This window comes from Notamacropus eugenii, chromosome 5, assembly GCF_028372415.1.
Source record: "Notamacropus eugenii isolate mMacEug1 chromosome 5, mMacEug1.pri_v2, whole genome shotgun sequence".
Taxonomy (NCBI): domain Eukaryota; kingdom Metazoa; phylum Chordata; class Mammalia; order Diprotodontia; family Macropodidae; genus Notamacropus; species Notamacropus eugenii.
Window position 1 is genome coordinate 325,169,744 of NC_092876.1, and position 144,179 is coordinate 325,313,922.

The 144,179-nt window shown below is 37.1% G+C and overlaps 1 protein-coding gene and 1 long non-coding RNA gene across 6 annotated transcripts; one reads left to right on the top strand and one right to left on the bottom strand.

Annotated features, from left to right (window-relative positions):
- Positions 1 to 3,640: 3,640 nt before the first annotated feature.
- Positions 3,641 to 54,318, bottom strand: SLC25A36 (solute carrier family 25 member 36). Of its 4 annotated transcripts, XM_072613501.1 has the most exons (9): positions 53,966 to 54,317; positions 52,967 to 53,108; positions 51,449 to 51,502; positions 43,972 to 44,142; positions 40,575 to 40,652; positions 29,726 to 29,826; positions 19,396 to 19,462; positions 10,287 to 10,576; positions 3,641 to 7,726 (listed from the first exon to the last, which is right to left on the bottom strand). In XM_072613501.1, the coding sequence occupies exons 4-9, from the start codon at positions 44,031 to 44,033 to the stop codon at positions 7,533 to 7,535; spliced, it is 792 nt and encodes a 263-aa protein (XP_072469602.1). In that variant the 5' UTR covers positions 44,034 to 44,142; positions 51,449 to 51,502; positions 52,967 to 53,108; positions 53,966 to 54,317; the 3' UTR covers positions 3,641 to 7,532. The 4 variants fall into 4 exon arrangements, with proteins under 4 accessions (XP_072469602.1, XP_072469603.1, XP_072469600.1 ...); XM_072613502.1 differs by lacking the exon at positions 51,449 to 51,502; XM_072613499.1 differs by lacking the exons at positions 51,449 to 51,502; positions 52,967 to 53,108 and having other exon boundaries at positions 53,966 to 54,318.
- LOC140506375 (uncharacterized) lies at positions 54,292 to 58,957 on the top strand. Of its 2 annotated transcripts, none has more exons than XR_011967904.1 (3): positions 54,292 to 54,623; positions 55,231 to 57,579; positions 58,272 to 58,957. It is a non-coding gene; the product is annotated as an uncharacterized lncRNA (long non-coding RNA). The 2 variants fall into 2 exon arrangements; XR_011967903.1 differs by having other exon boundaries at positions 54,293 to 54,623; positions 55,231 to 57,528.
- Positions 58,958 to 144,179: the final 85,222 nt, after the last annotated feature.

Below are 144,179 nucleotides of genomic sequence, written 5' to 3' on the forward strand. Positions count from 1 at the left end.
AAGGGGGGGGGGGGAAGGAAAGAGGCAGCTTAACAGTTAATTTTAAAAAATTGGCATTTTATTTGATTTTAAATTTAATGACACGATGGCCCACATAGTCCATAATATTTAGCTAAATTAGCATCAGTATATAATCTAGCGCTCCATAAAATACACCTGCAATATTGTACTTTGTCCTGGCTGACACGGAGCAAAGTTATTAGTGGTGCAATGAAAGCAGTAGGGTTCAATGACGCCTAATCCCCCCAGATACTAGTTATCCCCTAATAAATTATGTATTGATTTTGTCTATCTTTATATATATAGATTGTCTCCCTTGATAGAAAGGGTGGGGATTTTCATTTTTTCCTTTGTACCCTCGGAGTCTAACATAGTGCCTGGCACATAGTAGGTACTTTATTTAAATATTTATTGATACGAAGACAGAGAATCTAGGTTCTAATTCCAGCTGTTAGTTGGTACCTGAATGACGCTGGTCAATGATTTTACTTTTCTAGTTTTTTTTTCCTAGTTCTAGTTTTCAGTTTCCTCATCAGCAAAAATAGGGAGTTGAATTAGGTAAATTCTAAGGTCACTTCTAGCTCTACATTATTTATTCTATGCAATGTCTGTTATTATTGTTGTATTTTACAAACCCTAAGGTTAGGAAGTAAGGTGAATTATTTTCAGTTTACTTGTATTGAAAATGTCCTACCAGATTTGGTTCCAAGAAAACTAAGCTTCTTTAGTAAGAAAGAAGCCAGTGGATGAAACAAGACGCATATCACACTGATGGATGTCATCATTACTTTTATTGTCCCTACCTGAGGTTCAAGGTAAATTGGCATGTTAATCAATAAATTTACTTAGGTTTTGTTAACATCTTTAGCAGAATTATCTTTTATCATGTAATTCTACTGCTTTAAAAACTTTAGTGATTCCCTAGTGTAGTCAAGATAGTTTGAATTTGAATATTTGACTTTTAAATCTTTCCATAATCCGGTCCCACCTATAGAATATCATCTCTCATTAATTCCCAAAGGAAACTATTCCAGGTGGACTAACGTCATTGTTGCCCACAATGTTCACTTCATTGCCAAAAACACTTTCTTCCCCACCTACTGAATTCTATCTTCCAAGGTCTGAGTCCAACTTCAGTCTTCTCCATAAAGCCTCTTACTGTCCTGAATATTGTCCATAGCACACACTTTTGAACTCCTGTAGTATCAAAGTAGCACTCAGCTTGGTATACACATCCTACCAGGCATTAATCAAATTTCATGTATGTCTATTTTCTTCCCTCCCTATATGATGTTTATATAGATGTTTAACTCTTTGAAGACAGGGAGGATGTTACATTTTCCCCCTTATCTTTTATCACTGTTAATGCCTTATATATCCTTTATTACCATGAGAGGCAGCATCATGGTATAGTAGATAAAGCACTGGCCTTGGAGCTTGGGAGAAATGGACCCAAGACTTGCCTGATAGACACTGGCTATGTGATCAGCCAATTACTTAACCTGTGTTGTAGGAAGATAAGACCATAAGCTATAGAGATGGTACTCAATGTGGTGATTCTCTATACCAATGAAAGCATAGGTCCATTCTCTATTACCATGACTAACACAAAAAAATAACATTGTTAAATGTAATTTTTAACTGGCTGTCAATACAGAAGCAAACAAACCAATTCTCTCAGCGTAAAATCCGTAAGACTAAATCACTCACTGGCTGGAACTTAATGTTCATTTTTAAACCAGTAGGTGTCATATGGCCCGAACTTAAAGAAACCAAAAACTTCTAGTTCAATCCTGTACAACTTGTAAACACATGGCTTTAAAGGTAAACCCTGACAGAATCTCATGTGAGCCTCAAATCACCACTTTCTTTGTCTCTCTGCTAATGATAAACTTCTTTAATGAGAAGAGAATTATGTTTAGAGAACTGTTTTGTTTCTACATTGAACTAGTGAAATAGGTAATTAATATTATGTCAAAGTCTAGCATAGTTTTTATATAAAACAATACTATGTAAAATGTTTTAAGGTCATAGATATAAATAATTATTTAAAATTGAAGAAAGTAGCACAACCTCCTCTGAGTAAAAAAGTATAAACACTAATAATTTCAGGCAGCTGAAGGAAGTGAAGGGAATAAGCATTTATTAAGTGTCTTCTATGTGCTTTTGAAGGTTATCTCTTTGGACTTCAAATGAGATTATATTGTATGGTATAGTGAAAAGGAGACCTTGGAGCCAAGATCTGGCTCCATGTTGGCAGTGTGACCCTGGGGTTGAGGACAACCCTTAACTCTCTATCAGTGTTCCAGGCAAATCTATAAAATTATAAACTGCAGAACAGCTGCCAACATTGGTAGGAGTTTCTTTGGATCTATTTTGATGAAATCAGAAGTCCTGACCTCCTCCCTCACCCCCCCAAAAAAAGTATTTCAAAATTACTAACATTTTTTAAAAGTCAAATTCAAAACCTTAGCTACCCTTGCATTTGGAAAAATGCTCAAATTAACAGATATTTGAATTTTCTAACCTTTGCAATTTATCTTTCAGTACTGTATAGGTGAGACTTGGATGGGACCTTTATTCTTTCTTCCTTTAGGTATCTAGTCTAGTGGTACAATAACAGTGAGTCACATTTCTAGAATGTTTTGAAGTTTACAAATAGCTTCCCTCCTCCCCTGGAAGGCAGCTAGTGGCAGAATAACAGGATCTTAGAATTTTCAGAGTCATAAGAGACCATCTACTCCAACTATAACTGAACGAGAATTCCCCTTGGCTTCCCTAATCAACACCTTCTTGAAGAGAGTGATGGGGAACCCATCACCTCCCTGGCAGCTGATTCCAATTATGGATAGCTCCAAATGTTAGGAAAGTTTTCACTGCATTGAGCCCTTAATTGGGCAGCGAGGTGGCCCAGTGAAAGGAATGCCGGGCCTGGAATCTGAAAGACCTGAGTTCAAATCCAACCTTAAGACACTTATTAGCTGTGTGACTATGACAAGTCACTTAACTAGCCTCTATCAGTTTTCTCATCCCAACAAAATGTAAATAACGCTCACCTCACAGGGTTGTTGAAGAGCATCAAATGAGACGATGTAGGTAAAGTGCTTAAGGCACTATACAAATGCCTTATTTCTTCTTAGAACTAATAGATCATCCAATTAGGTGTGCTAACAAATTAACTTCCGACTCTGTAATTCTACTGAGTAACCATACAGGTATTTACACTTTTTACTTCAACAACTTCCCTCAAAACTAACACTGCATCAAGTTTTACAAGCAAAATAACCAGGAAGGTAATTCACTAAGTTTGTATAAATTAAACATCCTTAGTATAACAGCACAATGATTCATTTATTTTAAAACTAAGCTAAAAAGTCTTCTGAAGCTTTTAGAAACAAAATCTGTCTTCAGTGGAAATGAAGATAATAATAAGAAAAATGCTATGCAAGAATTTAACATTAAGTGTTATGATGCTGTTTCTTATTCTCACCATAACAGATGATTTTGATGGCCTGGAGAACTAAATTCTTTTAAGTAAATGAACAGCAGTCATTTTTGCTCTACTTAAAATCCTAAGAAAGTGTAACTAAATTCTCAAAGTATCAAATAGTGAATTTTACAAAACAGTAGCAAAAACAAGTTACCATATTTGCATAAGCATTTTAATTTTTGAATTTTAACAGTCCAAACAAAAGTCAGCTAATTAACATAAATATAGGGCATATGCACACAATTTACAGCCACTTACATAAATGCAAGAATAGCAAACCTCACAAGAATGTTAAAGTATTTCAACTTTCATGGAGTTGACTATTTAGATATGACTGATGGGTCATAATTTTAAAATTCACATCTGTAGGGGTAAAGAAAGATAACTGCACAAACTCATAAGTGTTATTAGAATTTTTAGTTCTTGGAAGGATTACTATAAAAATGAGGATAGAAGTAACATGAAGGACAGGCAAGAGGGGATGGGTGGGCAGAAAGAAAGAGTGCTTATTTACCTGAGGGTATTTCAGGGCTCATTTTAAAGAGTTTTATACAAAAGTCTTTTCCCAATTTAAATTCTTTGGAAGTAATGTCTCAGGAATGTTAAAAGTCATGATCAATGCTGGAATAGGAAAGAGATGAAGTGTGCTATCACAAAAGGTGTCCCTACGGTACTAAGAGAATTGGAGAATTGTAAACAACTAAAAATGCCAAAAGAAGAAGGGGTAGTTTCACTGGACTAACTTAAAAAGTTAATAATCATAACATACATGAATTGTCTTGTTTTGTTTTTTTTAAGTAGTTTAAGAGTATTTTAAAAACTTTAAAGAAATACTTATACTTCAATTAAAGGTAGATTAAACACTATTTTTCTTTGTAATTCCCAAACTCTGCTCATCCTAATATAGTAATGCTGTTTCACATATCTTGTTATCAGGATTTGTAAGAAGACAATGCCATTACATAATCCATTGATATTTTTTCTACTGTGGTTTCAAGTTATTAATTTTTTTGGGTGCTACTCTGTAAGGTTTTTCCCACAAAGTCTTATCCATAATGAAAAGAAAAAGCTTTGGTGGTGCAGTTGTTCCATGGATTCACATACCATGATCATAACTAATGAAATTCAACTTTGAACAATAGAACTCAGGCATCTGTTTCTATGACCCAGTATATACTAGAGTCCCATCTACTGTTCTATTAAGAGTACTACAGAATGTTATTCCAGGACTTATGTTTCACCTAGAATCACATATATATATATATACTGTATTTCCATGAGGATTACATATATATAGGTACATTCTGAAGAATGCTAATCAGCTGTCTGTATCTGAGAAATCATACGTTATGATCTAATGGCAAACAAATGACAGAATATGAGACATGGTAAAAAATGAGGGAAAAAAGTTATTTCACCATGACAAAATTGTTTCTACATTTAAAATCAATAAAAACCAAAAGAGATGGAAACTTTAACAAGCCTTTGGTAAACAGAATGTTTCTATACATATTTCATACATAATTTAACCTAATAGATCTCCACCGACCTTCTGGAGATTGTGCTTAGGAAAACCTGACAACAAGAACCGACAATTAGAATTAGAATTCATTGTTCTTTTCTTAGTAGTAAAATATGGCAAAAGGTTACACTATCTTCTTTTTTGTTACATAAATAATACTAATGTTTTAATGTTGTATGTATGCATGCATTAAAAGCAAATTTAATTTATACAGGATTAGACCTGTTTTTAATCCTTAAACAGCACTCATCTCTTAATTTGAAGTAACTAAGTAAAGTTTTGCTTAGCTATTAGTTTGTTGTTATTATCAATTAGTTACTTGTTGAATTCCATTATAATTGGAGGAGCCACTGTTCCCCATTCAATTCAATTAATGTTTGTGAGTCACTCATGGGACATATGGCACTGTAATTAGGTAGCATATGTGGCACCAGAAAGGCTAGAATACATTCATGATGTAGATTTTGTCTATGAATCTGAGTTAGAAAATCCTCTTTTTCAATAAATACATCAAAGTAAAAATTAGTTCAAAGTGTATTGTTATTACATTTAATTCACTTTTGGTTTCCAAACAGGCTGGAATACTCTTATTTCTAATCAAAGCATCTCAAAAATATCCAGTTCTTAAAGTTAAAGGAAAATTAGGAGATCACTGTACTTCTCTGCTGACAGCAGAGCAAAACTGCCATCACACATTTCTATGCTGAACCTTGCAATGGCTCACTGAAATTGCTCAGTAGGAAGGACACTACCAATGAAGAGAGTACATCAGAAACTTTCACAAGAAAAACTATATATATATAACAGATATAACTCCAAAATGATACACAACACATTCCATGAGTAAATAGAAGGGACACAGTTTCTCTTGTAGTATATGGGAGTCAGGAAAAAATACTTTGTGAACAATTTAAATTATGGTTTGAACACTGTCTAATATTCATTAACAATATTTTAAAATCTTAACATGGAAAAAAAAGCAAAAGGTTCTCCCCCTTCCAGCCCACAAAAAAGGCCACAAAGTGCATAAGGAGTCGTTCTCAAGATAAAGCCATTGCACAAAAGTTACAGTCCTATGTATACTGAAATGTCACACTGGAGATTAATTGCACTCTTCTGTAAACCAGTGTAGGAACATCCATATGGAGAAGTCTACTGACAAAATTATAGTAAACATTTTTTGTCAAGGGCCACATAGATAGAAACTGTATTTAAGTATTAAAAGGTGCAAATGAGAAGTCTAATAGCAATGTTAAAAGCTACATACCGTTAGCACGTTTTACCTTAATACCTTATAATTTATCACTTAGTAAATTACAGAATGAACTTCTCTTGTCAAATGCAATCTGTAAATATCATTTACAAAACTAAGTCAATAAAATTATTACCTGCAAGTCGGATGTTAGGGGCCCATTATTAATGTTTGTGTTGCCACAGTTCAACACACTGTTGCTCTTTAAAGAAGGGATATAATATGTAAGGGAAATGCTTCAAAACATTCTTAATTACCATTTTCTCCATTAACTGGATGAAGACTGCATTGTGCTAGAAATCAAAGTTCCAAGTTCTTAATATATAGGGATAGCTATAAAAACAAGAAAGAACAAAATTCAGAAGTGGTTAAATATTTTTCCCTTGAATTAAATGATACCTAGGGTCTAGTAAATTCTTTTTTGAATAATCTTATTTCTTGTCTTCATATATTACAATGTAGAGAAGATTTCAGGACATAATGTAGTCACTAAAAGAGTCAACAATCAATTTTTCTGTGGTTCATTAAAAAAAAAAATCAACCTAGGTGGATCCATAATCTGCTGCAAGAAAGCATACCTGTTACTTGAAGTGTATTTACTAAAGAGGTATTTAAAAGGTTCATTTTGTTCAAAATCAAGTGGCGGCACAAATGGATATTTCAAAAATTCAGTATTAGATTCAATATATCCTTTTCAGACATTTTACCAATTACCATAAAGATGACTATTGTGAGAAATAGTTCATTTCAGGCCACAAGATCTGATGACCTTATTAAAAGATAACATGGAAATGGTACTCAGAAGCTTAATTTTTAAAATTTAACTCAAAATTTAACATAGAGTTGAACACATACAAGTAGAAATCCATGTTTTATCAAACTCTATCTTTTGATAAGAGCATAGTACAATTAATGTTTACTGGAGGCATCGCTTGGAAAAGTACTCATGGAGTAAAAACATTGGACACTCCCACCTTACTAGGAATCAGAATTTAACTGTGTTGGGCGCACATTAGAGAAAATGGCAATTTTGAAAAATGGAATATTTAAAGGCATTCCCTTAAGAGCTGGCCCAGGTTTTGTTACATTGCCCCAAAAGGCCAAATAAGGTAGCAGGACTGCATTGATTCCTACACCATTCATCCTTTTAGGGCATAGCTGTATGTTCCCGAATGATTTTTCTTCTGTCCACCAAGCTGGCTTTGACATTCTATGGTCCACTGCAATCTTTTGGTCTTCCCCCTTCTTAGGACTTAAGCAAAATACTGCTATCCATTGAGTAAGTAGACTACCAGTTCATAGGTGGCCATCATTATAGCTGTGTTTGGAATCTGTCTGACCAGATGTGTTGTTAGACCACGGTAGAGAGACCCATATCCTTCTTCTCGAACAACCAAAGATAGTGTCTGGAAGAAAGATCTATATTTTGTTCCCTCTTCACGTAGCCTTGTTCTTACAACCTCTGTGTGAAGAAAAAAAAAGATATCTTACTATTTGTTATTTTACATAAAGAAGCCACCTTTCCAACACTTTCTAGAGTTATGCTAGTATCTTCCCCACTGCTACCAGTTTTTCTTTAAAAAAAATTAAATTTAAAGAACCCCCAAAAAGGGGAAAAATTTCCATATGTAAAAAATAGAACAGAAAGGGGTTCATTGAGAATTCATGAATTTCTATTGTGTATACATGATAAAACACTTTTGAGGAGGAATAAGATTAAAAGAGAGAATAGAATAAATGGGGGACAGGATAGGATGGAGGAAAATAGTCTTTCATACATGACTTTTAGGAAACTCTTTTGTGTAATTACACATGTATAACCTATCTTAATTGCCTTCTCAGTGGGGATGGGTGGGGAGGGAGGAAACGAGAGAAGTTGGAACTCAAAGTTTTAAAAACAAATGTTAAAAATTGTTTCTGCGTGTAACTGGCAAATAAGCTATACAGGTAATAGGGTATAGAAATCTATCATGCGCTACAAGAAAATAGAGGAGATGGAGATAAGGGAAGGGAGAACAGACTGTGGAAAGGGGTAATTGGGGTGGGTGGAGGGGAGAGATGGGGAGAAAATTTGGAACTCAAAATCTTGAGGAAATAAATCTTAAAAACTTAAAAATAAATAAATAAATTTTAAAAAAGGAAAAAACTAGTCATATTAATATGGAAGTGTTTTGCATGGCTTCAAATGTATGATTGATATAAACTCTTGCTTTCTCAAGGGATGGGGGAAGGGGCAAGAGAATTTGAAACTCAAAATTTTTTTAAATTAATGTTTTAAAAATGTTTACACATAACTGAAAAATATTTAATAAAATAAAAGCTTTAAAAAAATATACATGATCTATTCTACATGGTATTTCAAAACAATATGTTTGTACTTTCTTCTGTGTAGTTTAAAGATGTTTCAATGGCCCTGTTTCATTTCTTTGTCCCCCCTCCGAAAACTTGCTTTTAACAAACTACTCAATTCAAAGAAAAAAGGGAAAATATGGCTGTTATAACAAATAAGCATAGTTAAGAAAAACAAATCTACACAGGTGCCATGTCCAAAAATGTGTATTGCATACTGTACATTGGGGTCTATTCCCTTCCTGTCAGGAGGCAGACAGAATGCTTCATTATTACTGTCCTCCAGAATAGCTGTTGGTCTTGGCACAGAGCAGAGTTCTTAAGTCTTTCCAAGTTGTTTACTGTACACTGTTTCCTTCTTAGTTCTACTCACTTCATTATGTATCAGTAGGGGCAGCTAGGTGGTGCAGTGGATAGAGCAGCAGTGCAGCAGTGCAGGAGTCAGGAGGACCTGTGTTCAAATCTCACCTCAGACACTTGACACTCACTAGCTGTAGGACCTTGGGCAAGTCACTTAACCCCAACTGCCTCATCCTGGGCCATCTCTAGTTATCCTGATGAATACCTGGTCACCGGATTCAGATGGCTCTAGAGGAGAAGTGAGGCTGGTGACCTGTACAGCCCTCCCTCACTCAAAACAAAGTCAAGTGCAAGTCATGTCATCATTTCTCTGATGGCAGGCAAGGTCTTCTTGGACAACAAAGGACGAACACACACACCAGTTCACTCAAGTTTTCCCAGGTTTTTCTAAAATTATCCTAAAACTATCTTTTGTGTTATTTCTTAAGACTATTCCATTACATTTACATTATAATTTGTCAAGCCAGTTCCTAATTGATGAGTAATTCCCTTTGTTCTTAGTTCTTTAATAAAGCAAAGAGCTGCTATAAATACTTTTGTACACATCGTTTCCTCTCCTCTTTTTTGGTCTCTAGGACGATGTACAGGTCTAGTAGTTGAGTTAAGAGTTTGCACAGTAACTTCTGAGGTACAATCCCAAACTGCTTTCCAGAATGGCTGGAGTATTCACAGCTCCACTATCTCTTAGGGTAAGTGGCTTGTGCAACCCCCAAGATTTCTGTCCTTCTCTCAGGGGGGTATGTCTACTGGGTAGTTCTTCTATGTCACTGATTCAAATGACCCAATGCTTATTTCTGAATTTTTTCTTTCTGCCCCTTTCTACACTCATGCCAATTAAAAAAAAGTTTTGTTCTAGAAAATTTTCTAATCAAGAACTTACTGTATATAATTAAGTTTATTTAAACAAAATTTAGGAGTCAATATTTAATCAATTATTATTTCTATTTCATGCTTCCTAAAAGTAATAGTGTATAGTTATATTACAAGGTTACAAAAGGTGATATTCCATTTGGATTTAGTTTTATAATATTAAACTTAAGGAAAACACAGTAAGATATAGTAAGAGTATGTTAACTAAACTCAAAGCAAGAGAGGGAAGTAATGTGGCCACAGAGTCTACCTTATTTACTTGTTCAGCCATTAACGAGCTAGGCCAAGAAAAAGATGAATGCTGAATAAAAAGGCAACACCCATACAGGTCAAATCCTATTACAATGAACTAGACACTCTACTGGAATTTTTTAATAACACTGAACACATTGCTTGAGGTTGAAAGGTTTTATGTATAGATTTCTTTTGTAAACAGGACTTACCATGTGGATATGCCATAGATGTGGCACAAGTTTTAGAGGTGGCAGCAGCCAACATCATTCCCACAAAATCTGAAGGCTCTTTTGCAGAATCCTCCTCATCTTCCATATTAGAAGCAGTCTTATGTTCCAGTAGCTTTTGCTTAATACTTTCATAAATAACAAAATGAATAACAGTCTCAGATATGCCAGCATATGAAGCAGACATGCCTCTATAAAATCCTTTAAGTCCATCTGTCTGATACACTTTACGGATACATTCAAAAGCACTCATTTGCTTCTCCCCGCGGTTTCTGAAAAACAAAATGAAAATGGCTTATCATAAACTTAAAAATTGTGAGTCTACTTTTCAAAAAGAAATCCAAATACAGTAGAAAAGGCAGATGAATATGCCATTTTGATAAAGAATAACAGTTTGTAAACTGTGAAGATCAGGGGTTGGAAATTCCTTTGGTCTGAATTTTAAGAATTTAAAAAATGTATTTCAAATTCCATATTCCAAATGGCTAACAAAGAAATCTTTTATTGAACTCCGTGGCAATTAGTGTTATGGTGAGTATGCTTTGCATTTAACAACCTATAAACAGCAATTGTTGGGGTAGCCAGGTGGCACAATGGATGGAGCTGTGGCCCTGGAGTGAAGAGGACCTGAGTTCAAATGTGACCTCAGATACTTGATGCTTACTAGCTGTGTGATCTGGGGCAAGTCACCTAACCCCAACTGCCTCGTCCTCGATTCCCACTCCCCAATAGTAACTAAATGGTTGATCAATTTTCACACTTTCTTTTTACGGTACCTGTGTGAAATATTCTAACCTTGCTTCCTTATCAAAATATACCTTTAGCTTTCAAATTCAGCTTCTTCAGGAAATCTTCCAAGGTTAACACTACTCAACTCCAGGGATTTCTTTTATTCTAACACCTTTTAAAATTATTTATTCTAGTGTCCCCTGTAGTACACCTTTATCAATAAAATATTTACCAAGTACCTACTGTGCAAAGAATGATACTCAGTACTTATGGAGGGGACAAAATAGTACAAGGTATGGATCCTGACTGTCATGGAACTTACAACATGATTGAGGAAATAAGACAAATATGTATGAAAAGATAATCAGACTAGTTAGTATCTAAGTTCCTCCTTGAGTTCCTACAAATAGACCTAGAAAACATCAGACTGAATCCTGATGTGTAAATTCAAGAAAAAAAATCACAGCAAGTCACTTTTCCATTTCCCAGGCCAGACCAGCATGAAGGTCTGCAGATACTGGGGCCAGAATCTGGACAGGAGCATTTTATATGCAGAGTATTCTAGCATAGAGAGCTGTATGACAAATTAAGAGAAGTCCCAGCCTCATACTGGCACTGAGATGGAGTCCATTACTCAGTTCCAGGTCACAGATTCAGGGTGGCTTGAGGAAGGTACCTGTGCCCAGAGATGACATTCCAGGGTACAGAGCTATGGGTGGCTTCATGCAATGTACTGAGAAGGAGCATGTTCAGAAGCAAGTAGTAGCATTATGATTCAGACCCTCAGGACCAAAGCAAGGTCACAGTTCTAGCTTCGAGCTAGCTGGCTAACAGAGGCTAAATCCAGCAGCACCAGCACCTTACTGTTCTTCAGACCTAAATGCAAGTCAAGAACTTTCATAACTCAGCTCAGGGGGTGAAAGGGTGGCAATTAACACTATGCTCTGGATTTTGGAATAACACAACAAACACTCAGTACCCCAAGAAAACAGCAACTGGACCAGTGCAGACCTTCCCTCCAGCTATGTGCAGAACTTAGTCCTCACATCAAGTACAAAGTCAAGAAGTAGGCTGGAAGAATGAGCAAATTAAAAAAGAAGCACATCATAAAAAGCTACTATATGGTGACAGACATGCTCAAGATAGAAAACCAGAAGTCGATGACTCTAAAACATCTTTATCAGTGCTTCTACTTTCACTCTCCTTTAATGATTTCTGCACTTGTCATTCCACTGAAGCTGACCTTTCCAAATTGATGGCCTTTTCTCAATCCTGATTCTTCTTGACCTTGGGAGCACCTGACACTGCTGATCACCTCCCTCCTTTGGACAGTCACTTTTCTCTAGGTTTTCTTTGACACTGATCTTTCCTGGTTCTCTTCCTACTGAGCCAACTTTTCCTCATGCTCTTTTGCTGCTTCTTCATAGATGTTCCAACCTTTCCCAAGGTCCTATCCTGAGCCGCCTTCTTTTTTTGCTCAATATTATCTCATTTGGTGATTCACTGGCTCTCACAGGTTCATGATCACTTCTATGCAGAAACTTCTGTTTTATGTATCTAGCCCTAGTCTCTATGTTGAACTACACTTATGTATTTACAATTGTCTTGTGGATATCTCAAACTTGATGTTCTGTAGGCATTTCAAAATCAACATGCTGAAAACATAATTTATCATTCCCCCAAGTCTTTCTCACTTCTATACTTCCTTAGATGGGGGCACCATCATCCTCTTGGTTACCCAGGCACATAATCTCAGTATCCTCAGCTTACTCCACCCTCATACTCATTTCATGTATCAAATATGCTGCCAAGTCTTATTGTCTCTATCCTCACAACACCTCTCATATACAGCCTTTTCTCCCCATTCACATAATTACAATGCTAAGTGAACTACTACAATAGTCTTCTTGAGTTCATCTGTACCCTCCACTATGCTGCTAAGGTCACTTTCCTGAAGTCAACTTCTAGCGATGTCATCCTCTGCCTCTTCCTCTTCCATGCTCCACAAGTTTCAGTGACAGCCTATAACACACTCCAGAACAAAATATAAAAGCCTGTGTGGCATTTAAAGCTCCCATAACCTTGACCCTTACTGTCTTCCTAGCCTTTTTACACCTTATTCCCCTCTGCACGTTTTATCACCACATGTCACGCTAACTGTAGTTCCATTTCCCACCTACGTGCCTTTGCTCTGCCCCTTCGATTTTTCCTCTAAATTTTCCTGCCTTCATTCACAGCTCAACTCAAAGTCTACCTCTGGCAAAAAGCCTTTCTCTATCACCCCAGCTGCAAATGACTTCCCCCTTCACATTACCTTCATATGATCTTTCAGGCAGGGCCTGTTTTTTCCCTTCTTTATATCACTAGAACTTAACATACCATGTTTCACAAGGTAAGCTCATTAAAAAATGCCTGTTAAAATCAAAAATAGAATAGTTCCCATCCTCTAAGGAGCTTAAATATCCTGTTAGGGAGATACCACTGAATGCAGACAAGTACAATCGAAAACATTTTGGGAAAGTGGAGACTATTAATCATTGAAGAGATCAAGAATATCTTTCCTGAAGAGAGGGTACCTGAGCTGAATTTTGAATGAAAACTTGGATTCCAAAAGAGGAAAATGAAGAGAGACTGAGTGCTATGCATACCTAGGGGACACTGCGTATATATACTCTGGTAGAAGACACAATGTTTACTTTGGCAGGAATGCACGACACTTAAAAAAGATAGATTGTAATCAAAATGAGAAAAAAACTTAAAACCCAGACTGAGTTTGTATTTTATTTTAAAGGCAAAAGGTAGCCACTGAAAGTTTATGATTAGGGGCATGATACAGCCAAATGCTCTGTGGAGACATACTGGAAATAGGAGAATCTGGAGGCAAGGAGACCAAGGAGGAGGTAATAGTCCATGTCGGCAGTGATAACCATGTGAATCAAGGTAGTGGCTGTACAAATGTAAAAAAAGGGGATGGATGCATATAATGTTATGCATACAGAATTAACAGGACCTAACAACAGATTGGATAGAGGAGAGGGAGGAGTAAAGGATGACTGAGGTTATCTGAAGCTGGATGATGGGGAGGTAATCCACAGATAAGGAAATGTGGAATAGAGAAAGGTTTAGGGAAGGAGAGTGAGAAGTTTTATTTTCAACATGTTGAATCTGACATGCTTAGAGGGCACTTAGGCAGAAACATACAGGGGGCAGTTAACAATGGGATGATGGAGTTCAGGAAAGATGAGGGCTGGATTTTGTAATCATTTGCATAAGAAATAACTAAATCAACAAGAGTAAATGAGAACTCACCAAGGAAAAGAATATAATGAAGAGAAAGATGGCTAAGCCCTAAGACACTGGCAACAGCAGAATCACATCTCAGATCCTGAGTATTGAAGAAACTATCAATACAATGTGGAACTATCCTTTTAGTCTGGTAGGTAGCAAACACCAATCATGATAGCAACTACCTCAGGATTATTAAATATTTTTGGTCTACAGATGTGTCTTCATGGATACACAAAACTATCACATTAATCTCTCCTTTCAGTGATGATCCATTAACAGTAGGAAGGAAAGAGATTAGAAAAGTACTGCCATTGGCTACAATTGCAGTCGAGGTTTCCAGTAATATGAGTTATTCTAATGAACTTTTAAGCAAAGATAATTAAGAGTTGGAAATTCCCTGATATAGGCTCTACTTATACATTGATATTAAGCATATTTTCACATAAGTCAAGATGTAAAGAAGAATTAGAACTAATGGGAGGAACCATGAGATAGAAGAAACAAAACAACAAAAGAAAAGGAGAAAACAGTATGCTTCAATCTGCATTCAGACTCCATAGTTCTTTCTCTGGATATGGACAACATTTTCCATCATGAGTCTTTTGGAGTTGTCTTAGATCTCTGCATTGTTGAGAAGAGCTAGGTCTATCAAAGTTAGTCATCGAACACTGTGACTGCTACTGTGTACAACGTTTTCCTGGTTCTGCTCATTTCACTCAGCATCAGTTCATATCATTCTTTCCAGGTTTTTCTGAAATCTGCCTGCTCATCATTTTTTATACCACAGTAGTATTCCACTAAATTCTTATACCACAACTTGTTCAGCCATTCTCCAACCGATGGAAATTCCCTCAATTTCCAATTTTTTGCCACTGCAAAAAGCTGCTATAAATATTTTTGTACGTGTGGGTTCTTCTCCCATTTTTATGATCTTTTTGGGGTACAGTCCTATAAGTGGTATTGCTGGGTCAAAGGGTATGCAGTTTTATAGCCCTTTGGGCACAATTCCAAATTGCTCTCCGGAATGGTTGGATCAGTTCATAGTTCTACCAACAGTGCATCAGTGTTCTAAGTTTCCCACATCTTCTCCAACATTTATCATTTTCCAATTATGTCATGTTAGCCAATCTGATAGGTGTGATGGTGGTACCTCAGAGTCGTTTTGCTCTGCATCTCTCTACTCAACAATGATTTAGACATTTTTATATAACTATAGATAGCTTTAATTTCTTCCTCTAGAAACTTCCTGCTCATATCCTTTGACCATCTATCAAATGGGGAATGACTTGTATTACTATAAAGAGTCTGGCTGGTTTTAAAAAAAAATTTTTTTTTTTTTGATAACCACTTGGTAGGTTGTTGGTAAGGCAGTGGTTGTAGGAGTAATCAATTAACATAGGCAAAAAAAAAAATCTACATATGGATGACTTCCCAGAAAAATGGTCTTTAAACGTATTTGATCATTAACCCCCGATCAGTAAAACAATTTTGGGCACACCCTTAACACATGCATACTACAAATGTACACCATAAAAAGTTTACACAAAACAACAGAAATTTGAAAAAGATAAAGATGGAAGAATATTTAATCTTCAAGTCACTGGAGTTATTTAATATGGAATTATTGATTAGGAGAGAGTGATATGGTTAGACTTGTGCTTTAGGAATATAAATTTTAAAGTCCTCTCTGTCTAACTCTGGGGGTGGTAGTTTGTTAAGAGAAATGGCTTGTGAGAATCAGTTGTTGAAGAGGAACTTTCATTTTAAATGGAGGTTGCTATGGAAAAACAGGAATGGCTGGGGGAGAGGGGGGCTTTGAAATTATCAAGCCATTCTCTAAGGTAATTTGGAACCATGCCTAAAAAAGTACTAAACTGTGCAATACCTAGCAATACTACCAGTAGGCCTTTGTCCCAAAGAGATCAAAGTCAGATGTCATTTCAAGTTAACAATGAATCATTAATAACCTCTAAAGAGATTTTTAAAAGAGGAAAAGGGCTCATATATGCAAAAATATTTATTGCAGCTCCTTCTATAGTGACAAATAATTAGAAACTAAGATGGTACCCATCAATTAGAGAATGTTTGAACAAACTGTGGTATATGAATGTAATAGAATACTACTGTGCTGTAAGAAATGATGTGATAATTTCAGAGAAACCTCATAAGACTTGTATGAACTGATTTGGAGTGAAGAATCAGAATAATTTATACACATTATAAAGACAAATAACTTTGAAAGACTAAAAAATTGATTTAATGCAATAACCAACCACTATTCCTAAGGACCAATAGGTGAAATATGCTATCCACCTCATGAAAGTGCACTCAAAATGCAGGCATATATTTTTGAATATGACCAATGTGGGGATTTGTTTTTCTTTCCTTTAAAACAGTAAAGGGAGCTAAGAGGGAGAGGAAACAATGATTGTTAATAGAAGAAAAAGACCAAAACAATCAAAAAGCAAAAGTCTCTGTGACCTTCTTGAGGTTTTCCTGAACCCTCCTGGGTTTCAGTAACCTGAGGTTATAACTTAAAAAACTATATTACCACAATTATACACAAAAATTTAAAAAATTAAACAGAGGTTATAATGAGGAGATAGTGACACTTTTGCCCATTACTCCCAGAATCAACTCCTTTCTCTTCAAAGTGAATGGGATTTATATAATACAAGTGTTACTTTGTTTTGTTATATTCGGGCAAAAAAAAATTTGGTGGTTACTTAAAAAAAGAGATTATTCCCTACACATTTAATAGTTGCTTCTTTATAAATGTCACTTTACTTCTCTAAGTCTCAGTTTATTTATCTGTAAAATGGGAATGGAAAACTCATTCCTTAGGTCTGTGTGAGTGGACTGGAGTGGAGAAAAACTTGCGGTAGAAGATCAAGTAAGCAGCTATACAATAGTTGAGGCAAAAGCTAATGAGTCTTGAGTAAAGTTGGTGGCCATGTGAATGGAAAGAATTAAGATGCTATGGAGGTAGAATCAATAAGGTTTGGCAAATGACTGATTGTGTGGGGTGAGGCAAAGTGAAGCACCTAGGATGGCATGGTTGTAAACTCTGGTGACTTTCACCTCAGGTGAAATTTCAGAGGAGGGCAGGGTTTTGAAGGTAAGATAATGAATGAGATCTGTAACACAGATCACTCTGGTACTAGCTTGTCCTGTATAACTATCCCATTAAATTAAATGGGGAAGGAGGGTTTCTACTCCCTTGCCATTATATAGGAGATTACTGAGGTTATCCAGGCAGGTTCAATCATGAGGTAGAGCTATATTGGGTATGGAGGTAATTTTGTCAGTGTGGTCCTGTTGTGGTTAGGTTATAATCATTCTGAGGAGCCTACAAGATGAGTATATAAAGGGAGAGGTTCGGAATTTTCATAGCCATGGGATGCCAGTAACTGAAGGGAGTGGAATGGGGAGTTCTGGGTGATACTAGGCGAAAGGGTAGGGATGTGGCCTATTTCTTGATCAACTACAGTAGGAAGGCTGAGATTAGGAATTTTCCAAGTGATCCTTCACTAAATATTTTTAATGGTTTACCATAAAAGAAATCAGAATTTTCTCTATAAGACTTTTTCTCCTTTAATAGGTTAACACTTCTCTTTGTTGAAGCAGAGGGGATTTGCTTCTGGAAGTGGTTTGTACTGGTATGACATCAATCTATTACCACCTCCATTTAAAATAAAATCACTCCTGGACAACTCTGATTCACAAGTGCCTTTTCTCTTATTTAAAACTACTGCTGTTGGAGCAGAACAGAAAAATGTTACCAGTGCAATAGAAGCAGCAACTTTATTCTGTATTTTTCTTTTACTTGCCCACATGCCTGCCGAAAATGGCAAAAGCCGTGAATTTTTCCCTTGCTTTGGAATTGTTAGTAGGAACAGATAGGATAAAAACTACATGGTCAAGCCAGTGATCAGAACAATGCAATTGGTCTGTGAACAAATCTTCACATAAGGGCATCTGGATCCATGTCCAGTTTTACCCATGTTGTATCAGAAGATATAATCCCATTATACTATGGAAAGTTGGAAAGGAATTTAGAGGCTGACTACTATAACACCTTATGTAATACGGGAAATCCATACTACATCTCCAGCAGGTCATCAAGTTCGTGCATGAATACTTACTGTATTTCTCATAAAGAAGTCTATTTCTTTTCTTAGATAATTCTAATGTCAGAAAAATTTTTGAAATATTAAAATGAAATTGCATATCTACAACTTCCAGTCATTAATTTTAAATTCTGTCTTCTGGAGTTACAAGGAGTAAGTTTAATCCTTCGTTCTCATGACAGTTATCACAGATCTCATTTCTAGGCTAAATATCCTGGACCTACTTTTTACACACAGAAGTCAGAGCTGAAAGGGACCTTGGAGATCACAGGATCATAGCTTGGGAGCTAGAAGGGATGTCAGAGGCCATCTCTTCCAACTCCTTCCTTTTACATATGAGGGAACTGAGGCCCAGGAAAGAGCAACTTGCTCAGAGTCACACAGGAAGTGGCAGAGATGAGGCTGGCATCCAGGTCCTTTCATCAAACCACTAATCAGCTTTCTCACTGCCAACTAGAAGTGAAAACAATGCTCTAGAAGTGCTCTGCCAAACTGTGTAGTATATTTACTTAGACTAGTTAGCTGTGTTGGTTGTCATGTCACCCTGTGTGACTCACTGAACTTTCAGTCAAATAAAACATGTAGGTTTCGTTTAGTTTAAAAAACAAAACAAAACATGAACTTCTTTTCCATCCTTAAACTTATACGGTTGATCTTCTAACTCTAAAGAAAAGATTTCACATTTCTGCCTATGGTTTTATCTTTTTAGTTTCAATTTTGTCTTCAAAAAAAAAAATCAGCAATCCCTCCAAATTTTGGGTTATCTGTAAATACATCTATGAAATTGACAAACATGGTGAATAAAACTTAGAACAGCCTCTTAAAGGCCCTTAGGGTTAATTTTTATTTAGCCCTCTCACTTTTCTAGCAACTTTCATATAAAACTAGACAATAATCTAACTGAAAAATGATTTCCATGAATTCTTTTTTAATGTATTACATACCTTGCATCAAGCTGTAACCGAGTTTTTATGAGCCAAATGGGGTTGGTCATCGTAATTGCAGTAAAACCTAAACAAATGTGTTCAAATTAGTTCTTGTAACAATGAAGAACACTAAAATTAATCTGAATTAAAAAAACCCATAACACATAAAGTAACTTTTTGCTGATGGAGGCTATTCTTTAAATGACTATTTTAAAACTTTTCCTTTTTTATTTTATAATTTATTTTATATGAATACATTTTTCCAATTCAGATTTTAGGTAAATAAGTCTTTAAAATGCAAAATATAAATGCATATAAATTCTTCTCCAGATCTAATGTGTTCTCTTTGAGAGTATCTTTTATTTCCTAAACTGAAATGCATTCAGGAACCAATCTCTACTAAAAAACTTTTTTTTAAAAAAAAGGAGCTACAACTGTACCTATTTAAAAACATTCTATCATTTGAAATTTACTCGAGTTTTAAAAGCATGCAAACTGAACAAATACTACTAAGGTTCAGATAAACGTCATAAATTACTATCTCTAAGACAGCTATTAACTCTGTCAAATACTTGCTAATATTTCAGTGTCTCACCAGGGCTTACGAAAGTAAGGACTACTGGTTGGCTCCATGAATACATGTATAAACATACAAATATTAATATTGTTAAAATAATGGTGTAATAGGTTATTTGCTATTTATACAAACTACTGTGCTTTATTTATGTTAAGGTTAATACATCAAATTTATTTTTTCATCTGCTTGAAGACATACCCACAAAAATCAGTGCTTTTCTCTCACTTCTGAAACCAATGAAAAAGAAGCTCAGGGTAAAGTTAACCAGTGCAGTTAACTTTAAGGCTACAATACTGTACATTAACAAATGTGAACATTAAGGGGTCAGGTCTCCTGTGAGGAATGAGCTAGACAGTAAACTGCAATCTATGATGATGCACACTGGGTTTCTTGGGTGGTGTGTGTGTGTACATCTATTAACTGAAACCTCAGAATTAGGAAAGAAAGGGGCTTGTGAAACACAAGGATTATGAAAGGGTGCCTATTGTGCATACTTCAAATCTCTGCAAAATGGAATTTTGATGTACATGTGAATAACAAAATTCAGCTACCTAAATTTTACAGGATTGCTTGCTATTTTTCTTCAATCAATATGTTTAATTTAAATAAAAAAATTAGAATACCCATTGGCAAAAATTATTAAGGATCTTAACTGTTTTAATATTATAGTACCACTTAATAGCCAAAAAGTATCCTTTTGGGATAAGATTTGTGCTGTAATATATTTCGATGCTGCAACATAAAACTATAGGTAGGTAGTGTTCTGAAAAATCTTACTATAAACCTGTCTTGGCTTTCAAGGTCAACATGGCCAAGTCTTTCATATTCAAAATGATTTGGCCAATTTAGTTTTTAAAAAGTCAAATTCAATCAAATAGCCCTCTGTCCCAATGATGCCAAATAACCAGTTAAGACCGTTTTCAAGCCACTCTTTTAACATTGTACACATAGCTGAAGACCACCCAAAGGGCTGTTCTGTTTAGCAAAAAGGAAAATGTTCTTGGGTGAGAAGGGATAAAAGAAAGAAAAAATTGGTTCAGTGACATGCAGAATATAATAAAAAATTCAAAACTGTTAAACAATTTTGTATGGATTGTATATTCTTCAGTTCTTTATTTTTAAGTACTTTTTTTGGGTACTCCTAAAATTTTTTTTAGTCCTTCAAATACATGTGCATAAAACTAAAATGGGAATAACAACACTAAAACACCAGCTATTAAAATTAAAATTAATGATATTAAAATTAATGAGTATTTTTAAGTGTTTGGGAAGTTGCCAGGAATACTTCTTTTTATTACAAATGGGAAACTTTAATAAAAGTAATCTGAGTAAAAGGAAAGAGAAGAGAAAATATGAAACAATCATTCAGAATTGTTTAAACATTTTGTTCATTAACTGCAACTGTCAATGTTTCAAAGTTTTTTCCTCTTTTGAGTCCCATTTTCCTATGTGAAAAGGACCAACTAAACATACCAGAATTATATTTTGAAGTTTCAGATTATCAATACATTTTCCAATTTCATCCCAAATTAATGAGTAATCATTTCCTCATTTATTTATTTGCATAACTAAATGTCTACACAGCAAAATTATAAGATTTGTTAGTTTAAAACCGCCAAGCAGCACACGAACAAAGCATTATGCATTGCTCATTATGGCTTTTAAGAATTGCTCTTAAAAAATTTAAATAATTTCTCCTTTTTGAAGCTTTATAAGAAAACTGGGACCCCTCTGTACCACACAAAAAATTTTCATATCATTGTTTCAAAATAAAATATTTTCCCCCCTCATACTGTTTCTATATAAATGCATCTATTTGAAAACAGGCTAAGTTGAAACATTTTGCTAGTGCCTATCAGCACAATTTAAAAAATTAAGTATTAAACAATGCAAGTTATAGTTTATTTCTAAAAATGTGAGCTTGATATCCAAATTTCTACCCCTGATATTATTCTATGATACAAAATTCTGTAAGTAGGGGGCCTAGAGCATAAAATAAACATTTAAAAAGATTAGTAAGGTGAAATAGTACATGTAGAGCTGGAAGGGACCTTAGAGGTCATCTAGTCCAACCCCCCTCCTTTTATTTAGAGAAAACTAAGGCCCAGAGAGAAGAAATGTGCCCAAAGTCACACAGGTAATTAAGTGACAGAGCTGGGATTTGAACTCAAGTTCTATGACTTTAAGTTCAGTGGTCTTTCTTTTGTAACATACTGCCTCCCTTCATTGCTCAGAATTATTAACTTTTCAATTAACCTTTTAAAAAGAACAGAAGCTTTCTAATCGAAAACATATCCTTTATGGTAAATTTAAAAGTTATGAAGCAAAGTACAGGTATTCCTCACTTAACTGAAATTCACTTAAATTCCAAAATTAGGGAATTTCGTTAATTCACAAATTAATTGAGGAACAACACCCACCAAACTTACGGAATGTGGGGGAGTCCCATGCTGCCATACTGTCCCTGCTGCTGCTGTCAGGTGGACTGCCCAATTCTCATAACAATCAGCACTTTGCCACGCTCAACATACAACATCTTGATCTGTGAACAGCCCCTAATGAGGACACTAGCCATCAGTTAACAACCATCATGGCGGAGACAGAACGGTCAACGCAGGCAAGATCCACTGATTTTCAGATCGTTATTGGAAATTAGTCAATTTTTGGAGAACTATACTAATAAATGTTAAAGTGAGCTCTAATGCTAAATTAGGAATGGATTTCAGTCCTTAGCTTTATGAATTATTGTTTCTTGTCCAAGGATTATATAGTTAACTGGACAAGTATTGCTGGATTAAGATGTTTGGAAAGAAACTGTTTTAAAAAAAAAAGTTTAAAAATTACCTTGGAATGCAGAGTTCTGGGTGTTTAAGGTGGTTGGAAGCTGTTTAAAAAGGCCTTAGCCAAAGTGCTAAAGCTTCCTGCACAACACATAAGACACATGAATATACTAGGCAGTCTCTACCAAGTAAATAGTAAATAGCTTCCACAAGCTATTTAATATTTTGTGACTTACTGAGTATAGCATATTACTGTTAATAGCCTAAGCACAAAAGAACACAACTATAGCACTGATGTTATGGATATTTGAGGTAACCCCATCATTTTTTTAATGTCAGCCACAAAACCCCACTGAATGGGGGACTTAAAGATAAACTGATCTCATCTTGCATTCTGCTCTATATTGAATAGTGATATTGTAAAGTCCCAATGAATTGGTAATATGTGGTTAATACTATACACTCTTCCTTTTTAAATATGTACTGTTAAAAGGTTTGATATATTCCTAAAGAATGATTTATATTATCTCCAGGGACAATTGTATGTTTCTCTTCAAGAGAACGTGTCTGATTTTGTAAGGGAAATCAAAGAGAAGGTAGAATCTAACAGAAATGTTCTTTAAACTACAGTGAAAATACCTATTTCATTAAGTGAGAAATACCTGCAGTATTGCATTTTTAGTGGTATGTGTCTGGATTAGTTAACCAACATATGGATAAAAACACACAGCTAATGTACTAGGGGAAAACTAGCTAGAAATGAATTTTTTTTCTAAACACTCTTCCCACCTACAAACAAATAATAATTAAAAAATAAAACAGCTAAGATCCAAGGCATTCTTATCCTGCATTTGATTTGGAAATTTTAGTTATAAGATAAAAAATATCCAGAAGAATAGCCTGTTAGTCAAATGTCACGTATGATATCAGAACACTGACCTTCCTCTTGAATAATTAAATATTACTATGGTGTACTAAATTTTTGCAAGTACTGATATTGATATGTATGGTATTCTATATTTGCTTTGCTATCAAAATTGCAATGGTCAAGTTAGGTACTGAAAATTGTCTTTCTCTATATATATACTGTCTAACTAATGAAAGGTACCTGGATCCTTCCATTCCACACTTCTTTGAAATGAAAAGCTACTGCAAAATGATTAAGACTGATCTTATACATTCTCAGATAACGCACATACAAATCTAGTACACAAAAATGTGTGCCTTCATTCTACTTATTCTATAACTATTAAAAAACCAAATGTGTGTTTCTTATACTAGAGGCTGCAAGAGACGCTCAGTTCAGTACTCACGAGGTTTAAGTTAGTCCATATTTCTACAGGAAGTGACCTGCGGATGGGGAGCATGAGATGACAGGATCTCACTCTTTTCACGGGAGAAATGTACAGTAAATGCCTAAAATAGACACAGGCTTTTCTGTATCATAACAACAAGCAGTGACCTCCATCAGATACATGTGTACAAATTGAATCCCATTGGAAAGGATTTGAGAATTATTTACTGTGAGATCTAACTTTTTTAAAGTTTAAAAAAAAGAAAAGAAAAAATATCAGAACAGGCCACAGATTTTTAAAAAATGCACTGAGTACTGAAATTTCTGCCATCTGCAGCAGTTCATTTAAGAGATGTTAAATACTTACCTAAAAGAAAAAGGAACCTGCAATTTATTAAAAAAATGTTAACCTTGTCAAGGGAGAATAAGAAAAAAAACATGCTTTCTGTAGGGGTAATTAAGATTCTATTACCAAGACTATCCATTGTTAGTGGATTTGGTGAACCACTTTTAGAAATCTGCCTGCTTAGTGAATCAATACAAAATCTCAAAAAAAAAAAAAATACTCTATAACTAATTTTAATAAAAATTCTTTAAAGTAGTCTATGTGATATGAATGGTCGTATAAAAGTAACTGCAAATATCTTTGAGCATCTGCATCCTGAATAGTCTTCATTAAAAGAAAATATATGCTTTAAGAAAGTGTTAGTGTTATATTTTTACTTCTCTAGAGAAGTAGCTGTAGAGCTGGCCTCATACCCAAGAGAACCTAGTGTTCAAGTTTCTCCTCTGCTATAAACTGGCTGTAAGACCCAGGACAAGTCACTTAACTTCTCAGTGCTCTCGGCAACCCTCTAAGACTCTTAAGTTACAAAGAAGGTGTCAACCTGCATGAGTAGAATGAGTTCTCTCATTTGAGAGTTCCCTATATCGATGAAATCACTAGTCCAAACCAGAACCCCTTATTTTTTATTATTTTGTTTTAAGAGACTATAAATACAAGTAAAAGGAAGACAATATATATCCACACATAAGAAATATATCCAGCCAAATGAATGATCAACAATCAAGAACACTTGCGTATAAATTCATTGAAGTTTTTGGATGAAATAGCTTATTTTAATAAAAAAATTAAGTATATCACTCATCATTGATTAAATTAAGCAGAAATAATATACTCTGAAAACTATGTGACTTTTGTGCAGAAGGCTGTCTCCATATATTTATTATGTATTACGTACAAGAAGCTTCAAATGGTTACATATTGATTATGCACTGAATATGAACCTCTATTTGAATTTATTATCTACCAAAAAGGCACTGCAGAAGACAAGTTACCTTTGATTTTCTTGAACCATGAATATAAAAAGTGAAATGATTTTTAAAATGTTCTAAAGTTGTCAAAAATCAAAAGCTTCTCTACTATACATGCGCTCTCAATGTGTATGTATACACATTGAAATATACAAACACACCCACACCATACCTCCAACAGCTGTTTTATGTAGTATTTTCATTAAGTTCCTCTGATCTTGGAATAGTTTGACACCTTCCTTTCCTTCTTATATTTTAATCTGAATGACTATTAGATTATAGGCTTCTTGAAGACAGGGACTGTCTTGGTTGTCTCCCCAGCATCTAGGAGAACACACGACAGACTGAAGGTGCTTTTTTTGGAGGCCAGAAGGAGTATGAACCTGTGATTTCATCAGTGTAAGGACTTTTCCTGTACCAATGTGGATAGGCACCTTATAGTCTTAAGAGAGTTACCTGGGGGCAATGAGAGGTTAAGTGACTTGTCCATGATCACACAATGAACATGTGTCAGATGGAGAACTTGAACCCAAGTCTTCTTGATATCAAGTTTAGCATCAATCTACTGTTCTATGCTGTCTCTCAGAAGGTGTTTAATGTCTGTTAAATTTAGAATTAAGACAAGAATAGTTTTTCTATAAATGAAGTTCCTTAAATAATTTTTATTTTAACTATTCTTTTTGAAATATATGTAAATATTTAAGACATTAAGAAAAATAGCATCAAACCTTTAGGTCTCAATTTCAGATTGTTGGAAATTTTCTACATAGTATTATAACATACTTAAAAACTGAGGAAAAATGAGGAGCCAGGTATATTTTATACAAGTGGTTTGGTTAAAACAATTAAAAATAAAGCCAATGAAATGCAAGAAGATTATACTTATACGAAATCTCATGAAAGGAATTAAAATACAAAATGAACTTTGATTTCAGAGGCTATCTAGATTAATAAAGGTATTTACAGTGTTTTGCTAAATTCTTACCTTAAAAAGGTAAGAATTTACCTTTGGCACTAGATAGTTACTTCTTATGTGTATAAACATTAGATTATTAACTTCAAGACAAGGAGACTATCTTCTTTCATCTTTGCATTCCCGTATATAATACAGACTGCTTTAAATACAGTGTTGTTAAATAAAATCTTGCAGGCAATAGCACCAACTGTTGCTTTTAATGGATTTTCTATTGCTACAGTGACAAGGTTAGCATTTTTTGAGTAGCTACATTAATTTGTTTAATGCCTCTCACAGCAATCTACTTCCAGCACTTTGAGCCACAAAATCATTCATATTTATAGAACTTTAAATGCTTTTGGAGAATATCTAGAGCATACTGAACTAGGTCATTTCAAGAATGGAAAAAAAAAAGCTACCTTAATGAATCTGCATGGGGCCATTCAGTTTCACCAATCATGTGGTTAAGTATATAACTGCAAAGCTCAATGTTAACGCTCATGAATACTGTAAAGAAGCCCTAGAATCACAATTCTCAGAAAAACATAACTGCAAACAAATAGTAGTAGTCTCAGAATACAATGAGTGCACAATGAAATGATCTCCAACAACAGGTATAAACATCTTAATCAATGCATTAAAAAGATCAAGGAATTAACACTGGGAACAATTGCAGTGCATCATAAAGAACACTGACAGTTAGTGAATCAACATCTGTTCGTGCCCAGGAAAAAGGACCAAGTAACCACTGTACTTTTTTTGGTAATGTGAAACAAATGTACTAAGCCATTACAATGAGAGGTTATTTTGAACCTACATCTGTGGTATGAATATATTATATTACAATATCTGTCCTTATAATTTTAAAGTGAGAGCTGATTCATTTTCATGACTTCAAATGCCGTCAACAGCAAATACTCAGAAATTTCTTTAAAATTCTCTGAATAAAAAGAACACAGGTAATCAAGGGAAAAACTTTGTTATAAACGGTCTAACTCAATATAAGTTAATAGCTCTCCCCACATTTCTGAACCTCTCTCAAATTTGTTTAGAGTGGAGGCAAGAGGGGAAGAAAGAGAAAGGAAACTAAATATGTTAACAATATATTTTTTTTTGTAAATTTTACCTAGTACCTCAATTAATTAAAAAATTACTCCACTATTTTTAAGTACTTTAATTGAATAAAACAATGTCTACAATCTATAATCTTTGCATAATTATTTGGGTTGAGTATATCATAAATGATCTTTTACATACATAATTACCCATATCATTTATATCTTATAATGTTTTCATGGCCTTTTATTTTTAATAATCATTGACATATATTCAGAGCTGGAAAAGGCCTTAAAGATCAACAATCGTATTTGATTTCTTTTCTTTTCCTGTTGTATATTTTTTCATAAACCAGAAAAGTCTTCAGCTGGTTAAATACCAGCAAAATTGTCAAGTAGAAAATATGAAGTGATTTTTTCCAGACATAGCTTTTGAGTGCATAAGAGCTAAAGTGTTCTAGAGAATACTAACAGTTTATTTTCCATCACTGTTAGATTTTATGATTCTTTTGCTAAAAATTTAGTCTTTTCTTTGTTAAGAGCCCTGCATGAAGACCTAGGTTCTAATCCATTATACCTATCTCAATGTCCTGTGGCGACAGGCAAGTGACAAAGCAGCAGGTGTGGATACACTGGGAGCCGTAGTCACAATCCTGCACATAGGCGGCCCAGGCCAGAGGGTTGTTCCTCACTGGAAGCAGCAGTGGGATTCGGCAGTCCCCTGGGTGTCTGAGAAATCCAGGCTATCACTAACTAGCTAAATGACTTGGGCAAATAACCCTTCTACAGCTGCATCAAATCTTTAAAAATTTATTTAATATTTTACTATTCCCCCAGTTACATGTAAAAACACATTTTAACATTAGCTTTAAAAAATTTTCAGTTCCAAATTTTCTCCCTCCCCTCTCCTCATTGACAAGGCAAGTAATTTGATATGTAAAACTTATATATTTGTAAATCTTATACATTTTAAAATCTTTCAGTGATGGATTTAAATGATTTCTAAAATCCTTGCTAGCTCCAAAGTTCTAAGAAGAAATTTGTTTTGGGAAGTATAGTCCAAGGTTTCTTATTCTGCAAAATGAGAGGATTGGATAAGATAATCTTTTAAGATTTCTAGCTCTAAACTTCTATTATTCAATGATTATTAAAAATTCCATAAGATATATGCTAGACTTACTGTGTGACAATCAATGACTATCATTCAAAAACTTAGTGAAGTGGATATTTCAACTTAAATTGCTTAGTAAAATGACCTAATGCTTATCCTATACTTAGCATTATGGCCCCAAATAAACAAACTGAACTATCTTTAGTTCATTAAATTAAATTAAATTAAACCAACAAAAAACTGCAAGTGAGTGGTAGCTAATAGATAAAGCAGCACACAGTAGGCACTCAGCAATACTTGGTTGACTGATAGATAAGAAAAGATCATAGTTAACAAAAGTAAATTTCTGTAGAAATTTACTTCAGTTTCCTGGAAGCATCCCCACATCGTTTTATCTGGGGTAAAGTATTCATGTATCAAATCTCATCCAATGGGCTGATGAGAGATATTGGCTTGTTTACCACGCACAGTGACAAGTCACTTCAGAACCATGGCTGATTTCAAACTAATCATTGCAGAGACTCTGAAACGTTAGTTACTCTAATAGTAAAAACTATCATACTGAACAGTTTAACTAAGCAGTTATGGTTGGGGAAATTCCTGGAAACATTTTTGTGCAAAGCACATACAAAAAAATCTATGCCTTATTTTAAAAAAAATGCTACCCAGGTTTAAACCAAATGTTTAAAATATATTACCACCATTCATCCTATAAAGACATTTGCAGACCATTTTTGTTATTCAATCTCAGCTACTAGGAAATATAACAAACAAACAAACAAAACCCTGCAGCATTTAAGCACAGGACAAATTAATACTTTACCAAGAACTGCCGGCACATTTCAGGCAGAAGCCAAAACATGCAGCACAGGGAAAAATGCACTAACAAATAAAAATCAAGGAGGAGAGAAAAATGAATTACAGCTACACACTTTCATAATGCAAGTGATACTTGGGTTTAAAAACAGATGTAAAATTGAATTTTAAGTGTTCAATAGGATATTTAAGACAATACAAATATTTATCATTAGCCTAACCCCAAATTTCTCCAACTCTCCTATTCAAAAAAATGTACACTGATATGCCACCAAATATTTTTTATCAGATACTGGTTAATGCAAAAATCTATAACTATCTGCATTATGCATTAAATAACTCAAAATAGATAGCTTATCTTAACTTTCCCAGTTTATATTCATTATAATTCGTTTAATACCAGGGCTCTAGAGTTAAGTTAAAAAAACAAAGTTACAGAACCTTACCTGCCATTGCAGCTGAGATCATGTGAACCTGGGTAGAATCAGGATCAAGTACATTGTTCATTTTTTCTTTGCAATTGGAATAAGCTGCAAAGTATATTGCTCTAAAATTAAAATAAAATTTGAATTATATATTATATAACTGTTGTTTCCTTTATGACTTCAAATGATAAATATATAATTTTAAGTACCAACAAAATATGCAAAATAAGCATATCCATGACCTCATATAACATTAGGTTACTACTGTTAGCTCTGCAAACATGTTTTCTTTCCTAGAAAAATGACAAGGTACTTTCTGTACTCTAGCTCAAAAAAAAAAAAGGATTCTGAATACTGTTTATTTAGTACATGATAGATGTTGTATTGCTAGCATCTTTTCAACTTGGTCAAACAAAAAAGTGCTGTTAAGGCTATTTACAAATTGCCCAACTGAAACAAAGTGTTTGAACAAGGTTCTGATGATTGGAAAAACAAGGAATGGGCTAATTTTAAGGTTAAATAAATTTACTGAAGTGTACAAATGTGGTATAGACACTGGAAAACAAGCAAACTGATTTTTTTTTTGATTGCTGAGTAAACTTACTTAACTGTATAAACTAATGAAACAAGAACCACAAGAAATCCTGATTTAGGAACCACGTTCTCTGCATATTTAAAAATAAGAATTCAGATATGAATAACAATATTGTTACTTTGAGGACAGGCAACATTTTAAACCAACAGATAAGTTCTTTTAGCAATGAAAACCACCTTAGAAATTAATGTAAGTCCTTACATTCTTTTTTGGGTTTAGTTTTCATTTTTAATAAATCTGCATTGATGTTGTTTGTTTTTCACATTACCATAGTTCACCCTCAATATCCTTTCCCTCAGTAACCCTCTCTCCCTCCTGGAGAGTTATCTCATATAATAAGTAATATTTTTTTAAAGAAAAAAAAGCACAAATGATTAAAAGATCAACAAAAATCTTGAAAATATGTGCATTTGTGGACCTCCTACTTCTTCAAAGGGATGGGCTGGGGATGTCTTCTTAAATCCCTCCTTCTGAGCCATGCTTATTCTTTTAATAATTTTGCCACATTCACTTTTGATTTCAGCCTATGTGGTTGCTCCTTCCATTGCATTTTTGTAAATTGAACATTTACATTGTTGTTACTGTTTTCTTGGCTCTGCTTATACTTCACTCTGCAACTGGTTCATAGAAATCTTGGTATTCATCATTTCTTATACTGCCCAGTAATCTCGCATTAAATTCATGCACCACAATTTATTTAGCCATTCCCCAATTGACTGGCATAGGCTTTGTTCCTAATTCTCTGTTATCACAAAATTGAACACTGGGGCTTTGAGTTTGATTATTCTGATTCTCTCTTGTCTAGTCTGTTTCATTGATCTGTCTTTGTATTTTTTTAACCAACACCAGATGATTCTGATGATTACTGCTTTATAGTTTGAGGCCTGCAAGTGCTATTTTCCCCTTCATTCTTCCTTCTTTTCATCATTTCCATTGATATATCAAATCTTTTGTTTTTCCAAATGAATTCTCTTATCATTTTGTCAAGTTTTATAAAGTATTCCCTTAGTAATTTGATTGGTATATTATTAAAAGTTTAAATTAACTTTAGTACTGTTGTTTAAAAAATACTGACATAGCCCAGCCATAACTGCTAAATATTCTTCGATTCAGGATGCAGTTTCTTAAAAATAGAGATAATTTTGGTGATATGGTAGTGAAATGATTCACAGAATAATAATGTTAAGTATGTCGAAAGCTATAAGGAGAAAAAGAAAATATGTGATGAATAAATTTTAAATTCCATAATTTTAATACCTTAATTTTTAATTCTTAATTTTAAAATCTTATAATCCTTAAGGGAATACACAAGGTAATGAGACCTAAGTAATGAAATAATTTAACAGGCAAAATAATTATTAAATGATGATATAACATATTTACCAAGGTAGAAGACAGACAAAAATACATACGTACTGGCTATATATAACCAAAGATTGGGCAATAAAATGTGGCAAACTGAACAATTTGTAGAACATCTAATTGACTTCAGAAGTACTGTTTTCCATGGGGCAATTTAAAGAGCAATGGACTCAACACAACAAAATTTTGGTCTCAAGTCTTGCTTTGTCATGGGCTATCTGACACTGGGAAAGTCATTTGACCCAAGACTCATTTTTCTTATCTGCAAAATGGGGAGACTAATATCCAACACTCTACAGTTGACTAAATTATTATAAAGAAAATACCTTTTACAGATAAGGAAACTAAGGCTCAGGAAAACAAAGTAATTTTTCCTAGATCACACAAGAATATAGTGGATTGTACAGCTCTTCTGGCTACAGTAAGCCAAGTATATCTTCATGCTAAATGGAAATTTTGGCTCCATTAAAAAAAAAAAGTCAGAGTAATCCAAATTAACTAAAAAGTATCAAATAGATGAACGGATTAATAGGATTTTACATCATAGATTTAGTTAACTTTCACATATCAAAGGTAAAGTGGCTCCTCTAAAGTCATCTGGATTGTAAATGGTAGGGCTGTGCTTTGAATGCAGGTCTTCTGACTCATTCCAAAGCCAGTTCCATTATACCTTGTCTCTGCTTCTTTTTGAGGTCAAATCAATAAACACTTATTAAGAGCTAACTACGTTTAAGACACTATATTAGGTGCTGGAAACGCAAACAGAAGCAGAAAGACAGTATCTGTCTTCAAGCTTACATTCTAATGTGGGAGGAGACTACATCAAAGGTCGAGGCATACAGCACAGAACATATGCTGTCAGGTGTGAGCAGCGCAGGGTGAAGAGGTTTTTGGGGCCTAGCAGACAAAGTCCAGAGTCACTAGTGAAGGATGGAGAGAAATGCAGATAGACATGGCTGTCTTGGTGTCCTCCTTTGAACGGAGGTTCTAAGAGGAACCAGCCAGTCAGAGAAAGGTCATGTTGGAAGTGAGAAGTCCAGGGGTGTATGGAACTTCTACAGTGAAGAGGTTTTTATAGCACAGTAAAATTCAGAAAATCATGAGTGTAGCCTAGAGAGGAAAGGATTGCTGATATTTGTATCTTTAGTAGTTAGCATAGGGGAAGAAGGGGAAGAGAACAAGCATTTATTAACAGAACCCACTATGTGCTAAACACTTTACAATCGTGACCTCATTTGCTTCTCAAACAACCCTGGAACATAGGTACTATTACCTCCATTTCAGGGTTGAGGAAAGGGAGAGAGATGGAGGTTAAGTCACAGGTAACATAACTAGTGATGGTCTGAGGCCTGATACAATTTCAGGTCTTCTAACTCCAGGCCAAGTACCTTAACCATTGTGTGCCACCTAGCTGCTTGACACTTAATAAGCACTTAATAAATGCTCATTTCCTTCTTTCCTTTTTGAGGAAACCAATTTATATTTGCAATCCCTTCCCAAACTATATGTTATGGTGGTAGTTCTCAAGACATGGTCCAAGGGCATGTGTGGGTCCTGATATCTTTTCAGGGAGTCTGCAATGTCAAAACTATTTTTACAATAATACTAAGATGTAATGTGGCTATTAAATGGTCTTCTCTTTTCCAATTATATATTTGAGGCTAGACTTCATGTGTTCAACCAAAACAACATATGGCAACAGACTGAATGTAGAAGCAGATAGAAGACCTCAGCTATATTCTATTAAGCAAAACATTAAAGAGATTTGACAAAATATGCAAAATACCATTCTTCTCATGAATTGTTACAGAAAACGTAGTTTTTATAAAAATGTTATCTCAAGCCAGTGAGTTTACTGTTAATATTTTTAAGTTGTCATTTTAGTTTTTAATATAGTAAACATCAACAGACATCATCATCATGCTGATAATATCTAACATTTTTACAAGGTTTAACTATGTGGCAGGCACTGTAATCCATATGACTGAAAGTTCTTTGGAGTCCAATAATTTTTAAGAATATAAAGGGGTCCTGAGATCAAAAAGTTTGGTAACCCCTATGCGATGGTATTTTTATCCTCCCTACTGATAGTTTCCTTTAATTCTTTGCCCTTGAACTCTCTGACCCTTTTGAATTGGGTATCCCTCCAATCCTTGTTCTTTTGCTATGTTACCCTGAGCTTTATACTTACAAATATACAAGTATATGCATACGTATATACACACATATATCCCACAGATATAAATAACAGATTGCACTGAATTTCACAATGGGCATCATACTACTGAAGTCTTTATAAAAAAACAAAACAAAACTGCCAAATACTTTTTGTTTAACTGAAAAGTTTGAAGTACAATTGTATGTATACATGTAGTGTATGTATACTGACCTAATGCACACATTTTGTTCTGAGCTCTCCCTTTACAGCATGATATACCAGAAAGAACACTGACTCGGAAGTCACAGGAATTTTGTTCTAAGACCTGTTTCTCATTCTTGTTGTGTGTGTAAACTTGGACAATTAATTTTTCTTTTTTGGCCCTCAGTTTCCCTAACTGTAAAATGAAGGGGTTAAATTATATGGTGGTCTAGTCCAGTTCTAGATCCATGATCCTACAGTCTAAAGTCAGATGGGGAAAACGTGACTAATGCTCATGGAAGTGATGAAGATTCATAATCTACTAAATGCATTTCAGTCGTGAGAATAAATGTATTAGTCACAAATCAGTTAAGTAAAATGCATTTGTTTGTTTCCTTCAAAGTTAAGTCTTCTAGAGATGACAGATTACTGTAGTCTAAAAGCATAAAGTAAAATTTAAATGGAATATATTATTCTTAACAAATACATAAAAATTACAATCAGATAATGATTGTATTAACCCAAATAAGAAGATAATGCTGAATTTAAAGTAACTCCTTAATAAAGTTTTGTGCGGTACTGCATAGCTACAATCAACATACAATGATACAAACTTTGCACTATGATTTGCCTGAAGGGAGTCTTTTATTTTCTATTCTTACGCTTCATTAAAGTGCCTTTCAGATTGTGGAATTCGTGTTATTTAATTTCCATCACTCTTTTCCATTTTCTGTCTTCACTATTATCAACTTCCCTGCTTCAAGTCCTGCCCTCTGCCCCATCCTCTAAACACCTGACAAAATGATTTTTCCTAAAGTGCAGGCCTGACCATGTCTCCTGCCCCAAACTCCAGTGATTCCCTATTTCCCATAGTCATATACAAATTCCCCTTTTATGAGGGGAAGGGAGGAAGGAGGATTTCATATCCTTACAACCTGGCCTTTAGTTAGCTTTCCAGTCTTCTACATTCTTCCTCACTTTATGGTCTAGCTATACCCAATCTGCTTGTTGTCCTTTTTACCTCCATCTCATGTCCTTGCCTTTATACCAGCTATCTTCTGTGCATGGAATATTCTCCTTCTCCACTTCTGCCTCTGAGAATCCCTTGCTTTCCTTCAAGATTTAGGTCAAATTCCAACTTCCTGAGGACTTTCCCAGTTCCCTTAACTGTTTGTACCTTCCCTTCTAAGGTTATCTTGCATCAGCTCTGTATGTACCTATTTATGTACATTTTAAATATTCTGTGGGCAGGGAGACTACATGTCATTTGTGTCTCTAGCGTTTAGCATGGTGCCTTTAACATGGGCACATAGTTGGGCAACTAGGTTGGTACGATGGATAGAGTGCCAGGCCTGGAGTTGTTCTGAGTTCAAATCCAGTGTCACACACTTACTATCTGTGTGACCCTGGGCAAGTCACTTAACGCTATTTGCCTCAGTTTTCTCATCTGTAAAATGAGCTAGAGAAGGCAACAGCAAATCATTCTAATGGCTTTGCCAAGAAAACATCAAATGAGCTCACAAAGAGTTGGACGCTACTGAAAACGACTGAACAATAACTGGCGTACAGTAAGGGTATAATAAATGCTTGTGATTATTTAAACTTAAAGAAAGATGGAACTTTTGGTCCTATCAATGAAATTCAGATTTTTAAAAATGCAAAGATCAGGGCAGAGCCAAGATGGTGGAACAGAAGCATGGGCTTCTAGAGCTCTTCCCCCAAGTCTAGCCACATACTTGTAAAAAATGACTAAACACATTCTGGAGCTGCAGAACCCACAGAATGATGGAGTGAAGCAAATCTCTAGCCCAAGACAGCCTGGAAGATCTAAGGGAAATGTCTAGTGAGGCATGAGGAGCAGAGCACAGTGCAGTGTGGGTCATGCTGGCACAGATGGGACCTGAGCAGGCCTTGGGCGACTGAATCTCTGACACCTTTGGTGGTTTCTAGACTTCACAACCCCAAAACACCAAGGACAAATTGGAAGGTCAGTGGGAAAAACATGTCAGACCTGTGTGAGAGAGCAGAGTGGTCTGGCCCCAGCCCCACAGCAGCCATGGCAGCATCAACAGCTATTTCTGAAGTTCTAGGCTCACAGATTATGGGGTGATGGAGTGGCTGAAAGTACACTCCCCACTCCCACTGGAAGCAGAGAACTACCTTGACAAAGGGCTCAAATATCAAGTAAATGGCTGTGGAAATGAACAAAAACAAGAAAAAGAATCAAACTATAGAATCTTATTTTGGTGACAAGGAAGACCAAAGCATGCAAACAGAAGGGGACAACAAAGTCAAAGCTCCTCCATCCAAAGCCTCTAAGAAAAATATGGATTGGTCTTAGGCCATGGAAGAAGAACTCAAAAAGAATTCTGAAAATCAAGTAAGAGAAGTAGAGGAAAAACTGGGACGAAAAATCAGTGATGCAAGAAAGTCATGAAAAATGAGTCAACTGCTTGCTAAAGGGGACCCCAAAAATGCTAAAGAAAAGAATGCCCTAAAAAAGACTAACCCAAATGAAAAAGAGATCCAAAAGGCCAGTGAGGAGAAGAATGCCTTAAAAAACAGAATTGACCAGATGGAAAAGAAGTCCAAAAGATCACTGAAGAAAATAATTCCTTAAAGATTAGAAAGGAGCAGATGAAAGCTAATGACTATGAAAAATCAAGAAATTATAAAACAAAACCAAAGGAATGAAAAAATAGCAGACAATGTGAAATATTGCACTGGAAAAACAAGTGACCTGGAAAACAGATCCGGGAGAGACAATTTAAAAATTTATAGACTACCTGAAAGCCATGACCAAAAATGAGCCTAGACATCATCTTTCAAGAAATTATCAAGAAAAACTGCCCTGTTATTCTAGAACCAGAAGGTTGTTGTGTTTGTCCTTCATTTTTGAAGAGGACCATGACATCAAGATGATAACATGATTCAAAGTTGACTTTAATTTGAGTGAGGGAGGGCTGTGCAAGGTCACTAACCTCACTTTCTTCTCCAGAGTCATCTGGAGTGACCTAATATTCAGCAGGACTATGGAAATGGCCCAGGATGCAATGTGAGATCCTGGTCATTTAGGCTAAGGTTTTATCACATTCTCACTCTGAGTGAGATGTACCCAATCAATGAACAGGCTTCTGTAAGTAGTTACTCAAGAGATGGCTCCTTTAATAATAAAAAAAATCAAACTAGGAGGGCAAAAGGTTCCCGGCTAAAAGAGAAACAGTTATTATTTAGCATTTACATTTACTCTGTGCTAGGTGGGTGGGGATTACTGTCCAATCTATGAGCTCCAGAGTGATATGGGTTTAAGGCTTTGTCTTTGAGCAAGAAAAATGACCACTAAACCCAAAGGAAAAAAGGCAGCTTTTGGCCATGGAAGTGTTACCTTCCCCTGGGTGGAACACCCAAGGAGAGGAGAGGAAAGGAGAATCAGAGAGTAAAACAGAAATGGAAAGAATCCACCAATGGCCTCCTGAAAGAGATCCCAAAAGGAAAACTCCTAGGAATATTGTAGCCAAATTCCAGAGCTCCCAGGTCAAGGACAAAATATCGCAAGCAGCGAGAAAGAGATAATTCAAGTATTGTGGAAACATGATCAAGACAACACAAGATCTAGCAGCTTCTGTGTGTGTGTTTGTGTTCATACTTCGTTGCTGAAGACTATGCCATCAGAGAAATAATGACATGACTTGCACTTGACTTTGTTTTGAGGGAGAGAGGTCTGTGCAGGTCACCAGCCTCAATTCTCCTCCAGAACCATCTGAATCCAGTGACCAGATATTCATCAGGATGACTGGAGGTGACCCAGGATGAGGCAATTGTGGTTAAGTGACTTGCCCAAGGTCACACAGCTAGTGAGTGTCAAGTGTCTGAGGTGAGATTTGAACTCAGGTCCTCCTGACTCCTGCACTGGTGCTCTATCCACTGCACCACCTAGCTGCCTTAGCAGCTTCTACATTAAGGGATATGAGGGATGGCTTGGAATATGCTATTACAGAGGTCAAACGAGCTAGGATTAAAAACAAGAATCACCTACCCCGCAAAACTGAGTATGATACTTAAGAGGAAAATGGTCATTCAATGAAACAGAGGACTTTGAAGCATTCTTGATATAAAGACCAGAGCTCAATAGAAAATCTGACTTTCAAACACAAGAATCAAGAGAAGCATGAAAAGGTAAACAGGAAAGAGAAATCATAAGGGACTTACTAAAGTTGAACTGTTTACATTCCTGCATGGAAAGATATTTCTAACTCTTGAGACTTTTCTCTGTATTAGAGTATTTGGAGGGATTATATACATAGAGACAGAGAGCACAGGGTGAGTTGAATATGAAAGGATGATATATAAAAAATAAAATTAAAGGGTGAGAGAAATATATTGGGAGGAGAAAGGGAGAAATAGAATGGGGTAAATTATCTCTCACATAAAAGAGGCAAGAAAAAGTTTTTTCAGTGGAGGGGAAGAGAAGAGAGGTGAGAGGGAAAGAGTGAACCTTTCATCAGATTTGGCTTAAGGAGGGAATAACATGCACACTCAGTGTGGTATGAAAATCTATCTTACCCTACAGTAAGGTAGGAGAGAAGGGAATAAGTGAGGGGTGGGAAGGGGGCAAATGGGAGGAGGGGGTAATTAGAAGTAAACACTTTTGAAGAGCAACAGGGTCCAAAGAGAGAATAGAATAAATGGAGGGCAGGATAGAATAGAGGGAAATAAAGTTAATCTTTCACAACATGACTGTTATGGAAGTGTTTTGCATCACTACACGTGTATAACCTATACTGAAATGCTTGCCTTCTCAGTGGGGATGGGTGAGAAGGGAGGAAGGGAGAGAAGTTGAAACTCAAAGTTTTAAAAACAAAGGTTAAAAACTGTTTTACATGCAACTGGGAAATAAAAACAGGAAACGGGATATAGAAATCTATCTTGCCCTATAAGAAAAGAGGGGAAGGGGATGAGAGAAGGGAGGAGAGGTGTGATAGAAGGGAAGGCAGATTGGGTAAAGGGGTAATTGGGATGAACAATATCTTGGGATGGCCAGAGGGAAGAGGTATGGAGAAAATTTGGAACTCTAAATTTTGTGGAAGTGAATGCTGAAAACTAAAAATAAACAAATTAGTTTAAAAAATTTGCAAAGATCTATAACTCAAATTTATGCATTAACCTAGTTCCATGGTGTTTCAATTCAATGACAAAGCTTTTTCTTTTATTAAAACAGACTCCTCTGAAGAGATTTTATATCTAACTATGGCATTTCCTTATACATTTTGTTATGTTCATTTCTGTGAGTATCTTCTTTCAGGGGTCTGAGAAAAATTTCTAACCACCACTGACTTAAGTTAAATTACTTAAGGAAAAAAATAAGTCTCCCTTACCTTTTTGATTCCCACATATTGATGTATGGCATTAATCACTAATTTAAAAAATCTGAATTACAACATTCAGATTTTTCAACTCAGAAAGCAATTAGCATGTTTTATTTCATACTTTCTGAATTATTTGCATTCCTATGAAATCATGCATGATACTACTCTGGTCTGACACCTGAAAAGATCTGTATGTGACCTCTCTAAAATCCTAAAGTACTCATTATATTCTATTGCTAGATGAGTAGGATTACAACAAGAAAAGTGACAAGGGAGATATTAAGTGGAAGAAATAGTATTACAAAGGTACAGAAGCAGATATTCATCAGGTATGAATGGGGGACAAAGACATTCAGTTTAATTGGAGCTTAGCTTATGAGGGAGGAAATAATATTACAGAGAGGAAAGGTAAGTGATTGGAAGGCCTTGAACATCAGGCTACAGAATCAAACTTTACTTAGTGAGAAAGAGGGCACCACTGAAAGGTTTTGAGTAGAATAGTGATATTGTGAGTTCTATTCAGAAGAAAGAGTAGTCTGGCAGAAAGTCTGAAGGACTGCTTAGAGCAGTGGAAGAAAAGTGAAAGCAGGAGGAACATGGTAAGAGGCAACTGCGATAGTCCAAGAGTGAGTCAATGAATCTACTTTAGGGTAGTAGAATTTGAAAAAGAGAAGGATTTGAGAGATGCTAGGGAAGCAGAATCCAAAAGACATGAAGTAGGGAAGACTCAAATACATCAAGGTATCAGGTATGGGAGGATTAATGATGGTAAGATTTATCTCCCTAGGGAGAATAGCTAAAGACAGGGAGAGAGATAAAAGAGGTTGGGTGGTGTGGAAAGTCAAGGACTTCTCTATTACACACATTCCTCACTGGTACACAGATTCCCTATACCAAGGATTTATATTTTGTATCTCAAATTATGTGCTCTTTCAATTGTTAATTTAAATGATTATTCTTATTCAGTATCAACAATGACAAGTGGATTATTTGGGGATAAAAGTGGCCACAAAATCCCACTATCCCCAAACTTCTCAATACAGAATGAAATTTTTTACTTTTAAAGCAGATAAAACAAAGACCCCAAAAACATTTCCATACAGTACTTTAAGTCCATTTAGTTGTTAAAGTGCATTTATCTTGAAATGTGAAAAAACAATGTTTTTGCTTACTATTTTTATTTTTTACCTGGAAGGGGCCACTCCTACTAAATTAGGGCCTAATCCTCTGAACAAAGAACGAGAACCCTCTTTTTCCAAGATCATCCTGAAAGAGAAAAAGAAAAGATTTCTCAAGTAAAGATTGTTATAAAAATTATAATTAGATGCTATTCTTTTTTATCATCAACTTTTCTTTTCCAAGAACAATCTAAAAAGTTATGGAAGGCTTCCTTAAGTTACCTCATGGTAAGACTAATATATTCGTGTCATATTCCTTCCTAAAAGGGGCTTTATGGGAAGATAGGCACATTAGTAAATTGCTGGTGGAACTCTGAATCAGGATAACCATTTTGTAAATCAATTTGGAATTATGCAAATAAATTGACCAAAATGTCCATACACTTTGACTCAGAGATTCCACCACTAGACATAAAGACCAAGGAGGCCACTGATAAAGTCTCCATATATATATCAAAATTTTATAGTAGCACTTTTTGTGGTATCAAAGAATTGGAAACAAAGTAAATATCCACTGATTGGGGGAAGGTGGAATATGAAATGAAATAGTACTATGCTCTAAGAAATAACTGAATGTGATGAATACAGAGAGTCATGGAAAGATCTGTATGAAATGACTCAAAGTGAAGCAAGCAGAGGCAAGAAAACTGTATTAAGAATGTCTATAACACAAATGCAACAAAACACAATCAAAAGTGAATACTGCAAAATTACAAAGAAAAAACATGACTCTAAAGAAGGGATGAGAAGACATACCCACTCCACCTCTTTATAGAGGTGGGATATCCATGGATGTGGTACTTTTCACACATTTTCAGAATTTTTTTTGATGTAGCAATCAATTTTGCTAATTTTTTTCCATTAAATTATTTTTAAAATTTTTTTTCCCCCTTAAAAATATTATTTGTGGCTGGTAGTATATGTCTGTAATTTCTACTGTTGGGGGGAAGCTGAGGCTGATGGATCACCTGAGCTTTTGGGGGTTCTGAACTACATTAGGGCTTTCACTTTATGTCCGGAACTAACGGGATGAGTCCCAGGAACAAAGGACTATTAGCAGGGGCTAAGTGGTCCAGTTTAGAAAATACAGCAGGTTTAAGACTTCTTTACTGTTCAGCATCAGAAATGGGCCCACAAGGCTGCTGTACTTCCAGACTAGATAACCAAAAAAATTTTGTTTTATGGGATGGTTATTTGGAAGGAGGTAGAGTAAGATATAATAGAGGAAATTTGGTGATGAAGAAAAGGAGAAAGATTGGAAATTCATTTTTTTTTTTAAAAAAACCCAAAACATCAAAGTTATACTAGTAAAGATTTTCATGATTAATCTGTGAGTCAAAATTATAATACAGGCAACTCATGTGCACATCTGAGTCTGACAATAATCTGCCCACAATTAGACTGGGTTGTATTTCTTAGCTAGGGATACATCTTAATCAAACACTAAAGGGAAAGTCAGATTTAGCATAGCATATTTATCACTTTAGAGAAGAATTATAATGTATTCCAAAATTATTTAAACAATTAAGTTACTAAATTGTGTACTAATCTGTTACCAAGTATTGCACTCTATTATTATCAATAAATTAATATTTAGTGTAGTAAGTATCTATTGTGAACAGCACATTCTACTAGGAAAAGGGAAGAGATACAAAAGAAACAGAAGACATGGTTCTTTGACACTCAGAAATTTTCCATCTAGTTTTATAGAAAGATTATAGACATAACAGAGTAAGAATGTTACAGAGCAATGGAAAAAAATGTGAATATAATTCATGCTGCTGAGCAGAGGAATGAACATAACAAGTAATGAATAGATTTTCTGGAGGTTAACAGACTGGTAAAGAGAAAAGGGTCTTTTCAGTAAGAGCTGATGATGTAAGCATTAGATAGAAGAATGAACAAATCAAGGCCAAGAACATCTCAGGAGATGATCTTGAATGGAATGGAATACTGGTGCAGGAGAAAACAACAAGCAACAAGATGAGGATCAGATGTAACAAGAGTCACCTGCTTGTTGAAACCACTGGAATGCATACTCTCCCTGTGGGAGTAAATTATAAGGACAGAAGAACTGAGGGTCTGGAAGAATTTCTACAATTAATGGAAAGTGAAGAAGAAAGTGGGGCAAGCAGTGGTGGTAAGGAAGAGCTAAGGAAGAAACAATGACAGATAAAAAAAGAATTTTAGAAAATAAAATGTCATACACATCAAAGAAGGAATATATTTTAAGGAGAGGTAGTCAGTAGCATCAAACACCAATTCATTACAAATGATCTATAAAACATTCTCTTTCTTAAGTTTGAAAAAAAATCTCATAGTAGCCCTTTAATTTAGTCAATTTAATAAAGTTAAAGACAAACAGGTGAAATCTTTTCATGGCAAAGAGCAACACAAGATGAGTTTATTTTGCTACTAAAAAGTAAACATCATTGAACTTAGTTCAAATAGATATAGTCCTAAATGTCTGATAAACTGAGCCAAAGAGAACATTTGGTTACATAAGCAACCCTGAAAATGCTATTCTTCAAAGATCTTTCTATTTTTCAAATGTACAAGGAAAGATTGTTGAAAGTTCTTTGAGTAAAGAGATATTTTATTTTGTATTTCCATTGTCTAACATGTAATAGGAAGGCAATTAATTTTTTGTTGATTATCAACTATTTGGCATTTTTGGTTCTCTAACAAACTCAGAATCTTCTAAAAATGTTAAGAAAATTTCGAACTCATTTTTAAGTTCTAGCTATCCTGAAATATGAAAAAAATTACTATTTTTTGTCTATTAAGTTTTTTTTTTTGCAAAGGTTAACACTGGATAATTTTATTTCTGTTACTAGAAAACACATTTTATTAGGAGGCAAAAACAATGAATACTATTTTCAGATTAATAAATCATTTTGTTATTGCTAAAATACCTATAGATATGAAATTATCTATCATCTATCTGCATGCAAAAATTGGTATCAAGTTATATTATCTGGTTCACAACATATAACCTTTGAAAAGCTAAACTATTAAACAAAGCAAGATTATATTGGTACTACTATTCCTTAAATAAACATCACATATCTCATTAATCAACTCATTAATCCAATGCACGTAATATCACTGTTAGGTTCCTGGGAAGAGATATAAAAGAGAACATACATTTTTGTTCTTCTGCCTAAGTACAGAAACAGAACTCAAATGCACAGGATTTGAGAATCACAGTTCCCCTAATCTATCTACACAATTCAATCAGAAATTTACAATACCATCAGCTGAAATAATCTGAATACACAGAATAGCTTTTCTAAGCTTACCGAATAGTTTTTAAATGTTTCAAATTTGGTAAATTATATGTAACATGCCAAGACCTACTTAGTATTATGGACGGGTTGAGTTAAATACATGAGTACCATACTTACTTTAGACAATGAAGAGGTCCAGGAGAAACTCTAGTTACCCGGTTGACACTAGCACCAGTCATGGTGTTCAGCTGTACTTCAGAGATATAAAGTGTCACAGAGGAGGACTGTAGCCTTGTTTTTACAACTTCTAGTGGACATGTTAGAATTGCTCCAACAGTTCCCCCACACCTGTAGGAAATTACAGAAGTAATTGTTGCTCTACTTGTCCCTCAAAACATTTACTTCCGTCCTGCCCTCTCCCATATGCCCAACTATAAGGGATACCTCTGAGCAGGGAAGAAATAGGTGAGTGATTGTTATTTTTTTGTCATATTTCTCATCTGTATTGAATAAAATTACCTGAGGGGAAAAAAAACTTCAAAAATCTTTACATTTGAAAAATCTTCCTTAATTTTTGGGCATGTGATGAGGGGGAATGAGAACAGAGGGGAAAAAAAGACCTCTGAAATATCTAGAGAAGAAACCAAGCATTAAGGATACTACTGCTTATACCTGTCAAATATAAATATTCAAATACTCTATTTTACAAAGTGTTTAAAAAATGAGTTGCAGGTGGCTCATGTAATCTTTGCTGCCAGGAAGTTAACAAAGCTGGAGAATCACTTGAGCTTGGGAATTCTGAGATGCAGTAGGGCTAAAACTAATTAGATATCTCTACTAAGTCTGCCATCCAATGCAGTGAGCCTCACAGGAGTGGGAGTGGGGGCACCAAACTGCTAAGGGAGGGGAAATCTGGCCTACGTCAGTAACAAAGAAAGTCAAAGCTTCTGTGTCAATCAATAGCGGCGTTGGAGGTGTGAGTGGCCAATGCACTTCCTGCTTGGGTGAGATAGGTGATCTAGTCTCAAAGAAACCCCAAAAACCCCAGTTATAGACAGTATTTTTGAAATGTTATTTAAAAAGGACATGGAAGGAATAAAACAGAAGAAACCAAATATTTCTTTTTAAAAAATAGCAAAAATATTTCCAATAAAGACATTAAATGAAACTTCGCAATTAGTTTATGGAAAATAGTAAAGAATTGAGAACTACACTGTATAAATTTTTAAGAAAATGTTTGTAATAAACCATGGACTAAGAGATTTAGTGTGAGCTCTGACATTGCAAGACACTGGAAAATTCACTTAAATCTGTTAGCCTCAGCTTCCTCATGTTTGTATAAAAGTAACACTTGTACTACCTACCATAACAGGCTGCTGACAGGAAAGAGCTATATACGATGTGAACTATGGTTATTTCCAGGTCTAATTATACATATTTTCCTCTAATTCAGGTACTTCCAGAATACTCATGTATGGAAATATACCAATTTCTACACTGGTTTACTTAAAAATCGTCAAATAGGCCCTGCATCTCAGCAAAAAAGGAATATTATAGGGTCATTTAAAATCAATTATGTGTTTATTTGAAAGATTTCTAAGTTATCCAGTTATGACTGGAACTTTGTTGAACAAATTAGCAAATAAAACTCATTAAAAGGCATCTGAGACATTCAAGTTGTGAGAACTTCATTTTGATGGAAAGAAAAACAGTGGGAGTGCTCTCTGCTAAACAGGGTATTTTAAAAAAAAGTATTGTTTTTATTTCAAGAAAGAATTAAAGATCTTAAATGGCTTTCTATAACTGGACAAGGCCTATTTACAAAAGGTCAACTTTCTCCACATGGGGTATAAATTACACATTATAATTTATAATAATGGAGACTGAATCATAGCTATGAATTTTAGAGGCAACACTACTATAGCTTATATATAACTGAAGAATACAGACACTAAATTTGTGATGCTTTTTGAACCAGTCTCAGTATTTTAGTTATACTTTGTCTTTACCAGTGTTTATAACTCTATTTAGTTACCTTTAAAGTAAAAACAAAATTGAGATAAGGTTTTCAATCAATTTGAAATACTTACTGGTTTTTTACCATAGTGAAACAGAAGACCATTCTAGCAACTACAAGAAATCATTAGGAACCAACTTTTAAAACATATCTGCCTAAAACTGTAAGTACTGACTAGCTCAATCACCTGTAAAAGGAATATAATCAATTGTGCTTTCTGATCCTATATCTTACTCTTCACAACTACATCCTAATTAAAGCCACATTCTTATCTTTGAATAGCATTTAGTAAACAATTACTTGTATAAAAGGCTAAACTTTACATAGTCTAACAGCTAAGTATATGAAAAAGACATTTTTACATTTGACACAACAATTACGTACAAGTATAAAATCAAGTATCATCTATGCTGTTCAGTTTGGGGAGACATTTAAACAAAAATGGAAGCTACAGACCTTGTCTTATAACCAGTTCACATTCAAAATGTACACAGTGCAGAAATGGATTAAATATTAATATTGCATTGACCATTGCCTAAAGTAAAACACTAATTCTGGACATGAGTTAACAAAATATATCTGCAAAAAAATTTTTTTTTTTAAACACTCAACTGTAAGATTTGCAGCATTTTAAAAGTGAGAGGAATCATCTGGCATCACAGAAGTCCTACAATTTAAAGGAAACTGAAGTCTAGAAAGGTTAAATCACTTTCCTGAAGCCACCTTCCTAGTTGTGGTGGGTAGTCTGACTTTTCTACACCTGCCAGCTACTTACTTTTTTTTGGTCTTGTGATTTCTAGATTAATAAATTCTACCAAAGAAAACTGGCAATCATTCAGCAATTTACAGTCTTGGAAAATTTCCTGAGAGGTTAAGTAACTTGCCCTGGGTCACATAGCCAATGTGTGTCATAGGCAGCATATGAACCTAGGTCATCCTAACTCCAAAGGTGGCCCTTTATCCCAGACTCCATCCTCCTTGTCTAGCATATTAGAACTCATGGACATTTGGGAGCTATTAATAGTAGAGAATAAATAATTCTTCATCATCCCCATGTAAAGTAAGGAATGTTTAACAGGAAGTTTGGAGATTTGATGAAAGAGTAGATATCAAAAAAAATTACATCAGTTTTGAACTGTTTGCGTCTATTATAGAGGGAAAACATTATCTCTTCAGTTCTATTTAACTGGGATAAAGGCAGTGAAGACAAACACCGCTGATGACAAATAAGGCTGCTTGTTTTCTTTAAGTTTATTTAGCCAGAAGAAGTTTTCTTATATAACCGGTTTATAAATTACATAACATCTATGAAAACATATCTATTAATTCTAATGAAATTATAGTACTTAAACTATATTTTATGATTGGTTCTAAAATGAAACAAACTGGTTCAAATTTAATTGAAAAATAAAAAACAAATCAACAAAGTTACCAGCAAATACAATTAGCATGTGTATGTTGGAAAGGACAGAGTTTGTAAATATATCTAGCAAAAAAGGAATGAATCCACATGTTATGAGAAATTTTATAAAACTTTTTAAATTGTAATTTGTACCTGAAGTTGAGTAGGACAGGCATAAATGCTATGGTTTCAGATAAAGTTGAACCTCTAATAACTTGAAGACAGGATCATAGCTTTTAAAGATGCTACATTTACCTGTTGCTTAAATATTGGATGTTAGTTAATTTTTTTCCTGGTTGGCTCCATTATATTTTTATTATATGAAATTAAAGAATGCTTTAGAAACATAGCCTTGCCTGAAGATAGGAAGACTTTTAATATTGGAAAACTGCAGTTTAAGTTTCTGAGAATAACTAGGATCTGATAATGTTATCATAATCCTGTCTGCCAGGATTATCTCACTGATGTATCTATGAATTATTCAAATTGTGAAATATCCCTGTAGCAAATTGTTCCAATATATGCGGGCACTATTCAAACTTTCAAGTTCATTCTCCCACAAAGACAACATAATATGTAATATTTTTGGTACTTATAATGCTGCTGAAAGTGAAGCATTAAGGAGAACTAAAAAGAAAATTGTAGCTTCATGCTTATCTGTGCATACACAATTATATGGGTGATCTTCCTGTTATAAAATAAAAATAATCTGAGACATAACTGAAGCTTTAGAGTAAATAGTACAAGGACTATTAAAAATACAGGATACTATATTTTATACTTTTCCTACGTAGCCAATCAACACGTAACAAATTTAATGAAAAACAGGATGGAGGAATGAGTTGATTTAGTGGCACTTATAAACAAGAGACTAACATTCCTTTCCCAATGCAGATTGGCAACTTTTCTGCAACTTACAGTCTCAGAGTTGTCTAGGGCCCTGAAAAAAATTGAATTCCTCAGGTTTGCAGAACTATTGACCGAATAGAGACCTGGACCCTGGTCTTTGTGATCATGGTTAGTTCTCTAGCTATTATGGCAGGTTGCTTTCATTTTGAATGCTTAATATTAGGAGGAAAAATGAGAGATTATATGTAACATTTTAGTTCAAGAGGAAAAATTATTTGGGAAAAGACTGCTTCATTTTTTGAGCTGATAATTAAATTGAACAATTAAGTAGCTACATGTATACTACTTAAATGTCCAATTACACATTTTATGAACTATAAAATGCTAAGAAATCAAGTTGATGGCTGAAATTTAAAAAAAAACCCACAAATACAACAAGCGACTACCAGGATATGTTACTGGATTAATAAAATTCTTATTACACCTGCAGTGATGTTTCCCAATTGTTACTCCGATGCATTGCAACACTATAAATTATAAAAAGGATTCAATCATGCTCACAGCATATCATACTTAACCTAGGCAGTTAAATATAGATTTTGGAAGATTTTTCAACAAAAAAGGCTAGTTCTTAATCCGTAATCAGAAATTTTAAATAACTAGCAACATTTGTAAGTGCTCCAATATCATTGTTTTATTAAACTCAACTAAATTTCTGAAAAAGCCAAAAGACAGGTGTCAATGTTAATGTTTTCTTAGTTTTAGATTTTTAAATTGTGTTAAAAACAGTATTTTATTAAAATAAAATTTAGTTGTTTAGTAATTATAAATGAATTATAAGGAAAGATTCAGCTTCAGAGATAAAAAATTTCATGCGCAAAAGTGATTACTGGACACGTGCAAGGTAAGTGGCTTTGAGCTTCACTACTATTCTAAGTTTGGCCCATTCAGGACCAATAGTTTCATACGGGGCCAGAATCATAAGGTGTGCTCAGCAGGCAATGCCTTTGATTGGTCTTTTCAAGAGCTTGACCCTTAAGAAGTACCAAAAGCTGCAGGACTGAATCTGTCCTGGGATGCATCAGAAGAAAAATGAGGGTGAATGGGGACAAAGAATCAAAGACAAAATCTAAAGACACTCTGTGGTTTTAGATAGGTAACAAAAGTACAATAAGAACCAAATTATCACCAATTACATTAGAGACAAAAAATTTTGTATTTAAAATGTTTTAAAAAAGGAAGTCTTAGATATGAGTTCCCAAAATAATCTTTACACACACAAAGTTTTCACTGGTGTCAATCTGCTTTAAAGTCAATGGTGAAAAACAAAGACTTGGATCAGATAATTTGCACTTTTAGCACTACAATTTCATAATCTTTTATATTTATATACTTTTTTGTGCATTTATTCACCTTTCTATTCACCACTTACTGCTCTCCCAACATTACTATATTAAAGGAAATCACTGCCTGCCTACAACCAAATATGCTCACAATTCATTCCTCCAAACATAATCTAAAACATTTATATATAGATCATAATACAGGCAAAGCTTATATTTTTATGTCTCCTATCTATTTTTCTTTTATATTTGGGATATTCTTATTTGTAAGACTGTTTTAATGTTTTCACAATTCTACTAGGGCAAAATTTCACCAATAACTTTATTATTCCAGTTATTTTTTCATTTACATAAATGTTTGTATAGACTGTCTAAAAATTATGCTATTCTTAGGTACCTTCCAACATATGGGGCAGATCCTCTATGAAGGAAGGAACTATGTGATAACATGGATAAGAATTGCCCAGGATGTTTCAGAAAGTACAGATGGGATGCAATCTGCACTGATGAAGGTAATATCCACAAAGTAAGATCACAGATTCAGTGAAATGTCTATAAATACTGTGACTATGAGAACATTTAAACATTCACATTAATAATGACAAATATCCAATGGCATACATTTTTACTGTACCACAAATGAGAAATGATCTCTCTATAAATACTCTACAAAGTCAGCAATCTTTTCAGTCCTAAGTACTATTAATGGTACCAAAGAACGAAATTGTTCGTTCCTTCAAGGGCTAAAACAGGAAAAGGAGAAAGAAAAGGGGCCGGGGGAGAAAAGAAAGTAAAAGAGAAAAACAAGGACATTTAAGAAGGTTTAAAGAGGAAATGGAAGAATGTAAAAAATTACCATAAATGCCAGAATACTCTGTGTATATATGACACAGATCTTCGTAACACATACTGTTATGATAATATCTGCACAAACAAGGTTTTCAGTTCCTAAGATATGACTTTTTTAATGGAGCAATTTCTGAACACTAATACAATTTGGGTAGCTTAAGAGTTCATCATAATGAAATATCATATATTATTAATGTTTATAAAGTCCTTTCAATATAGAAAAACTGCACAGAAAAATGGAAAGAACACACCAAATTTTAAAATATGTCACAAAATTTTTGGTTTCTTTCCAATCTCTTCCAATGTGTAATAGTCCATTTCTCATCTGTGTTAAATGATGTAAAGGCACAGTCAATATAGCAGTAACTGTTGGAACTTTGACTCTCTCAAAAATTTCAAAGAACATTTCATAGTCTATATAGCTTCTTTTATTTTTTGTAAAAAAAAAAAATGCAAAAATGACACAAAATTTGAATTATAGCTGACTGTACCATGGTCACATCTTTTTTTTTTTCTAAGGTACCAACCGTTAATTTGCAGTCAGTTTTTACTAAAACTAGAATGATTCAAAGACAGACCTTACAAACAACTCAATATTAACTCTGCCAATAAATGAGACCAAAGACTATTTTATGGGAAGCATGGGGTATGCATGTGAATAAGTCAGATGAATACAAGGTACAGAGCCAGCTTTCAAATGTTTATTTCGCAATGCTGCTTGCTACTAGAAATCTTTGAATCTGTGATCCTGATAAGCCAATGTATACACATTGTAGCTACTACCTACTTGATTATTTATCAGTAAACACTACTGGGCAGTTTGAAAACTCCAATGTGTTAAAATTTTCTTGATTGTAAAATTCAATGTTATTTTGAAATATTACAGTATTCATAAAATTTAACTCATTAAGTTCTGAAAACATTTATGACCTTTAATAATTTAATCTCTATAATAACTACAGCAGCTTTGTGTAGTGGTTAGAAGCACTCCTTTAACAGGAAGACCTGAGTTCAAGTCCTATTTCTGACATGTAAGGGTTGTGACCATGAACAAGTCAACTCAAACCTCTCAGGGTCCCAAGCAAGTAAGACTGTAACTTACAAAGAACTTGTTGGTCAGGACCAGTGGAGGGAGTTTCAACACTAAGGGATACTGGTTTAAGCTGGTCAACACAATTTCAACCACAAACTTACCAAAACCTGGACCATTAGAATAGTGATACATTTCTCCTTTTCCCTATGTGGTTACTGTGAAAACAAGAATTAGATCTCAGAATTCCCAAGTCCAAATTTATTTCATTACATTTCTCATCAGAATATACAAAGAATGAAATTTAAATCCACTCTCCCATAAAGGACTTATAAAGATCACTGCTTAAATTTTAGTTCAACATCCATGAAGATTGTCCAATTTAAAATTTACAGATGAAGAAAAACTCCTTGATACAAGGTATCTTTCAGTCTCTTTAGTCTTCCCCTGTTGTAGTTGCATAGTGAGGGTACTGAACTTGACTATCTCACTTTGTAATGAAAACACTGGATGCCTAGAAAGAGAAAGACTTAAGACTTTCTCATTGTCCAGCAGGTCTCTGATTCTATAAACTCAGACTCAAAGAATTTGTAAAAGGACTTGTCTAAAGTGATTTAATAGCTAAGTTGGGTCTAAAATCTAAATTGTCTTACTCCTAGTACAATGTCTTTACTATTCCTACAATTCTGATCCCTAAAAAATCTGTTAAGATCCAAACTCTAGGTCTTTAAAAAAAACAACCAAAGTTTGCCTGAGAAAGAGTCAGTCTTAGAGTCAGGAAGACGAGTTCAAGTCCTGATTCTAACACAAACAACCTGTGTGAACATGGGCAAGTCACTAAGCTCTTTTGTTGTCTCCATGGGACTCCCTTAAGAAAATGTGATATGCATAACGTAAAAGGAGATCTTCACATTGAAAAAACTGAAGGGGTAGGAAAAAAATATATGAAATTTAAAAAACAAACTGTGTGAAGGATTTTCCTTTATAGAGACAAGATAACTGACTTAGTGATCCTAATCTAATATGAACTCAGAATCTAATTTATTTGAAATGATTATTACCAAGATAATAGATTGTAAGAAGTTTCACTGAAACTCATAGATTCTGAAAAGTGAGACACAAGCTTAGTGAAAAAAGAACTGGACTTAATAATATTAAAATCTCACAGCTCCAAAACTTACAATATGACTGAATTTGGGCAGTTAATTTCACCCTTCTCTGTAAAATTATAGGACAGAGCTAGATGATCTCTCAGGCCTTTTCCAGTTCAAAATCTTTGATACTAAGATCATAAAAGGGTTTAACTAGTTAAAAGGAAAAATGTCCACAGGTTATATTGGGGCCTAACAAAAGTGCATTACTTAGCAACTCAGTCCATCTCTCTAACCCAAAACATTTCTTTGGGGAAAAAATCTCGGTCAAAATAAATGCTAAAATGTTTTATCACTTCCAAATGATACAGAAAATAGGTTAAAGATTTGTAAAGTGAACTATCCAAGGGCATTTTAAAGTGCCTAACGGTATTAAGCATTGTACAAAGAGTTTAGCGTCCCAACCATAAGAAGCTGTAAAACATACAGTCTTAACTGTATAGTTATGTGGCATAAAACTTAGCATAAAAGATCCTCTGACCCTATCCCAAGGAATTAAGTTTATGGAAGTAACATGAAAAAGGTCCTTACTTATAGTTCTATATGACATTATAGTAAGATGCCGTTACATTCCTCAAAATCCCTTAGAAAAAGCAAACATATGATTCTTTTCAGTGGATAATGGAGTGGGGTAGAGAGGCCATCAGGAGTCTTGAGACTTCAGTTCCAGTGTCTGTGGATACAGGCAAACTATTGGCAAACCATGGAAATTCTCCCGTTAACTCCACTAAGGCAAAAAGGAACGTTGCCTATCTGCAGAGGAATTCATGAAGGTTTTTCCATTAGGTAATACAGTTGGGTCCAAGGAGGCTGGGGGATGGGTTGTTTCCCACGTGGGGTGTCAGCTCTGCCCTGGTCGTGCCCATAGTAGGCTCTCAGGCATCCCCCTCCCTCCCATCCACAAGCACAGAGTGGATCCGCGGCAGCCCGGCTGGGGCTCCAGCAGGATCCGGAGCCTTAAGCCTCCTCGGAACCCCGAGACCCGGTGCCTGGGCAGGCCCGGAGGCCTGGGGCCGCTCCACGGGCACCCATTTTGTCCACGGTTCCCCAGCTTCTGAGTGTGCCTCCCCGTCTCCTGGTTCCTCCTCCCCGCCCCCCGCGAATCACCACCTGCCAGGCCTCGGAGCCTACACGAGGCCAGGCGGCCCCGGGAGCCAGGCCCGGTAGCCTCCGCCTCCCCCGGGGCCCGCCAGGACCCCCTCCCAGGATGCTTCCCACCCCCCACCCCCCGCCCCAGCTCTCAGATGAGAGGATGCGGGCGGAGCATGCTGGCAAGAGAGGCAGATAAACGGTTAATTACGACTATTTTTGTCTTTTTTTCATTTCAATCCCGCCGCGGGCTCCCTAACTCCCCAGGCCCCCCAACTCGGCGACTTCCCCGGCCTCACCCCCACCCTCGCCCCCGCGGCTCCAAGCCGTCCCCCTCCTCCAGCCCCTCCTTCCCCGGCTCTGTAGCCGCCCCCTCCCCGTTTCCTTTTCCTTTATTCTCCCCTCCATCCCCCTCGTCCCCCCGCCCCACCCCGGCCGTACCCTCCGGCAAACAGATGCACCAACGTGTCGCTCTGGTTCATTCTCTCTCCCGCATGTCCCCCGAGAGCAGAAGGCTGGGCCAGGACTGGGCCGGGCAGCAGCGGCGGCGGCGGCGGCTCGGCTCCCCCGGCAGGCCCGAGCTGCGCAGTTCAGACGTCTGGGGGGTGGGGGGAACAGAGGAGAAGGGGTGGCCGCGGGGGAGTGGAGATGGGGGGGTCAAGGCAACCGCGGCGCGGCTGCTTCCCCCCGCCCGCACTTGGGCTCCTCGGCTCCCCCAGCTCCCGGAGCCCGCAGCCCCTACGCCCTCACTCCCCGCCTCCGCCGCCTTTGCCACCGCCGTCTCAGCTACCGTCTCCTCCCTCCCGGTTTGGCTAGAGGCCCGGAAAGCGGACCTGGGGGAAGGCAGGCGGGCGGAACGGGGGCCACAATCTTGAATATTCAAATGACCCTGACATAAACAGAGGCTCCTATTGGCCCGCGTCCGCCGTGGCGTCACGCCGCCCGCACGCCGCCTTCACGTGATCAAGAAGCGTCTTCTCAATGAAGGCAGTGGCGGGGGCGGGGTGGGTGGCTGCGTTGGGGACCGTGGTGGCCTCCATGTAGGGGAGCGCGTGCCTGCGGGGCCGGCGCCGGCTCCCGCTCGAGTTCTTCCCGCTCGGTATGCGGCGACGCCCGAGGCTGGATGGGGGCCGCAGATCGGGGGCCTGGAGGGCCTGGGAGCCAAGCGGAAAAGGCGGAGGGGCGGGGCTGTAAGCGCAGGGGCACGGTGGAAGTCTGGTGCCCTTCCAGTGCCCTCCATTTGCAGGGCCGGGTAGTCTGGGCAGCGGGTCATTGCCACACTGACCTTCGCTGACTTGGGGCCGAATAACTTCGGGACGGTGGTACTTTCAGAAGGGAAAGGCTGGGGAGGAAAACACCCCCCAGAGAGGGGTCAGAAAGCCCCAACGCTGGGGGGTGGGGGGGGAGAGAAAATGTTTTAAAACTGCTGGATCTTTTTTCTTCCCATTTTTCTTTGAGGTTCACGGTTCTGGAAGTGCCCCCTTTAGCCCTCACCATTATGTTAGGTAGGAGTCAATATGCCATTTGACCCATGCGAGCAAAGCCTGGGTTCTTAAATACCTGTAAGAATGGGGGTCCCGGGGTGAACAGAATTTTAGACTTTTTAAGCAGTCTTACCCGTCTCACACCAGCCCTAATGATGTGTCACTGGACCACCGAGTCCTTGAATGTTTGCTGATCGAGAATACAATTCACTTGTTCACTAGGGAGGATAAGCTGTATGTATGTGAAGGAACCATGCAAGATAAGCAGTGTACTGGATACGTTTTCTGAGGCCTGACTGAGAGATTCTCCACCCTGCACTCCTTTGCTTTTGGATGCCCTAGTTTTCAAGGTCAACTAAAGAAAAGTTAGCATTAAAAAAAAATTTACAGTTATTGTTTCCAATATGTTTTCTTCAGCGTTGGTTCAGTTCTTTTGAGATAACCTTTGCCTTTTTGAATACTTAAATATGACTATCTGTATTGCTGTATCCTTATGAGTATGGATTTTATTTTATTTTATTTCATATCCCTGAAATACTAGTGCACAGAGGTTTCTCTAGAGCACATTGATAGCTCAAAAATACTCACTTTTTTTTCTTTTTTAACTTTTAGAAAGACCTAGAATATTCTTATTCTGACACAAATCCAGATAAGTTTGTTCTTTGTGAACTGCTCCCCAGGAAAAGGTTTGCCTTCTGGCCTAGAAAATTCCACCATTCGAACTTATGGGTCCCCTTTCCCCCAAGTATCCAAAGTGCTTAAAATTCTTTTGGGAGCTCCTCAACTCTGTGAAGATTCCCCTCCACCTCCCTTTAAAGGTTAACCTGTTTGTTCTTGTGAAAGGTGAATTAGAAACTCGATTTGGATAGTGTCAGGGATCTGTTGGGGAAAATTTTGGGTGCTCTTTATGTATAGAAACCCAGAAGAAATTTTCCTGCAACTCCTAGGGAAAATGTGGGCCTACCATGGTTAGGAAGAGACACCTAGGGATTTGGTCCATGAGTCCATTTGGATTCTCTATGTGTTTTAGGCATTCCTGGGGAAAAATAGGAAGCCTTATTTTATTTTAGGGACCCAAAGGAATTTTTGAACGTTGAATCTTTTCTCCTAGTGTGAATACTTAGTTGGGGGGCAGGGAGCTAAGTGGAAGAGAGAAAGGGCCAAGTGCCTCAGTCTTCCTACCACCTTCGTATGTGCAGATCCAGAGCTAGGTTGCCAGCATCTAGCCAAATTGATTTGGATTCTCACTTGAGGGTGAATGTGGCTTCCATTTCCCTCAGATCTCTAATGCATGGGGAAAAATTCACTTACTCTGGGATGTCTCTAGGAACTAAACTTTCCTTCTTACATAAGAAACTTGATTTTTTTTTTCCCTTTTTAAGTTAATCATTGATGAAATATGGCATTAAGTTAATGGGTCCAGAGAAGGGAGATCCCTCTATGGGAAAGTGAGAAGGAAGACTCCGCTGACTCACCTGCCTCCCTAGTGTTCCAACACCAAGCCAAATTATGTTTAGGTTCTCACTTAGGTAGTGTTCCAACACCAAGCCAAATATGTTTAGGTTCTCACTTAGGTTCTCAGATAACTTCACCTGAATCTGAAATCTCTAATTCATGTGAGAAAAGCCCTACATACTTTGTTGTTCTTGTTCAGTCTTATCTGACTCTTGGAGACCTCATTTAAATTTTTATTTTGTTTTGTTTTGGCAAAGATAGTGGAGTGGTTTGCCGTTTCCTTCTCTATCTCATTTTACCATAAGGAAACTGAGGCAAACAGGGTGAAGTGACTTACCCAGGGTCACAAAGCTAGTACGTGTCCCTGTATAAGTTTAGGTAGGTTTAGACTCTGCCCACCCAGGGATGCCAAAAACTGTTTTGGGGTTTCATGATGTGCTGTGGTTTAACTGTCTCAAAGAATTTAGAGTCAGACCACCTCTAATCCAAGTATAAGCATTCATTAATACTGATGCCTCTCATGAACAATTTCAGAGAAAGCAAGATGGATTTTTATAGGGTAAAGATGCAATTACATAACAGAAATTATGAATATTAAAAAGGCAGGAGGGGTTTGTTAAAGGATTAGGTAATAGGGGAGGGGTCCCAGCTACAGTGGAAATGGGCAGGCCGTTAAAATGCAGATTGAAAAACCCATTGGGGGGTTATGTGTGATAATAATATTATAATAAGTCTCCCTACATCATAAGTTTACTCGGTCAGTTTTTTACTATTACTTCACAGGTGTTTAATTAGGGTAAGTCTCTTCTATTGTTTTGGGGTCCACACCCTGCTTGGGTATCCTGATGGTGCTGCTTTCTGATTGGCTGGCTGTTGTGGTCTTGTCTTAGACAAGATGGATGTGTTGGTGGCTGAGTGCATGGACGCACCTGATATTTCTGTGGGAAATATGAGAAATGGGTCTGGGGGCCGTGGCTAGCTACAGACAGAGTCTGGGATCCCATCACATGGACACGCCTGCTGTTCTGTCAGAAATATGAGTTCATGCACATACCTGTTCTTCTGGTGAGGCATATATGAAGAAGTCAGAATATTGAATGGGAGCGTGGTTTGTGGGTAGGTAGGGGCAGTGTGCCTGCTGTTCAGTGGGACCTAGAAGGAAGTTAAACTACTGGGGCTGGGGGCAGCGTTATTAGGATCCCATCATTCAAGTCCAGATTTGAACTCCCATCCTCCTGACTCCAGACCTTTTGCTCTGCTCTATTAACTGGGCCTCCTACCAGCACTCTTTATACCTAGGGAACTCTATAAGGGACCAGACTTTCCCTCTGGGAAGAGAGGCTTGATTTTGTTTGATTTTTGTTTATTATTTTTGGATTGGGTAAGTCTTTTTGCAATCAAGACATTTTGCAAGCAAGACATTCAAAAAGGAAATGTTAAACCTACCAAAGTCACTAAGAGCTATCCAGGATTTGGGACTGTGGACTTTGCCAAACATACTGTAGTAGAATTGCTAAGGACATCGAATATTAAAACCAGGAAGAGTCAAAATCACTTTGCTACACTTAGGCCTGAAACATGTATTAGGTCAGAATTCATCTTGATTGTTGGCTAGGTGTGAAAAAAGCCTAGATAACTCTCTAGGTAGACAGAAAGTCTATTCAGATTGATGCAGGGACGTGGCCATATCTTCTGGGGCCTGTATAAAACCACCAAGCTAATTGGAACCAGGGGGATCATGTTTCTGTTGGCAGGGAGGAGGGAGCATTCCATCTAAAAAATCTGGATGATTTGGCCTTTTTCTTCAGTATCCTAGCAGCAGAATGATGCAATGACAACACGATATACTTCAGGAGCCAAGGGCAGACTGGATGTGATGAAGAAAGCAGACTGAAGGCTCTACAAAGAGAACCACATAAAGGCCACGACCCTATACCTCAGGGGAACATTTTGAGGCCTCCAGCAAAAAGATGTTCAGGAATTGTGAGCTACTCCTTTGCCACATGTGCTGTTTAAGCTTGAGCCAACTTTTCCCTGGAAAATGTTATGTACTGTGGTGAATATGTTACAGACTTTTGGGGAAATACTTTGTACCAACTATGCTTACTATATCACCTTAGTAAATAACCCTAGAACTCCAAGGGGAGATGTAGCTAACTGTGCTTTTTGTACTTAAACTCATCACTGCAAGAGGGAGCTGGGAGAGTGGTCTCCAGAGCCTGTGCTACTTGTCTAAACTGTTATTGTTGATGTCACAATCTGAAGGCATGTTTAATCTGGATGGAGCAGCTTGGCATTTTGCAAAAAAAAAAAAAAAGCCTTGGAAATAATGCTGGCTTTCAAGTCAAGGGACCTATGTCTGAATGCCTGCTTTGCCTCCTGACTGCCTGTGTGACCTTGAACAAATCATTATCTCTCTGGATTTCATTTGTCCTCATCTATGAAATAAAGGAGATGGGCTGTATGACCTCTGAGATCCCTTCCATTTTTGATATCTCATAGTTGTACTGTCTTTTATTGTTCAATCACTAAGTATTTTTGTTGTTATTGAGTCTTTCCAGTCGTGTCTGACTCTTTGTGACCCCATTTGGAGTTTTTCTGTGCAAAGTTACTGGAGTGGTTTGCCATTTCCTTCTCTAGCTCATTTTACAGATGAAGAAATGGAAGCAAACAGAGTTAAATGATTTACTCAGGCTCACACAAACACAGTAAGTATCAGAAGCCAGATTAGAACTCACAAAGGTGAATCTTCCTGATGCCAGGCCTGGTCCTTGATCCACTGCACTACCTAACTGCCCCCTCAATAACTGTCAGGTGCCTATTTTAGAATCATAGATCTAAGAACGAGAAGGGGTCTCAGAGTCCATTCAGTCTGACCCCCTCATTTTGTAATTGAGGAAATGGAGAGTCAGGGAGGTTCTAGGCTCTAGGTGTCCCAGTTCACTCAGATAATAGATATCTGAGGTAGGATAGGAACTCAGACCTTGTGGTTTTAAGCGTAGTTCAGGTGCCCTCCACCAAGCACTCTATTAGGTACTGGGAAGCAGAGAAGACAATGTCCCAGCCATGGAGGAATTTATATTCTAATGGGGGGACAGCATGTGCACTTGTAAGTGAAAACAAAAAAAAATGTTAGTTTTATTGGGGGATGGCACTAGCAGCTGGGATGATCAGGAAAGTCTTTATTAAGTAGCAGGAAGCCTTTGGCTGGGCAGTAAAGTCAACTAGGGACTCTTTGGAGTGGAAGGTAGGGAAGGAATCCAGTCCAGATACTGAATGTGAAAAAGCAGGGAAACAGAGATGGACATTCATGTGTAAGGAATAGCCATTAGGCCAGTTTGGCTTACTCTCTTTTGGACTGGAGTGCTTGAAGAAGAGGAGTGTTTAGTAACATTCCATTAGTGGAATGGTAGTTTGAGGCCAGGTTGGGAATGGCTTTGAATGCCAAACACGAATTCAAATTTTACCTTAGAAGCAGTCAATCAACAAGCAATTATTAAATGCCTATTATGTGCTAGCCACTAATGAAATCACTTTTCTGGTTGGTCACCTGGGCTCAAGTCTTTCCTCAAGTCTCTTAGCTGTCAAAGCGATCTCCCTAAAGTGCAGATCCAACTTTGTCAGCTTTGAATATGAGTCCTGACCCTGTCAGTCTACCATCTGCATGACCAAATCCAGGTCATAACTCCATCTTCATCTCAGTGAGTCTCAGTTTCTGTCTAAAAATGGAGATAGGAATAATTGTACCACTTACTACATTTAATGAGAAAATTACCTTGTAGTCTTTAAAATACATTACAGAGGATATCAAAGATTACTCTGAGGTATCAAGCCAGAGTGCCTGGGAGAAGGGTGCTGTCTTTGCTAATACCAAAATAAACGTGCTGCCAGTGCTGAGGCTGCTTGGTAAAGATTTGCTACAAAGCCTGTAGCCAAACCAAAACCACAGTTACAATTTGCCCACATAGAGCTACAGAATGAGGTGAGGATAGCTGTGGGAGAAACCATTTCATGGCTAGTGGTAGGTACACATTAAGGAATTAAAACTAATATAAAAAAAAGGTTAAACAAAGCGACATTCCTACCTAAAAATAACATAGAAGAAAAGGTTTTCAGTCTTTTCAGCCTGGGTCATTCACTGACTCTTTCAAGTGTTTGTAAATCATTTTCTACCTCCTGCTGAGAGGGCAGCCCTTCCTTAACTTCTTCCCTTTCTAGTTTTCTCCCACTTCAAGCCCTTCCTGCTTTAAAGCCCCCTTTGATTACATCTTTCCTGCTTATTTCACCATCCCAAATCCTGCACCCCCCCACATTACAGTGTTCTAGAATGTCCTCTTCCATCAAGCTCCTCGACATCTGTGAGCACAGAACATACGCCTGTTAGATAGGGCAGTGATTCTCTAGTGACCTCTCCTTCCTCAGCAAAAGGAAGCTTTGGGGTTCTAGTCACCAGGTACCATGAAGTTCCCTGGCTTTGACACTTATTAGTTGTGTTACCATGGGCAAATGTTGTCATCTATAAAAGGGGCATTATTTTGTCACAGGGTTGCTGTGAGGAAAGCACTTTATAAAATTTTAAAATGCTTTAAGAAATGTAAATTTTTTGTAACTAAGAAAGCCACTTCTTTATGGGACTGAGTCTAAAGTTCATTTTTCTGTCCGCTACCCCCATCTTTCTGAGCTCTAAGTCCTGTAACTCCTTTACTTTTTACCCCAACACACATAGGACACAGCACTCCAACCTGAGGTTAAAATATAGGAATACTATCTTGGACAGTCATTAAACATTTAGTAAGTGCCTGCTGTGTGCCAGATGATGTGCTAAGACAGAGCAAGACATAATGTAATATACTGGATCCAAGCAATATTTGCCATTTCTTTGGTCTCCCTGTCTTCAGTCTACCCACCTTCTAATCAATTCTGCATATCATAAATCTGCATAAGTCAGACTTACTTCCCTTGAACATTCATTTTCCTTTCATCTTGCCCTACTCCCTCTTTCTTATCATATCTAGTCTAAATTGTCTTTTGGTGCCTTCTGGCATGCCCCCCCCTCCCCACACTTATTCAATGTCATTTCCCTTTGGGCCTTCCATTTTAGTGATGTTAACTACTCAGTGTCATATGTCATGTGTATGTATAAGATTCATCATCTTTTCTACTCTCCCTGCTTCTCACCCCATAATCAGCTCATCATCTGTACCTCGTGTTCTCTCAGTGGGACCATCATTTCTCGGACTTGAAGTGTTGGAGCCATCCTCATTCAGTATGCACTCAATTCTCTATATTAATATATCCATCCCTTCTTTTCTTACTGTCACTACCCATATCCTGATTCTTGTTCCTTAGCGGCTAGAGGAGTAGTATCTGAAGTAGTCCCCTCTGTGCTAATCTCTCCTCCTTCAATCTATAACACCTTACAGTAGGAATAATATTCTTACAGCAAAGTTCTGATCAGTTCTGTCCCCTGAACTCTGTCCTTCCTGCCTTAAAGCCTGCTTTGATTACATCTTGTTTATTGGACATTTCAAACTGGAAGTTACTGATCCATTTCAAAATTAACATTCCCCAAACTGAACTTAGTTTCTTTCCACCTCAACCCTTCCTTTTTCCAAATTTCCCTAGTTCTTTCAAAGGTACTACCAACCTTCTAATCTTTTGGGTTGGTAATCTCAGTATTTTTGACTCCTTATTCTCCCTCATATCAATAAATTTCCATATCTTGACATTTCTGCCTCCACAACATCGGTCACATCTTATCCTTTCTTTCTACCACCATTCAAATCTTTATTGCCATTTGCTTAGGTTATGGCCACAGTCTTCTGTAATTTTCTCCCCATTCTGATCCATCTTCCACTCTGCTGCCAAAATAATTTTCATTAAGGAGAGATATGACCATGCTAATGTCCATCTCATTCAATTCTAGTGACTTCCTGTTGCCAATAAGATAAAATATAAATGTTTATGCTTAGCTCTTAAAACCCTTTAAAACCAGGGTGCCATCTATTTTTCTGTTCTCATCTTGGACGTTATTCTTCCAGCCAAACTGGCCTTCTCTCTGAACATCACATACAGTATTCCGTCTTCCATCTATATGCCTTAGTATTGGCCACCCTTTAGTGCACCTCCTCCTTATCTCTGCTTTAGAGAATCCCTTTCTTCCTTCAAGAAGAATCTCAAACACTGCTTTCTATATTGAAGCTTTTTCTGGTCCTCTTAATGGCTAGTGTCCTCCTTTTCAATCTCCCTTACATTTGACTACTTTCTATTTATTTTCATTTATTCTCTTCATACTTATTTTCTGTATGCTTGTATACAATATATACATATATCATCTATTAGCATTTAAATTTGCAGGTAAGGAATTGTTTCATTCTTTTTTATTTGTTTCCTTAGTGCCTGGTGCATGCTGATAATAATTAACAAATGCTTCTTGAATTGATTGATATCACCCCTCAGCTCGAAAACTTTCCATAGCTCCCTAGTACTGATATTATTAGTTCAAAGACCTTATATCTAAGCATTCAGGACCCTCTACAAATCTGGCTCCAATCAACCTCTTTAACATCTACATGAGTCCTATCTTAGATTCTAAGAGCTGGAAGGAACTTCAGGGGCTATCCAGTTACCTTGGTGTTTGACCAAAATCCTCCACGGTATGTATGGTCTTTGAATTCTGATAACCCTTAGTGTTCAAACTTGGCAGTTTAGCTCTAAATCACATTCCTTGGATTCTTCTCTCTCCCTACAAGCTGAAAATATTCTCTTCTTCCTTAAATTTTTCTGGAACCCTTTGTCCCCTCATACTACAGTGCCTAAGAAAATAGTAAGTGCTTAATAAATGCTTGATCATTTTTTGGAATCACTTAATAGTGTACATATCACATTATCTCTAGGAGAAGGAAAGCTCCTTGAGGGTAGGGCTTTCATCTTTCACCTTTATCTGTCTAATTCTAAGTAACAAGTCCTTGTAAAGAGTGAGTGTTTAATAGAGACATGTAGAATTTGGTAGAGTGTATTCTTTTACTCTCTGTATGATCTTTATTGTACATATTTATTAAATGCCTCCTGTGTACAAGACCTTGTATTGCCTTGGAATATAACTGATGTCTCTCACAGGTACCAGATTCATTCTCATCCTTGAACCTTAGCTCTCATCCTTTTCCCAACTCCTCTGGCGTCTACTCTGTGCTGACTTTTATTGCTTATGATATTTTCATGTCTATGTATCTGTATGTCTATATAGACACATGCATGTAAATGTATAAACACATACATATAGGCAACACTCACATACATACATGTTGGTACACACATATAGAAAATATATGTATACATGTATACTTAAATATAACGTATTGTAATGTATATGTGTAGATTTACAATAATAATGTTAATGATAATGAGAACAATAGCTAACATTTACATAGGGCTTACTACGTGCTAAGTGCTTTACAATTATTATCTTATTTGATTTGATCCTTACAACAACTCTGGGAGGTGGGTGTTAATACTATCCTCATTTTATAGATGAGGAAACTGAGGCAAAGAGAGGTTAAATGACTTGTTCAGGGTCTAACAACTAGTAAGTGTCTGAGGATGGATTTGAACTCAGGTCTTCCTGACCTTAGACCCAATACCAAATCTACTCTGCCACCTAGCTACCTCCTAAAAAGCATATGTAGCTTCCCTAATTAGATTTTAAGCTGCTGAAAGCTATGTTCTATGCTTCTGTTTTATTTCCTCGTACTGCTGTCAGATGTCCAATCACTAGAGCAGATGGGGGAGGACCTGCCAGTGATTAAGGACAGTCAGTGGGGCTCAGCTTTACTGGAGAAAATGTGTGTGGTCTATATTGTAATCCAGAAGAGTAACAAGGATATCAATCCAGAGTCACAGGTAAACATGTCCAAGGACTAGGTAGGTATGAAAAGGAGCTTATAGTGGTTCAGAGCTGGACAAGTCAACACAGAGTGAGTCAGAAAACATTCTGTTAAGGGGAGCAGTTTGTATTGGAGGCATGATGGTTGGTCTCATGGAATTTATTTTCTCATAGAGTGGTATTTTTTGGTGGTTCAGGGCTTTCCTTCTTCTCTTTTATGCTGATAAAGAAGCAGAGCCTGTAGGGCTCCTTTATTGTAGTTGTTCAATAAACTTTTGTTGGTTGGGTTGGAAGGTGGGTCAATAAGAGAGAATGCATTATGTGTAGGTGGTAAATGGGATAGAGGAGGATGATCTGAAGATAGGTACAGGAAAGACCTTTCACCATAACTAATTCCAATTACAAACAGCTCGTCAGGAAAGACAAGAAGAGGATTCTAAAATATGAACCTTTTCCAGGAATAAATTACTGGCACTGAAATGATTGATGTGGTTAAAAAAATCATGCTGGTAAATGACTCATTCTGATTTGTGCCACCAGCCTCCTTTATCTTGATGAAATAATTGATCTCCCTGATCTAGAGTCTATAAAGCAATGGGAGCCTAATACCACAAAACAAGGCCCACATTATTCATGTGGCTCTTAATAAGATGGAATTACTAAAATGAAGTATTTAATTGCATGTTTTATTAATTCTTTTTCCATGAAATATTCATCATGAACTTTTGCTAATACAAAGCTGGCAGCATTGAGTAGCTTTGGTTTATGGCCCATCTTTAAGTTGTTGTTCTGCAGTTTGTTTCCCAGCTCCTTCTTATTATGAATTGAATCCATCTTATTGTCTCACTGATAATATACCTCAACTCGAAGAATGCTCTCCACACTTCCTTTCCCTAACTTCTAATTTTCTAAGAAAATCTACTTTAAATTTCAAAAATAAATATTTATACATATTTTTAAAACACACACACATATATACACAGAAAGGGGGTTGAGGGAAAAGGAAGAAAGAAACCTTTATTGGGAAAAGGGGAAATTGGCAGCTCAGAGAAATTTGGGGTATATGAGGGGAGGTTGAGGTCAGCAGTAGTTGCCTTGAATGCTTCATTTTGATATAAGGAGCATGTTTGTGTACACCATACTATTGTGCAATGAGAAAGGTTTAGCTCTATAATAGGCTGTCTTTGTGCTGAAGGAAGTAAGTTACCACCAAGTAGATCAATCCAAACACACCCTGAATTCCAGTGATTCACCACAGTGCCTAAGAGATTTTCACTGGCCAGGATCAACATTTGAGGATTAGCATTTGAGCTGGAAAGAATAATGTCATCTCTGCACACTGAACGCAGCATGTTACTATTTTTTACTTATCATGTAATAAATGTTGCCATCTTCTCTATTTAGAACACCAGTGTCCAGAACCATGGCTTTACTCAGGAACTGAAAGATGGTCAGTCAGATAACACTATGTATTGGGTGACTGCTATCTGTAGATTTGCTATATTGGGTGATATGAGACAGATAAAATACATGTATAGAAATGTACATATATTATGATAGGTAATGTGTGTCTGTATATATGGTATACATATTTACAGAAGAAAGATAAAATATATCTTTTGACCTGTGTGGAGCTCCTGGTATAATGTTGATCTAATGAAATAGATACCTAATTCATGAAGCCCCAGTTCTTACCAAGGAGATACAACTCCTCTTCTTAGGAAATTCCCAGTATGAGAAGGAAAGTTGGATACTTCCCTTTGAGAAACTTACAATATATAGTGGAAATTGTGATCCTTGAGATTGTTCAGATATCCCAGAGAGCTTATAATCTACATGGAAGAAGATGGAAAATATGCATGAGAATTTAGAAACAAAGTGACATTAAAACAAGTATTAGTTAATAGGGAAGAATGCCTCATTTTCAGCAACCTCAATATTTCAAATTTCATATTTATCAAATTTTGGAAATAGAAGTCAGAGAAAAAGTGGTATTTATTTTATATAAATTCTACTTTTAGCCAACTTTTTAAAAATAATATTTTCCCCAATTACATGTTAAAACAAAGTTTAATATTTGTTTAAAACATTTTTGAATTCCAAATTCCTCCCTCCTTCCCTCCTCTCCCTAAGATGGTAAGCAATTTGATATAGGTTACACATGTGCAATGATGTATAACATATTTCCATATTTGTCATGTTGTGAAAGAAAACACAAAATACCCCAGAAAAACCAAAGAAAGGAAAAAATAATATGCTTCAATCTTCATTCAGATTCTTTCAGTTCTTTCTCTGGAGGTGGAGAGCATTTTTCATCATGAGGCCTTTGGAATTTTTTGGATTGTTGTATTGCTGAGAATAGCTAAGTTATTTGAAGTTGATCATCATAAAATACTGCTATTACTGTGTATAGTGTTCTCCTGGTTCTGCTTACTTCATTTTGCATCAGTTCATGTAAGTCTTTCCAGGTTTTTCTGAAATCATCCTGTTGGTTATTTCTTATAGTGTAATATTATTCCATCATAATCATATAACACAACTTGTTTAACCATTCCCTAATTGATGGACATCCCCTCAATTTCCAATTCTTTGCCACCACAAAAAGGGTAATGGCATTTCTATAAAGTGATAGATATTTGTAGCACTCAAATATATGTGTTCTGAGGTCTGAAGAATGATGGTCAGCATGGAATTATAATTAGGTGGAATTAATTTAAGAGACTTTCTTGGAGAAGATGAATTATGACAAACTGAATTGTATCACATTTTATTAAATTTGGGCTAGATTGTGAGAAAAGGAAGATGTTTGAACCTAACAGTTCAATTCAACAAATTTAGTGTTGTTATATGCAAAGATCTCTGTATGTGGCTCTGGGGCTACACAAACAAAGGCAAAGCTATCTCTGCCTTCTAGGATCTTATGTTCTTTTTGGAATATTATAACACAGATAAATATATAAAGTTGAAAAAAATATAGTAGGACCACAGGCAGAAGAGCCCAGTAATGTTCAGATAGGCCTGAAACTAGAGGTGGTGGTGTCTACAGTTGCCTATCAGAGAGCAATCCCTGGGAGTTCAGTGGTTTGATCTTTTTAGCAAACATCAATCAATAAACATCTGAGTGGCAATTAGGTGGCACAGTGGATAGAGTCCCAGGCCTACAGTCAAGAAAACTCATTTTCCTGAGTTCAAACCTGGCCTCAGAGCCTAGCTGTGAGACCCTGGATAAGTCTCCTAATTTGCCTCAATTTCCTCATCTGAGCTGGAGAAGGAAATGGCAAACCACTCCAGTGTCTTTGCCAAGAAAATCCCAAAGGAGGTCACCAATAGTCAGACATAACTGAAAAATGATTGAACGACATCAACAAGTGCTAGGCACTGTGCTAAGCACCAAGGACACAAAAAGAGGCAAAAGACAGTCCTTGACACCAGGGAGCTTACAATCTAATGGAGGAGACAACATAAAAACAAATATATACAAAGTATATTATATACAGGATAAATAGGAAATAGCAGAGGGAAGACACTGAAATTAAGAATGGTTGTGGAAGGCTTCCTGTACAAGGTGGGATTTCAGTTGGGACTTAAAGGCAGTCAGGCAGTAGTCAGTGTGGAAGAGAAAGAGCATTCCAGGCATGGTGGACAGCCAGAAAAAGTGCCTGGAGCAAAGAGAAAAAATGTCTTATTTGTTGAACAGCTTCCCAGATGCCAAGGAATATAAACTGAATTTTGAGGAAAGAGAAAAATTCTTACAGATGGGGTGAATTCCAGGTATGGAGAATGGTTTGTATGAATCTGTAGAGGTGACCACTAGCCTTGTAGCTTCTGCTGCCATACCCATTCCTTCTCCTTACTGCAACTTCTAGTCTCTCCAAACCTCCCAATTTCTCAGACCATCTTCCATGGTCTGGCTTCACTTTCCTCCCTTAAAAATCTTGACTCTTTAGTCAGTGAATTTATCCAGCACTATCATTTGCCTTTGAATTCTTTGCCCTGTTGTCTTGTCACTATTAATCTCATCGTCCATTTTCTCAGCTCCTGTTTAACCATAGAAGGATATACAACCATGCTGATTGTACTCTTAATAACTCATGTTTTGTAATCTCATCTGGGCCCTACTGTGATGTGCCTATTTTTTTACCTTTTCCTAATCAATTCTCTTGAACGCCTTACAATAGCTGTTCTAAATCTCTTCTCATGCTCCCTACTATATTCACCTTTTCTCTTGAGCTGAATAATTCGCTCAGAATTCACTGAACAAATGGAGTCCCTACATAGGGAGAGTTTTCTCATCTCCAATTCCACACTTCAAATGAACTCCCATTTCAGAAAAACCTGGAAAGACTTATATGAACTGATGCCAACTGAAATAAGCAGAACACTGCACACAGTAACAACAACATTGTGTGATTATCAGCTATGAATGAGTTAACTCGTCTCAGCAATACAATAATCCAAGACAATTACAAAGGACTTTTGATGGAAAACACTATCCACATCCAGAGAAAGAACTGATGAACTCTCAATGCAGATCAAAGCATACTATTTTCACTTTATTTTTATTTTTTTGTGGTTTTTTTTCTTTTTAGTCTGTTTCTTCTTTCACAACTATGACTAATATGGAAATATATTTTATATGATTACACATCAAATTGCCTGCCATTTTAGGAAGGGGGGGAAAGAGAAAAATTTGGAATTCAAAATTTTGTAAAAATGAATGTTAAAAGTTGTCTTTACATATAATTGGAAAAAAATAAAATACTATTGAAAATTAACCCCAGTATCATCCACTGCTCCTCCTTTCTTTGCTCCAGTCTCAAAGAATGAGATGGCCCTTCTTGCCAACCTCTCTATTTGTGCTTTTCCTCTTATCCTCTCCCATCTTCTCTGGGAGATGTCCTCTTGATTATTTCCTCTGTCTCCCTCATGTTCAAATTTTCTTTCTCCTCTGATTCTTTCCTTGCTGCCTACAAATCTGCCCAAATTTCCCCCATCCTTAAAAAAAGTTCACTTGACCCTCAAGCTGTTATCCTGTATCTCTCCTCCCTGTCACAGTTAAACTCCTGGAAAATGTTGTTCACACTTGTATCTATTTTCTCACCTACTAATGTTTTGACCCTTTGAAACCTGGATTCCATCCCCACTACTTGACTGGAGAGGCTCTCTCCAAAGTCACCAATGATCTCTTTATTGATAAATTCAGTGGCTTTTTCTCAACAGCATTTGACATTGTTGACCATCCTCTTCCAACCGATACTCTCTTTCCTTTTGTGGTTTTTGTATTATGTTTTCTTGTTAGACTACTCTTTTTCGCTCTCCTTTGTAAGTTCATCATCCATGTTCCTCGCCCCAGTCCTCCACTTCCGTTCATAGGTGTACTCAGGGCTCTGCCTTGACCTATTTTTTCCTTTCTGTATGTTCTTGATAATCTTAACCTTATAAATTAAAATTTTAATTTCTGTGCAGATGATTCCAATCAGCATTTCCAGCCATAATTACTTTCCTGAGCTACCGGCCTGAATTTCTAACAGTTTGCTTTTCATCTTCACCCTTAGGCATCTCAAACCTAACATATTCAGAATTAATGTCCCCCAACCTTACATCTTTTTCCTAAGTCCCTTTTTTTGTTGAAATTCTTCCAGTCACCCAGGTTTGCAACCTAAGAGTCATCCTTGATACACAGAATCATAAAACTATAGATTTAGAGCTAGAAGGGACATTAGAATTCATCAAATCCTTATTTTAATGATGAAGAAATTAAAGCCATAGAGCTAAGTGACTTGCTCAGGGTTGCACAGCTAGTAAGTATCTGAAGTGGAATTCAAACCCAGGTCTTCCTGGCTCTAGGTCTAGTTGTCCACTGTGTGCTATCTCCTCTTTTCTTATAGCATAACCACTCTTACGCCAAACCTTTACTTCTTTTTGCTTGGATCATTGCTAGGGTGTCCTCACTGGTCTCCCTGTATCCAGTCTCTTCCTCTGTAATCCATTCTTCACACAGTTACCAAGTTAATATTCCTAATGCACAAGTCTGACCATGGTGCAGCTCAAGGGGGGCTACCTGCTGTCTTTAGGACAAACAACAAATTTCTGTTCGGCATTAAAAACGGTTAACAATCTAGTCCAGCCTAACTTTCCAGGCTGATTGCATATTACTCCATTCAGACACTCTATAGTGTCTGAGGCTAAATTGAGTTTATTGTAGCTCCTTATACATAGCATTCCATTGTCTGCCTCAATTCTGTTCCATGGCTTATTGCCCAGGCCTTGTGTATCCTCCTCCCTCACCTCACTCTCTTGGAATTCCTAGGTCTCTCCAAGGCTTAGCTCAAGTTCAGCTTCTTTCAAGTGATCTTTCTTGATTCACCCCATTATTAGTGAATGCTCCCAAACACTGCATGTTTATTTTGTATATATCCTATGTTTATCTGTAATGCTTCTTGGAAAAACGTAAACTTAACTTTGCTTTATATCCTCGGCACCTATCACAATGCCTGGCACATAATAGGCACCCAGTAAGTGGATGATGATTGATTAGTAGGGTGGTACAGTCAGATGTCTGTCCTAAAAGATTATTTTAAGAGATGTATGGAAGATAGATTAGAGAAGGGAGTGGTTGAAGTCAGAGAGACAAATTAGGAGTCTATTATAATAGTCCATGTAAGAAGCGATAAGAGCCTCAATTAGGGTTAGTCAGCATGAGAGGAAGGAAGAGGACACATGAGAGTTATTATGGAAGCAAAATTGTCAGGAATTGCCAACTGATTAGCTGTGAGGGGATGAATAAAGAATGACTTTGAGGTTATAACTGGGAGGATGGTGGTGCCCTGACAGAAATGGGGGAATTTGGAGTAGGGTCAGTTTTAGGAGGGAAAATATAAAGTTCCATTTTGGATATGTTGATTCTGAAGCGCTTACAGCATAGTCAGACAGCATAGATTTCAGAATCATTTAGAAAGTGATGCTAATCAAACTCATGGGAGTGGTTGATATAAAGGAAAAGAGTATCTCAATAAGAGTTGATAGGCTGGCGTAGTAATGATAGGGTTGCTGACTTCACATATTTTTTGTCTAGACAAGGTACCTTTGTGGATGAAAGTGGGAAGTGGGGGCATTGGAGCCTGTTTGGACAACCTATCCCAGAGTATTCCAGAATATAGTCATCTCCTCCTTCTCTGAATTCCTATGGTATTTGTAGCTCACACCATATGATTTAGTATTTAATTAAATATAGTCTTCTATTTTCTCTGTCTCTCTAACTAGACTGTAAATTTCTGGAAGCCAGGAACCATGGCTACTTCTCCTCTTGTATCTCCCAAAGAAGCCATTCATGAGTAGAGGCTGCAAAGGTCCTTGGTCTTAAAGAAGCCTTCAGAGTTAGCTGCAAAGTGGCTTCCCTAGTCTGGGAGACCCAGAGGGAAGGGATGAAAGGGCAGTATAAGGGTCTAAAAAATTCCCAATGGACTCTTGAGGCAAAATGCAATCCACATCCAGAGAAACAACTGCGGAATTGGGTTGCAGAATGAAGCAAACTATTTTCTCTTGTGTTTGTTTTGTTTTTTCTCTTGGTTTCTCCCCTTTATTTTAATTCTTCCATGCAACATGACTAAGGTGAAAATGTATTTAGTAAGAATGTATGTGTAGAACCCATATAAGATTGCATGCTGTCTTGAGGAGGGAGAGAAGAAGGAGGGGAAGAAAATCTAAGCTTTATGGAAGTGATTGTAGAAAAATGAAAACAAATAAATTAATTAGTAAATTAAATTAAATTAGAAAAAAAAAGGAAGAGCCATATAAAGGATAATCAACAATTCTTACAAACTCAATATGGATCTCCTGACCCCCAGGAGTTGATTTTGAAGATGTTATCTTGAATCCTTTTATATCCATATAGTTTAGTATACGTTTCACTTGCCTTGATATTCTGGAGTTTACAACTTGATTGTTAAAATATCCTCAACTCAACTCTGGAAGGAGCAGGAAAGATAGGAAGCCATATTGGATTAATTTCTTTAATTTTTAAAAAATTCATTTCTTTGCTTCTGAGGAGGAAAACAGGCCCTTGGGTTTCTAAAATCTAGGCTTCAGGAAAAAAAATCTGTTTAAAATAACTGTTGATCTAATATTAAATTGAAAACAAATAGTATAAGCAATTTTTACTGAAAAGTTATAATATTGCTATTTTAAAAAAAAGAAGTCAAGATCGAGCCTTCTTTGTTGCATTCAGTGACATATTTATCAATGTGGAGACTATTCAATAATTAACTTAGAATGGTTCTTTTGATGTATCAGATATAGGAGGCCCAGAACGCTGTTTTAAATGAACAGTCCTGGTATTGAACATTGCTCTCATTTTTAGTTCATCTGCTGCACAGAATTATGAATTATAAACTGATTAAGCATGGCACTGATTGATTTTACAGAACCTGAATAAAAGTTAGAGTACCATTTTAAATGAAGTGATGAAGTGATTATAGTTTAGTTCTTGTAGACATTTTATGAAACAGTCAAAAAGAAGAGGCAGGTAGTTGCCTCATTGGACCTGGAATCAGGAAGACCTGAGTTCAAATGTGACCTCATACACTTACTAGGTGTGTGACCCTGGGCAAGTCACTTAACTTCTGTCTGCCTTAATCCACTGGAGAAGGAAATGGCAAACTACTCCAGTATCTTTGCCAAGAAAATCACACGAACGGTATTGTTGTGCTATGGTCCATAGGGTCAAGAAGAGTTAGACATGACAGAACAATTATAAGGACAAAAAAGAGGAGTGAAGCAGAACTCTAGAGTTAGAAGTTTTCACCCAGAATCTGTAGGCATAGGAAAAGTTCTCAAAGTCTGGGGAAGTGGTAAGGGAGTGGGATCAGAATGGAGGAGAGAACCAAGAATCATGCTTAGGACTAAATGGGGGGGGAAGGGGCAGTGTTAACTGCCAAATCTAGGGTTTTAAGAGGTGGCTGAGGCTGGGCTTGCATTGGGAAATGGAGATTGGGAGAATGGAAAAAGGGCTGGCAAAGCTTAATCATGAGGTAGGCCTCCAAATTCAGGCAAAAGTCCTCAAGCTGACAAGTCAGAGAGTTTGGGGTCATGGCACTGTGAACTCGGATCCTATTGTAAGAGTTTTCTGCTCCTTTTTACATTTCCTTCTGGGCATGAGTGGCCTTGGGCTAGCAAGGTTAAGTTGACCTGCTGTGTTGACCCAAAGGAATATCATAGGTTTTGCAAGGATGCTCTGATTCAGTCTGAAACTTGAGTATAACAAGATATTCTTCAGCTTCATTTTCACAATACTCTGTCCTCTTCTCATGCCATCCTTCAAATATCCTACTATGCCCATCCAGAATTATTCCCTAGGCAACAGTATTCTGGACCTCTGTGCCTTGCTTTCAGCTGTGTCATAAAAAGTAATCTGATAAACAAGTGAAAACTAATTAAGTTTTTTGTAACAGCTTAGTGCTGGGATTTTAACCTTTTTTTTAATATCATGGACCCCTTTGGAAGTCTGGTGAAGCCTATGGATCTCTTTTCAGAATAATGTGCACAAGTGCAAGAAATAAATTGCAGCAGATCAAAAGGAAACTAATTTTATTGAAATAAAGATATAACTTTTTTTCCCTTTCCAATTCATGGACCACAGGTTAAGAACCTCTGGCTTAGTGGATTACTCCTCCTAAGAGTATTTGTATTTTGGAAGAATATTTCTAGATAGACAGTGCCTTAACCTGAAGAAATGACTTTGTAAGGCTGGAATTTCATACAGTAATACAGTACAGCAGGGAAGCCTAAGCAAATGAATTTTCCCAGTGACCCTCAAGTTATATTATTTCAGTGATCCAGTCAAAAGAGAAAAGTAATCCTAAAAAGTTATGAAGGTTTTCTGATATTGGAAGGTTGAATCTTTTCCTCTCAAAGTACGACAAAAAAATCTAAATGGGCAAATATGTCCCAGTAAAGTGGCTCTTCCCTGCTCCCCAGCCACCACCTTCAGTGGGCTCTGATACATAACTTCCATTTAAATACTTATGTTCTCCATTCCTGCCAGTCATACTCCTAGGAAACAGAGCTACATTTGTTAGGTTTTGCACTCAAAGAATGTAGTCATTGCCATCTTTACCGAGTCTAGGTGTAATAAGCTATATTCAGGTCAAGGCATTGAATATCTAGAAATATAAAACAGCAACACCCAACCCCAAGACAAAGTGCAAGAAGATCAAAAAATGCGGCTGCTTAGCTGTGGCCCTTCCCTAGAAAAACAAACAGGTGAAGAAAACTTGATTTGTAGTAAGTATACCCTCTGAAATTCATGAAGAAGATCTGTAGATAAGTAACTTGTTTTTCAACATTAGTTTTTCCACTCTGGGTCAGTTCCTTTGTTACTAGGTTCAAGGTGCTGGATTTAGAAACGGTGAGAAAACTGCTGGGAGTTGCTGAGAAGAAAGTCTCATAAAGATGTTGCTTAAATCAACTACAAATTGATGCTGTTGAGCTCTAGATGAGCATTTGATGCTGCTTGGCAGTCTTTGGATTCATTTCTAGTTGACTTCCTCTGCCACTTCCCACAGCAACTCTTCTGAAACTTTCCTACTTTCCTCAAGCCCCCAACCTCACCTCTGATCCCCTTACTTCAAATAGTTTACTTTGCCTTCCATTTTATTGAGAGTAAGACCATTTTACTGAGCTCACTCAATTTCCCTCACTATCACATATTTTTTTCTGTGTTACATCTCTCCACTCATTTCTCTCTCTTCACTAATTTTCTGCTTCCTCTTCTATTACCTTAATATATTTGTGCCTAAAGACTACCCTTCACCTTCCCTTTCTTTTCTATAGTCTCTTTTGATAGTCTTTTTCACTCCTACAGATTGAGCTCTGCTTTTTTAAAAATAAATTTTATTTGTTTTTAGTTTTAAACATTCACTTCTATAAAATTTTGAGTTCTAAATTTTATCCCCCTGCATCCGTTCCCCCTTCCCTGAGATGGCATGCAATCTAATATAGGCTATACATGTACAATCGTATTAAGCATATTTCCACATTAGTCATTTTGTAAAGAAGAATTAGAACCAAAGGGGAAAATCACCAGAAAGTAGAAACTTAAAAAAAAAGAGGAAATGGTTTGATTTGCATTCAGACTCCATAGTTCTTTCTTTGAATGTGGATAGCATTTTCCATCGTGAGTCTTTTGGAATTGTTTTAGAACCTTGTATTGATGAGAAGAGTTAAATCTATCAAAGTTGGTCATTGAGCAATGTTGCTGTTACTGTGTACAATGTTGTTCTGGTTCTGCTCACTTCACTCAGTATCCATTCATGTAAGTCTTTCCAGGTTTTTCTGAAGTCCTCAGCTATGTTTTCTAAGGAGATGACACTAGCCTCGACCTCCTTTCCGAGCTCCAAATCCACATTTACCAGAATAATGTTTTCTAAAATGAGTACTTGGGTCCCCTGGTGTACTGAGGCATGACTGCAAGGGGTCTATGGTAAACTAGGGAGAATATAAGTTGCATCCCACCCTCCCTACCTCAAAGTTTGTCTCTAGCACAACTACTTCATCCCCTTCCCCATTATTTAACATTCTTCTACTCCACCCTCCCTAATGACTTCAAGTTTCCAGCTTCTCAATTTCTCCTTTCCTCTACTACATATTGACTACTCAGGGTGGTTAAAGACAAATTGTGATTTATACACCCAAGTTTGTGGCTGGGTAGCCACAATTACCCCTTTCCCCATGGTGTGCCTATATCGTCCAGTAGGCACCTCTTGAATGGGTGTGGACTGTGGATAGTGAGCATTTTGGTGCAACAGAAGATGAGTAGGCATAGAAGGTTTGTGATCACATCCATCATATTATCTTTTCCCACAAACCCATCCTTCTCGGAAACTTCCCTATTTCTGTCAAGGGCATCACCATTCATTCCTTCCAGTTACCCAGGTTTGTAACCTTGTCATCCTCAGCCTTCGCTCTTTCTCACCTCACATATCCAATCATTTGCCAAATCTTTCTATTTCAATCTCCATCACTGTTGTAGGCCAGGATCCTGGTGGAATTGGGGAGGAGTGAGTCAATCTCCCATACTCCCTCAATAAAAGCCTGTTAGCTAGTTGTAAATAAGGAAGTTGTAGTTTAGATCTGTGACAGTTCTACGATTTGAAATTGTACATCTATTTCAAGGTCTAGCTTGGATACTTCCCTAATCTTGACCTAGCACATCCAGCCAGAATTAATCTCTTCTTGTTCTCTACTTTCGAGCACTTTGTGATCACATGTTGTTGTGTGTAATAGTTAATTGTGTATGTGACATATATTCCTCCTCTCAAATACTCAAATGGATTTGTGATCTTGTCAATTTGGGAGTTACTTCCAATGATGCAGATCATAATCCATCCATACTTGCTCATCCTGTGTGATTCTCATCTATATCCTTCCAAAGGTTCACCACAGGAGTTGAATCTAACATGCTTCCTCACCTTCTTGACATTACAGGTGTATCAGTAGAGCATTCTGTCCATCCATCACTCTTGGCTCTCAGTCCCCCATCTGATTAGCCCATCTTTTCTTCTTGTCATACAATTCCTTGATGAAATCCTTTCCTTTTGTTCTTTAACTTTCCTCATTGGTTATATATTATAACCTACTCTCACCCACCATATGCCTTTTCATTACCTTTTGTGAGATGCTCATTTTTAATTCTTTGGAGGAAGAAGTGTTCATACGCCAAACTATAAACTCTTTGAGGGAAAAACCTAAAGGTCTTTGTAGCTCTTGCTATGTGTAAGTGGTAGGTGCTCAATAAGCATTTTCTAAACTGAATTTGGAAGGAAGGAATGGCTCTCTGCCCTGATGTCAGTCTCAGAAGCTAAAGATGAGCCTCAAATATTCTTAGCTTCCCCATAATAGTCTAATATAGATTTCTTAAATTCTTGTTGTCTGTTTTCATTTTTTTTTTTGAGTAATCTCCTGGGAATAACAACTTCTATATATTTACTACCTGTTTCTATTTGATTTCTGTTCCTTTCCATTGGCTATATTGTGAAATTATTTGCTATTCCAATCTCTCCTGCTACTTACCCTTATCCCGCAAGCCTTAGCTTAAGCCCTACTTCCTACATGACCTTTCCCCCTATGACTTTATTCTCATTAACTTTCTCTTCTCTGAACACCTGAAGCATTCAGAAATCATGCTCAACCATTTAGGAGTTTAGTATATTGTCTTATATTGTTTTGCAATTGTTTCTTGGATTGGTGTTTTGACCCTCAACTAGACTGTGAGTTTCTTGAGAGGAGTAACAAGATCCTGTACTTTTCTGTATTTCCCATGATTCCTGACACATTGCTAGACACACTGCTCAATAAATATTAACTGATGGCTAGACTGATTGAAAGGTAATTTCTCCCCAGAGTCTTATCATATTTAGTTTCAATACAATTTTAAATAAATAGCTTTTCAACATTTATGGGAGGTATCCAGGAAACTCCACTCTAAAGTTAGATGAAGTTAATCATACATTCAGTTCTAATGGCTGCCATGAGTTAATGTAGTGGGAGGGAAGCACATGGAAAGATATGACTATTGGGGACACTGTTAAATCTCAACTACTGATAGAAGAATGATGGGGTATAGCACAGATAACTCCTCAAAAGCAGATAAGCTTTTTACAACATCATTATCTAAAGTTAATAACTGAAGCAAGATACCTTGGCAAGTTTTTGTTACATGAATCTTGTAAACTTAGCTCCAGAAGCCAAAATGGTACAGGAGGCCAACTAACTCCTTCGATGTTCCCAGCTTCTGCAACCCAAATTTGAGAAAAGGCATATGTAAATTCACAGAGGAAAACAAAGCTTTTCCACCCTTCTGCAAAGACAGCTAGCATTTGCTTCTGGAGGGTTCGTCTCCTTTCCTTCTTCTGTATCCCTCAGTGCCTAGCTTAGGGTTGGGCACAAAGTACATACTCAACAAATCTTCATTATTAAGTGATAGTCAGTGCACAAGAGTGGAACCTTAGGTATGGGGTCAGTATGGAAGGAGGGAGAGTATGGGGGAGACTGCTTTTGATGGGGTTTTTTTTTTTCACATTTAAGGCTGCTGCTTTAGGTCCTAGCTTCAACAGTTTTCTTCAGCACTTTCCCAACCACCCAGAATGCCTTTGTGCCAATTTACTGGTTACAAGCTTATTTCATATCTTTCATTCAGCATTTATTGAGGGCTGTTTGCACAATCTACAGAATTACTTCCGTGGGGAATAAAAAGATGAATGAGGCATGATCCCTTCCCTCAGTGATTAACCTTAGAGGATGCTGTAAAAAGCATTTTCTGAGGTCAAATAGGAATCATCTGGGATTTGTCTCATTTTTTGCATTATCTGTGCATTACCCTCATCATCTTCCCATGTGCAGTTGTGATTTAAAAGTGTCCCTGGTACAATTTATTATGACACCAAGGCAATGGAAGAGAGATTTAGAGGTAATTTAATTTCCCACCCAAAGCTTGAACATTTTATGATATCCTTTCAATGCTGTTATATGGCTTTTGTTTGAACATTTCCGAGTATGGAGAGCTCATTGGTATTGATAATGTTTAATATAAAATTTTGGAATAATCTCTTTGTTCTCTCTGAAGCAAACTCAGAGAGTGCCTCTTTGTATGTCAGCAAAAGCCAGCCAAGGCCAACTCTACACTCCTTAAGGAGACCTTTAACCTAAGACACTATATCTTGAATGATGAGGCTTTCCTTTGTATCTTATTATCTATAGACATATACTATGTTATGGCATATTGGTGGTAAAGAAAATATAGACATCTTAGGTCGTAATTTCTATTGAACTTTGTTTAGCCTTTTCCTATGTCAGTTATCTGTTTAGGGCAGGAAGCCTGCCACTCACTAGTGGTGGGATTTCCTTACCACCTGAGACATATGTTTACCCAGCTTGGAATCTCAAGATTTGACTAACATTGCTTTGTTAATTGTCCTGTCTTACTGAATTTATGATTTGTTCAACTAGGAGAGTTCCTTTCTCACAGCAAAATGTATATAAGCCAGAAGATTTCTGCACTGGGTAGCCAGAACATCTCTGGCTCCATAATGCATTATGTTACCGTTATCTTTAATAGGGAATTGATCAATTAATTAATTAAATCATAAAATGTATGCATTTAGCCTGTTGCCTTTCTTAACCAAGTTTCCAGGTCAACAGTATATAAGGCAGCCAGTTCTGTTCTATCCTTGATTTTTAGAAAAGTTCTTCCTAATTAATGTATCAAGCTGGGATTCCTGTGCTTTCACCCATTGTTCCCAGTTTTGTTCCCTGAAATACAAAGCTAATCAACACCCCATTTGTAGCGATAAACCTTTAGAAATTTGAGGATGTCTGTCATCGCTTCTCTAAGAATCCTTAGTTCTTTAAACTATTTCTCACCTGACCTTGTTTCCCCAACTCCAACAATTCTGGTTGTCTTCCTCCCAGAACACTCCAGTTGCAAATGTCCCTCTTAAAATGTGGTTTACAGAACATAATACTCCAGATAAGATCCAGCTAGTGAAGAATGTAATGGATCTATTGCCTCCTATGACTTGGATACTACGCTTTCTATTAATGAAGTCTAAGATTGTGTTATTTTTTATTTTAATAACTACATCACACTGTTGGTTCCTGTTGAGTTTGTGGTCAAAGTATAATTCTCAGGTCTTTTTCTTATTCTGTTTAGCCATGTGTTTCCTATACTATATTTGTGCAAAAGATTAAAAAAATCTATTGAATGTGTAAATTCAGGTTAAACTGGTTCAGTGATTTCACAATACACTTAACCTTGCTGAAATGGTACCTTATCATAACGCCTTTTTGCAGGCTCATGTTATAGGGCCATATTATATATGAAATGTCATTATAATGAGTTCTTTGGGTACTCATGTTACTCCCTTGAGTGGGGTTCAGTTTGACCTTATACCATCCTGCTATTTTGTGAACAGTCTCATAGTAAATCATTAGAATGTTTATTTGATGAATGATGACAGAGCTTACTGATGCTTGAGAAAAACATAGAATCAGTAAACAACAGCCTAGCCACTCAATGTGCAATAAGGATGTTTGGCAATTTAACAAAAAAACCACATAGACTTAAAATAGTGTATAATTTTCGGAGTATACAGTGCCTTTGACTGTGGTTATTAATATTCATCTGAGTTGTGTAATCCATGTCTCTTCTTTCTCCAGTCCTAAACTGAAGTTCTTCTGTTCATTCTATGAAAAGATTTGTTATGAATGTTGTAATCTGTTTTTGAGTATGCTAGAAATAAGTTATTGAACTATCCCCAAAGAGTGCATCCGTGGAGTACATGTAGAACTTGGGGAGTGAAGAATTCAGAAAAGATACTCCAAGAAGATGATAAAAGTGTTAAACACTAGTTTGCAATTAACAAGTTTTTTGAGTACCTAGCACCATGGTGGATGATTTGAGTGTAGCACTTTATGCAATGTAATTTCACACTTATTTTGTCATTTGTTCTTAATATGAACCTTACGAGTTATTTAGAATAGAATTTCTTATAAGTCCTACTTTACAGATAAGGGAATGAAGGATTAAATATTTTATTCAAAGTCACATGGTTCATTAGTGGTGGTGATAGGATGCTAGGGAGAGGTTAAATCTAGGTCTCCTAACTCTTAGAGCCGATATTGAGACCTCAAAGAAGCAGGATCGGGGTAGGAGGTGCCTGGAGTCTGAACAGTGGTAGGTAACAAAGAACTAACAAGTGATCAGAAGTTGGATTTCCACTTAATAGACCACAGCTGATGGCAGCTTCTATTTATGTTAGAGCTTTGGCAGGAATCTTAATCAGCTGCAACTGAATAAGTAACATTCAGGTGTTTTTCCCCTCGGAGAGTTTATTTTAAAAATATTACCTTATTTTTATTAGTGCTTCTTTTGCCTTTTGTTTTTATATTGCATTCATGACCAAATATATTTCTCTTCCTACTTCCCACCGTAACCCAGTAAGGCACCTTGTGTTACAAAGATCGAAAAGAGATAAAAGCAGTTCAGCAAAGCAAACCAAGAAATCTACTGTCTAACAGTATATGAAATATTCCATACCTACAGTCCCTCTGCAAAGGGGGCTGGAGGTGGGGATGCATTTTCTAAACTCTTCTCCAGAGCTGAGCTTTTGCCTAGGCTTAGGGTTAAAAAACTTTTTTCCTTCTGTTTACATTGTGTTCATTGTTTTCCTAGTTCTTGATTCGTTCTGCATCAGTTCATTTGTATTCCATTATGTTTGCTTACTATAATTTGTTTAACCATTTCTCAGCTGATGGTCATGTAGTTTGTTTCCAATTATTTGCTCTGACAAAGTCTTGGAATGAATATTTTGGCATACTTGGGATCTTTCTTTTTGTAGTTGATGTCTTTGGGGTCTATGCCTAGCAGGGAGATCTTTGTGTCAGGGTTTGGACATTTTAGTTGCTGTTGTTTTCTAGAATGGTTGTGCCCTAGGTGTAGAGTGTGTCCTTCTTCTAGGAGTCTAACACTGATTGTTTCCATCTTTTGTCACTATTTGTTGGGCATGAGGTGAAACTTCAGACTTGTTTTGTTTTATCTTTTTATTATTCATGATTTGGAACAATGTTTTATTTGATTGATAACAGCTTGGGAGAGAACTTTTGCTTGTATTCTTTGGCCATGTATCCATTGAGAAGTGGCTCTTGGTCTTATAACACACATATCTTGAGAAAAGAAAAAAATCCCATGAAAAGGAAGTAAAGATTGTTGTAGCTAAAACTTTACTCAGGAGCCCCTAGCAATTGAGAACAGTAGTTATCCAACAGCTATAGTGAATTTGAAAGTGACCTTAATGGGTTGGGTGCTGAAGGTCATTCCTTGGTGCATTGCTGTTGGGCTGCCTTCAAAACCCTGGACCCTACACTTGGACTCCTGGACCTTATAGGGGGTCTTTCTCTTCTGACCTTTTTAACCTCACAGGTTGCAATCATCTCCTTCACCTAAAAGAAAAGAACAAATACTGAAACAAAGAACTTAGATGCATATTTATGGACCTCTTAAGAAGGAGAGGGTCCAAGACTTTTCTCCATATGGCATTGTTTACAGCATTCTTATTGAAACATCATCTCAGGAAGAAGGTGGCTGAAGAGTAGGGCCAAGGCTCTCTTTGACTAATTGTGTTTTGAGTACCTAGAGAGCTATTCTGGACCCAGGAGGACCTAGAATCAAGTCTTGCCTCTAGGCTCTGTAATGTTGGTCAAGTTACTTAACCTCTTCATGTTCTAGGTAACTCCCTACAGCTTTGAGGCCATATATGGCCCTCTAGGTCCTCAAGTGCAGCCCTTTGACTGAATCCCAACTTCATAGAACATACTCCATTAATAAAAGGATTTGTTCTGTAAAACTTAGACCCAGTCAAAAGGATTGAATACCCAAAGACCTAGAAGGCCACATGTGGCCTCAAAGTTGCAGGTTCCCCACCCTGCCCTAAGACTTTAAGGTATAGAGAAGGTGCTGACCTAAATTGGCAGTTTCTTCACCGGAAAGTTTTCTATACTAATGAAATCATAGTTCTAATCCCTAGCTCTATCCAACTAGTAGGAGATCTGTAGGATTCTGTAGACACTGTGTACCTGGAATGTCAAATATGAATGTCATAATATTTTTGAATGATTGATTGATAAGATCAAATGCAGAGTCTTCCTGGACTGGCACATAGGTCTGCAAAGGAGCTCTGTCATTGGCCCAGATTTGTTCAGTTTTTTCCTTAAACTTGATTTAAGGATACCAAGATCAATCATGGTCAATATCCTGCCCCAGAAGGTTTTATCACATAATATTGGTTTAATGAATTCTTCTTCCTCTTTTTTAAAAATGTGAACCTATGAAAGCTTCTTTGTCTAGTATGAACCTAGGATGCATGAATGTTAAGACTCAACTTGACTAGAAGCTAGGCATTGCCTCACTCCACAGCCACATGCTTGCTGTGGCACAGTTACAGTTAAGTTTCCTAGTCCCTCTCCCTCATTACTCATTCTTCTTTCCTTGTCACACAACTCAGAAAATGCCCTGATTTCAATTGTACAGACTAACCCACTTCCTTGATTTACGGGTGATGAGGTTGTGGGATGGTGTACAATTAGTGCCCCATCAGCTCTTTATACAAGTTTGAACCTTGAGTGGTCTGTACCAGAGATTTGAAGTTCACAGCTTTGTTGCATATTCAAGCCACTAGTCTGTCCGTGGAACTGGTGACAGTGAAGGGTGGGGAGTAGTTCCCTATCCCTCCATCTCCCTGCTGTTGCAGTTCCTTGTTACTGTCTGTTCATGCTGTCATCCCTGTGTAGCAATGTCCTTCTCTGGGAACAGTTGTATCAACTTTTGCCCTGCAAAAAAGGAAATGAGTGCTTTTCTCTAAGCAAATTGGGTATAATGACATTCCTTTTTTAATGAAGAGAATACATTTTAATAACATAATTTGTTGACCAAAATTTTGTTAGCAGTGACAGAAATAATGCATGCTAAGACTTAAGAGAAAGGAGGTTATAGTACCAACATATTAAATATTACCTAAAATAAAGTCACGTATGCTAGGAAACATGAAAAATGTATTTTAATGACATTTGTTCTAGGAAAGGCCTGACTCAGGCCATTCTAATAATATTTTGAGTTCAGTATGGAAACATTCCTAGAAGATATGATGGTTAACAAAAGAGATTTATTTGGCCATAGCAAGGGAAGGACATTTTGGGTGTAGAAATGAGGGTATAGTCTTAATTAAGACTCTTGAGAAGTGAGAGGTCAGACTGATGGTTGACAATCAAAATTCTGAGGGAGGAGCTACAGCAACTTGTGCCTTGGATGTTTTTATTGTACTCAAGTAAAGAGGAGCCTATGCAAACAACTCAATCCTTACTCCCTTAGAGCCTACTAAGGCACATGGTGGAGAGAGTGCTGGGCCTGGAGTCAGGAAGATCTGAGTTCAAATCCAGCCACAGATACTTATTAACTGTGTGACCCTGGGCAAGGTACATAATCTCTGTTTGCCTCAGTTTCCTTAATTATAAGATATTATGAAATAGTACTTACTTCACAGGATTGTTGTGAGTATCTGTGTAGTGCTTAGCATAGAGTGGGTGCCTAATAAGTGCTTATTCTCTTCCTTGAACCAATTACATTTCAACAGTTTCAAAATCTCTTAAGTAAAAACTAGCCCACTTGCAGGGTGGGCCTTAGCATATTGCTTCCTAATGTATAGCATTTTTATTTTTAAATTTGGTATAATGGATAAAGACCTGGGATTTGAAGTTAGGAGCCCTGGGCTCCTATGTACAAAAAACACTAGGTGGTAGCACAGTGGAGTGTGTGGAGTCAGGAAGACCTAAGTTCAAATTCGACCTCAGACACTTACTAGCTGTATGAACCTGGGCAAGTCTCTTAACCCTGAAAATGAGTTGGAGAAGGAAATGGCAGAAATACTCCGCTGTCTTTGCCAAGAAAACCCCAGATGGGTTCCCAAAGTGTCAGACACGACAGAAAATGACTAAACAACAACAAAGTTTGTTCTTTTATTTTTAAAGCACTAAGCACAGTGCCTGGTACTAGTAAACATTGTATAAATGCTTATTTCCTTCACTTTCCTTTCCCTTCTTTTTGTTCTGGATGCTATGCTTGCACATAGAAAGTTTAAGTGAGACAATCCTTGCACTTAAGGGCTTTAAAAGTTTAGTTAGATAAGCTAACAATACATATAGCTAAAATACACATTACCCGTTAAGTAGAATTATTTACATAACAAAGTACAGAGTTAGAAGGTGGGGAGATGATGTTTACTGATTAGGGGAAACAGCGTGAACACTATTAAACACACACACTATAATACAAGGCAATTTAGGGATGGGGGTGGGGAGAGACACTAGTAGCTAGGAGAGAATAAAAAAAGCCATGTGTAGGAGGTAGCATATAAATTGTGTTTTGAAGGAAATGCATAATTTTAAGACGTGAAAATGAGAAAGGAGTACCCAGGTGTGAAGAACAACCTGGGTAAAGTCATGGAGACTGACATTGTAATGTCATATGAAAGATATTTGTTACAAGGGATTTTTTTCCAGTAGGGAGAAGATAGATTTTTTTGTTAACTGAAAAAAATTAAATATATATACACATATGTACAGAATCTAAATATAGAATTTCTATATATATATATATATATACACAATACACCCATGCATACATATATCTACATACATCTCTCTTCTTTCTAAGTTTTTGGGAAATGATTCTCTCCTGGTTTTCTTTCTACTTACCTGATTGCTCCTTCTCTGTCTTCTTTGCTGGACCCTCTTCCATGATTGTGGCCTCTGACCAAAGGTGTCCTTCAGTGTTCTGTACTGGGCTCTCTTCTCTTCTCCCTCTACGTTACCTTATTTGGTGATCTCATCAGCTCCCACGGATTTAATGACCATCTCTATTCTGAGCACCTTTCCTGCCCCAGGGTCTCTGCTGACTTCCAGTCTCACATCTTCAACTGCCTTTCAGACATCTTAAATTGGATGTCCAGTAGACATTTTAAACTCAACCTGTCCAAAATAGAACTTATGTTCTTTCCCTCTAAACCTTCCTTCCCTCCTACTTTCCCTATTACTATAGAGAGCAACAGCATCTTCCTAGTCCAAGGAGTGGGGAACCTGCAACCTCAAGGTCACCCTCTAGGTCTTCAAGTGCAGCCTTTTGACTGAATCCAAACTTCGTGGAACAAATCACCTTAATAAAAGGATTTGTTCTGTAAAACTTGGACTCAGTCAAAAGGCTGTACCCAAGGACCTAGAAAGCCACATATAGCATCAAGGCTGTAGGTTTCCCACCCCTTCTTAGTCCTTCAGGTTTTAACGTAGGTGCTATCCTAGATTCCTCATTATCTCTCTCCCCTCCCTCCCCCATATCCAAGTTGTTACCCAGGCTGATTGATTTCATTTTGCAACATCTCTTGAATAAACTCCCTTCTCTCCTCTGTCACCACTCTGATGTAGGCCCTCATTACTTTACACCTTGATTACTACAATAACCTGCTTGTGGGTTGGCCCGCCTTAAGTCTCTTCCCAGTCTAATCCATACTCCATTTAGCCACTAAACTAATTTTTGTACTCACAGGTCATATAATGTCAACTTCCTAGGCCCTCACTCAATAAACTCCGGTGGTTTTCTATTGCTTCCTAATACCCCTTAATTCCCTTTTCTCCTGTTCCATTTGACCTTTTCCAGTAACACTATGAATTACCCATCTTTTCTCAGCTCGATAAAACTGGATTTTATTAAAGGGAGATTTGTTTCCAGAGGATCATTGTATGTGTGTATATATATTACATACATATGTGCATGGTTATTTGCTGTGGGTATTTATATTTATATACCCATATATATGTGTACATATGTATGTATAATATAGTAAATATGTATATAAGTATATTTGTATATGTATATATACATACATATTTGTATGTATGTGTGTGGGGATATGTATAACAATAATAATTGCTACCGTGTCCAGTAGGACTGGGTCACCTTCTTTGTTGCTGAGGAGCCCTGAGACTCAGCATCAGGAATAGGTTCAGTCCTGGGGGGAACTAGAGATCATCTCTAGACAACCTTTTCATTTTATTGATAGGCTGAATCTAAGTGGCATGCTCAATGTTACACAGTTAGCTAGTGGCCAGGGTTTAGCATCCTCAAGGAAAGGCTAGATGAGAGGATCTTAGATTTATTTATAGCTGGAATGGACCTGAAAAGTTCAAACCTTTCATTTAGCAGATGGGAAACTGAGGCCTAGAGAAGTCAAGAGACGTGCTCAAGGTCATACAGCTAGTAAGTGGCAGTCAGGATTTGAATTTAGGTTCTTTTATTCTAAATCCAGTGTTCTTCCAGTTTGGGGAGGGTAAACTATGTTTGGAAGGGTTTATAGGGTTGGACCTATGGTGACTAGTAATAGGTACTGACAAAAGGAAAGGGAACTTCCCCTAGTTAATGACTGATGTGCTGCTTAGATCCTTAGACAACACAGAGTAACAAAGGAGATTTGCACATGATGGGATGCTCTGAACTTTCCTGGCGTAGATTAATTTAGGGGAAGCAATGTAGCCCTACAGATGGTTTATCATTCCATAACCACTGGAAAAATTCTATTTGTACTTGCAAAGAAGAGTGAGGGCTGGTTTTGGATAGTTTTAGCAAGAATATTTTTCTTAACTAGCTTGCTACAGTGCTTGAAATTCCTGAATATTCCTGCTTTGGATTAAGGCATTGTTTCTAGACAACCCTTGTTCTGAGCCAGGCCTAATTCAGTCCTGGCTAGTGATTCAAGTTCAGGATTAGAATGCAATGAAATGCTCATGGATTGTAAAAGAGTTCTTCAAAAAGAAGTTTACTTGACAACAAAAAAAGAGATTCCATAAAGATACAGTACTGATTTACCTCCCATAACTCCCTTCTCCCTGTGTATCTGTCATGAAGACAATACCTATTCAGAAAGGTATGTTGACTTACAAGGGAGTGAGAATTGTAACAAGCTTGAAGAGCACCGGCCCCTTGTAAATTGCTCCTTTTATGTCTCAGGCAACCAGTAAGCCAAGGAGAAACTAGTCCAGCCTAGATGAAAAAGTTGTTGCTTCTACCATAGACTCTGAAAATGTGCTACTTGGGAGGGTTAACACATTAGTACCCATCACCATGGATTAGAATCAAACTACTTACCTGTTCCTTGACAGAGGGCAAAGCTCTGAGATGGGACATAGGGCAGTTTAAGTGTTAATGTGATGTTGGGGGGCGGGGATAGGCTGGAGAATTGGGGGTTAAAGGTACACTGTCAAATACCAGTGAAGGAAGGCTTGGATAGAGAGATATGATGGGGAGTTCCAGGTAGTCAGCAAAGCAATTGACCACTGAGTGAAGGTCAAAAGTGACCCTGAAAATTGGGAAAGAGGGACAACAAGAAAGGCAGATAGTGGTAGTGATGGGGTTCAGACTCTGGAAGCCTCCTTGAGCTCCCCTTGAATCTGCCCACTTAATCTTTACTTTTCTTACTCAAATCTAATCTCCCCATTTGTTCCGGCAGTCTCAGGAAGCCCATGGGCTTTTCATTATCATTCTACTCAGGTCTCTGTTGCATCGCCCCCCACTCTTGATCCGATCAAAATCCCATTCCCCAGGCTGTCGACAACTCCCATCAAGATCTGTATCCATTCCCATACTGCCCCATCAAGATCTCTGGATTGCCCCACCTGCTTCCCACCCAAACCCTCCATTGTCTGATATCTCCTGATAGCCTCCAGCTGTTTCCAGCCTTTGACCCTCCTTGGATTCCCTCCCTGGACTTCTCCTCAAGACCCTTCCTAAATCCCTCCTCCCATCGCCCTGGACTACCAGACCACCCCCCAGATCCCTCCTATACTCTTTTCTATATTTAAGTTCCGTCTTGCCTCTATGAAGGCGCTCAGACTCTGTCTAGCTGAGATTCTATCTGGCCTGCTTGTGAATACAAGCGTTACAAATGCTTAGGCTCCTTAAGAGGCAACCCAATTTGGTGAATCTTTAATAAACTGTGTTTTCTTTGGCTTTAAGAAGGCTTGAGTCAAATTCATTTGAGCACAACCCGGACTGTCGGTATCTTGGGGTCTACAATCACCCCTCAACCTTGTCAGTAGTTGTGGGAGCCAAAGATAAACTTTACCCACTTTGCAATTTGGCCAAAGCCAAGTTTTACACATAGAGGGTAATGCCATATGCTGAGTGTGTATAGTTTATTCATTGATCCATTCTGATGACAGCTCTCCTCTCCAACCAACACCAAGTCTTCTGCATTTGTCTAGAGGCTTCAGAGGTAGAACCCAGGTAAGAGACTTGGCTATCCAATTTCTATCCCCTCATAGACTAGGAATCCCAGGAAGGGGCAGGACATATTGGTCAAAGGAGAAAATGAAAAGGAATTGCATGTAAGCCAAACCAATGGATCTCTTCTGTTCCTACCCTATACTAAGAGAAAATGAAATGGGCTAAGCCAGAGCTGTTTTGTGCCCGAGTACCACCAAATGTAAGAAAAATAATGAAATACAAAGCAGTAATCATCAAAATGACAATTAAAATACTGGTTAAAAAATAGGTCAACCAGTGGAAAAGATTGTGGACAACATACAGACACAAATGAGCCTAGTGTTCAATAAACCCAAAGATCTAGTTACTCTTGTAAGAATTTATTATTTGACAAAAACTTCTGGAAAAACTGGAAAGTAGTCTGGGAGAAATTAGGTTTAGACAAATACCACATACCATATACTAAGATTAGCTCCAAATGATAATGTCTTAGTTATAAAAGGTCACATCACAAATTAGAGAAACAAGGAAAAATTTTTTCCAAATCATATATGACTTAGTTATGAAAGGTTGTAACACAAACAAATTAGAGAAACAAGGAAGAAATTTCTCATGAGAATTATGGTGAGGTGAAGAGTTAAATGAACAATTAAAACTGATTGAAAATTGAAAAATTTTTGCACAAACAAAACAAATGCAGATAACATTAGAAGGGAAATAGTTATGGTAGAGCTGAACTGGTCTATTCCATTCTGGAGAACAATTTGGAACTATGTCCCTTCAAATCACTAACCTGTGCATATCATTTGATGCACTGATACATATACCAGGCCTATGCTCCAAAGAGATTTTTTGTTTTTTAAATCTGAAAATGACCCCATACAGACAAAATTATTTATAGCATTTATTTTGGTGGTAAAAAACTGGAAACTAAAGGGGTGATTGTCAGATGGGAAATGGGTTGAACAAAATATGGTATATGAATATAATAGAATGTGATTATGCTGTAAGAAATGATGAAAGAGAAAGAGAAAACGTGGGAAGACTTGTATGAACTGACGCAGAGTGAAATGAACAGAAGAGAATAATTCACACAATAACAACAAAAAGACAATAACTTTGAAAGATTTAAAAACTCTGTTTGATATAATGACCAATAATGACTGGTCCCTTGGTTACTGTGTTCCTCTCCACTTCCTACCTTCATCCTATGATAACATGTTGAGTAGAAGAGGACTGGCCATTGAGCCAGAAAGAATGACTTCTTAGACTTTAAAAAGAGATACAGTTTCTATTATGCCAAGAGTGTGGGGCTTCTATGAGACTTCCTTTGGAACTTTGCATGGGGAAGGAAGGGGAGGTAGATTTCCCATTTCCCCTTCTCCTAGCATCTGTAAGTGGCTGTTTGTATATGGCAACTAGGGTATCTTGCTCATCGAGTTGAGTTTGAGTCAAGATTTTAAGATCCTGGCTGCTTCTGCTGCTTTTTATTTCTTCCTCTGAGCATAGATGATCAATGAATCTAAGTCAGTTTCTAGCCTCACTCTAAGAGTTCAAGAGGTGAGATCTCCTGGATCTCTGAGATGGCATTGTCATGTGTGTGCTCCCTGTACCTTCTACAACAATTTAGGGAGGAGAAGGTGACCAGTGACAAAAGGATGAGCCCACGCTGTGGCCTGATTTGCCACAAGATATGGACCAAGAAGTATTTGTTCTGACCATGCAGAGCTGAGGCAAAGAAATTCCTGTTCTATAGTCCTATTAAATGTTCCATTTTAAAAAATATTTCAAGTATCAGCTTCCTGGGAGAATTTAATAGGAGTTATAAGTTACTCTATTATGTTTTAAATCTTTCTCAATGGGCACTTTTAAAAATTCAATTCAATAAATATTTATTAATCACCTTCTGTGTGCCAGGTATTATGTACTGAGCACTTGGGGTACAAAAAGAAGCAAATATCCTTGCCCTCAAGGAACTTATGATCGAAATACCAGTCTTTAATGTTTTAAATTTCCCTCTTGTATGGAGGGAATACATGTCTTCTACTTGATCTACACTGTACATTGAATAACTTTCTATTCCTTTTGGGGGAACTTTAAGTCATTTTTTCCCCAAGGCTCTTGGTGGTTTATGACACTAAAGGAAGCCTAGGATTATAAATCTCTCTTTTCTGTAACTTATATGGCCTAAGAGAAATGCCCAAGATTGCAATATGTAAAAGAATTATTTCTCTGTCACTGACATAATTTTGCTCATAAGGAATCCTCGTCAGGATACTAATGATAGCTCACGTTATCTCTGAGGCCTGAACCTAAGCTTGAGCATAAAAATAAAGCCCAAGTTTTTACCTCTATAATGTCTATGTTGTGGTAAATATATTTCTGGCAGCAGTTCCCTACTATGTGAACAAAGAGAGGAGATATTGCTCCCATAACAGATTCCTACATAGAGTTTAGGAGTTTTAGCTCATATTTTTATGGTGTTTTAAGGTTTACCAAGTGATTTACATAAATTATCTCATTTGATCCTCACAACAACTTTGTAAGGTAAATGAAAGCTCAATATGAGTCAGAAGTGTGATGTGGCAGCCCAAAAAGCCAATATATATCTTCCAGGAATAAGGAGGCAATAATTCCACTATACTCTGCCCTTGTCAGATCTCACCTGGAATATTGTTTACAGTTTTGGGTGCTACAGTTTAAGAAAAACATTGATAAATTGTGAAATGTCTAGGCATAGAGGTGAGACTTGAGGACCTAGAGGACCACATGTGACCTCTAGGCTGCAGGTTCCCCACACGTGGTAGAAGAAGCAGCCTGGAAAGTGAATGACTTTGAGACCATGCTGTATGTAGGTTAATTGAAGGAGCTTTTGTTGTTTGGTCAATTGGTCAAGTCCTACTCTTGGTGGCCCCATTTGGGGTTTTCTTGGCAAAGACACTGGAGCGCTTTGTCATTTCCTTCTCCAGCTCATTTTGCAGATAAGGAAGTGGAGACAAAGCAGGGTTAAGTGACTTACTTGCCCAAGGTCACAGAGCTAGTAAGTGTCTGAGGCTGGATTTGAACTCAGATCTCTCTGTCTCCCAGGGCCAGCAATCCATCTACTGTGCCATCTAGCTGCCCCTATTGAAGGAACCAGGGAGGTTTAGATTAGGGAAGAAGACTCATGAGGGTAATAATTGTTGTGTTTAAGTATCTGAGGGTGTGTCATGTGGAAGAGGGATTAGATTTGTTCTGTTTGGCCCCAGAAAACAGATCTCAGAGCAGTGAGAGGTGGGGTGGGGTGGGATATGACTCCAACTGGTAAAATTTAGGCCTGGGACCAGGAAAAACTCTACCACTTGTTAGGTATGATATGGTAGGGATTCTTTTCATATAAGGGTTGGACTAGTCAGGGGTGAGGAACCTGCAGCCTTGAGCCCATATGTGGCCCTCTAAGTCCTCCAGTGCAGCCCTTTGACTGAATCCAAACTTCACACAACAAATCCCATTAATAAAAGGATTTGTTCTGTAAAATTTGCACTCAGTCAAAGGCTGCACTCAAGGGCCTAGAAGGCCACATGTGGCCTCAAGGCTGCAGGCTCCCCAACCCTAGACTAGATAGTGCTAAGTCACTTTCAACTTTCAACTTCTGTAATTCTGATCATCTTCATCCCTCCCCTCAAGGAATTTATATTCTGTCAATGGAAACAACACAAACCTACATTAGTACCCATTTTATAGATAAGGAAATAGAGGCTCAGACTGGTTAAGTGACTTTCTTAGGGTCAGTAAGTATCAGAGTTAGGATATGAACCCATGTTTTCCTGAAACTATCCACTACTGCCAATTGACTTTTCTGGATGCTGCACAGCAAGCACCCCCTGCTTGGTGTTGTTTCTAACCACTTCTGTTGTTTGGAATTTCCCAAGAGCATAAATTATGTTGTAAGGGGCTAGGTGGCACAGTGGATAGAGCACTTGGCTTGGAATCACAAAGACTAATCTTTCTGAGTTCATATCTGGCCTCAGATACTTATCAACTGTGTGATCCTGGGCAAGTCACTTACCTCTGTTTACCTCAATTTCCTTATCTGTAAAATGAGCTAGAGAAGGAAATGGCAAACTATTCCAGTAACTTTGCCAAGGAAACTCCAAATTGGGTCATGAAGAGTTGGACACAAACTGAAATGACTAAATAGCAACAATAAAAATTCCCTTGTCTACTACCAAGGACTCGAAAATGTGACTTCCAATTTATTTTTTTGTTCAGTTGCTTTTCTGTTGTGTCCAACTTTTTGTACATAATATTTATTGGTATTTGTTTTTGTTCAGTCCTTTAGTCATGTGACCTTGTGGACCATACTGACCTTGGGGTTTTCTTGTCAAAGATACCGGAATGGTTTGCCATTTCCAGTGGGTTGAGGCAAAAAGAGGTTAAGTGACATGTCCAGGATCATACAGCTAGTGAGTGTCTGAGACTGCATTGAAACTCAGGTCTTCCTGACTCCAGGTCAGACACTCTGTCCACTAAACCTGGCAAGTTGTCATGTACCTGCTACCTTGGGGAGGAACTGAGATGCAACGGCTCATCCCCTTTTACTGACCTAGATCTGTTCCTAATTATCTCATTACAAAAGTTATCAATAAAAGCTGACCCCATTTTGAAGCCCTTGCTGATTGATCTTCATGATCAGCTCCTCAATGTGTTGCTACCTTGGATGTACTTTTAATAAATTCCTTTTAATTTTCTTTGACCTGAGTTTTGCCTTGTTAATCAGGGTGAAAGCCCATACAGAGCATTTGTCTTTCAATGCTATGGGGCTCTGGACTTATCAAGGAGTAAGGAAAACCTTATAGGACAGAGGTAGAAGAACTCTTTTCAGAGTGCTGTCTTCCTTCTTACCCAAGATGCTTTTCTAGAAATAGTGGCAGTAGTGGGAAACAAACACACACAGCTGCATCACCCGCACTCAGATCTGAAAGCTCTCATTCTGAAAGTTTGGTCAGAACAGCTGAAGAACTGTGAACAGTGGTTATCATATCCATTTACTTACAGAAAATGGAATTTAATTAAGCATAGTTCACATAATTTCCAATGGTTTAACAAATTTTCACAGAGTTAGGAGTCCTGCTGCTGAGAGAAAAAAAAAAGATCTTTTATTTACTCTTTGAAATGGGAGACAGGGAATATGAGAAGCAAACTGGTAAGTAAATAGTGTTACTTTTTTTTCAGTTGAAAAACTTCAAATTTTTGATAGCTAAAAACTGAATACTATATTCATCAGGAGTATGGAACAATTGCCAAAACAGCTTTGGAAAAGCTGCAAGTAAAAAATAGTGAAGAATGGAAGACATTCTTCCCAACATGATTTTTCTCAAATAGTTTAATATGTAAAAATATAGTTGGACATTAAGATGTAACAGCTTATTTAACAGAGTTGAAAAGAATAATAATTTTCTTTAAGCCTCTGAGCAAATGATAATGTGTTTTGAGATGCAGAATAAATTTAAAGACCTGCTAAACTAAGCACCAGATCTGAATATGAATGGAGCTCTGCACATGCAGGAGGATAGCCAGAGATGCATCATCAAGACACTTCAAATATTATAAGATAATAAAGGAGGATGAGCTACCCAATGGCAAAATGATGCTATAGGACAAAGAGCATAGGAAGGATAACTGGTCGTGGTTTTAGTGGGGGTGGGAAATAGTCCTCCTGAGAGAAACAGGAAAAATGGCAATTGAATAAGGAATAGAAATTTAGTAGTTTTCACAGGGAAGAGAATGGAGCATGAATACTTTAAAATAGATAATATCTGAAAGAAAGCAAGGCTATTTTTTCAGCGTGGCATGACAGCTTTTGAGGTCAGCTGCATGAGACTCGGCACAAATTCTGGGTGAGGGAATCATGCAGAGCCTGCTCTAATAACATATTATGGCTCATATCTAGTAAGTTTGGTATGCTCAGTGCACAGTAAGCACTTAACAAATGCTTGTTGAAGTTATTTAGAATTTAGTTAGAATTAGTTTGGATGAAGACTTAATTGTAGGCTCATTCCTACGAAGGCAAGTTAACTTTTACTTGGGCCACAGAACAAGCCTTTAGCCCCACCCTGCAAACTTTACCTAAACACATCTGGTTAACTTGGAAAACCTGTGCCCTCAGTGGAATGGGAAGACCAAGTGAGAGAGCGTGCAATTTACTTACTATTAGATAATTGGCTCACTGAAGAGATTTCATGGATGGTGGGTCAAAAACATTGTTTCTATAAGTGAAAGATGGTGGACTCAAAAATCTTCTGTTTCCATGTGTAGCACCTTCTCCTGTCCCTAGGAGTTCTTTGAAAGTTATTCCATTTTCAAAGCATATTTTTGGTGATAGTATATTCAGAATTATAAATCCTGAGCCTCTACCCGTTTTTTTTTATCAGATAACTAAAGTACACAAAGGATAGTTTGTCCTTAAAGCAAAGGACAGTTAATTAAATAGCATAGCAAAAATAAGTGACAAAGACAGCCTCTTGTACATGTAACCTGTGTACTCTCTCACAGGTTACCACAGCACCATTAGGAGAGAGAATGCATGCAGGGACAATGAATGGCCAAGAAACATGCATAGAGGGGTCATGTGAGTATTACACACATGCATCCAGAGCAACTCGAATTTCTTCTTTCTGTGTTATTCCTCAAACTGGTGATCTCTGCTGCTCATTTCCCCTGATGGTTGCTTTCTAGAGGCATCTGGGCTGAGTTGTTATCTGCTGGTATCTCTCTGCCATCTGCAGAACTACAGTTATAACTGTTAGATAGCCATGGGCTCACAGCCATGGGCTATTTCAAGAGGCCTCCTTTCCCTGGCCTAACAGAAGAACTCAATCTTTCTAGTGATAGACTTAGGCATTAAGGCTATCTTTTGAATTACTTTTTCCCCCGCTACTAAGATCAATGGGTTAAACTTTACTAAGTTAAGATCAGAAAATGTCTTTCTTCTTCTTATCGTTACCACTGGCTACGGGACAGTGTTCCTGCAAATCATCCTGGTAGCTCCATTTACCAAATCTGCAAAGGAGAGAGTAAGCTCAGTAGTGACGAAATCCTATTCAACCATTTTCAAGCTCCAGATCATTTCAAGTGAAGTCAAGAAGCATTTATTAAGTGTTTACTGTTCTGTCAGGAGCCAAGCTCTTGGAATACAAATACAAGCAAAAAGTGATAGTCTATTAATATAATCACATGATTTTTTTTTTACTTTTGTTATCAATATAATCAATTGTGTTAATAGTTTTCCTTATGTTAAACCATCCCTGCATTCCTGGTATAAATCCCAATTGTCACCATGTATAATATTTGTCATTGTATTGTTTGTAGTCTCCTGGCTAGTATTTTTTTTTTTTTATAATTTTTACATCCATATTCATTAATGAAATTGGGCTATAATTTTCTTTCTCTGCTTTTGCTTTTCCTATTTTAGTTATTGGTACCATATTTGTTTCATAAAAGGAGTTTGGTAGGACTTCTTCTTTACCTATTATTCCAAATAATTTATTTAATATTGGAATTAGTTGATCTTTAATAGAATTCATATGTAAATCCATTTGGTCCTGATGCTTTTTTCTTAGGAAGCTCATTTATGGCTTGTTCAATTTCTTTTACTAAGACAGGTTTATTTTGACATTCTATTTCCTTTTCTGTTAATCAAGGTAGTTTATGTTTTTGGAAATATTCTTCCATTTCACTTAAATTGTTAAATTTATTGGCATATAATTATATTATCAGTATAATTATATAACATATTTATATGACATAATAATTACATAATTATATAATATATAGCTACATGTTATATAATATAATATTTGTATAATAATTGATATAATATAATAATGTGATAGATAATATAATTGTATAATAATATAATAATCATATATTATATAATTATTTAATATAATTATATAATATTTATATAATTAAATATATTGGCATATAATTGGGCAAAATAACTCCTAATAATTGCTTTGATTTAGTGATATAGTCAAATTTTTCATTTTGGGTACTAGTAATTTGGTTTTTCTCTCTCTTTTTTTGATCATATTAACCAATGGTTCATATATTTTTATTGTTTTTTTCATAAAACCAACTTCTAGTTTAATTTATTAATTCAATAGTTTTCTTACATTCAATTTTATGAATCTCATGTTTAATTTTGAGCATTTCCAATTTGGTGTTTAAATGAGTGTTTTAAATTTGTTCTTTTTCTAGTTTTTTTTAATTGCATACCCAAGTCATTGTTGTGCTCTTTCTTTATTTTATTGATTAAAGATATACATTTCCCTCTGATTACTATTTTTGTTGCATCCCATAGGTTTTGATATGCTGTTTCATTTTTATAATTTTCTTTAATAAAATTATTTTATTGTTCTATCACTTGTTCTTTAACCCACTCATTTTTTATAATTAAGCTATTTAGTATCCAATTAATTTTCAATCTGTGTTTCCATGGACACTTATTAAGTACAATTTTTTTTTACATTATTATCTGAAAAGGATGCATTTAATATTTCTGCTTTTCTGTGTTTGGCTATAATGTTTTTTTTAATGCCCTAATATGTGGTTCAATTTTTATAAAAGTGCCACATGCCACTGAAAAAAAAAGGTGTATTCCTTTCTATTTCCATTCACTTCTCTCCAGATAGCCATCATATTTGGCTTATCTAAGATTCTATTCATTTTCTTAGCTTCTTTCTAATTTATTTTTTTGGTTAGATTTATCTAGTTCTGCAAAGAGAAGATTAAAGTCTCCCAGTATTATAGTTTTGTTATCTATTTCCATCTGTAACTCATTTAGCTTTTCTTTTAAAAATCTGGATGCTATAGCATTTGGTGCATATAGGTTTAGTATTGATATTACTTCATTATCTATGGTACCTTTTATTATGATGTAGTTTCCCTATTTATCTTTTTAAATTAAATCTATTTTAGCTTTGACTTTGTCCATGATCATAATTGCTACTCCTACTTTTTTTTTTTTGCATCAGCTGAAGTATAATAATTCTAAACCAGCCCTTTATTTTTACTCAATGTGTATCTCTCATTTTAAAATATATTTCTTACAGACAACAGATTGTTGGAATCTGGTCTTTAATCCATTCTGCTACTCATTTCCATTTTACGAATGAGTTTATCCCATTCACATTAAAAGTTATCATGACTAATTGTGCAGAGCCCAGAAATTTCTGAAGGGAGGATTGGAGAAGGCTAATCTCAACCCCATGGTATCTTTATCCATTCTATACTCCTCCTCCAATTTTCCCCATATGTAAAATTAATGAAGTAATGTATATATTTTTTCAACTTGAAATGCCCTGTTCTTTCCATTCCAACTTTCTATAAACCTTTTGAGCGTAGGTTATATGTTGCCTTCTCCATGAAGGCTTTCCTAATTTCAAGTGACATTGATCTTTTTGAGCTGTTGTTATCTGTGTTAGGTGTATGAGGTGTTCAGGGAAGACTAGCACCTCTTGTGTGAGGGCTTCCTGAGCCTCTTTCAGAGCTGGTCATTTATCTTTGGTGTCCACTTGTCACCCCACTCTCACCTGTGGCTTCAAGAAACTGTAGCATGCTCAGCTACCGCATCCTAGTAAACTGACTTGACATGCTGGCAAAATCAGATCGAAAGTAACTGATAGATCTCAGACCTGTAGGTGAATTATGAGGATGTCTACTCCAAACATGTGAAGACGTCCTCCAGTGGAATGTGTGGATGAGAACAATTTGTTCTAATGAACATGAAGGCAGAGGAAGCAGGTGTTGTAGAGTGCTTAGGACTTGGGTCAGACGTAGAAGATTCCAAGGTCATCCACTGCATCCCAGGCTATTGCCACTTCAGTGACTGGAAGACAGATTGAGGCTGATGATTTTGTTCAATTCTGCATTACTTAAATCTAATTCATGTGCAATTCAAGATATTATGCATGGTCATTGGTCCTCCTCAAAAACAAAGGATGAACATTATCTATATTATTGTCATAATCTAGCACTTGTACACTCTACCTTACATTGTTTTCTATTTCATGTTAGTCTTATCTTCCTAACATTTTCATCAACTTCAGAACAGGGACTGTGTCTTCTTCTCTCGCCTCTTCTGTAACACTAAGCTGGGCAATACTATGTTTCAGTAAAATGGCACTGAATCATTACCAAAAAGCCAGGTACAAACTGTCTGTAACCCAGCTGTGTAACAAGTACCTTTTCATCCTTGGCATGAAGGACGTTTTCAGAAAGGATTTTGTCATTTTAAAAAAAAAAATGTTTCCTGATCTTATAAGGTTGCTGAGTCCTGTGTCTTATACATCTTACATTATTAAGTATTATGACCTTATTATAGTATTATTTCAGTTTGAAAAGTTGGAAATAACTCAAACTTTTGCAAACCAAATGAAATGTAAAATGTGCTCATTTCACTATTTGAAGTGTTGCAAATCATTTTCTAAAGTGCTACTTCTTAATCTTTTTGGTGTTATGGATCCCTCTGGCATTCATAATCCTACTGTGAATTGTGGTCTATCTTCATAAGTGAAGGAAATGTTAAATTTCTGTTAAAGATTAGTGAAAAATAAAGATGTGATTTTTTTTCCTATTCAAGTTTTTGGTCCTCCTGAAATCTACCCATAGATCCTGACCATGAACATCAGGTTAAGAAATCTTGTTCTAAAGGAAATGACAAATCCTTTGCTAATTAAAAAATATATTGCTGGGTATAGTATTTGTCTATAGTCCCTGTTACTGGGCAGACTGAAGCTGGTGGCTGGATCGAGTTCATGTGTAGGGCTAAAAGCCTATCACATGTTCTCATTAAGTGTTGCACCAATATTGTGAGCCACGTTGTGGGAAGGACAGAACATGTCAAAGCTTCTATGCTGATCAGCGGTATCAAGTCCTCAAGTGGCTGCTGCACTTCCAACTTGGGCAAGAAAGGGAGACCCAATGAAAGGAAAAGAAAGAAACTTGGCTTTTCATAGATTTGATTCGCTTAAAGAAACCTTTGTGATTGTGGGTCTCCTAGCTCTTGCCTGCCTCCATCTCCACTCCCAGAGTGGCAATTTTGACTCAATCTATTCTTTGCTACCCTTTAAAGTAAAAGGTGGTATGGGCCCTGGAAGGGAGCGGTTTAGCATTATTACAAAACCCTTATGGCTCTAAAAACCAAAGTGGAGTCACAATAGATGTTCAATATTTGTTCCCTGATGTGTTGTTGAATGGAATTGATCCATGTGAAATATCAGGGGTGATTTTGTGACCAAATATGTCTGGAAATTTTAATGGCTGGCACATAAAATTTTTAATGGTGAAGATAATTACAAAACATAGTCATGGTACTGACTATTGCTGCTGAGATTTAAAGTTCCAATTAAGAGGAAGGAAAAAAATGCTATTAATGAAATTAACAAAATAAAAGATACATTCTGTGCATCAATGAGATATGAGATGAGCCTGCACCCACTTCTCCTTCCTATCCAGATCCTTAGGTGTCTTTTAGCCCTGCTCTCCATTGTTACTTCCTGAGAACTCGTGTGGGTATTATTACTGTTAGTAATGATAATGGTGATAGGATAGGGACTGGACCTATCTCACCGGCATATTCCTAGATGAGGAAACTCATTCTACTAAGACAGGTAGGATTCTCCTCTGTAGCTTACAGTCTTGGCTCCCTAAAATACTGTGACTTGTCTAGCCAGTATGAGTCAGAGGTAGGTCTTGAACCCAGGTCTTTTGACTTCATGGTCCGTTTCAATACAATGTTGCCACTTGGGAATAATAATGATAAATGGATAGTTATAACAGCTTAAATACTTTTCTTTATAATTTACAAGTGACTTCCCATACATAATCTTGTGACCCTGTTAGGAAGGGCAGATATTAGTACTACTTTACAGATAGGGAAATAGGCTTAGAGAAATTAAGTGACTTGACCAAAGTCACACAGCTAGTATGTGGTAGAAGTGATGCTTGAACCAAGATTTTCAGACTCCAAGTCCAGGGCTCTGGGGACATCTGTGAAGTCAGGGAAGTCTGTCTTTTGGAGCACCCAACAAGCACATTCATATACTCTGTGTAAGTCACCCAGTCCTCCTTACCCTGATCCTGTTCCTCTTTCATTCTCTTTTACCAAAAATTTAATATGTTCCATTTCTCTGGAGCTACTTTTATTTTAATAGTAGGGAGAAAATAATATATCTCTATTTGTCCTGTATTCCCCTCTCCTCCAGTTTAGCCTAGTGCTGACCATATAGTAAGACAATAGTAAACTCTTTTTATCAAATTTCATCAAGCTGAGATTCTGACTCTTTTGAGTTAAAAATCTGGACTTTCCTGCTAAACAACTGCACACTAGATTTACTGACTTGGTTAGTAATGTAAAAGTTACTGCTGTGTATTGAGAAGCAGTATGATGTCATATAAGGAAGTCGTATTTCCAGTTATCTGCTAGCCATCTCTAAAATGAATGTGTCTCTAGCACCTAAAAAGCAAAATATCTAAAACTGAATTCACCATCTTTTCCACAAACTCTTCTCTTACTCCGGTTTTCCCATTTCTATTGTTTGCATCACCATATTTTCGGTTAGTCTGCTTAAAATGTAGGAAATAATCCTTGACTTCTTCCTTTTTCCACATTCTTGTTAGTTCCACCTAGGATACATCTCTTGAATACTGCGCCTCTATACTTCTGCTATTACTAGCCTAGGCCATGTGCTTATCTTGTAGACCGTTCAATAATCTTATAAGACTTTCCCTGCCTTTAGCCACTCTCCTCTCCAGTTCATTCTTTATATAGCTGTCAAAAGAATTTTCCTAATGTTTATGTCACATACTTGTTCAAAAACCTCTAGCTGACCCCTGTTTCATCTAAGATAAAATACAAATTCTTCAGCCTAGCATTTCAAATCCTCTGTAATTTGGCTTTGACTTGCTTTTCCCAGTATGTCATTTTATCCTCCTTCATATACTCTTTGTTCTGATTGATCGGAACTGCTACAGGTTGCCCACCTTGGTCCTGTTTTCTCCTTCCTCAGTGCATTTCCTCTAGGCATCTTTCAGGTCTAAGTTATGATGTGATTACAAGGGGATTCCTAGATCATTTTGAAGAATCCTCAATTTAATTTGCTGGGATTACAGGGAGTGAGCGGGCCTTTCCCTGAAGAGAAACTTCCATGGACATAGATTTAATCCTGGACTTTGGCTGAGGGGACACAGGGAATGCCTCTGATTAGTCTGAAGCAAGTGAGGCACCTCTAAATCAGTGATAACAGGGGAAGACACTTGATGGAACTCCACCCTTTCCTCTGTCTATAAAAGTGAGCTATGAAACAGGATGGGGAATCTGGCCTTCAGGCCACATGTGGCCCTCTAGGTCCTCAAGTGCAGCCCTTTGACTGAATCCAAACTTCACAGAATACATTCTTAAGGATACACACACAAAGCTATTTATAAGGTTTTATTAAAACATTTAGAAACTTGTCCTTTTTCAAGCTTTCTCTCCCTTGAATTTCTAGACTGGGGTTCAGGAAAAGAAAGGAAGGGGAAGGGAATATACATTTATGTTGCACCTACTATGTGCCAGCTGACTCCATTAAGCACTTTACAAATGTTTTCTCATTTGATCTTCCCAACAAAGAGGATCAAATGAGCTTAAGGTTGAGGAAACTGAGGTTAAGTGACTTGTCCATGCTCACGAGTTAATTAGTACCTGAGGTTAGATTTGAACATAGGTTTTCCTGACTTTAGACCCATGGCTCTCTGTCCATTGCACCACCTACATGCCTCAAAGGAATATGGAATCTGGAGGATTTTTCCTCCTTTTCCCCAGGATCAGAAAATGGCAATTCCTAGGAGACAAAGGGTAAACAGTTAGTTTGTCCGTTCCCAGTTGAGACTGAGAGGGAGTGTTCCTAGACCTCTTTTCTTTTTGTTTTTTTTTCTGAGCATAGGTCAGAAAGTGGAGATCCTGATATAGCTTAGAAGTGTCCGAGGATTGATTTCTCAACTCTCATTCACATTCATGAGTTAGGTTCCCCAGAATAAGGCTGCAACTTCTCAGAGTTTTGGAGGTACTTTTGAGAGGTCAGAGTGATTCCCTACCAGGGGTGGGGAACCTACGGCCTCAAGACCACATTGGCCTTCTAGATCCTTGAGTATGGCCTTTTGACTGAGTCCAAGTTTTACAGAACAAATTCTTTTTATTAAGGAGATTTGTTCTATAAAATTTGGATTCAGTTAAAGGGCTGAACTTGAGGATCTAGAAGCCATAGGTTCTCCACTGGTGCCTAATATATATTGGCTTTAATCCTTATATTGGTGTGTTTTCCCCACTATCTATCATCAGTTACAGCTAGTTGCTTCCTTATATCACTGCTACTCCGGTGATAAAAGTTTCAGTATCCTCTAACCAATTAACACCAATTAGCAGAGGGATATTTATTAAGAAGATATAACAAAAATCCAAGTATAAGCTATCCTCTCCAGGGTTCCTCTATAATACCTTAGTCCCTGGGGAGAGAATGTTCAAATATAAAGCAATTTCTACAGGGTATTTGCCCCACTAAGTTTATTTCTGAATGTGGAAGAGTCAATAGATAAGGTTGTTGCAGAAAATGGTATCTCAGTTACTGGTCAGATTTGTTGCTGCTTCTAGGTTCTCTTTGGGACTGTTATAGCTGCAAACAGTAGTTCGAACTCAGCTGGGGTACTTTTGAGCATATTTGTCCACAGTCCTGAATTCTGGATAGCTCTTTAGTCACTACAGTTCTAATTTACATGAAGGACATGTATTTGTCCCCTGTATCTCTATACCTCAGCAAGCAAATATACATAATTAGCCAGTAAAACAAACTAACCCTGTAATGACTTCAGTAGGACTAACTGGAATTCAGATGTCATGCCATTATTTATTTCTCTCAGAGTTCTATGTCAAAATTGTAGCTATTAGGCTTCTCTGAGTTTCTTCCTCAATTGAAAGAAGTACTATCTGTGAACTCAGAAATTCCAAAACACGAGCCAGTAGGCAAGAATGGCTCTTGTTCAAACATCAGAAGGTGTTGTGGAAAGTCTCATTCCAGGTGGAGTTGTATGTGCATGCCAGGAATGCCTTATGTAGACTCCACCTAGATTCTTATCCTGGTCTCAGTGTCCCTACTGTCTGTCCCTGATAGTAGCATGAGCTTGAAATATTCAGGCTGTAGTTCTAGACTTCTTGATGCCAGCCAAAGCTAATATCTCACTGAATTGTGTGCTCTCAAAGTCTCTGCCTTAGTTAAAACTGATCCTGGCAGGAAGTTAAGTATTTTCCCATAATACTTTAGCAATTGTTTAAGCTTTCTGGTTCCTGATTGGGTATATCTATATATATGTTGTGAAAAGGTAATCATCAAAATATGACATGATCTCCTGAAAGGTAGCACCAGTTGTTTTTTGTTTTGTTGTTGCTGAATTATTTCAGTCCTGTCCAAATCTCCATGACCTCATTTGAGATTTTCTTAGGAAAGATACAAGAGTGGTTTGCAGTTTTCTTCTTCAACTCATTTTGCAGATGAGGAAGTTGAGGCAAATAGGGTTAAGTAACTTGCCCAGGATCACACAGCTAGTAAGCATCTGAAGTCAGATTTGAATTCAGGTCCTCCTGACTTCAGGGCTGGTGTTCTATCCACTGCCACCTACATACCCCTAGTACCAGTTTCTAGTGCTTTTTGGGGGCATACAGCTAGGTGGCAAAGTAGATTAGAGCATTGGGCCTGGAATCAGGAAGACCTGAGTTCAAATCTGGCTTCAGATACTTACTAGTTATGTGACCCTGAGCAAGTCACTTATCCCTCTTTGCTTTAGTTTCCTCATCTGTAAAATGAGCTGGAGAAGGAAATGGCAAAGCACTTCAGTATCTTTGCCAAGGAAACCCCAAATGACATCACTGAGATTTAGACACAACCAAGCAACAGCAGTGCTTACTACTTCCTAACATCATGTATGGGATCAGTGACAGCTTGATATGGTATTCATTTGAACAACTCTAATTTCTGCCATTGTTGAAATAGTAGTGTACCTTCTGAGGACTAGGACTTGAACTTTCTAGCAGAATTTCCTTGCTTTTTAATTTGTATTACTTCTCACAGATCTTCATCATCCACCCGCTACCGTGTCTAGTCATCTATCTTCATCTTCAGGCAGCTAGGTGGTACAGTGGATTCTAGAGCACTCAGCCTGGAGTCAGGAAGACCTGATTTCAAATCCAGACTCAAATACTTACTAGCTCTATGATCCTGGGCAAATCACTTAACTTCTGCCTGCCTCAGTTTCCTCACTTTTAAAATGGGGATCATAATAGCACCTATATCCCAAGATTGTTGTGAGGATCCAGTGCCCAGCTAAGGTATCTAGGTGTTTAATAAATGCTTCTTCCCTTTTTCCTTCAGACAGTAGAGGCAGAGAAGGTTGTTTCAAGGACGCAGAGATTACAAATACCAATGTCACAATAGTCTGATGGACGTCCCAAGCTCTTAGTTACTCTCATTTATGTGTATCCCAGATAGCTGGATATTGTGAGAAATGATTCATTAGGACTCCTACTATATTCAATGAGTATTAATCAGTTTAATATTTTACATAAATCATATAGGGATAATTAGATGAGATAGATTCTTATAATAGGCCTCAGACTTTAATGTCGTATTCTCTACTTGTTTACCAAGTTATGAGGCTCAGTTGCTCAACCAGAAGAATGCTGACAAAGATATTTCTAACCTGTTTTGCTCAAATTCCATGTCCAAAGCCCACATAGATGGGATGCCTTAATTCTTTGGAAAGTCCCCCAACTTATTTTTGTACCTCCAGATCATTTCCTCTTGTCCAATAAGAGCCGGTGGTCATCTTATGACCATTTAGTCAGTGGAGATGCCTGGTGTTTCGCCCAATCTGAGATCTCCTTGCTGATATACCATTTTTTGGCTGATACATTGTTTTTGGCCTCAAAAGTAATGAGATTCTATATTTCATTATGCCTCTTTTGCATATTTGGGTATCAAACCCTGTAAAAGTAAGGTCCTAGGGACCAAGGGGATCTTGTATCATGAAGATCTGAAGTCCACTTCATTAGAGGGAAACATAGACCCTTTAATAAAGTGCCATTGTCTCAGAGCTCTGCCTCAGTTTCTTTTATTGTAGATTGGACAATTTAAAACTCCACAATGTCACATGTGACCTTCACTCCTTCCTTAGGTATGACCATAGCTTCAGTGTTGTGTGACTTTCAGGACAGGGTATTTACATTAGTCTTTCTGGTTTGGTAATGTATTTTGAATTCATGGTTGGCAAGTGCCACTACCCAGGCATCATCTAATTTGGCACTGGTCAAAGTAGGTCAGTGAATTGTTTTAAGTTTATATGTGGAATTTTCATCCATATGCGTAGCCTTTGAACAATCTCAGTAAAAACCCATTACAAAGTTGAGAACTCCAGCTTATGTAGGAGATAATGAATCTTACTGCCACTCAGTACTCTGGTGGCAAAATGCAACTGGTTTCTGGTGACTATAACTCTTTTTAGGACAGAACTTCCCCCAAGTTGCCCAGCCTGGCATCTTTTCTTGATCTGCATAAGTCAATACTGGTGGGTGTGTGAGGCAGTTGATTAGATCTTTGGAAGTTCTTTCACATCTGTCCATCCATCAATCTCCAAAGGGCTTTATAGGACTTAAGACAAACTGACTTTTCTTGCCCTTTTGTTTTTGGTTCTTTTCCATCACATAAACATAAATGAGGTCACCTAAACTACTTGTTTAGGTGATTTATCAATAGAAGCATAGCAATTTAAAAATTATTTTTAACATTCATTAAAAAAAAGAATTTTGAGCTCCACATTCTTTCTCTTCCTCCACTCCTCCCACACCCATTGAGAAGGCAAACAATATGATTTCAGTTATACATGTGGAATAATTTAAAACATATTTCCATATTAACCATGTTGCAAAAAAGCGAGAAAAATAAAGTGAATAAAATTGTAGTTCAAACTGCACTTAGAGTTCATCGGTTTTGTCTTTGAAGGTGGATAGAATTTTTCATCATGATTCCTTTGGAAAGGTCTTGGATCATTGAATTGATAAGAACAGTCAAGTCCTTCACTGTTGATCATTGCTACAATATTGCTATTACGATTGTAGAATGATCTCCTGGTTCTGCTCACTTCACTCTGCATCAGTTCATATAGGTCTTCCCATGTTTTTCTGAAATGATCCACCTTATCATTTTTTATAACACAATAATATTCAATCACAAGCATATGCCACAACTTATTTAACCACTCCCCAATTGAAGGACACCCCATTAACGTCCAATTCTTTGTCACCACAAAAAGAGAGAAGCATAGTTCTTAACAAATTTGTGATAACTTTCAGATTGTAGGAAGATCCTTATATCTTGAAGGCTTTGACCATGTTATTAGTACTTTGACTTTCTTAGCTAGTGCTCACACCTTGTTGAAAGTCCAAGATCATTTTCCTATTGTCAATGCAATGGATCTTTCTAAATAAAATGAGATAACTTGGATATACCAACACTTCCAGGTAATTTGTGTCTCCAGTTATTTTCTTCATCAGGTGTTAGAAAGTGATATATGCCCCTGAGATGTTTGGGGCTTACGTTCAAACTGATAAAAATAAAAATAAAAATATAGATGAAAGCTGTCTCCTTATCTTCCTTTGCCATAGAATTCTAATAATAGCTACTACATAAATCCTATACTGAGAAGTTCTAGCTGTCGTATAGACAATATAGAGCATCTTGAACTCTTGATATCACGTTGATTCTTTTTTCAAAGTCTGAAGATCTACACATTTGTATCTTTTCGTTCTTTCTTAGTACTACCACTATAAGTGATGCATGTGGGCTACTGGACTTGATGATGATGTCACTGAGGAACATGTCTTTGAGGTAGTTTCTGAGGTCATCTATTACAGATAAAGGAATTTTCCTAAGTTGTTCTTGGGAAGGTTGGAAATCAGTGAACTAGTTCCTATGGATTGCTGCTCAGGCATATTCCACATTCTACTCATACAATGAGAACATATTAGTCCTCTTTCTTAGCCTGTACCTTAATCAGTCCTTCTATTCTTCTGTTACTAGTCATCATTTGAGATCCATTTTTTTATGTTGAAGAGTCAGTATCCCTGTGATTTTCACTCTTATTATTTGCTTTTATGCTTCTATAGGTCTCTGTAGAGGTTGCATGAATGGTCAAAGTATGTAGAGGTGGGTTTATCCAACTTGACTATGAGTATTCTCTTGGTAATTGTAATAGGAAGTAGATCTGTAATTCTGACCATACAAACCAGAGCAGGGTTAGAAGGCCAGGTAGCCTGTGATAAGAATATCTGCAAAGCATAGAGAGTCAATTCAATGATGATGACACTCCAAAAGAAGTGTTTGCTGTATTTAACCATTTTATTATCTAGCACAATGGAGAAAAGGCAAGTGAGATAATAATTAAAGGGGATACTAGTGTGGAGACTGATATGTATAGGAGCAGTGGCACTCATGGCTAAAGATATAGTCAGACTTGTGCTGTTATTTGCATATCTTGCTTTCCTAGTTTCCATTTGCTAGTGCTATTACCTCTCTAGGTAGCACTGTTTGTTGACAGTTCCATGTTTTGCCATATTATCTGTGATATTTAGACTTCAAGTCTGCATTTGAAGTGTGGATTATTTGCCTTGTTTCCATGGTCCATGTAAGAGAGGATGCTCCAGCTAGTTGAGATTGAGTCTTGCTGGTGGCAGTTACATTTTACAGCTGAACATTTGTTGGGTATCTTATATACTACTCACATCAGTTGAAATTTTGTTGGCAGTTATTGTGTCTCAAGAAAATCAAGGGCTGCACATATGTCTGGGCTACGTGCCATACTTATCACTTGCTATAGTCTGACTATATCTTTATCCTTAGGTGCCACTGCTCCTATGTGTATCACTCTCTATATTTTAGATTTCACTTTAATTATTATCTTACTTGGCTTTTCTTTTTTGTTTATTTTAATTAATTAATTTTTAGTTTTCAACATTCACTTTCACAAGATTTTGAATTCTAAATTTTCTCCCCATCTCTTCTCTACCTCTACCCCAAGACTGTGTGCATTCTGATTACCTCTTCCCTCAATCTGCCCTCTTTTCTATTCCCCCCTTTTCTTATCCCCTTCCCTTTTTTCCTGCAGGGTAAGATAACTTTCTGTACCCCATTGCCTGTGTGTCTTATTTCCCAGTTGCATGTAAAAACAACTTTTAACATTCGTTTTTAAAACTTTGAGTTCCCAATTCTCTCCCTTCCTCCCTCTCCACCCACCCTTATTGAGAAGGCAAGTAATTCAATATAGATTATACATGTATAGTCATGTAAAACACTTACCTGATAGTCATATTGTAAAAGACTAACTATATTTCCCTCCATTCTATCCTGCCCCCAACCCCATTTATTCTATTTTCTTCTTTGACCTTGTCTCTCCTCAAAAGTGTTTGCTTCTGATTACCTCTACCCCATTTTGCCCTCCCTTCTATCACTACACCCTTACTCCTATTCCTCCTACTTTCCTGTAGGTAAGACAGATTTATCTACCCAATTGTGTGTGTATGCTATTCTCTCCTTAAACCAAATCTGATGAGAGTAAGGTTCACTCATTCCCTCTCACCTCCCTCCTCTTCCCTGTCACAGTGTTTTCCTCTTTTATGTGAGATAATTTCCCTCATTCTACCTCTCCTTTTCACATTCTCCCAGTACATTCCTCTCTCTCATCCCTTAACTTTATTTTTTAGATATCATCCCTTCATATTGAACTCACCCTGTGCCCTCTGTCTATATATATTCCCTCCAACTACCCTAATATTGAGAAAGGTCTCATGAATTACATGGAAAGATGATACAAATTTTCTCTTTAGCTCTTATTTTTTCACAAGAAAGCATTCAATTCTTCTACATCATTGAATATCAATTCCTGTGCTGCCCCCCCCCCCCCCCCCAATTGATCACACTCAGTTTTGCTGGATAGGTGATTCTTGGTTTTAATCCTAGCTCCTCTGACCTCTGGAATATCATATTCTAAGCCTTCCAGTCCCTTATTGTAGAAGCTGCTAATCCTGTTTGTGTTTCCATAATACTTGAATTGTCTCTTTCTGGCTGCTTGCAATATTTTCTCCTTGACCTGGGAACTGTGGAATTTGGTTATAATATTCCTGGGAGTTTTCCTCTTGATATCTTTTCAGGAGGTGATTAGTAGTTTCTTTCAATTTCTATTTTACTCTCCGCTTCTAGAATATCAGGGCAGTTTTCCTTGATAATTTCTTGAAAGATGATGTCTAGTTTCTTTTTTTTTTTTTAATCATGGTTTTCAGGTAGTCCAATAATTTTTAAATTAAATTAAATTAAATTAAATTAAATTATCTCTTCTGCATCTATTTTCCATCTGTTTTTCCAGTGAGATATTTTACATTGTCTTCTATTTTTTCATTCTTTTGGCTTTGTTTTTAATTTCTTGATTTCTCATAGAGTCATTAGCTTCCATTTGCTCCATTCTAATTTTGAAGGAATCATTTTCTTCAGTGAGCTTTTGGATCTCTTTTCCCATTTGACCAATTCTGCTTTTTAAGGCATTCTTCTCTTTGGATTTTTGGACCTCCTTTGCATTTTGTGTTAGTCTATTTTTTATAGGTATTATTTTCTTCAGCATTTTTGGGGTCCCCTTTAGCAAGCAGTTGACTCATTTTCTTGCATCACTCTCATATTTCTTCCCAATTTTTCCTCTACTTCTCTTACTTGATTTTCAAAATCCTTTTTGAGCTCTTCCATGGCCTGAGACCAATTCATATTTTTCTTGGAGGCTTTAGATATAGGAGCTTTGACTTTGTTATCTTCTTCTGAATGTATGTTTTGATCTTCCTTGTTATCAAAGTAAGTTTCTATAGTCTGAGTTTTTTCTGCTGTTCATTTTCCCAGCCAATTATTTGACTTTAAACTCTTTGTTATGGTAGGGCTCTACTTACAGTGTGGAAGGTATACTGTCCCAAGTTTCAGGGATTTTGTGCAGCTATATTCAGAGATACTTCTAGGCACCTGTAAGTTTTCAGTGCTTCCAAGGTGGTATGATCTAAGGAGAAATGTTTACTCCTCTCCTGGCCTGTGCTGTGGTCTGTGACCACAAGTACTCTTTTCTGCCCTAGAACTGTGAGGAGGGTTCCCCTTCCCTGCTGCCACAAGCTCTGCTATGCCAGTGTTCCTCCTCACCCCAGGACTGCCACCTAGATCTAAGTATGGGCAAAACAACAGGATTGTACCTTAGTGCCAGCAAAAAGACCTATGTAATCTCCTGATCAGCCCTTACCATCTGTGGGCTGAGAGCTCTGGAAGTAGTTGCTGCCTCCACCACTGCCACTGCTGCTACCCTGGGGCTGTCCTGGGCCTGGAGCTGAACTGTGCTCCTCTCTCACCTAGGTCTGACAGACCTTTCCTACTGACATTCTAAGTTGATTTGTGGGTTGAGAAGTCTGGAAACCACCACAGCTGCCTGTGATTAATTCCTTAGGCCTGCTCTGGGTTCTCTGGCCAGGTCTGTGCTAGTGTAGCTTGTATTCCTCTCCCAGCCTGGTGCAACAGATCTTTTCCTGTCTACCTTCTAGGTTGTCTTGGGCTGGAAATTTGTTTCACTCTTTTTGTGGGTTCTGCTGCTCTAAAATTTGTTTAGAACTCTTTTTACAGACATTTGGAGGGGTTTGGGGAATTTTAAGCGAGTCCCTAACTTTGCTTTGCCATCTTGGCTCTTCCCTCCCTCCCTTGGCTTTTCTATACTGTGTTAAATACGGATGGCCTAATGTAGCAAATACTTTTTTTGGATTCTCACAATCATTGCATTGACTCTCTAAGCTTTGCAGATGTTTTTATCATATAATGACAGGCTTCCTGGCCTTCCAACCCTAATCCAGTCTGTATGCTTCTCTCCTAAGAGTTTCCAGAAACATATTTATTTTTTTAGTTGAGGTTTGCTAGTTCTATAGTGAGTAGGTCACAGGAGTAATACAAACTTCCTGTGGTATTTCTCCAAGGGAGCATAGTTCAATGCCTATAAATTACAGTTGAGCTTACAGTGCTCTACGGCAAAATTTTAAAAAATTAATATTTTATTTTGCCCTAATTACATGTTAAAACAATTTTAACATTCTTTTTTTTTCTTCAGATGTTGAGTTTCAAATTCTCTCCTTCCCTTCCTCCCTCTCTTAATGAGAAGGCAAGCAATTTGACAAAGTATCCTATATTACTCTGTGTAGTCATGCAAAACACATTGCCATGTAAACCATGAACAGCAGGAATTTTTACACCTTTTCTTGTGTCATAGATGCCTTTGGCAATTTGGTGAAAACTAGTACCTCTTTTCAGAATAATATTTTTTAAATGCATAAAAGAAAATACATAGGATAAAAGCAGATAAATTATATTGAAATTGAGTTGTCAAATTATTTTTTAAAAAGTTCATAGGCCATAGGTTAAGAACACTTTCTCTACAGATATATACCCACACCTAATCCTTCTCATAAGCATTACTTTTCTATCCAGTTCTGGAGACTTCAATTCAGTTCATCCCATAAGTGAAGCTCCTTATCTTTCTTAAGGTGTCTAGCTTCATTGCTCCTCTCAGTTAAGCTATCTTTTTTCTGACTTTACTCTCCCTAACACCCTTGTGTTTTGTCCCCTTTGTTAGGCTTTAATTCTCTTCACCAACTCTTGTCAAGTGGAGGAGAAAACTGGAGATCAATTTCCAAGTATTGACTCCTACTATCAGGGTATATGGTATTTTTGAATAATTCAGTAGATTAGTTAATTCACAGAGTAGTGAGTAGTTGTACTAAGAAGTGGAGCACTTACCCCACAAGGTTGTAAGGAGGCTTGTTTGGGATAATGAGTTTCAGTAAGAAAATACAAAGTGCTTTGCAAACCTTAAAGCACCTTATAAATATCGATTTTTGTTATCGTTTCCTCCCCACTCAATCCTCTTGGGGGACTCTAAGTAACTTCCTCCTCTTCCCCTTAAATACACACATACTGTAAGACTTCTTCAGTCCATCTGTGCATATAGAATCGCAGAGTTGGAAGTGCCCTTAGTGGCCATCTGATCATAGGATCATATGGAACTGGAAAGAAACTTAGAGATTATCTAGTCTAGGCCCCTCCTTTTTAAGATAAGGAAATTTGAGACCCAGGTAGTTCATATGACTTACCTAAGGTCACACAGGGATTGAACCCATACCCTCCGGCTCCAAATCCAGTACTAGTCTAACCTCATGTTTGAGCAAGAATTCTTTTTGTTTGTTGTTTTTATTTTAGTTTTTTCAACATTCATTTTTAAATTCAGAGTTTCAAATTCTCTCTCCCTTTGGTTCCTCCCCTAATTGAGAAGGCAAATAATATGATACCCATTGCACATGTGAAGTCATCCAAAACATATGTCCATATTAACCAAAGAATTCTTTCTATATCATACTCAACAAGTGGTCATCCAGCCTTGCTTAAAGATATCTAATGAAGTCTCTCTGAGAGAAGCTGCTGTACTTGGAATTGTAAACACATTTTTATTTGGCTTTACAAGGCTATATTGGCCTCTTAGCACCTTCTGCCCATTGCTCCTACTTACGACTTTTGGGACCAAGTGGAGGCAGTCAAATCTCCATTCCAGATAATGGCCATTCTAATACTTGAAGGCAGCTATCATGCTGTCTCTAAATCTTCTCTTCTGATGGTTAAACATCCCCATTTCCTTCAACTAATTCTCATATAGCATAATGTTTGAGACCCTGGATCTTCCTGGTTATCCTCCTCTAGCCACTCTCTAGCTTATCAATCAATAAATATTTCTATAGCGCCTACTATGTGCCAGGTACTGTGCTAAGTGCTGAGATTACAAAAAGAGGTGAAAGATAGTCCTTGCCCTCCAGGAGCTTACAGTGTAAGAGGGGAGACAGCAAATAAACAAAGATGTTCAAACTACATATGGGATAGATGGAAAATAATTAAGAGAGGGAAGGCGCCAGAGTTAAGAGGGATTGGGGGAAGTTTCCAATGGACAGTGAGATTTAAAGGGAATCAGGAAAGTCAGTAGGCAGAGAGGAGAAGGGAGAGCATTCCAGGCATGGGATTCAGCCAAAAAAAAAAAAAATGCCTGGAGCTGAGTCTTATTCATGGAACAGCCAGAAGACCAGTGTAACTGAATGAAAGAGTGCTTGGTGGTTAGTAAGGAATAAGAAGACTGAAAGGGTAGGAGGGGCTAGGTTATGAAGGGCTTTGAATGCCAAACAGAGCATTTTGTTTCTGATCCTGGAGGTGAGAGGGAGCCACTAGAGTTTACTGAGTGTGTATTGTAGCGGTGACATGGTCCCACATGCACTTTGGGAGGACCACTTTGGCAGCTGAATGGAGAATGGATTGGGATGGGGAGAGACTTCTGGCAGACTATTGCAATAATCTAGGTGTGAGGTGATGAGGGCTTGTACTAGAGTGGTGGCATTATTGCTATTCCTGAAAGGTATGGCTCAGATCTGAATACAACATTGCAAATGTGGTCCAACTAAGGCAAAGTAGAACAGATCTATCACCTCTTTATTCCTGGATGCTTTGCCTCTTTTACTGAATTCTAATATCAAAATAGCTTTTTTTTTTTTTGGCTACCATTTTGCATTATTGATTCATATTGAGCTTACAATGTATCCTCTCCCTCATTTTGCTCACCTTCCAACTCCTTTCATTTTTTTCTCCCTTAATAGGTACAGCTCTCTAGACTTGAGGAAAATGGAAACTAATTTCTTATTACAAAAGATCAGGAAGCCCTATTCTTTAAACTCTTAGTTGATTTTCAATTTATTTAATTTGCTTGCCCCCTGGTGGTGGATATTAGGACATACAAATTTCATTCAAGCCTTTGGGGCTTGGAGTTTAAGCACCATCTAGACAGAAATTCTTGTTCCAGAAGTTTTCAAAGTGCGGTCCATGGACCCCTGAAGATCGCTGAGACTCTTTCAGGGGACCCAAGAGACCAATACTATTTTCATAATGATGATACTAAGAGTATTTGCTCATTAAAATACTCCTCCTTTTTCCAGCTACATATTTGTGTGGGGTCCAGATTTTCTTCATATATATTTGAACCAAAACAATACCACTCTTTTTACTGGATTTTTTGTTTGGGAAAATATAGTTATTTTTCATAAAATATGTTATTTGTGTTATCATGTAATAGGGTTATTATTGTTATTTTTAAATGAACTAAATAAACATTCAAAAATGCTTTAGTTTTAATTCCTAATACAGTAAATATTGAATAGATATTATGCAGTGAATGAAAACTCTTTGGTGTAATGATATTTTTTAAGAATGTGAAGGGGTCCTGAGACCAAACAGCTTGAGAACTGCAGCCCTCTAGCACAATTATGCAAGCCCACTTCAAATACCTTTAGTGATTAGAAGCTTTCAGTGAAATAATCTATTTCACTGTTGGATAGCTTTACCTATTAGACACTGACAGCAATGTGGTATACTGAAAAGAACATTCAATTTAGAATCAGAAGACCTGGTACTTATTACCAATATGACCTTGGGCAAATTGCTTCACCTCTGTGGGGTGTCATCTGTAAAATGGGGATAAACTAATGTTGTTGAACTTAAACAGAAACATAGAAACAGATCAAAGTGGGCCACAGATTGACTTATCTATTATCTGAATTAACACTATGTTGTTTTGTTTGAGTCCAGAGATCAAATCTGGCCTCAGATGTTTACTAGCTGGGTGAACCTGGGCAAGTCACTTAACTGTTTGCCTCAATTTCTTCATCATTCGAATGAGTTAGAGAAGAAAATGACAAACCGTTTTAGCATCTTTACCAAGAAAACTCCAAATGGGGTCCCAAAGAGTCAAACACAATTGAAAAATGATTGAAAATGTTGTTTTTTAGGAGGCACCTAGCTGGCTCAGTGGACAGAGCACTGGGCCTGGAGTCAGGAAGACCTGTATTCAAATGTGGCCTCAGATACTTATTAGTTGTGTGACCCTGGACAGGTCACTTAACCTCTGTTTGCCTTAATCCACTAGAGAAGGAAATGGCACATTACTCCATTGTCTTTGCCAAGAAAACATCATGGACAGAATGTTGCTTGGGGGTCTTGAAGAAGTCAGACATGACTCAGCAACACTGTTGTTTTGTAGTTGTATTTATTTTGTTAAACATTTTCAATGGCATTTTAATCTGGTTTAAGCAGCTCTGAGGAATTTTGCTGTGAGCTGAGTTAGATACCTATGATTATCTCTAAGGTATCTGAGTTTTAACTTCGTGATAATATGAAGTTTCTGCTTATGTTGAAGGAAAATTCTGCCCTTTCGAAAGCAACAACTGAGAATGTCTGTTCCCTTTTCCACATGGCCACCTTTTAGGTACCTTTTTTTGTTGTTCTGAATAGTTCTTTTTTTTTTTTAAGTTAAGGTTTTTAAGTTAAGTTTTCAATTCATGGAACAAAATGAATATTTCCACAACAGTACAATAAAAAAGATAATTATACGTGAAACTGCAAATCTACCATGTACAACTTGCTATTCCCTCCAAATGTATAGCAAAATTATCATGTGATTTTCTTTTTTTCCTTTTTTTCTTCCCTCCCCACACCCTGCTTTAGAGCTAGCTACTATTAGACACATATATATAATATACACACACACATACATATATATACATACATATATACATACACATATATACACATACACACACACACACACACACATATATATATATATAACATGTAGAATTATTCTATCCCTACTTCTATTTATTAGTTCTCTGGATACAGGTAGTGTCTTTCTTCATATGTCCTTTAATTTTAATTTGTGTATTTATAACTAGCCAAAATGCCTTAATTGCTCAAATGACTTAAAACTTAAAAAACTTAAAACAATATTGCCATTACTGTATACAACATTCTTTGGTTCTGCTCACTTTTCATTGTTTCCTGCAAGTCTTTCTAGACTTTCAAAGATCATTGAGCTCATAATTTCTTATAGCACAGTAATGTGTGGGATGGCTCAGATCCCTACATAAATAAATTACTCAGAGGCCTCTCAAAGTGATGACAGAAAAGAGATTTATTTGATTCTCGAGAAGCGGGGCCAACCTGTAGGAGTAGGAAAGCCCAAGACAAAGAAAAGGCAGTGATTTATATAGACTCTAACGCAAGTCCCTCCCCCCACACTGACCATTATTCTCATTAGCTGAGAATATGATCTTACATTCTAGACACAAAATCTAACCAATCCTTTTTGAAATGAGGACATTGAAGAATTAGGTAAACTTTATCCAATCATTGAGACCCTAATGTACTACACAGTTTTATATCCTTATATGGAATTATTCTGTTCTAAAAATATAGTAACCTTGAGCCTCTCAGTCTTACCTCACCCCTGGGAGAAGAATTACAATCTGAGAAGTCTTCACTAAACCTATGCCACTCAATCCCTCCTCTTATTTATTAACCTGTAGACTTCTCATGGATATTTCAACCACAGTTCTGTAACATGATCTCACACTATTAATCTCCTTATCCCAATCAGGATCATTCCTGTCTTTTGTCTCCACAGGTGCCCATCCTTCCTTCTTTAGTATCATCAACCGAAGGCTCCTTCGGTCCTCTCTTCTACTCTAGCAAGTTTTAGTAGAGAATTTTCTAACTATTTTAGTAATAAGTGAAATCAAACAAGGTAAACAAATAGGAAGTAATATGATACCACTAATTGCTATGATGCCAAACCACAGTAATCTCTTCCACCAGCTCCCTTCAAAACAGGACCACCAAGACGTATTGAAAAGGGAGTTCCAAGTTTGTACAGGAACATGAGCAACCTTCCTGATATTTTTGGTGATCTCTTTCACTATCCTTCCATTATCATCAAGTTTTAAGCAACATGTAGATAAATTGAGTTTTCCACAAACTCCCCCTTCTTCTGCAAGTAAATAATATAAGATCAACCTATGTTGCAGTACTGCTTCCCTAGTTTGTGTGGCTTGATCGGCCAATAAGTCCAAATCTTCTGCTGTTTGATTGGTAATAATTTCAACTACTGCTTGGAGTCTGATTAGTCTATTTAATAGATATATAGGGGTTCTATAACCCCAACTCTCATCTTGAGCTGAAGTTGCAGGCCCATACTCTCTGATTATCCTTTCAGGAGGCCAAGTGTCACCCCACCCATTTGCATTTCCAGTTTGAGTGAGGGAGGTGTCAATGTTCCTCTTCCTTTTGGCTAGATCATCATATAGAGGAACCCCCAGATGCCGTTTCCCTGATTCAGGCAAGAAAAAGTATTTAGGTCTCACCAATCCAATATAACAAACACCCCTCCAGTTTAACGGATGGTGAGTATAAGCTGTCTGTCCACATATCCAATAATGTCCTCTCAAAGCAGGATTTTCCTCTAGAAACAGTCTTATCCTATAATCCACAACCAGAAAGTACTTCACATCTTCCGGGCCTAATGGTCCTCCTTTCATGATCTCTGACTTACACCTCCATAGTTGTTGCTTCCTCTTCCATATACAATGTTGATAATTCTTCCCAGTTCTATTGATTACACTCCAGAAAGTATCAAACATCATCCTATGTGTCCCATTCTCCCACTTCCATACCCATTCTTTATATTCTGTGTTATTCTTAGTACTATTCATATATATATGCAACTCTACAAATAGTCATTGTCATGACCCCTTCACATTCTTTCCCTTATGAATCTTTCCCTTCATACAGAGATTCAAAGGGAAAGGTAAATTAATGAATTGTCCATTTAGAGGTTCCATCTCATACAGCAGTCTGGGGAGAAGTATCATCTTATGCAGTTTTCTGATCTGGATGCTCCTTCAAACAGTCTTCAGCACAGCATCTCAGCATCTTCTTCTCTTCATCTTCTTGTAGAGATCCAGATGTCCACTCTCCTACAAAACTGAACTTAATACCATCTTAGATTACCATTCCTATCACTCTTACAAAAATCAAAATTGAAACTTTGACAAATGTCATTTTTTTAAAAAGAAAAGAAAAGAAAAGAAAATTCACATTAAAATGCAGCTTCTACATTTCATAGTAATTCATTATTCATTCCCTCATTAGGAAGATGAGATTTCACTGAGAAGTCAATACCAGGCTCCAGTATTTACATAAATACAATAAATAATAATTTTTAACACAGTGTATATCACATCATAAAACAATTCCAACTTCTGATCATGTGATGCTTCTTTTAAAGCATTTACAACATAGTCCACAAGCCATTTTTTTTGTTTCCAACATTAACCAACTAAGACAAAACAATAACTATGCATGCTAGTCTCACAAGCCCTTGACCTAATCATCTCCACACTATTACTAAGAATTAAAGGACCCTGACTTATTGTTGTTGGTCTAAAGTCCTAAACCTATTAGCTTAATTTTAGACTTAACCTCAGATGTTCCCCTACCAACAATCTATTATTCAACAGATCTGGTATTATTACTTACAAAACTTTTGATTTTAGAAATTTGCCACTAAGAGTAGGGACATTGCCAGGAAACAACATCTCCCTTACTTCATGTCAGTTCCAGGCAGGAGTAGACTGTCAACTGGCATTCAGCCAGGCTTAAAGTCTACCAGGTGTCAGTGGGGAAATTGAGTCAGGAGAATCCTACCTCAGCCCAGGCTGAACAGTTGCTCTCCCGTCCCATGAGATCACCTTTTTGCAGTTCATACCAGCATCTCACAGGCTTATTGGCATCATGGATCAGTGGCTCAGACCGCCTCTCTTGCTATCCACACCTGGAGTTAGACTCAGAAGAACAGTCAGTTAATAGTCCCACAAAAATCTTAAAGTAGCAAGCTCCAATAATCAGTTTCAGACACGACTAATTTCACATTGGCCAAGGAACATCTTTTGAAGCAGGTCTTAAGTAGCCTACATGCCTTTCTATACATGTTCTAGTTCCTGATTGAATAACAGTCATAAGTCATTGGTCTAGCAGATTTATATCTGTTTCCCAAACGACTTTATCCCTTTCTAACCCTGCTCAATCTAAAAGAATGAGCTACACATGTGATAAGTTCAAACACTAACTTGAATTTTTATGTTCATGTAATGAATTCAAATCAAAACAATCATTTAACTTTCAAAGCCAAATATTACCAGAGACTACCTACCTCTAAGAAAATTAGACTGAAATTCTTTTTCCGAAACTGAAGATGCCTCTGATTTAGTCTCAGTAATTAATTCAGTCAATTGTTTTAATACCAATTGCTTTTACATCATTTTGTAACCTGTAAAGATCTCATTCCAAGTTGGGACTTTATCCATTACCCCAAAAGAATTTTAGTCCCATTTATCTAAAGGCCTTGGAAAACCTCACCTTGAAAACTCCTTGGTTTTTTTTTTCCACGTGAACTGACTCTCCTAAGGTCCACTCTATCACTATGCCCAAGTCTATTCTACTTCCCACTCTTAATTCTATCAGTCCAAATCTCCAGTTTACTGGCCACTCCCATCAAGCCCATTCCTAGAGCTCCCAGACCACCTGGGGCCACCCTTTTTTTTTTTTTTTTTGTAAGGGATTCCTTTCCCTGAATCCCCCAGTAAATAAAATACAATTACAGTTAACTTTAAATCCCAATCTTATATGTAACAATGATACAATATCTATTTATTCCCATTAGATTTAGAAAGAATGTTCCCAGGGATTTGATTTACCTCTTAGATCTTAAATTTGCCCTAAAAAGCCAATCACTGAAGATCATTTCTTGTACATTTTCAAATTCTCACCAAAGCAAGTTCTATATACAATCTCCTCAGCTGCGGGGGCTGTACTTGTTACTAGCCTGAGGACTGCTTCTTTCCCCCACATATACACACAGTGTACCAGCTTTAGGTTTTAGCATTAGAATTACCAATGGCAAACATAATTTTGTAAGTGGTAACAAATTGTTTTAGCTATGAACCCGAACAATAAATTTCAGATGACATCAACTGCATTTTCATATCCTATTAGAGAAACTAAATTCTTCCCACTTTTGTAACTTACAAATACAAATTGGATAGGTAGGCCTTCCAAAAACCCATACAAAAGATTTTACAAAGTATTTCTTGATACAGCAAATATTTCCTCTCTTACGAACAGTTTACAATTTATCAGAATCCCCTTGAAACTAATTGACAGAAGTCAAAAGAAAAGACCTAAACCCGAAGCCTTTTCACATTTGCCCATAAACTTTCTTTTACAAAAATAACTTTAGAGTAAATGCTTGATTCATGGCAAAAACAATTTTAGCTAAAATTTCCTTTTCAACAACAGAAATAATCTTTTAACATAATACATCCTCAGATGGAACAGGCTTGAAAATCACACCTATATATATATATATATATATATATATATATATATATATATATATATATATATATGTATATATATATATATGTATATGTATATACATGTACATTTTTAAAGCGTTCTCATTTTGTCAATAAGAATGCTACAACAAGGAAACTCTTACAAAAAAAATTCATAACAGCTCTTTTTAACCAATTCATTAATTAACTTAACAAGGCAATTTCTAATACAATAGTTAGATGGATTACCTAAAAATTTAAACTTATTTAAGTTTACTTAAAACTTAAAAGAAGCCATTAACCTATTCAACTCCTTTTTTTATAACCAAATATGTTTCAAATTATCAAATTTCTATCACATCTTTTTAAAACCCCAATCTATATGTAATAAATTACAAAATTTAAAATTGCATAACAGTTACATTAGATTAATGTTGCATCTAACAAATACCTATCCTTTTGTTACTGGATCCAACATTTTTTTTTTTTGGGCAGAAATGCTACTGGGTGTCTCTGCCCTCCTCTTATTTGTGCCTGGATTCCCAAGGCCGCCTCTTTCTGGCCCTCCCACTCTGCAAAGAAAAAGAAAAACCTAAACTTATTATCTTTTTACTTTAACTACATTGTCTGGCATCAAATATATTGATTTAATTAAACCTAAATCCAAAACTCTGAGCTCTAAGTTCCTTACTTGAGATTTTTTTATTTTCTAATCTTCTGCTTACTTCCACCAAACTTTAATAAATTCTAACCTATCTTAAACATTAAATTAAGAATGACACATTCCACCTATTCACAATTCCAAAAACGACCAGAATGAATTCAATTAACTTTCTGTTATTTCCCATTACACTAAAATTTCTTCTTTTGGGTGAGGCAGGAAATGGTTAAATGGTTGCTAGCATGCCTCTTTGGTCTGAGGGAAAAAGATAAATTCCCTCCCTCCCTTTTTGTACTTCTTCCAAGCCTTCTGATTACACAGTACCCCTGCTCATCATCTCTACCTGCTTAAATTCTCCTGCCTTTCCCTCAAGCCACTTTGAAACTGCACATAACTTATTTCTTTCTAGTCCTAACCTGACACTTCTCCTACATTCTTTTACTTGCTGTTACCAACCATAATAAACTGAACAGTAAAATAATATTATTATTATTTTTTTCCTTTCTCTCCCTCGTCCCTCCGCCCCTCTGAAACTAGTCTGGAGGGGTTGAAGAAAGGGAGTAACAGGAATTTCAAGGACAGTTCAGCTCAGCCTTTCTGCTCCTGCTGGCTGGCTAAATTTACAACCTTATCAGATAAAAACAGAGACACAGACTTTCATTCACACAGAAATACCAACACAACATATACAGACAAAACATTTAACAGAATAGAATAGTACATATAGGTTTAAATTTTTGGCAAACCCAATCCTCGGAGGAACCATATTTGGGCCAGATTGTGCCTCCTCCTCCAATATCTTTTCACCCCATATGAAACAACAATACTTAATCATCTTCTTCTTGTCCTTTCCTCTATAATTTGGTAATTCATGCCAATTTTGTAATTGATTTCCCAAAGGACTATTTACCAGTATTTCCTGACTCCATTCCGAAGCTCGGTGGGGTTTGGACTGCCCCTTCCCCATTCTTTTGGATGAGGGTTGTCACCAACACCTCCAAGTCTATGACTCAATAAATTTTGCTAGCTCCCTCGCTAGCTCTTAGTGGGGGTCGCCCACCTACCCACAGTCACCCAGCAAACGTTTTTGGGGGGGCCCTTCACCCTGGGGTCCTGCAGTCCACCAATTTGGTTGGGAGTCGTCACCTTCTCCCCGAGTCTATCTAAGACTCAACGAATTGACCCCCAGGCCCCTCCTTCCCCCCGTGCTTACTGCTGGGTTGTACACATACAAGTTGCCTGACTGCAAGCTTCAACACCAACCGGTTGGCATTTTCACACACTTCACAGCTTCGGAGTCTTTGGAGTCCCTATCTCTATTCTTTTCTGTCCTCACTGAGTTCCTCTGCTTCGGGTCATTACTTTGCAGAAAGGGAGGCCCAGAGACCCCATTTCAAAGACCATGGGGGAATCTCCCCACAGGCGCCCAGTCTTTGAACTGAGTTGCCAGCTGTCTTTCTGCAAAGCCCCAGATCCCAGTAAAACAAAACCCCAAACTGTGTGGGATGGCTCAGGTCCCTACATAAATCAATTACTCAGAGGCCTCTCAAAGTGGTGACAGAAAAGAGATTTATTCGATTCTCGAGAAGCGGGGCCAACCTGTAGGAGTAGGAAAGCCCAAGACAAAGAAAAGGCAGTGATTTATATAGACTCTAACGCAAGTCCCTCCCCCCACACTGACCATTATTCTCATTAGCTGAGAATATGATCTTACATTCTAGACACAAAATCTAACCAATCCCTTTTGAAATGAAGACATTGAAGAATTAGGTAAACTTTATCCAATCATTGAGACCCTAATGTACTACACAGTTTTATATTCTTATATGGAATTATTCTGTTCTAAAAATATAGTAACCTTGAGCCTCTCAGTCTTACCTTACCCCTGGGAGAAGAATTACAATCTGAGAAGTCTTCACTAAACCTATCCCACTCAGTAATATTCCATCACAACCATACACCACAACTTGTTCAGTCAATTGATGGGAATTCCTGAAATTTCCAATTGTTTGTCACCACAAAAAGAGCTGCTATAAACATTCCCATTTCAAGATGTAATTATTATTTGTGAATTTCCCTCCAACTTATTTTTGCTCATTATTTTCTCAATGTCTCTTTTTACCCTATATCTGTTATTTTATCTTTCTCCCTTCTACCTCCCACTTCACTCATCCCTCCAAGGGTCCCCCACCCCATCAATCTCAATCTCACACCACCCTGACCCCCAGTTTTCTCACCTCTTTACATCTTCAGAAGATTTCTTTGCCCTTCTAGATGTAGATGTTTCCTCTTCAAACCAGATGAGAGTAAGGTTCCAACATTACCAGTTCTCCATTCCTTCCTGCCTCCTCTGTGCTAATAATACATTCTTCCTTTCATACCCCATTTTTATAATATAATTGCTCCCTTTTACCTTTTCCTACCCAATTTTGTTTATTATTATCGCTCCATCATACAAAACTCAGCCCCAACCTTTCTTTCAAACAACTTTAGTAATATTGACAGTTTTAGGAACGCTGACAACATTTTCCTATGTGTGTGTATATATATATATATATATATATATATATATATATACACACACACAATATATATACATATATAATAAGTAAACAGTTTGACCTTTTTAAACTGCAAGGCTGATTGTGTCAAACTCTTCTTCAATAAATTCTAGTGCCTTTCTTTTGCTTCTAGCATAAAATATCCTCAACTTGGCATTAAAAACCTTTTATAGCCTGGCCCCAACCTTACTTTTTAGTCTTACTATACGTCACTTCCCTTCTTGCACTGGAAGGTCTAACCAAGCTGGACTCTTTGCTATTCTTTGTGCATGACTCCCATCTCTTGTGTCCAGGTCTTTGTACTGTCTCTCTCTTTAGGACTGGAGCTCTCTCTCTCCTTGTTTCTGCTTCTTAGGATGACGTCTTTCCTAAAAGGTTCAGCTCAAGCTCCCCTTTCTACATGAAGTCTTTTCTGGTTACCTTTCCCCACCTACTACCTACTACCCCTCCTTAATTTTCCTTGTATTTATTTTTTATATCTTCTGCATATAATTATGTATATGTTATCTCCCCTGAGAGAATGTAAGTTGTTTGAAGGCAGGCACAATTTCATTTTTGTCTTTATGTTACTGCCTAGTATAGTTCCTGGATTAGTATAGTAGATGCTTAATAAATATTTGTAAATTGTTTTATTCAAAACAGTTTATTCATGTTAAACAACCTGAGTCCCTTCAGTTATTCCTCATATATTTTCTAGTACCCTTACAATCTTTGTCTTCCTTATCTAAATGCACCTCAATATGCCAGTGTTCCTCAAATACTGCAGTTTGGATGTGAGTTGAAAAATGTGGAGGGAAGTGGAATATTTTTTCTTACCCTGATCTGGAGATACTGTATTTCTATTAATGCAGCATAAGCTTTTATAGCTGTAACATCACAGTGTCAGTCACATTGACCTTGTGGTTCATTAATCTGCTTTAACTCTTTTTCACATGAAATCAGACAGAAGTATAGAGATATAGAATGTTAGAATTGAAAGAGGTATTAGAGATCATCTTGTCTGACCATTTCACTTTACAGGTGAAACTGAAGAAAAAGAGGTAGAATGATTTGACTTGACTCCTGGGTCAACGGATCAAAACTCAGGTCTTTCTCTCTCTTTTAAAAATAATATTTTATTTTTTCCCCTATTACATGAAAGATGATTTTTTAACATTCATTTTTTTTTTTAGCATTTTGAGTTCCAAATTTTCTCCCCCCTTAAATAATAAGCAATTTGATATAGGTTATACATGTGCAATCATGAAAAATATATTTTTGTATTAGCCATATTATGAAAGAAGATACAGACCAAAAGAAAAAAAACTGAAAAAAAAAGAAAAATAGTATGCTTTGATCTGCATTCAGATTCTATCAGCTCTTTTTCTGGGAGTGATACCATTTTTCACCCTTTGGGATCATCTTGGATCATTATATTGCTGAGAATAGCTAAGTCATTCATAGTTTTTAAAAAATATGTTTTTTTTAGTTTTCAACATTCACTTCCATAAGATTTTGAGTTCTAAATTTTCTCTCCCGCTCTTTCCCCTCTCCCCTTCCTAAGATGACATGCAATCTGTTATAGGCTATTCATATGTCTTCAAATTAAACATATTTTCACATTAATCATGTTGTAAAAAAAGAACTAGAATTAATGGGAAAAACCACGAGAAAGAAGAAAAAAGGGAGAGAGCAAATACTATGCTTTGATCTGCAATCAGACTCCATAGTTTTTTCTCTGGACGTGGACAGCATTTTCTACCATGAGTCTTTTGGAGTTGTTTTAGATCCTTGAATTGCTGAGAAGAGCTAAGTCTATCATAGTTGGTCATCCCACAATGTTGCTGTTACTGTGTACAATGTTCTTCTGGTTCTGTTCACTTTATTCAGCATCAGTTCATGTAAGTTGTTCCAGAATTTTCTGAAATCTGCCTTCTCATCATTTCTTATGGAACAATAGTATTCCATCATATTCACGTACCACAACTTGTTCAGCCTTTCTTCAATGTATGGCCATCTCCTCAACTTCTGATTCTTGGCCACCACAAAAAGAGCTACTATAAATATTTTTGTACATGTGGGTCCTGTCCCCATTTTTAAGATCACTTTGGGCTATAGACCTAGAAATGGTATTGCTGAGTCAAAGGGTATACATAGTTTTATAGCCCTTTGTGCATAGTTCCAAATTGTTCTCCAGAATGGAGATCTATTTGTGGTTCAGTTTTCCAACATTTATCATTTTCCTGTTTTGCCATGTTAGCCAATCTGAGTCATTCATAGTAGCTGATCATCATACAATATTGCTGTTATTGTGTACAATGTTCCCCTGGGTCTGGTCATTCCACTTTGCATCAGTTCATGTAAGATCTTCCAGGGTTCTTCTGAAATCATCCTGCATTATCATTTCTTTTTTTTTTTTTTAATGTTTATTTATTTATTTTTAGTTTTCAGCATTCACTTCCACAAAATTTTGAGTTCCAAATTTTCTCCCCATCTCTCCCTTCCTCCCACCCCAAAACTCCAAGCATTCTGATTACTCCTTCCACCAATCTGCCCTCCTTTCTAACACCCCTCCTTTCCCTTATCCCCATCTTCTTTCTTGTCTTGTAAGGCAAGATAAATTTCTATACCCCATTACTTGTATTTCTTATTTTCCATTTGTACTGCATTGTCATTTCTTATGGCACAATAGTACTCCATCACAATTATATACCACAATTTGTTCAGCCATTGCCCAATTGAAGGGCATCCCCTCAAAAAACCCAGCTCTCTTAACTCTGAGTTTGGTACTCTCTTCAGTTCATCAGCTCTCCTTTATCCCCGAATTGTGTGAATGATTTAAAAAATTTAAATGATGCAACAGAAGAAAGAAGACTTAGGTGCAAAATCTGGTTCTGTTCCTTAATAGCTGTGACTTTAGACAGGTCATCTGACCTATCTGGGTCTCGGGTTTCTCATCTGTAAATGAAAAGGTTGAACTAGATGATCTATATCATCCCTTCCAGATTGAAATCCTATTACTTATAGATATCATCTCTATTCAATTTAATCTTGTTTTGGCCCACTAAGATAATTTTATATTTTGATTATAGGATCTATAGCTAAATGAACCTTAGAACACATCTAGTTTAATTCCCCCCCTAATTTTACACAAGAGGAAATTGAGATCTAGAGATATAAAGTGACTTGTATAATAATATCATATGAATAGTAAAAGTAGCAGAGTTGGGTTTTGAACCAAGGCCCTCTGACACAAAGTCCAGTCTTCTTTCCACTACATTATGCTATCATTCAATTTATGAGTTTTCCTTTCTTAATCATATCAACAATTTGATGAGGATTCTTTCAATGACTTTATGCAAACATTACTAGAAACGTTGAAGAGATAGGATGAAGGACAAAACCCTGGGACATTCTGCTAGACATAGGGATTCTTAACTTGGTGTCCATGCTGAGGCTGTCAGTGGACACTCAGGTCAGATTCTTTGTTGGGACAAAATGAGGCACTTGCAAGTCATTGAACATTTAACACGAGGAAATTTACTTTGCCCTAACACAGCAAAGATATGCACTAAGAATATAGTGGCCCTTAGTTTCCCTGGGGGCTCCCCTTCCCTTATTTTTTTCCATATACAAATGAGTCTAGTCAGTAGGCTAGGATAAAGTGACTTGAGTGAGCTTCAAAAATTCACAGAGAGGCTTAGATTCCTTCTGACTGGGACTTTTTATGCTCTTAGATGCCCAGGAAACTATATCAGGAAAGCTGGGGCTAATCAAGGCCCAGGAGCAGCTTTGTCCTGGGACTGTCTCATGGTTACTGAGAGATTAGGGGTTGGGGAGGGTAGAGGTAAGCTTCATTAGGGAATCTGGGATCAATCACCTGGGCCAATTAGGTTCTGAGGGCAACTTTGGTTTTTTTTTTTTTCCTTTTAGGCAGAATTTCTTCAAGTTGTTGATGGGAAGAAAGCTACTTTAGGGAAACATTGGTCCTATTATATTTGTAATATATGAACTTGCTTTATTGTCCTGTGTTATTATTTTATACATTTACAAACATCATTCTGTGATGGCATCTCTTGGTTTCACTAGATAGCCATAGGAATTCATGACCAAAAAAAAATACCTAGCCTAGACACCCTCCTCTGGTCTCTCCATCTCATTTTAGGTAGTTACATAATCACAGAGTAATATTCTTCTGGATAGTTACTCATGGTAGGTACTGTACTGCTGCAGTGGTCCCAGGGTACTTGATGTAGCAGACCAGCCCGGGTGGGCATCTTGAAAACTAGCCATGAAGTGTCAGATCTTCTGAAAGCAAAAACAAAAACAACTGCAGGCCAACTCTGTTCTTACTCTTTCTTGATCTGCCACTGTTTCTCATCATTCCTTCTACCACTGATTATCCAGTGAATAGAATTTGGTTTGGTATGCTTTGTATTTACCTGTCCAAGGAGCACCCTGTTTTTAGACAGTTATGGAGTATGCTTCTCTAAAGACAAAGCTGTGTTAAGGTTCTACCTCATGTTGAAATTGAGAGGCAGAGCAGGGAAAAAAAAAAAAGATGAAAAAAAGAAAAAAAAAGTCTGGCTGTATGCCATTAAGTGCCCTGTTAGAGGCTTTAAAAAACAACAACATAAAAGTAGCTAAGTTAATCTGCTACAAAGCTTCTTAATGATCAAACTGTTTTGTTCTCTTTTCATCCTTGGAGAAAAATCAGTGTCAGGGATGATATCATCCTTTTAAATCTCCCACAACTTTCACTTGTTGGATTGAAATGTCCTGAATTGGGCCTTGAAATCTGGGTAGAATTTCTCACAAAATCACTTTTTATTTAAAACAAAGCTAAATTTTTCTCACTTTTTTTTCTGATTTGTTCTTACTGTAAATAACCAGTCTCCTATAGAATATCCCCTGAGTAATGATAATCATTTAATATAAATTTTGGACTTTAATAAGGGCTCAAGCCTGAACTAATCAATCAGACTACTTTACTTTGTTTTAAAAATGCCCATTTCTGTGTCAGCAACTTCAAACACCTGTTTATGACAGGATACCTACAAACAGAGTGGTGGGATTTTCTCCTTATGTTGTGTCACAGAGACAAAGGCTATATAGAGGAAATTCACACATTCTGGAATCGTAAAATTCAACTGACACTACTTTGTTAATTGTCTTCTCTCACTAAGAAAATTCCTTTCTCATGATGTAGTTAAACACATCTATGTTTAAATAGATCTATGGTCTAGAAGGGATCGTAAATCTGAGAGACACAGACATCCTGGGTTTGTCCTAAAACAGATTTAAGCCTGGTCATTCTTGTATCAGGTAGTCAGAAGTTTTTTTGGCTCCATGATCATGTATGCGCTAGCGTAAGGGGAATAAGCTGTATGCGTTTAGCCTGTTTGCCTTTTCTTAAACAAACTTTCAGGTCAACAGCAAAAACAAACAGCAAGAGCAACAATAATGGAACACAATACATTTTTCTCTGTATGTCAGATGATATTTGTCACACAAAAAGGCTGAAAAGAGGATTTTTGCAGCAAGGGAAACAGCAGTAAATGGTCAGTTTATGATATTTATTGCTATAGATTCAGAGAGTTTTCAATAAATGCCTGAGAATTAATAATAGCTGACATTTATATAGTGGTTTAAAATATTTTAAGTATTTAATGCTCTTCATTTCATTTGAGACTTACAACTTTATGAAGTAGGTACCGTAGGTATTACTGCTCCCATATTACAAATGAGAAAATTGAACTAGTGTCAAAGGCAAGGCTTGAATTCAGATCTTCCTGAGTTCAGATACACTATGCCATGCTACTTCAATGATTCTAATGCAACCTATGTTAGAGTTCTCTTTCACTGCTTTATCCCTTACTCTTTGGAAATGTGATTCCTCTCCTTTAGAGGTCCACTTTTATCACTTTCTGCTACTTACCTGTTGTTGATGTCCTTATTCCTTCCTCTATAGTCCTCTGTCCCTGCAATACCCTTCCCACCTTATCTCTACCTGTCTTATTTATTCTTCACCCAAAACCCAAGTCAGTCATGCAATAAACTATTTACTATTATTATGGGCCCAGCAAATCATGAAAGGTAGTTTACAAAGCCATAGAAGGATTATGGAGAGCCTGGTTATCATCCATTCATGTCCAGCTCTTCCTGATCCTGTGGAACATAGCATGCTAATATTGTCCATGGGGTTTTCTGGACTAAACTTCTAGAGTGGTCTGCCATTTTTACTCCACTTAGTGGATCAAGACAGAGGTTAAGTGGCTTGCTTAGGGTCAGAAAGCTAGTATCTAAGGCAGGATTTGAATTCAGGTCTTCCTAACTCCAGTCCCACTTAGCTGATTCCTTGTGAAGAGACTATCCATCTACAAAATTACAGATCCCTGAACCTTTGCAGTATGAGTTTAACAACATGGAAAGTAAAATGAAGGATATAGAGCTTGGTGTGGAGGATCAAGGGAGATAAGACTAATATAATAGAGTTAAAGAAAAATAAAAGAATCTTTAAGAAGTGTGGTGCTGTGGGGGTAAAAAATAAACCAATCACTGGACTTAGAGTCAGAAGACCTGGGTTTGAATTCTAGCTTTGCTTTTTAGCTATATGACCTTGGACAAATCACCTTAAGCTCAATGGAACTCAATTTCCTCATCTATAAAATGGGGAGGGAGAGTGGAACTTGATTACTTCTAAGGTCTTCTACTTCTGTATTTAATGACCTTGTAAGTGTGAAATTACTGAATGCTAACTCTAAGTGTAGAAGTGTTCAGGAAAATTAGAAGTCAATGGGGAGAGAATGTTTGCACAAATCTTCATAGAAAATGTGGTATTTGAACTTTGCTTTAAAAGATGAATAGTATTTGAATATTCTTCCTACTTTGCTCTGACTATTGTTCTCCCTGATGACTTTGCACAGCTCCACTACACTTAAACCCAGTTCATTCACAAGTAAAGACATCACCCTCCTGATGGTCACTGGTCCTCTTGAGGATTAAAGGACAAACAGCAATCTGAGAATGGTAGTAACTGCCCCACTGGAGACTGGCTAGTTATCCTTCTTTCCTTCCTTCTCTCCCTCTCTCCACATGGGGAATCATACCCTTACATGTGGGTGCTCTGCCCAAAGGAATATAAATTTTGATTGCTTATACTCTGCAATATGTTTTGGGGTTTACAGGCTAGATTTTTTTTTCTCTTGTCTACTTATTTATTCTATTATTTAAAAAAAAACCCTGAGACAATTAACCCTTTTGTCCCATGTAGTTTCATTTATGACTTCTTGAAACTGAATACTGGAAAACCAGGTTTTGATAAAGCCCATTGAGATTCAAGTGGAATTACTTGACCATGCCTTAAACCCAAATCACTCTGGCTCTTACTAATTGACCAATATTAGGTCCCAGTCCAAACCTCACTTGGTTATTGTTTGGGTTTTGATAGCTCAGGGTAAGTGTAAAAAGCAATTGTTTCTGTTGTGGTTAGAAACCCTGAGGGTCTTCCCTTCCCAGTTTTATTTTATTTTTTTGAATAGGCACATTAGAGGCTGTCTTTTGTCTCATTTCCTACCTAGCCTTAAATCACTGAATAGGTGTTGCCTCTGACAAACTGAGACCCGGAAAAGACCTTGGCTTGAAAAGGTCAAGGTCTCCCACTGCATCTGAGGTCATCTCCATTTATCCTGATCTGTGTCTTGCCATTCGACTCAGATGATCCTGGAGAAGAGAGTGAGGTTGATGCCTTTGCACAGCTTTGCCTCACTGAAATCCAATTCACTTGCAGGTCATCACCCTCCTAGTGTTATTGGTTCTCTTTAACAATGAAGGGCAACCAACAACAAAATGACACTTTTACAGAGAGCCTTCCCGACTCCTCTGAATTTCAATACTTTCTGTCAATTATTTCTTATTTAATCAATATATAGCTTACTTAGTTTATAATTGTTTGCCTGTTATCTCCCCTATTAGATTGTAAGGTACTTGAGGGCAGGGACTTCCCCCCCCCCCCCCCTTTTTGCATCCCCAGAGCTTAGTATAGAGCTTGGCACACAGTTGGTGATAATGTTTAATATAAAATTTTGGAATGATCTCTTTGTTCTCTCTGAGGCAAGCTCAGAGAATGCCTCTTCCTATGTCAGCAGAAGCCTGCCAGGGCTGACTTAACATTCCTTGGGAGACCTTTGACCTAGGACACTATCTTGAATGATGGGACGTTTTCCAAATCTTATTATCTATAGACATATACTAGGTTGTAATTTCTATTGAACTTTGTTTACCCTTTCCTATGTCAGTTATCTGTTTAGGGCAGGAAACCTGCCACTCACTAGTGGTGGGATTTCTTTTCTTGTCACCGAGACATATGTTTACACAGCCTGGAATTGCAAGGCCCAACCGGCATTACTTTGTTAATTGTCTTGTCTTACTGAATTTATGATTTGTTCAACTAGGAGAGTTCCTTTCTCATGGCAAAATGTATATAAGCCAGAAGATTTCTGCACTGGGTAGCCAGAACATTTCTGACTCCATAATGCATTATGTTACCGTTGTCTTTAATAGGGAATTGATTAATTAATTAATTAAATCATAAAATGTATGCATTTAGCCTGTTGCCTTTTCTTTAACCAAGTTTTCAGGTCAACATTGGTAATTAACAAATTAATTGATTGGGTTGGGACTGGCATTCCAGTCACTGCGGTGAATTATGAACATAAGAGATGGATTTAATGTAGGGTATGTTTCTGTACATAGGCATCAGATTCCCACAGTGCTGAAGGGCAGAAAGAGCCTGACTTATTAGAGGAGCTTTTCTTTGTACCATACCTCACAGAAACCTGTGTATGGATTCTGAAGTATGGTAGTATCATCCACCAATACTCTGATAGAGTAAGTGCAGTTTAAGAAGACTGGGAGAGTTTTGTGAGAAGGTTGTTATTATAAAGATGAGAGAGAAGAGAAAAAGTGGCATCCAGAAACAGACCATGCTAACATTAATATACTTTGCACAAATGGTTGCCACTCAGGATAAAAGATTAGTGTACCTGATACTCTTGTTGCAGCCCCTTATTAACTCTCAATTTGACAGACATTTAACAATGCCTGAGCTACAATCCACCTAAACTCCCTGTATCAACATTTCACCAGTTTGCCCCACCCACTAATCTCCTCTGGCAATTTACCCATCAATTTGTCGCCCTTACTTTTTCTTTCTTGCTTTGCCATCTTTTTTCTCCTTTTCCTTTGAGTCTTTGTCTTTAGATCCTTACTTCATGTTCTTTCATCTCCTTCAACTTTTCTTCCTTCCAGTTTTCCTTAATTTCTTCTAATTTTTCCTCCCTATATGAAATCTCTAACCTTTTTCATAAGTCCAAATCCTCCAAACCTTCCACATTGTTCTTTTTTTCTAGCTCAACTCTTCACATTTCTTGTTTCTTCACCTACAACATTCTTCCATAGAATCCAGAAATTAAAAAAAAATTTTTTTTTGAAAAGTTCATCATCAACCTTAATCAATCTGGTATCTTTTCTTTTGCTCATTCTTTTTCTGATCCACTATGTTACTGTACTTCTGAACCTTCTAATGTGGTCTGCTTCTCAGATTCTCAGATACATAGTATTTGTCTCTTCAAATCCACTACTCTGAGCCTCAACCAATGTGTCTCTTTATACCAGAATAAGTTAAAGACACAAGAATTCAAAGCAAAAGGTATTTAATGAGACAGACTAGCAGGTATAGAGGACTATATCTCCTTCTTTCTGTATTGGAAAGACTGAAGGGTTAATTTGTACTTGAAACTAGAACATCCAGAAGGTAAGATAAGTCAGGAATTCATTTGAGAATGGGTACAGAGAGTATTTAATATGCAATCCAATGTCTTTTGCTATGTATATTTCAAGTGTAGGCTAGTCTTCCTCTTGAAAGAGAAGGTAAAGGGATCTGAGGAATGTTTCTCCATACTTGAACATATCAGTAACAGTAAAATGTTCCTAAATTAGAGGAACAAACATTTTTTAAGCACCTACTATGTGCCAGATATTTTGGTAAGTGCTTTATAAATATTATCTAATTTGATCCTTACAACAAATTGTGAGGTAGGTGCTATTTTACAGTTAAGGAAACTGAGGCAGACAGATGGTAAATGACTTGCTGATGCCATATAGTAACTTTCTGAGGCTGGATTTGAACTCAAGTCTTCATGATTTCAGGTCCAGGACTTTGTGCCACTGTGCCACCTAACTTACTTTAAAAGAAAAACAAATGGGGCCTAAATGGGAGAAAAAGATATAAAGGAGAAAAGGGAATTTTGACCCTTGTCAGGAGGCTGGAGAATAGGAAAATGTTACATGGAAGAGAAAGGAAAAAGACAACTGTACTGTTGGAACTAAAAAAAAAATAAATTAGTGGATCTTTCTGCAGAGGAAGGAGCTGTTTATTCTCTGTTGAATGCTGTAGTAGAATCATAAAAAATATAAATTGAAAGATTGCCCAGTATGGGTCAGAGAAAGAAATGAAGAGTAGTGGTGGTTGATGTCTCCTTGCTTAGGGGTACCTAGATCTCTGTTGAAGTGATAACGACAGTAGAGAGATGTATTGTTTTCCCAGGGCATATATCCAAGATATAACTGAAAATGTCCCATTGCTAACCAAAATGGATGATTATTACTTACTTCTGGTTATTCATATAGACACAAATGACACTGCCAGAAGGAGACTAATATGCATTACCACAGATTATAAAGAGTTGGAGAAGAAATTGAAGACTAGAGGAACACAGGTTATATTGTGGTCTGTTAAAGGCAAGTGATGCAAAAGCATTTGTTTGAGAAACAGGTGCTTGACAATGATATTTGGATATCTGGATCACAGTTTAAAATACAGGGATGATAGATTCCTGACTAGAGATGGCCTACTTTCAACAAAACTTGGCAAAACTTTACCTATTGTCTCATAAATCTAACCAACTGGACTTTAGGATGATGGAAGGAGAAAATTGCCTTTTTATATTTACTAAGCTAGATACCATAGAAAGAAGCTATAATGAAGGAAGAAATCAAATCAAGTCAACAAACATTTATTAAGCACTTATTATATGTGCCATTGTGCTAAGCATGGAAGATTCAAAGAAAGGCAACAAGAAGAACAACTAGACATACGTGAGTTTAAAAGAAGACAAAAATCCAAGGAAGGATCCAGTAGTAAAATACATTTCAGTCAAATGACTATAAGTTAGGCAAAAAGCAAGAGATATTAATGTGGGAAAGCAATTTTGACTTTATAGGTATTATTGAGGCTTGGCAGGATGAAACATCACTGGAATATGGCTCTGAATGGGTATACCTTGTTAAAAGACAAAATAAAGTATGGGAATAGCCAATGTTGGGCAGTAAGGTGGTGTAGTGGATAGAGCACAAGGAAGATCTGAGTTCAAATCTAGTCATAAGCACTTACTAGCTGTGTGACCCTGGGCAAGTCAATTAACTGCTCTTTGCCTCAGTTTTCCTCATTTGTAAAATAGAAATAATAATAGCACCTACCTCCCAGTGTTGTGGTGAGGATCAAATGAGATAATGACTGTAAAGTGATTAGCACAGTACCTGGTAAATAATAAGTGTTATAAAAATATTAGCTACTATTAATGTGGATACTGTGGAAGGAGTTGTTGGTGGAGCTGTGAATTAGTACAACTGTTCTCAAAAGCAATGTGAGATTATGCAAATAAAATGGCCTCCAAGGAGGTTATTCACAAAAAGAAAACGTCCATATGTGCCAAAATATTTATAGTTGCACTTTTTGTGGCAACAAACAATTGGAAACAAAGTAGAAACTGAGGAACAGTTAAATGAACTTTGGTGTACAAATGTGATACACTACAGCTGTGCTGTAAGAAATGATGAACATGATCAGTACAGAAAAGCAAGGCAAGACCTATATGAACTGATGAAAAGTTAAGTAAGTAGAGTTTGGAAAACAGTGTGCATATTTTCTGCAGTTTAAATGGAAAAAACAGCAATTACAAGGCAATCAAAACTGAGTGTTATGAAATTAAACTGACCAATGCAGCCCAAGTTTCTGACTAAGCCTGGGACATATGCATACTGCTACTTAGGTGACTGGGGATTGGTGGAGAAGATGATGACCCAAGACTTTGGTCCTGGGTGAGAAGCAGAGTTGCTCTGAGAGATTCTTTTCTTTAAGAGAATACACGGGTCTCTCTTAAGAACAACTCCAGACAACTAGAAGAAGAAAGAGAAAGACTTTGAAATCTGCAAACACATAGGGGAATTTGGGTTCTAAACATCCCTCTGATTTCCAACTTGCCTCCCTAGATATATCTAGGGATTTCCCCTTGGATGAGATCAGGCCTCTCTCTTAATTTGAGTTGAGATATCTCACTCCCAGTGGGAGAGCTCATTTTCTTTGCATTTGTTCTGGTATATTTTAATCTACATAATTTCTTTGATTTTTGTTTGCTGTTTGCTTGGATTAATGGATTCACTTGCTATTCATTATTTGATAATCTTTAATATAACCATTGTTTGATGTGAAGGAGCTAAGATTGGGTGGGTGGGAAAGGGTTACTTGGGAGACCTCCCACCCCCTTGAGAATGACCAGGTAATGATTTTTGTTCTGAGTCAAAATTTTCTCCGTAGACCAGCAATATTTAGGTGAGCAAGAGTTATCTGCCAACATCTATTTCAAACTATATTTAGATAACACAGTTAAACATATACATCTTATGTGGGCCCACTCCTTTACAGATGACTCCAAACTGGAAAAGATAATTAGTACACTGAGTGACAGGGTCAGAATCCAAAAAGATTTTGACAAGTTAGTGCACTTTGTTGTTGTTTAATTGTTTTCAGTCATGTCCAATTCTCCATGACCCTGTTTTTGGGGGCTTTCTTGGCAAAAGTACTGGAGGAGTTTGCCATTTCCTTTTCCAGCTCATTTTACAGATGAATGAACTGAGGCAACAGTTGTCCAGGGTCACACAGCTAGTAAGTGTCTGAGGTCATATTTGAACTCAGGTTTTCCTGATTCTAGGTCCAGGACTCTATCCACCATGCCATCTAGTGACCCTAATGAGATTAAATAGAGAAAAATGTAATGTCTTATATTTGGATTTAAAAAAAAAGAATTTCACAAATTCAAGATGGGAGAGGATGGTTGGGCATAGCCTGAAAAAGATCTGGCAGTTTTAGTGAAATGTGAGCTCAATATGAGTAAGCAGTGCAATATGGTAGTGAAGACAGTTAATATAAATGAGGTCTGCGTTTAGAGAGGCACAGCCTCTAGGCACAATGAGGTGATAGCTTTGTATTCTGTCCAGGTCACAGGATTATAGAGTTAGAGGCTGAAGGAACTTCAGAGCTCATCTATTCCAAGCCTCTCAATTTTTAGGTTAGTACACTGAGGTCTAACAATATTTAGTGATGTGTCCAAAACCACGCAAGTGAAAGAGTATGAACAAGGCTCTTCCTATATAGAGAACACTTCCTCATCTGTGTATATGTTACTTCTGATAGAATGTAAAATTCTTGAGCGCAACAACAGTTTCATTTTGTCTTTGTATTCTCAGTGCTTTAACACAGTGCCTGGCACATAGAAGATGCTTATAAAGGCTTGTTCAATTGAACTCATTTGGGGTAGGTAAAATACATTATGAAACTTTGATTAGGAAAATAACATGGAGAAAGCATTAAAAGAAAATTAATGTGCAGGATGATTTGGAGGTGGTGTGGAAGAAGGAGACATCAGCTAGGAATTAGTGTCAGTAACTGAAGCAGAAGACATTAAATTTCTGAACCAGGGGTGATAACATTGACAATAGAGGGCAAAGGGATGAGCCCTTGAGATATTTCAAAGGAAGAATTTTCAAGACTTGGTGACAGATTAGATAAAGTTAAGGTACATGGTCTGAAAAAGGATATTCTTTTTGTAAAGCCTTGCTAAAAGAACATTTTAAATTGGGACTATCCCAGAACATCTAGGCTTGCGTGACTTACCATCATTACATTGGGAAATATTAGGGCAGTGGATGATGTAATTGTAATTGTAGCAGGAAAAATGGCATTGGTGAAGGAGGAGTATTTTGGTTGTTTGCTCTAGATACAGAAGAAAAAGGAGGCAGAGGAGTTGAAGAGGGGCTATTATCAGAGAATGAGAGGTCAGGAAGGAAAAATGAATTTAATTTCTGAACATCCCTGAATTTGAAGTGATGGCAGGACATCCAAAGGGAGATGTCTTATATTCATTTGAAAATTCAGCATGGAAGTTCACTAGGAAGGTTCAAAATGGAGATGTAGATTTGAGAATCAGACCTGTGGAATTGGATGTTGAGTTTATGAGAATATATGAATGTTGGACTTGAAGTCAGAAAGACTTCCATTCAAACCTTACCTCAGAGACTTACTAACTGCAAGACCCTGGCTAAGGCACTTGATCTCTCTCAGCTTCAGTTTCCTCATCTGTAAAATGTGTAGGGAACAGTAACATCTGGAGAGGAAACGGAATAGAAATGGAATAGATCCCTAATAATTGGAATTTTAGGACCACATAACAGGGCAGGTGGAACCAAGAGCAACCTCATGTTTAACTAAGGCTAAGGTTAGCCCTCACTGGAGGTCTCCAGGAACAGGACATTTTCTGAATGATGAAGTGAAGACTTTAAGTGGGGAGAAACAGTGTGAGTCTTTTTCTGAGCTTTTCTTCAGAGCTAAATCATGATCTAGCTATTCTCTCTGGTCTCTTCTCTCAGACTATTTTTAAAATGGAAGTTTAACTTTTCTTATGAGGAGTTCCCCAATTTAAGGCTAATCTGAACATTGAAATATTTTCCTGGCACTGTTATTTCTAAAGAATTCCATTGTCGAAGTTTGGAATACTATGCTAGTCTGACCATGTGACTCCCAGCACTAAAGGATTCAGAATGCTTCCTGTTGTCTGTAAAATGCAAACATCATAGACCAGTGTTTTGGGTCTTCTGCACAATGGCCTGTAAACTTATCTTTTCAGACTTATTCCTCCTCATGTTCTTTCCATCCCAGCTCCAGGGAACTTAACTTGTGATTTCCTAAACTTGATATTCTGCCTTGCGTCTCCGTCATATGCACCAGCCAGGCCTCATATTCAGAAAATACTCTCTCTCCATCTCCACTTCTCAGAATCCTTATCTAGCTCAGTTCAAATCATTCTCTCATTTGAGATTGCTTATCTAATCTCCTGCTTTTAATGTCCTCTTGCTCTTCAGAATAGGATCTAGAGTAGAAAAGGAGTTCAGAGGCCATCTAGTCCAATCGCATTTTACTGATGAGGAAATTGAGACCCAGGAAAGTAAAGTGGCTTGTTCAAGGTGACTTGAGTAGTAAGCATCAGAGGTGAGATTTGAACCCTGGTTCTCTGTCTCTCGGTGCTTATTTAATCATACATTATTTGTGTACATGTTGTACCTTCCCAACAAAATTTAAACCTTCTGGGGGCAAAGACAAAAAAAAAGTTGTTTTGTCTTTATATCCCTGCCACCTGAGTGCCTGGCATTGAATGGTAGACATCGAATGTTTCTGAAACCAGTGTAGCTTGTAAATGACTGCAGTTTACCTTATAGGTCCAGTAGGTGGCAATGTAAGATTGACAGCAAAAATTTCTCTGCATTGCAATATCTATTCTAAGTTAGAGAGGACACATTGAACAGAGCTGGCTTTCCAACTAAGCAGAGTGGGCAAGCACCTTCATGTAATTTCAGGGATACTGAGAAGGACTCTGCTTCCCTTATATATTTTCCCCACCTCCTACAGGCTTACTTGGTGAAGCAGACTTCACTGAGAAAAGCTAGCACTTATTATTTAAAGTAAAATTTGAATACATCAGAAAAGGTAAGACAAAAATGGTTATCTCATGTACAAAGAGGTCTCAGTTTTTAAACCACTGGGCATTTTTATAGAAATAATTTTCTTATTTGAAAGAATGTGGATATTCATTACTTTTATTATTGATTAGAACATTTATTATTTAAAGTAAAATTTGAATATATTGAAAAGGCAAGACAAAAAAGATTACCCACATAAAAAGAGGTTTCAGTTTTTCAACCACTGGACATTTTGTTAGAAAGAATTTTGTTATTTGAAAGGTTCTGGTTATATATTAATTTTACTATTTACCATTATTCATTTCCCATCAATTATGGTGCTTGGTTTTGACTCCTCCACCATCATGCCACTCTCTAAAACAATTAGTCTGAACTCCCATTAATAAAGTACTTTGACACTATGAAAATTCTTTTCTTTATTGTAATCCCACAATTAAAATGTATATATTTTTTCCTGCTCACTCATTCTCCCAGTCCAAAATCTCATCATCAGACATCTTTTCCTCATCAGCTTTGGTGTTCACACCTAATCAGGATCTTTAGTTGCCTTTGACCTTCTGATCGGAGGGCTGAATTGAAGATTTAAAAACTCCCGAAGCCCCCATTTAAAGAGGGTGCAGATGCCTAACCAACTCTTTATATCCCACCACCTGCACTACTTGGTATGGATTCCATCTTCATCATCATCACCCCACACTCTTTTCCCTCCTCCCTCTTTGTGCTTTTCTTTCAACCTTTCCTTTCCTTCACCCATTAGATTGTAAGGTCCTTGAGGACAAGGGGCTTATTTTTTTTTTTTCTTATTTGTATCTCTAGTGCTTAGTAGTGCCTGGCACATAGAAGGCACCTAATGAATGTTTATTATGTTGTGGGTATCATCACAGACATATGTGACAAAACCAATTTATTTCCCAAGTGTTTTTCTTCATTGAAAATAATTATTTTGGGGCAGCTAGGTAGAGCAGTGGCTAGAGTACTGGGCCCTGGAGTCTAGGAGGACCTGAGTTCAAATCCAGTCTCAGATATTTACTAGTTGTGTGACCCTGGGCAAGTCACTTTACTCTGGCTACGAAACATAATAATAATTCTTTTAATAAGCTACAACTGTCAAGTGAAGGACAATGACCTAAACTCCAGGCAACTACAGCTTAGGTGAGGAGATGAAGGATTTGGCCACGTGCTGAAATTTAGAGGCTGTTGATGGAACTTATACTTTTTCATCATATAGAAACAACTGACTATGTAGTTAAAACAAGAAGCTACCAGATTACATTTTCTCCCTGAGTACCATGGCCACAGCCAGGGGAGTTCTTCCCTAGACTAGTACTGCCTTGCTCTCTGCCCCAGCAATAATCTCCCCAGGAATGACTTTCAAGGCTCTCTTTCTCTTCAGAGGAGTCATGCATCCTAGAGTCTGAAGTTACTCCCTTAGGTTTTTGCCCTCTCCAAATGAAATAGTATTAAAAAAATTTAAAAGACAATTTTTTTTTGCTACAGTCTTTAGGAAGTATTTTGTGGTGTTTACCCTGAGAAGCAAGATTCTTAGTTACGGCTTAAGAGCCATTTGGAAAATCTTCCTAAGATCTCAGCATACTGGAGATTCCTCAGCTTCTTTGTGGTGGTGACACAGTGGTGAGTGATACACATTTATTTGTCAGCCCTCTTAAAAGTGGGCTTTTCTAGTCTTTCATTTAGAATGACACCTCTGAGACCAAATACCATTTTATAGAGGAGAAAATTGACCTGCTTTGATTCATCAGGTCCTCTGAACCCACTCCAGTTACTAAGCTAAGGAAGCAACATTTTCACAAGGATGAAAAAGAAAGGGTTGAGTGAACATAATAAAATACAGTTTAATTGCAAGGTTATAATAATTTATGTCCTCTCAAAAAGATTTTTCAGAGTGTGAAAGTACTTTACTGATGGGAGTACAGACTAATTATTTCATGGGGCTGCTGAGATATGTTAGGCACTGAGTTTGTAGTTCCCAAAACAAGTGAAAAAATTTATTCCCAGCTCTCTATAATGGCTCTTTCTGAAACACAGAGTGAACACTGAGGTCTACTTTAAAGAACATTATATTAGGGGTCAGAAAGATTCAATTCTATAGTACTATTATCTCTGTTATTAACTCTATGACTTTGAGTAAATCATTTACTTTCTGGGGTCTCAGTTTTCTAATCTGTAAAATAAAAATGTTGGACTACATAATCTTAAAAGGTCCCTTCTAGTCCTGAATCCTGTGGTCTTCGGGTCTCAGTTTCTTCATATATAAAATAAGAACACTGGATTAGATGATATCTAGAATTCCTGATATTTCCACAATCCTATGAAATTTCATCTATAAAATCTGGGTGAAAACTAAGAGAGGCAATAAAACCAGATTTAAAAAATCCAGATGTCTAAAGTCCTCTAAGTCAAACAACTCAATGATTAAATGAATTTTTAATTTTTCTCCTGGAGTTTTATTTTCATATAGATGATTGATTCTCAGCCTTTTTGGAGGTGTGACAGTCTGTCATTCTTGACTTTGGCCTTATTTGCCTTTATTCCTTGTTCCCTTCCCCCTGACTAAAAATTATAAAATAAATTTTGGTGACAGTAAATGAAGATTTATTCATTTTGATAGCAAAATTAGGGATTGGCAATCACAGGTATAGACACTGAAAAAGAACGACATCATATGACACACAGAATCTCCTTTTAAAAAAATCTGCTCGGGTTAAACCTAGACCATTATGCCTGTGGCCTAGGGCAGTGGCTTTCTAATTAGTGACTGTAGCCCCCTGGGGAGCTGTTACAGGACCCCGATAGGATCCATAGTAAGGGCTTGGTGACTTGACATCACAGGCAGTGTGATCATCCAATTGAGATGGGATGTGGACTCTTGGCAAACTTAAATATTAGCCAGGGAGAAGGAAGAATGAGGTGTATGCTTGGGGAATGAAAATGAGTGAGTGAACTTCAGAGCTCTTTGGTAATAGCCATTTTCCAGTCTATCCCATATCATCTCATGCCTATGTTTTTGTAATATACTTCTAAATGGTTTCCCCCTTTCCAGCCTTTTCTCCATTTAATTTATTACAAATGTCTATTAAATCTATTTTCCAAAGCACCACTTTCATGATGACATTCCATTGGACAAAAAGTTTTAATGACTCCCCACAAAATAGAGCCAAAGCTTCTTGGCTTGACATTCAAGGTCACCCACAATCTGACACTAGTTTCTAATCTGGTTTTCTTTTATTTTCTGTTCCAGTTGAACTGCTGCGCTCACTATTTTCTTAATACAAAACACTTTCCTGCCTCTGGGCTTCCACTTATGGTATTCTACATGGAACCTTCCCTACTCCTTATCATTTTAAAAAATCTTGCCTTTTCTCCAAGACTTGATTCAAATCCCACTTTCTCTGTGAAGTTCTCCCTGACTACCCTATTCTGAAATGACCTCTCTTTGCTCTGAATTCCTA

Coding starts and splice junctions, on each gene's coding strand:
- SLC25A36 (XM_072613499.1), bottom strand. CDS start 54,006: ATGAACCAGAGCGACACGTTGGTGCATCTGTTTGCCGGAGG. Junction 29,827..40,574: donor GTAGGAGTGGCCCCTTCCAG/GTAAAAAATAAA, acceptor TTTTAATTTTAG/AGCAATATACTTTGCAGCTT. Junction 10,577..19,395: donor CGGTTACAGCTTGATGCAAG/GTATGTAATACA, acceptor TTTGTTTTTCAG/AAACCGCGGGGAGAAGCAAA.